We start from the raw sequence: 144,179 nt of genomic DNA on the forward strand, positions 1-144,179 counted from the left end.
ATAATCAAAACAATAAACACACAGAACAAAGAAAAATATTAAGAGCTGCAAAGGAAAAAGACCAAGTAACATATAAAGGCAAACCCATCAGAATAACACCAGACTTCTCAATAGAGACTTTGAAAGCTAGAAGGTCATGGACAAATCTGATACAGACACTAAGAGACCACGGATGCCAACCCAGACTATTATACCCAGCAAAACTCTCAATCACCATAGGCGGAGTAAACAAAATATTCCAGGATAAAACCAGATTTAATCAATACCTGTCCACAAACCCAGCCCTACAGAAAGCACTAGAAGGGAAAATCCAACCCAAAGAAGCCAAACACATCCATGAAAAATCAAGCAATAGAAAATCCCACACCAACATACACCAAAGAAGGACAACACAACACAACCACAAAAAATAACAGGAATCAACAATCACTGGTCATTAATATCCATCAATATCAATGGTCTCAACTCACCTATAAAAACACACAGGCTAACAGAATGGATAAGAAAACAGGACCCATCTATCTGCTGCATACAAGAAACACACCTTAACTTCAAAGACAGACACTACCTCTGAGTAAAGGGCTGGGAAAAGGCTTTCCAAGCAAATGGACCTAAGAAACAAGCTGGTGTAGCTATCCTAATATCTAATAAAATAGACTTCAAACTAAAATCAATCAAAAGAGATCAGGATGGACATTACATATTTATCATAGGAAAAATCCACCAAGATGAAGTCTTGATTCTAAACATTTATGCTCCAAATACAAAAGCACCCACATTCATAAAAGAAACACTACTAAAGTTTAAAACGCACATCAAACCCCACACATTAGTAGTGGGAGATTTTAACACACCACTCTCACCAAAAGACAGATCTACCAGACTGAAACTTAACAAAGAAATAAAGAACCTAACAGATGTTATGACTCAAATGGACTTAATAGATATCTACAGAATATTCCATCCTAACACAAAAGAATATACCTTCTTCAGCACCCTATGGAACCTTCTCAAAAATTGACCACATGCTTGGCCACAAAGCAAATCTCAACAGATACAAAAAATTTGGAATAACCTCCTGTATCTTATCAGACCACCATGCCTTAAAGTTAGACCTCAACAACAACAAAAATTATAGAAAACCCACTAACTCATGGAAACTGAATAATGCCCACCTGAAACATCAATGGATCAAGGAAAAAATAAAGAAAGAAATTAAAAATTTCCTAGAATTCAATGAAAATTAAAGTACAACATACCCAAACTTATGGGACACTATGAAAGCAGTGCTAAGAGGAAAATTTATAGCTCTAAATGCTATGAATACATATAGAAGATGGAGCAATCCCATACCAATGAATTAACAGCACAACTGAAAGCTCTAGAACAAAAAGAAACAAACTCACCCAGGAGAAATAGGTGCCAGGAAATAATCAAATCGAGAGCTGAAATCAACGAAATAGAAAACAAGAGAACAATACAAAAAATCAATGAAACAAAGAGTTGGTTCTTTGAAAAAATCAACAAGATAGACAAACCCCTAGCCAAATTAACCAAAAGGCAAAGAGAGAGCACCCAAATTAACAAAATCAGAAATGAAAAGGGAGACATAACAACAGACAACGAGGAAATCCAGAGAATCATCAGATCATACTTCAAAAACCTGTACTCCACAAAAATGAAAAACCAGCAAGAAATGGACAATTTTCTGGATAAATACCACATACCAACATTAAATCAAGACCAGATAAACCATTTAAATAGACCAATAACCCCTAAAGAAATAGAAACAGTCATCAAAAGTCTCCCAACCAAAAAAAAGCCCAGGACCAGATGGTTTTAGTGCAGAATTCTACCAGACTTTCAAAGAACTAATACCAATACTCTTCAAAGTGTTCCACACAATAGAAACAGAAGGAACACTACCAAACTCTTTTTATGAGGCTACAATTACCCTGATACCCAAACCACACAAAGATGCAACAGAGAAAGTGAACTACAGACCAATCTCCCTCATGAACATTGATGCAAAAATACTCAACAAAATATTGGCAAACCAAATCCAAGAATACCTCAAAAAATTATCCATCACAACCAAGTAGGATTCATCCCAGGGATGCAAGGATGGTTCAACATACAAAAATCTGTCAATGTAATACACCATATAAACAAACTGAAAGAAAAAAAAAACACATGATCATCTCATTAGATGCTGAAAAAGCCTTTGACAAAATCCAACACCCCTTCATGATAAAGGTCTTAGAAAGATCAGGAATACAAGGAACATTTCTAAATATAATAAAGGCAATTTATGGCAAGCCAACAGCAAACATCAAATTAAACGGAGAGAAACTCAAAGTGATACCACTAAATTCAGGAACAAGACAAGGCTGTCCACTCTCCCCATATTTATTCAATATAGTACTAGAAGTTCTAGCTAGAGCAATAAGACAACTAAAGGAGATCAAAGGGATACAAATTGGAAATGAAGAAGTCAAACATTCACTATTTGCAGATGATATGTTAGTATACATAAGTGACCCCAAAAACTCTACCAGGGAACTCCTACAGCTGATAAACTCCTTCAGTAAAGTGGCAGGATATAAAATCAACTCAAAAAAATCAGTAGCTCTCCTATACACAATGAAAAGAGGGCTGAGAATGAAGTCAGAGAAACATCACTCTTACAATAGCCACAAATAATATAAAATACCTTGGGATAACACTAACTAAACAAGTGAATGACCTTTTTGATAAGAACTTTAAATCTCGAAAGAAATTGAAGAAGATATCAGAAAATGGAAGGATCTCCCATGCTCTTGGATAGGTAGGATTAACATAGTAAAAATGGCAATCTTACCAAAAGCAATCTACAGATCCAATGCAATCCCCATCAAAATCCCAACACAATTCTTCACAGACTTGGAAAGAAAAATACTCAACTTAATATGGAAAAACAAAAGACCCAGGGTAGCTAAAAGAATCCTATACGATAAAGCAACCTTTGGAGGCATCACCATCCCGGACCTCAAACTCTACTATAGAGCTATAGTAATAAAAACAGCTTGGTACTGGTATAAAAACCGACATATGGACCAATGGAATCGAAATGAAGATCCTGACATTAATCCATGCACATATGAACACCTGGTTTTTGACAAAGGAGCCAAAACTTTACAATGGAAAAAAAAAAAGTATCTTCAACAAATGGTGCTGGCATAACTGGATGTCAATATGTAAAAGATTACAAATAGATCCATATCTGTCACCATGCACAAAACTCAAGTCCAAGTGGATCAAAGACCTGAACATAAATCCAGTTACACTAAACTTAATAGAAAAGAAAATAGGAAGTACTCTTGAACGCATTGGCACCGGAGACCATTTCCTAAATAAAACACCAACAGCACAGACCCTGAGCACAACAATTAATAAATGGGACCTCTCAAAATTGAGAAGCTTTTGCAGGGCAAAAGACATAGTCAATAAGACAAAAAGATAGCCAACAGAATGGGAAAAGATCTTCACCAACCCCACATCTGACAGAGGATTGATCTCCACAGTATATTAAGAACTCAAGAAACTAGACATCAAAATACTAAACAGTCCAATTAAAAAATGGGCTAAAGAGCTAAACAGAGAATTCACAAAACAAGAATCACAAATGACTGAAAGACATTTAAAGAAATGTTCAACATCCTTAATCATCAGAGAAATGCAAATCAAAACGACTCTGAGATACCACTTTACACCTGTCAGAATGGCTAAGATCAAAAACACCAATGACAGTCAATGTTGGAGAGGATGTGGAGCAAAGGGAACACTCCTTCACTGTTGGTGGGAATGTAAGCTTGTACAACCACTGTGGAAATCAGTATGGCGGTTTCTCAGAAAATTAGGAATTGAGCTACCTCAAGACCCAGCCATCCCACTCTTGGGCATATACCCAAGAAATGCTGATTCATACCATAAAGATACATGCTCAGCTATGTTCATAGCAGCACTATTTGTAATAGCCAGAACCTGGAGACAACCTAGATGCCTGTCAATGGAAGAATGGATGAAAAAAAAATGTGGTACATTTACACAATGGAGTACTAGTCAGCAGAGAAAAACAATGAAAGCATGAAATTTGCAGGCAAATGGATGGAACTAGAAAAAAATCATCCTGAGTGAGGTAACCCAAACCCAGAAAGACAGTCATGGTATCTACTCACTCATAAGTGGATTCCAGATATAAAATAAAGAACAATCAGAGTACAACCCACAGAACCATGGAGGTCCCTAGGATGACTGTGGCTTATAATACATTTCGGTTTTACTCAATTACTGAGCAAGCCTCAATGAAACATCTCACTATTAAGATAAGAATACATACTCTATCAAGACAATAATAGAAAAATAAATAAATAAATAAATAAATTTTAAACAATAAAAAATAAATAAAAATAGAAAAATTTGAAATATTAAACAGACAAACAAACAAACAAACAAACAAACAAAAAACCAAACATTTTACTAAAGTTAAAAAAAAGAGAACTAGGGACTCATCATTCCTCTCCACATTCTATTTTTTCTCTTGTTTTATATATTTTAATTTTTTTTATCCGTGGATTCTATTGGAGTTTATCGGTGGATTCTGCTGGAGGATCCGATGCAGATTAGCACTGGAGGTATCCTGTTGCAAATCACCCTCTGGAGCGATGGAAGGATCTTTCTACTAGCATGTGGAGGAGACCCGATCTAGTGTTGGTGTGGCTCCAGAGTTTGGTTTATGTCTTTCCTCAGGACAATGAGGTTCCTCTTTAGATTCCTGAGCACTGAATGCGCCCTGTGGCTGCTGCTGAAGCCCAACATGACAGAGACCTAATGGGTTATCATGAAAAAAATCTGCCCTTCTGATGCCAGTGGAGATTGGGAACCCAATATGGCCAGCTTTGGCAAGCATTAATGTAAGCCTAGGAACTGTAGCCATGAGATTGGAATCCCCAGAAGAGCTGCCAGCCAAAGTCATGCTGGGATCAAGAAAAATGTGCCTTGGCAGTTTGTGTTCCTGGAGTTGTATCCATGCCAGTGGATGTCCACACAATCCAGAAGAGAATTTGACATTGCTGCTGCCGCTATTGCTGGTATAACAATGGTGCACACCACTGCTACTGTTCCTGGAATTACCATTTCATAATTGCTTACTACAGCTAGCACAGTGGAGACCCTGGCAACAAAAGTAGCTACCACAGTTAGTTAATCTTTCATTCTATTGGGCATGGTAAATTTAATTCAGTAGTTATATACATTTCGATTGGCTTTGAAAATTATAAACTTATAAAATTATAAACTCAAGTTCCAGTTGCTTTTAGGATACTATCTTCTTACAAGGACTCCAACGTACAGTATGGCTCATTAAGGAAGGGAATGGCTCAGTTGCCTTTAGCCTACTGTCTATGGGTGAGATAGGACCTCTGTTGGTCTTTTCTGTATCAAACACACAGATTGCAAGCCCAGTGCCACTTTGAGATCTTTGGCAGCAATTAACCATGCAGCTCACACACAATTGAGCCAGAATGATAATGAGTATTCAGAGACAGGTAATGCCTGGGGGGCACTCACCAACCTAAGACAGAGCACCTGTGTGGCCTGGGCAGGCATCTCCATGACGGGTAAGGTGATCTGCTGACATCCCTCTCAACACAAGTCAGAAGCTCATGTTTTAATAAAAGGGGGACCTGCAGGGCCCTGGCCCCCATTTTGGGTAACTGTTGCCTTGCTTGCAGACCTTGACCTTGTCATCCTCCCAATGCTAATTCTCTGCCAGGTTCCACCCTCCTGAATGCTTAAGGGAAGTTCTTTGTCTGTGTATCCTGAATAATGGGCGTTAACAGCTTAGATGCAAGATTGTAAAGCATCAGTAGCGAACTTCTGCTCTCCGAGGTCCTCCCATTGTGCTGTAAGCCTGTATTTAAGACCTCCTACCCCCTTCAAGAAATGACATTCAATATTTAAAATTTTATATATATATATATATATATATATGTATGTATGTATATATGTGTACATATATATGTATATATATATAATTGAATGAATACTGTGAATGTAATCTATGAATACCACAATGTGATTAATATCATGAGTGTAATTTAATAAATAAATAAATAAATAAATAGGAATACAAAAAAGATCTTTGTTCTAGATAAGCAATTTTCAAATACATGTTTCTCAAATTGAATGTACAGTTCTTACTTACTTTCTTATGTATAATGGAAAAACAGGAGTGCACCTAAGATCTTGTCCATAACACTTACATATCTATACTGAGTCAGAGGCAATATGAACTTGTAAAACAGAATTTGCTTGTTGTATAAGAAATATGGATGATATAAACTTTCATTGTAGATTGGAGGAATTAGCCACTTTTTCACCCAACTACATAATCTAAATGCTCTGATATGCATTTTGCATAACTTTGTCAGTATGTCAATATTGTACAGAGTGAAGATGTGCTTACAAAATAGGATCTACTTCTTCTGTATGAACCATGCCTCATAGACTATTCTTTAATTAGTAATTACTAAATGAAAGTGTCTTCCAACTTTAAAAAAATATTTATTTTATATACCAATTTCAGGTCCTCTCTCATCACTCCTCCCACTCCCCCTGCCTTCTGTTCCCCCACATTTCCTAATAGACTACACTTTGATCATCAATTACTAGATGAAAGTGCCTTCTAACATTTTATGTACCCCATTTCAAAAAATTTCTAACATATTTCTTGTCCATAATGCCATGAGATTTTAAAATAAGATAGTGTGTGCTTTTCACTACAATCTCTTCATTATAGTGTAAAATGATCATCTTACAAACTTCAGTCTTGGAAAAGAACAGTGTTTCTTTTTTCACCCATCAGGTAACTGCATGTGACCAATGTAACTACTTACTCACAGAATGAATATCTCCCGAGATCATGCTTCTTGTTCATTTCTCATATTCCCTACAATTATAATAGAGAATCTTGTGACTTAAAGGAGAATGTCTTCTTCCATGACAAAACTGTTAACAAACAAAATGAAATGAAAAATTGTGGAAACAGTTTCTTCCATGTCTTAGGGGACTGATGCACAAATTAATTCCAAAGGACTGTATCATAACACATAAAACTTGCACAGGTTCAAGTTCAACAATGGAGTTCCAGCATTGGGGGTGGGGTTGGGAAAATGGACATAGGCTTCCATCCTTTACAAAGAAGCAATCTGTAATTTATACCAGCCAGAAATGGAAAATCCATTGTCTCTAATATAGTGTAAGTGGGAATACCAAATTTCAAAGTCCAAGTGTAGTTAGCCAATACAAAATAAATTCCAGAGTATATTTGTTGTTGTTATTTTTTTTTTGCTTTTGTTTTATATGTGTTGGGATGGGGGTTGTGATTTGTTATTTTTGTCTTATTTTTTGCTTGTTTAGATATTTGTCTTGTGGTATTTTTTAAAGACTTAAAGAGAAAGGAAAACATAGATTTTGGTGCATAAGGTAGAGAGAAGGATCTGGGATGAGTTGAGGAAAAAGCGTGATAAAACATCTTGTATGAATTTTTGAAACCAATACTACTGTAAATGTTAATAAGATAATATGATTCTAAAGAATCAATATTTTTAAAGATTGAAAAATAATTTTAAAAAGAACAATAGACAGTTAATGAGTACTGAAAGAGGAAAATTAGTCTATTCCAGAGATAAGTCCCCTAATTGATCATGCAACACAAAGTAATCACAACCTCTACAGAGCCAGACTTTCCACTTCCTTCTCCATGCTCTAGTCAGTGTGTTTCCAATGTCCTTCCCTTTCATACCTTCTCCTCACCCATGCCTTCTCAGTCATGTTCACTGCTGCCCTTTCCACAATAGCTAGGAAATGGAAATGACCATAATGTATATCAAATGATGAAGGCATAATGAAAAGGTTATTCACCTACACAAAAGCATTAGGAAATGATCTCAGCCAGTTGCTTTAATGTCTTTCTCTGTGTGAGTATGTGTGCATGTATATAACATTAATAATTTAAAGAGAGGCATTCAGTTTGAGAGATAAGGGAAAGACATAGGATAATTTGGAGGATGGAAACATTGGAGGGCATCAGGAAGGTAAGAAAAGGGTGAAGTGATAGGATTTATATATTAATCAATATATTATTTGGAATTTAAAAACATACAATTCCAGAAATAGAGAGATTGTGTAGTGGTTAAATCTTTTCGTGGTCTTCATTAGAACTAAAGTTTAGTTCCTGAATGTAGTTCAAGTGGGCACAACTGCCTGTTACTTCAACTCCAGGGAAAACAACACTTTATTCTAGCCACCTCAAGGACCTTCATACACATACCATATAGAAATACACACACACACATAGGCAGATACACACATGCAGAGAGAGAGAGATAAATTTAAATATTGTAAAAATAATTATTATAGTTAAAATTTAAAAATTAGAAATGAAAGATCTATTATGTCAATGAGAACACAAACAGCTGAATACATAAGAAAAAGAACACATATTATGGATGTGAATCTCAGGCCAAAGAATTTGAAAACTACTTCAATCTCCATATAGATATCTCTATACAATAAGCATAGATATTCTGCAGAATGCATCAGCAGTAGAGAGAATCAGGCAGAAGAACATCAGGGCTGAAAATCAAGGTGGGCGTATTATTATATTTAGGTGCTAAAATATTAAAAGAAATGACCACATCTTTCAAGATCTCTAGGATGCTGTTATTCAGAGATTGTATTTGTTAATTTTGTTTCTTTGATAAAATATCATAACCAGAATCATCTTATAGAACGAAGAGTGTACTTGTGCCTCCAGATCCAGAGACATAGGAGTCTATCATGGTGTAAAGACTTAGCCACAAATGGCAAAAATAGTGTCAAGAAAAGAAAGCTTAGAGATTCCCTCTCAACCACAGGCAGAAAACAGAGAGCAAACGTAGTAGGCAGACACTATGAACATTCAAGGCCTGCCTCCAGGAACAGATGTCATCTGTCATGGCTCCATCTCTCAGATGTTTCACATCCTCCCCTATTAGCACCACCACCTGCGATCAAGTGTTCAAATATCTGAACCTGTGAAGGACATTTTGTTCAAAAATACCTCAGAAAACCAAATATCTGGAACTATAGATAGTATAGAGATATTCAGGGTATAGAAAACATGTTCTAGGAAACAATAGCAGAAATTTCTTCATATCAAGAGATATAAATAGACACAGTTGCACAGAATACATTTAGAATCACAACAGGCATAGCTGGATAAAAACTTCTCCACTTAGTATAGAAATCATGTGAAATTAAAAACATTTTTTTTTCACTTCTGTTTCTTTCATTTTTTTTTTTGGTTTTTTGAGACAGGGTTTCTCTGCGTAGCTTTGCGCCTTTCCTAGAGCTCACTTGGTAGCCCAGGCTGGCCTGGAACTCACAGTGATCCGCCTGGCTCTGCCTCCCAAGTGCTGGGATTAAAGGCGTGGGCCACCACCGCCCGGCCCCTCACTTCTGTTTCTTAAGGAGGTTCTCAATATGCAGCTCTGGCTCACTTGACCAGGGTGACCTAGAACTCATAGAAATCCATGTCTCTGCCTCCTGCCAAAGGCTGGAATTAAAGTGTGTACCACCACTCCTGAGCTCACAAAAATTGTAATTTTCCAGCTTTTCAGTACATTGAAAATTCAAAGAACACAGAACCAAAAACACCAGAGAGAAGCTTCAAGAGAGAAGTTCCATTTTCTTACAAAAACTAGTCCATCCATGACCTCTTAGTAAAATAGGAAATAAAAAAGCAAATCAATAACAACAGAACCAAGAAAAGATATCATAATGAGTAATTACACCACCCAAAGAAAATAAGCACCAAACAAGATTATTGTGGAGAATAAAGAAATAAAGAGATGGAGATCTTGCAGGATATACACAAGTTAAAGCCCAGGAGACCGCCACACTGACTTTGCACATGCGCAGTGAGCACTATTTGCTTCATGAACTGTCAGTTATGCCTGAGGAAGAACTAGCATGCTTTTGTTTACCAGTGTTGCTTAGCAACGGCTGCTCCATAACCAGATGTTTCTGTTTGACTGGTCAAACCATAGCCTCACACTTGTGGGAGTCACAGAGTTAGGCTCTGGCTGTTAGACGGTCAGTGGTTAAAAGTTCATCATTTCATAAAATCATTTAGTGTTGAGCTGATAGAAATGTGGTCAGAGCGATGTTCTCCACCCTGAGGAAGCTCTTCGGCTTTAAGAAGGAGCATAAAACCCCCATGGGATTTTGTGATGGCCCAAGCAGTGAAACGGAGAACGTGTCCTGCTGTCATTGTAGAACTGAGGACAGGTACAGCCAACCTTATGATCCTGAAAACAAATTTCATGAAGCAGTGTGTATGGGAAAGCTCAAAGTGGTGCTGCATCTCCTTGCGAAGAATTTTCATGTGGATGATGTGGATGAAAGCAAACGGTAAGGACACTTGGAAGCTAAGGATTAGGAGCCTTGAGGAAGTCGGGTGATGGGAGAAGCCTACCTTTCCTAGCTCTGTTGTGGGCAACAGGGGTGAGGAGAGACCAGCTGTGCTTTCTGGACTACAGTCTCCTTGGTATCCGTGAGCACACAAAGGTCCGATGTGCAGATCTTTTTCTGCAGCAGGAGAACAACAAGACCAAAGCTCCAGCAGGTTTACTGTCGCCCCGCAATCCTCCTATGAGCATTTTCTTATGGAACATTGAATATACAATAGAATAATCTAACAAGCTATAAAGAAATGGGATTTAATTTCAATCTACACAATAAACACAATGTTGTATAAAATATAAAAACTACAGAGATCAAGTATTGCTCCTCATAATGCCTTCATCCTACATAAAATTATCCAAAAACATTCAATATGAATTTTTTATCTGTGTGTACTAACATTTATATTCCTCACTGAAATAATAGAAGTAATCTAAGCTTGATAGATGGTGGTGTGCTCCTCCTCCTCTTTTATTTTCTTGTTGTTTCTCACTAGTTTCCTAGGGATATCACTCTCCCATCTCAGTAGATTTCCAAAATTTCTCTTAAGTTTTTTCACTCATTAATTTATATATATCTGAAGGTTTATGCAGTGTGGCCTTGGCCAGACACCATTTTCATAACACTCTGGGCTGAAAAGCTCCAAGTTCTCTGAAAGTTACTTCTGACATCTTTACTTACTTCTGATAGAGGCGAATAGAACTTGCTGGGAATTTCATGATTTACAAATCAACAAACTATCTTGCTTTTCCAGTTTTGGCTTTACTTAAGGTTGCGCACAGTGTCCAAAATCTCTTTTGTGAAACTGATATTAGATACTGACATTAGGCATAGCACACATCTAATTTGGGTGTATTCTATGAATTTAACTATTGTCAAAAACAAGCCATTCTTACTTATTTGACTTGAAGTTCCATACATATTTCCTTTGACTTCAAATTCCTTAAAAATCAAAGCAAAGTTTGCTGTACATTTAGATTTTGTTGTTGATACTTTTCAGTTTTTCTCAATAGTACATTTTATAACTATGTTAATAACAGTATAAAGACTAGAAATATTATATATGTATAATATAAAATGTATATAACACATATAATATATATCACATTATATATAACATCTCACTTAGTATAGACAATGTGGATGGGACAATGACATGCTATCTTATGTATTAAGAATTGCTTTTAAGTGTTGGCAATCGTTGTACACTACGAATTGTAATGGCATTTCAGTTTTAGATGAATTAAAATGTGAGGAAAAACCAAATCTCAAGCTCAGTGCTGTGTCATATCTACAATCCAAGTTCCCTGGAGGCTTGGGCAGCAGGAACATAAGTTTATAGCAGAATATGTCTCAAGTTTTGCAGAGATTATCTTAGACTCCAAAATTTATATTCCTTAATATATTTACAAAATAGAGATAATGGAACTAATATTGACTTGAAATGTATTTATTATAGTGTTAACATTCGTAACTTAAATATCTAAAAGATGTTCAGCCATTATTGCGGAATATTTTTGAATAGTTGCAAAGGTTCTAATTGATGCATCCTAATTTGGCAGTATTCCTTTTAACACCCATTTTATGGACAAGAATTCACAACACAGAAAGGCTGAGAAGTAGTTGGTTGATAATGGAGTCTAGATTAGGATGCAAATTGAAATGATTTCACCTGATAGTTATGTTCTTTCTGTTCAAATAGGTTGCTCTTTACTACATTGCTCAATGATAGAGCACTTATCTAGGCTGCAACAACTGTGTGATTTATTCCCACACTGCCATAAAAGATATATGCAGTAAATTTTTTAAATATAGTAAATTATACAAGTAAATAAATAAATATAAAATTTGAATGAAGATAAACATTTGTTTATAGATCTATGGATTTAAATGCTATATAATAATTGTAAATGCAAGCATGATTGTGTATGTTGACATAGTACCCAACAGTTTTCATTCAAAATGCCTCTCATTCCCACAGAACTGCACTCCACTTCGAATGTTTCTATGGTCATCTGGATGTGGTTTATTTCCTGTTATTCATTGGATGTAAGATAGATGCCCTTGATGACCAAAAGTCCACACCACTAGCGAAGGTATTTCACAGACTTCAATTTCAGTAATGAAGTTGATCTAAGTGTTTAGAATGAAAGTAAAATTAATCTCACTTAAATATAAATCATGATGAAAGCTGGGGGAAGTTTCTCTTCTATTGTTTGAATTGAAAATGTTTTCCTGGTAACAATATCCACAGGCTATACAGAGCTGGGAGACAAAGATCGTTTCTGTCCTACTTGATCACGGAGCAGACCCCAATATTAAAGACTCCAACGGAGACACAGCTATCCACCACGCAGTGTATGTAGACAGTCCAGATATTACCAGATGTCTTCTTGAATTTGGGGGAAACATTGAAGATACTACAAAGGTGAAGATTTTCTAAATTGAATTCCCAAGTATTTGAAAACTATGTGCTTTAACACCGTCATACCTTGGGCTAATTTTTCATGTTTAGAAGTTCAAGTATTACTTGACAGGCACTTTGAAATAACTGGATTGGTATCCATCTAAGTATTGATACGTTCTTATAGTTTGTTTTTTAACCCATTCAGTCCGATTTATGCTGCCCACATACTCTTGGGTATATGACCATCCACTGGAGCATGTTCAGTCCACACAGGTCACACCTTAAATGAAAATGGCTATCTACTCCCAGCAGCTGTAACTATAGAGAAGTACTCACCTCAGAGCAGATCTTCATGCTGAATTCCTGCTTGCATAATGAAATTTTGTGTCACTTGAGCTCCTACAGCTCTTCTGAATGTTTTCACAGTGACTACCATGTCATATGAACAGCTATGCTGTTGTGCCCAGAGGACAATGTTTGTTCTTGGTTGTCCAGTTTCCCAGACTTTTTTTTCCCTTTTATTTTATTTTACAATACCATTCAGTTCTACATATCAGCCACGGATTCCCTTGTTCTCCCCCTTCCTTCCCCCCTTTCCTTCCCTCTAACCCACCCCCCCATTTCCACCTCCTCCAAGGGCAAAGCCTCCCCTGAGGACTGAGATTGACCTGGTGGACTCAGTCCAGGCGGGTCCAGTCCCCTCCTCCCAGATTGAGCCAAGCGTCCCTGCATAAGTCCCAGGTTTCAAACTGCCAGCTTATGCAATGAGCCCAGGATCTGGTACCACTGCCTAGATGCCTCCCAAACAGATCAAGCCAATCAACTGTCTCACCTGTCAGAGAGCCTGATCCAGTTGGGGGCCCCTCAGCCTTTGGTTCATAGTTTATGTGTTTTTCCATTCTTTTGGCTATTTGTCCCTGTGCTTTATCCAACCTTGGTTTCAACAATTCTCGCTCATATAAATACTCCTCTTTCTCACTAATTAGACTCCCAGTGCTCTACCCGGGGCCTAGCTGTGGATGTCTGCATCCAGATTCCTCAGTCCTTGGATAGGGTTTCTGGTACAACTATTAGGGTGTTTGGCCATCCCATCACCAGATTTGGTCAGTTTGGGCTGTCTCTCGACCATTGCCAGCAGTCTATTGTGGGGGCATCTTTAGCACTTTGTTTCTTCCTTTTCTCATGTGGTCTTCATTTACCATGGTATCCTATTCCTTGTTCTTCCTCTCAGTTCTTGATCCAGCTGGGATCTCCCGCTCCCACAGGTTCTCTGTCCCTCGACCCTCGCCCTTCATTACTCCCACTCATGTCCAGGTTGTTCATGTAGATCTCAGCCATTTCTCCGTCATTGGGCGATCCTCGTGTCTTTCTTTGGGTCCTGTTTTCCAGGTAGCCTCCCTGGTGATGTGAGTAGCAATCCAGTCATCCTTGTTCCACCTGTAGTATCCTCCTATGAGTGAGTACATAACATATTTGTCTTTCTGAGTCTGGGTTACCTCACTCAGGATGATTTTTTTCTAGATCCATCCATTTGCCTGCAAACCTCATGATGTCATTGTTTTTCCTCTGCTGAGTAGTATTCCATTGTGTATATGTGCCACAATTTATTTATCCATTCTTCAGTGGAAGGGCATCTAGGTTGTTTCCAGGTTCTGGCTATTACAAACAATGCTGATATGAACATAGCTGAGCAAGTGCTCTTGTGGTATGATTGAGCATTTCTTGGGTATATGCCCAAGAGTGGTATAGCTGGATCTTGGGGGAGATTGATTCCCAATTTTCTAAGAAAGCACCTTATTGATTTCCAAAGTGGTTGTATAAGCTTGCATTCCCATCAGCAGTGGAGGAGAGTTTCCCTAGTTCCACATCCTCTCCAGCACAAAGTGTCTTCAGTGTTTTTGATCTTAGCCATTCTGACAGGCATAAGGTGGTATCTCAGAGTTGTTTTGATTTGCATTTCCCTGATGATTAGGGATCTTGAGCAATTCCTTAAATGTCTTTCAGCCATTTGAGTTTCCTCTGTTGAGAATTCTCTGTTTAGTTCTATAGCCCATTTCTTAGTTGGACTGTTGGAAGTTTTGATGTCTAATTTCTTGAGTTCCTTATTATATTCTGGATATCAGTCCTCTGTCAGATGTGGGGTTGGTGAAGATCTTTTCCCATTCTGTAGGCTGTTGCTTTGCCTTGTTGACTGTATTCTTTGCTCTACAAAAGCTTCTCAGTTACAAGAGGTCCCATTGATTGATTGTTTCTCAGTGTCTGTGCTACGGGTGTTATATATAGGAAGTGATCTCTTATGCCAGTGTGTTCAAGACTACTTTCTACTTTCTCTTCTAGCAGGTTCAGAGTAGCTGGATTTATGTTGAGGTCCTTGGTCCACTTGGACTTAAGTTTTGTGCAGGTGACAGATATGGATCTATTTGCAGCCTTCTACACGTTGATATCCAGTTATGCCAGCACCATTTGTTGAAGATGCTCTCTTTTTTCCATTGTACACTTTTGGCTTCTTTGTCAAAAATTATATGTTCATAGGTGTGCGGGTTAATGTCAGGTCTTCATTTGGATTCCATTGGTCCACATGTCGGTTTTTATGCCTATACCAAGCTGTTTTTATTACTGTAGCTCTAGAGTAGAGCTTGAAGTCAGGGATTGTGATGCCTCCAGAGGTTATTTTTTTGTACAGGATTCTTTTGGCTATCCTGGGTTTTTTGTTTTTCCATATGAAGTTGAGTATTTTTCTTTACAGGTCTGTGAAGAATTGTGTTGGTATTTTGGTGGGGATTGCATTGAATGTGTAGATTGCTTTTGGCAAAATTGCCATTTTTACTATATTGGTCCTGCCTATCCATGAGCATGGGAGATCTTTCCATTTTCTGACATCTTCTTCAATTTCTTTTTTCAGGGACTTAAAGTTCTTGTCATATAGGTCCTTCACTTGCTTGGTTAGTATTACCCCAAGGTATTTCATGTAATTTGTGGCTATTGTAAAGGGTGATGTATCTTTGATTTCCTTCTCAACCTGTTTGTCAATTGTATATAGGAGGGCTGCTGATTTTTTTGAGTTGATCTTGTATCCTGCTATGTTGCGGAAGGTGTTTATAAGCTTTATTAGTTCCTTGGTGGAATCTTTGGGGTCACTCAAGTATACTATCATGTCATCTGCAAATAGGTAAAGCTTGACTTCTTCCTTTCCAATTTGTATTCCCTTAATCTCCTTATGTTGTCTTATTGCTCTGGCTAGAACTTCAAATACTACATTGAATAAGGATGGGGAGAGCACACAGCCTTGCCTCGTTCCTGATTTTAGTGGAATTGCTTTGAGTTTCTCTCAATTTAATTTGATGTTGGCTGTTGGCTTGCTGTAATTTGCCTTTATTATGTTTAGGTATGTTCCCTATATTCCTGATTGCTCCAAGACTTTTATCATGAAGGGGTGTTGGATTTTGTCAAATGCCTTTTCTGCCTCTAGTGAGATGATCATGTGATTTTTTTCTTTGAGTTTGTTTATATGATGTATTACATTGACGGACTTTTGTATGTTGAACAACCCTTGCTTCCCAGACTCTTACAGGTTTTACCTTGATCTTCTACAGTGACTCCAGAGACTTGAGAGGAGGGTTATATCAACAAGGAGAGAAAGATGGGTGGGTAGAGATGAGGAGTGCAATTGGAAAGTAGTTAAGGGAAAGGGGTGAATTTGAGCAAATCATATTGACTATAGCTCTCAAAATTATTTCCAAAGAGGGGGGGAAGTAAATGTTGTAAAGAGAGTTTAGCTTTCTTTTATGGAGCCATGGCAAATATTTGTGAAAAAGAAGGTAATGGACCAAAAGGATTATTTGACTTACACTTCTAGGTTACTGTATATTACTGGGGAAAGCAGAGTCAGGATCTTCAGACAGTTGTTCACGTATCATCTATCCTCAAGAGAGGGAGAAATGAATGAGCCCAGGTAGCCTGTTTGCTGACTACACAGCTCTCTCTCTCTCAAATCTTATACAGCCATGTTCTAAAACAAGGCTATGGTGCCACACACCAGGGGCTGGGTTCTGTTTGTCACTTCGCCATCAAGATGACTTCCTACAGGCAGCTGGATATAGCTTGGTCCAGGGTATCAGTAACTTGTGATCCTCTTTCCTTTTATCTCCACAGAACCAGAATAGGTGGCTTCTTGAGAAACTCAGAATACCCCTCTGTGTACCCCCAATCTGCCCCAAATACTAACATAACATTCAGCAAAGATGCAATTCCAAAAGATTCAACACCTACCCAAAATATTGACAAGCTGTGCTAGGATATAAATCACTTCAGGCTGTGGGTGATATTTCACCTTCAAACTGCTATCACAGACTCAATATTTGCAACTGAAGCATGGTGCATTGCACTACGAGCACTTGATTTCTACACATCCATTAGGAAGCATGCAGCAGGGGTTAAAATTTTAATAAACAAACCAAAGGACTATGGAACAGTTCAGTCCATTCATAATCTCAGTTCCCTCCAAAAAACCAGTGCATACTCAATCTCCAGGAGAATTAAAAAAAACATGCTTCATCATGACTATAACAAATCAAATCCTTATGCTTTTGAGACCCTATGATGGGCTGGTCCCTGCAGGAGGCACTTTCATGATCCAAAATCCAAGTGCAGTTTTTTTTCTAACAAACCAGAGTGGTATTCCTCCATTTCACTTTCTTTGCCTATACAGGAGTTTCAGTCTACTAGTCTTGTTTCTTGGTGCTTTTGACATAAATTTAGGATGTCTGAAGATTCATTGTCTCCCTTGGCAGTTTGCAGAGCACTACAGATTCTGAGGAAGCTAGTCCTTTGGTAGGAATCACTTGGTTAGTTCCAGCTTTATTCCTACCAGTCTTTTTCTACAAAGGATTTGGTGTCTTTTATAACAAGATCTTACACTTATGTGATGGGAGGCAACCAAGAGCAGTGGTAGTAGCTTATATTTTTTGGGAACTCTCTCTCAATAACTCTGGGGAATTTTTACTTGCCTGTCACTGTGTATTTTATTAACTGTATAGTTGGGCAAGACTTTTTCCACCCCTTGTTACATAACTCCATGGAAACTACAATACACCTTCTTTATCTCACTGATTTTGATAATCCTAAAACCATCATAGACTTCCAATATTAATTTTTAGTTAGGGGTTCACTATGTAGCCAAGTCTTTCCTAGAAGTTATGATCCTCTTGCAACACCCTCCACTCTCTTGATGGAATTACAATTGTGCCTTTATTTCTGAATCATGTAATGTTTGAAATACTTTTAAATTATTGCTCCATTTTGATTCCTGCTTTAGTTGTTTTCTAAGCAAAATATCAACCAGAATGAAAGCAATGCCTTTCTTATCTTTAAAACTTCCATTACACAGATCTGTATGCACTAGCAATAGTACACTACAGTCACTCAGTAAATTGGACTTAGATGCAATGATGATTAAAATGCAGCAAATACAGAGTATAATGGAGATCTACAACTAGTGAAAATGCAGAGACCAAAGGATCGTGGGTGCCTAACCATAATCCTACATCTACAATATCACACCAACACTTAAGTTTCAGGTGACATTGAGAAAGAAAGTTATAAAAAAAAAAAAAACCTCTGAGTTCCAGTGACCAGGATGACTGTTACAGAAATGTGTCTTCTAGATACAAAAGGGATAATTCATCTATGAAATCTCAATAATATGGTTGCCCAAATAAGACCTTCACAATGAAAACACCAGTTGACATGCAAACCCTGATGGGGGAAACTTCAAAACTACACTCCTAAATGAAGAGTTGCCCATTATCCCTAATTGCTGATAGTAGAATTCAGTTTTCTCTGGGGATACACTCTAAACTCCCCAATAGTTTATCCAACCACAGTGGGCATCCTTAAACACACACATGCCCATACATGCACACAGACACACAAAAACACACACACAGGAAGAGAGAGAGAGACAGAGGGGGAGGGAAAGAGAAAGAGAGACAGAGACATGTAGAAAGAGGCACACAAAGAGAATATCCACATTAAATGGAATCAGTAGGCTGTACATAGTACACATATGTGTGTGACAGTAATAAATAACTTATCCTGAATTTGAGAGGGAGTTAGGGGGATTTGGAGGAGTGAGGGGGTAGAAACTCTGAAAATACAGATCTCATGTAGGAAATCGTCTAAAATAATTTAAATAAAAACATTATACAAAATGATGTACTGGATTTTCTAAACAAGTTTTCAACTTATAAAAGGACAGAATCCATTTTAAGGTAAGCAACCAAAGATTCTTAGAGATCTTTCTAATTTTGAGGTCATTCCTTTGGTGACCTGCTCAGAGCAAGAGGCAGACACTGTTACCCTAGGCCCTTCCTGAATCAAGAATCAAGCAGATCTTCCTCTGTATCCTCAGCAAATACCACATCCTTACAACACTTTGAGAACTGTGCCTGTAAAGCAACTTCTGCTGTTGCTCATGTTTGCCCCACAAAAGATTTGCCAAACAGTTCTTCAGAAATCAGTTTTTAAATACTGGACAATTCCACAATTTTGTCATAATGCTTAATTTAGGGTTTTTTTGTTGTTGGAAAGTGGTACATCTGCCACATATCTGTGTTTTGAAATGCAGGAGAACTTCTGACATAGAAAAAAACTGCTCCTTGATACAATTTAGGATTGAACACATTTGTACTGTGTGTCAGTTTGTGTCTCTTCAGATAAACTCCCAGGGAAGAGTGACATGGATCCAAAATACCATGTTAAATTCTGTGACAGGAACCATAGGTCCATGGGTTTCACATCAGTTTTGTAATGGCCTAGAGGACTTTGTGACAACTGTAGACATGGTTGGAGCATTGCAATCTTGAGGCTCATTAGAAAGTGCATTAGGCTGATAAGGAAAAACTACTGTGGTCAAGTCTATGGTAAACATTATGGTCATAGGAATACATATAAGATTTTTCAGTTCAGTTGTGAAATATGCAGTATTGTGAGTGATTAATTGATATCATTACAGAGAGGGTTTACCCCTCTGCTGCTAGCACTCCGAGAAAGGAAACTCCGCATTGCAGAATACCTAATCACACACGGTGCAAATCTTCATGTATGTGATGAACATCAAAGGTACTACACTTTGAATTTTTAAAACACTACTTGGGTTGAAAATAGTCCGGAATAGTAAAAATCACTCATTTCAAATGTATTATGGGAATGTATTAGAAAATGTCAACAAAATATCAGTTACATATGTAAAAAGTATCTGTAACATGAAATGATAATGCCAAAGAATGATAGGTTCATATTCCCTTTGATAATGAGAGGTTTTTCTTATTTTAATTTTTATTATGACTGCCATATGATTTTATATGAATTGATAGTGTTTACATTTAAAATGTCAGTTCCAAAGTTTTCAAGTTTGCAATCACACAACCTTGTGAACCCATTTTAATCTCCAAATACTTTTGGTGGTATGCAGAGAAGGATGATACATGAATGACCGTTATAAACCTACATATGTGGCATGATATTAGTATCAGTAATTGAAAACATTCATTTTTACCATTAAAATTGCTTGATAACATTATCGCTATCATTTTATGCAGATTGCAAGTCCGTATTTAACAGTGAATTATATTACAATAGAATAGAAAGGAAATGGCATTTTTCTTCATATAAAGCTTTCTATACTTCTGGTCAGTTTTCTCCAAACAGTTAATTCACCATAAACAATTTAAAATACAAAGTCTACTCTATAAACTATTACAGTGAGCTAAGAAGTTTTCTGCTTGTTTTCTAGTTTTAGCCTTGTACATATTTTGGGATTCTGAACTCTGCTTTCAGGATGCTTGTCTGCTTAGTTAATGGTCAATTCTATACACAAAGGCATTCTACTTATATGGTAAAATGTATACAATTCACCATTTAAATAATTGAATTGCCTCTGTCATTCTAGAACACCACTCATGTATGCAGTTAAATGGGACTGTAAATATATTGTTCAAATTTTACTGAAGAGAGGTGTTGATTACCACGAAAAGGACAAATTTGGATGGAGCGCACTGCAGTATGCCATTGTGGGGAACCGCAAAGTGTAAGTACAGAAGTTAAAATGCTAATTGAAACTAAATTTAGACATGAAATATTTACCAACGGTATATTTTAACCAAGCATGACTTCATTATTTAAATACTATTGGAATGGAATCATTTTAGTCAACTCCACTTGCCATGGGATAAGCAAAGGGTTAGACTGGTCAGAATAGCAATGTGTGTGCAGGAGTCTTTATCTCAAGACTGATCTATGATGATGCTAGGAATCAAACCCAGGGACCTGAACATACTAGGCATTTATTTTACCATTGAGCTTCAAGGCTTAACTCTCCTTTTGAAGCCTTAATATCTTTATCTTTCAAGATCCCAGCATGCTCTGGTCATTCCAAGAATGAAGCAATGCATGGCACAGAATTTTAGTTTTTGAGTTACTTCTTTGAATCTAAACATTTGTAGTTTGACAGAAAATCCTGCTACTTATCTTGCAAATATTTCATCCATCTTACTACCTGATTGCCAACAAACTAACATGCTCCCTTAGTCCAACAAAGTAAAAATTCCTACATATATCAGATGGATGTGGCAGACATGAGGAAAACTTAGGAAGCATTTATTCATGGGGATTTAATGCAATTTCACCTGTCCTTCAGTCTGGTGTTGATGAAACTTGATTATCAGGTTGTACCTACTGATTGTAATCAGCTGTGATAAAGATCATAGTAGTTATGGAGCCATGAGAAATGGGTATTTGACATGCCCATGAGCTTTAAAATTCAAATTTTCTACTAATATAACATAGTGTCCTCTGGCAGCTAAAATTCTTAAGATTTCTCCAAAGCCACTGCTAGGCATCTGAACCTTATCATTTATTCAAAGCTTTCCAGTATCCTAAAAGACCATCATGGCATGGTACTTTGGAGGAGTCTCTCTTTTCAGCCATCAAATGGATCTGTGGATATACTAAATTATCACATGAATCCAAGTACTTGCAGAAATAGGCCAGAGATGCTTTGTCTCTTTCATAGTAATCTGTAGAAAAGGATTCCTTTACATCATCCTCTGTAGCACAATCTGTGTTTGTGACATATCTCTAGCACCTTTTGCAGGAAATGTGATAGAAAGTGATTTGGCCTACCAAGTGCTTTTCTGTGAAAAGGAACATTTTTCAAGACACTTGAGTCTGTACCTCAAGATTTTGTAACTCCAACTCAGAAGGAAGACACTGAATATAATTCTGTGAATCAAAATTATATTAACTGTATTCAGTAGCTAGTCCCATCACAGCTCATATGTATACTTACCACATGTATAAAAGATTTAGTTTTGCGTGTAGGTTGGTGGTAAGCATGGAGATTCAGAATCATTATGAGAAAACTCTGTTAGATCATTTTTTTCCTTCTTGGCTAAAGGAAGACCAGCAATACAGCAACCTATGTCTTGGAATTCATTACCGTTCTCACCTTGGGCTTACATTTTACTTTAGTAATAACAAATTGTGAATTCTGCAGCATTTGATAATATGTTATGAATTCACGAATTATTGAAGTGCTTTTCATTTAGGATTCTGATTGGTTAAAGACTGAGAAGCAAATTAGATACTGCTTTACTATTTCTGTACCTGTTTTTAGGTGGTGAAAATTTCATAACAAATGGTTAAACTAAAGTAGTAAAACCCTGGGTTTTGGAAACTTAAGTTGGAGCCTAAGAAAACACTTTCCCAGAGCAAGAATACTTAGGACTGCTTACTATATCAGGGCAGTTTCTATCCTGTCAAGATAATCCAGATGATTTGAACTGTATTGCCCCGACTCTACACCATTTCACTCTGTTCTTTCCTTCTAAAATGAGAAACTTTGTAAAACCCTTTAGAGTTTATAAATTCAAAGGCTATGTCCAGACGACTTGATGCAATCTCTTATCATCTTTGAACTACTCTTGAATACTTAATATATTGAAAAATGGTTTTCTTTCCATACTAAAATAATAAAATTATCTCCTACGATTTCTATATTTGGCAGAAAAAGCTTGATTTGGAAGTATGAGGACTCACTCCTCTCAAAAAACCACAGTATCTTCACACGTAAGTCTTTTGAAGGTTCTTTCTCTGTAGTCCTTCCTTAGATTAAAAATATTGCATTTAGAGTTTTTTGATTCTCTGTAATTAGGGTATATGCCCAGGAATGGTATAGATGGATCTTGAGGTAGATCCATAACAGGCTTCTTGAATAATGGTCAAACAGATTTCCATAATGGCTGTAAGTTTGTACTGCCACCACCAGTGGATGAGTGTTCCCCTTACCAGTCACCCTCAGTTTATAGTTTTCAATTGCATTTTAATTATTATATAAATAATTAACTTTCCCTCTTTCCATTCTGCTCTCCAACTCTTCCTGGGCAGTTTTAAACACCACGTGTCTATCCACATCTGAATTACTTAAGAAAATTAGTTGTATGAAATTGTTTTATAAAAAAGTTTCTCAGCTTTGCACTGGAATTATATACTTGCATGTAAAAATATTTTAAAATACCATACTGTGGTGAGATGCCAGCCTCTCTCCAGCCCACAGCACATTTTAGTTTACTTCATATATTTTTATTCTAAAAATGTTGACATAGTGTCTATTTCATTAATAGTTCCACTACACTGTATTGTAATTTATTTTATTTGTTTATTTTATGTGTGAGTGTTTGCCTGTATGTACACCAGGCATGTGCACCATGTTCATGTCTGGTGCTTATGGGAGTGAGAAGATGGTGTTGTATTCTTTAGAACTGGAATTACAGATGATTGTAAAATACCACTTAGGTTCTGATAACAGAACACAGGTCCTCTTGAAGAGCAAAGCATGCTGTTAACTCCTAATTTGTCTTTTTAGCCACCCACACACATACTTCTATAAAAACACATTATTTTTTCATGATAACAATTAATGCACTCCAGTAATTGAACATGATTCCTTCGATATATATATCACAGAAAATATGATTTGTATAGGTAAACGAGACACAATATTCAATCCTTTTATGATTTCCTTTCCTGAGTATATTGTTAAAGGAATACTTTCTTTTCTATGCATTTTAACTAAAGTACAATTGGATCCCTTTCCCACTTCCCTTTCTTCCCTCCAGCACTCTCCCTTATGCTCCCCCTTCTTCCATGTCCCCAGAAGCCTCAAATTGATAGTCTCTTCTTCCCTTATAATTACTGTTTAATGCACACATTCACACAGAGAGACACAAATGCCTGCTGAATGTCTAAAGCAAGGCATGTGGGTTTGGAGACATTAGACGGGGTTAATAGGATGGGAAATGGAAGAAGAGACTTACCCAACAATTGTGACTCACAAACAAAGAAGATTGTCAGCTTGGATGTGGAACAACTGTGGGTTTACTGATGGCAGTTGTTGGGGATGACAGAAAAAGAGACTTATTCAATAAAGGTGGCCCACAAACCTAAAATAATTGTAATTTTGTATTCAAACTCTTCCATTTAGGCAAATACATCAAATAGTGTTACTGAGATGTTTACTTACTTGGTGATTACTTCTAGCTCTGCTGAATGACAATGGTTGGGTTCGTACATGTATAATTAGAAATTAATTTCCTTTTCTGTGAGGTGTTGAACTCAAGGTTTCATACTTTAAGAGGAATGTGCTCTATGTATTTACTACTCTAACGACCCTATTTTTCTTTTTGTTTATCATCAAAGATAAGGCAAATATTGTGGTGATATATTGTGCACCCTAATAAAACTTACCTGAGGATCAGAGGACAGAGCCAGCCACTAGATTAGACATAGAGACCAGACAGTGATGGAACACACCCTTAATCCTATCACTTGGGAGACAGGTATCCATCTGGATTTCTGGGAGTTCAATGCCACACTGGGAATAGAGCCAGGCATGGTGGCACACACTTTTAATCCCAACGCTTGAGATCTCATGCCTTTTCTTAAAAAGTACACATGCCTTTAATCCCAGGAAGTAAGATGGCAGGGCAGAGAAAGGTATATATGGCATGAGTAAACAGGAAATCATGGTTTCAAGGATGAGGATTTTGTAAATGTAAGAACGTGGCTGGCTTGTTCTGATCTTTCGGCTTTCACCCCAATATCTGGTTCCAGGTTTTTAATTAATAAGACCTTTTAAGATTTCTGTTACAAAATATTTTCCATGATGTAAAATTCTTATTTCTTTAGATGTCTCCTTCATATGTAGGGTGGAGAAAGATAGTAGCATGTTTTACAACACATCTCTGACTGGGTCTTCCTGCTCTAGGTTGCCAAATACAGTAATTAATACCAAAAGGCAATATTTTTCCTCATAATATTTTTCATTATAATATCAAAAAAGTCATATTTTTCCAAACTGTATTCAAGTCTTTAACATTTTTTCCACATATAATAAACTTTAGAATATGAATACTATAGATAAAGCAAAAATGAACCTCTTCTTTGAGGAACAAAGAAGAAACTAGTCTACTAATGCCAGATTTAAATTCTGTTTTTTATTGTGGTGGTTAATACCTGTAGTGTTTGTCAGTAAATGTGAAGTCACGCTTACATCAGAGAATACTTGACTATCCACCAACAATCCTATTTTATCTTTTACCCTATTTTGCAAGACAGGTACTCTGCCATTGGGCACATTTCCTGTCTTCATTTTCCATGGGAAGATACTTTCTCAAGGGTAACATCAATAGGATCTCACCATGTGTTGTCTTTCTTATTTTACATAAAAGGGGAACTAGGTTTCTAATACAAAGACCTTAAATGAGTTATTAAGTGCCGATACCTGCATATGGATTTATAGATTTATAACAAACTGACCTAGCCTTCCTAGTGTATACTTTTAATCTTCTGAATATGAGCAATGTGCAGAGTGGATATGTTTTTACAGAGGGGATTTTTCCAGTGGTTATGTCCAAGGGTGATAATAGCAACTGAGTTTCTACCTTATTGCATCATAAGTAAGAATAAGAATTATAGCCAGATCTAAAAGAGCTCATCAGAATCTAACCGCAGAGGAGATCAGAGAGGTTGAGCAGCATTGATTTCACCTTTCCTGTCTTTTCGGATACCTTGCAAGTCTTTATAGGAAACATTGTCCTGATAGGTTTCTGTCATTTTAGGGGAGATTGATGAATACAATGATCATTGACTCAGGTTCTCTCTGATAGGTTATTTTATCTCTACCATAAGGATTGCAGCCGTGTATCTGGGGAAGATTTGTTGTGTTATAACAAAATATTTATACTGTCTCCAAATTAATCCTAATACCATTATTTTAGGAAAAGTACTCTCTTTGCTATTTATTTATGATAGGCATTGATTCCGGCATTGGCACTATTTGGCATTAATTGGAATTGTTGTCACTACTCATGGTCCCATACTTTGAGGTATCAAATGCTGATAATTTCTTTCATCCTTTTATTCAATAAATCCAAATGAGGTGAAATTTCCTGATGCATTTGTTATATTCCAGTACCATAGTTATTATTTACCTTAGATTTTTCATTTATAAATATGATATTTTGTAGACTAATACAATCTATTGAAATATGTTTTACTATTGATTCAATTATAGGAAAGCAGCCTGAAGATGTCTTTTCATCAGGGTAAGGTTTGAAGGTCTTTAATATAATTTTAACTTATAATCTGAACCAGGGAATAGAACTAGTGTTTATGGACCATTGTATTCTTCACTGATTCTATCTGATTTATTTAGTGTCCACAATGTATTAATACCATCATGTTTTAAAGCATTTATATCCTTGTGACTAAGTGTCTTACTGCATTAGCAAAGGCCATCCAAAGAGTTTGATTAATTCCATGATCCTGTAGATAACAAGTTGTCAGCTCATGACTGAACTGTCAGCTTGTGAATTCTCTTGTTCCTGTGACTACACTGAGATGGATCCATGTAAAAAGCCAGTTTTCCTTGTATGTCAACTATGGGTTAGAGTGTTCCTGAGAAACATATGTATAACTTCGTAGTTTTTCTTTTTGAAAGTTGCTGTTAGACACTCCATGAGTACTGCTATCAAGACTGGAGGGGAAAATCACACTTTACTGTGTCTATAGTGCCATAGGTTTGAACTGAACAAGATGAAAGAAGGCTTGGAATTACTTTACTGGAATGGTAGTCCATGTGCACATACACCATGTTATGTTGATACCATCAAGCATCTGTTTAAGGGACATTATGAACTTATACTCAGTTTTGTTTTCTCTTCAAACTATTGGACTATCAGAGTACAGGAGATTTTTTCCCCCTCATTTTATCAAATCCTTGTTTCCTCATGACACTAAGCATCCTGAAATTTTACTCTATATTTATTTTTTCATGTTTCTTGACCTGTAGTTTAGAATTTTTGACTGCCAGGTATTGCTTCTTGTTTTACTAGAGAATCTCAGGTCTGAAAAATTTGAAGTTTTTAAGGAATCTTGAAAACCAATAAAAATATCCTGAGCACAGCAAACTAGATCCAAATTTATACATAAAACAGTTGTTCTGAGGGAGAAGTCAAAGCTAAAACACAGTATTCTGTGGAGGTAGAAATACAAATGCCCCATTTTAGATTCACATTAGTTCCTTCGCTATTAGACCAGTCCACACTGACCAGTATATGATTGAGAGTTTCAGTAGGAAAACATGGGAATGAGTTGTGTTCCAAGTGAAAGAGGCCAAGAATGGCATTAAAAGTAATCCTAATGGTGGATGATTTGAATGTCTTGAACAGGGGAGGGCAGTTTTGAAAGGAACATCATGGAGGTCAACAGGACTGAGTTTGGCCTCAAGATGAGATTTTTTTGAAAGACAATGAAGTTATTTACACAGGACACAGGATGTTGAAAATCACCTCAGAATGGATAGGGTTGAATGTAATTTGCAAACTATGTTACCGTTTGTGCTTAATTGATGGACATGACAAATAGCTAGGTTCTTCTGTTCAAACTTGCTTGAGCAACATGAAGTCTTTATAGAAAAGAGGAATGTGGTATCACAGACAGTGGACTAGAGAATGTTCAGTACCAAGGGCTGGAAAGATCTGAATGAAAAATATCTGTGATCCACTGCCTCTGCTTCTTTTCCTGTTGTCTTTGCCAAAGTAGTATCTTTTCCAGATTGGAATTGCAGCACATAATCATATAATTTAGTAACATGTCTATGCTTGGAATGTGTGTTGCTGACCCTCCATTTAGCTTATGTGCCTGAAACAGGGAACTAGCTGTCTTTCAGATTCTTTGAGACTGTACTTTCAGGAATCTGCACCTTCCTGGGATGAATATTTAAAGGCTGGAGAGCATCACTGAAGAGTGCACAAGAGGGATCGAGGAGTGGTATCCTATAAAAGGAAGACATCTAGAGAACATAGAGGGAAACAGAGGCAAAAGTCCAAGGGATCTGCTTTTCCAGAACTCTGTGCCTTCAACTGAGCACATATGAAGGTTTTTCAGTGTTTGGTAGTTTCTGAATCAGCCTGAGCCAAGTAGGAAGCACAATTAAATTATTTGAACACCCCTGAAAAGGGAATTCCAAACCTCGATGTACACATTTGTTTGTTCACTTACAACTTTAATGTTTAAGGATTTCACATGTTTTTCATTACTTCACTGGTTGTTTTACAATGAATAGATGTGATGGTTTCCTTTCAATGGGTATTTTCCATGCTGAAGAATGAAGGTTGCCATTTAGTAGTTATACATTTTTGTGCTTTATTAGTAGAGTAGAATGAGGTCACTATTGTTTTGTTTTATTTTGAACTATTGTTTTTATTTAAATTAATGGTGAAAGAGTATGTGGACAATTAATTGTAATTTGTGTGCAATCATTAGGACAGTTTTCAAAACAAATGATTTTTCAGGTTCCACAAATGTACTGACTGACACTATTTGATGTGGAACTATGTGTGAATCTTTCTTGATAAGTGCAGAGATTAGAATTGGAGGCAGAAATTAACAACTGAACAAATTTTAGAAAACAAATGTCTAATAACAACAGAAATACCATTTGCTATTCAAATAACTAAACATCCAGGGAGAAATGCTTTTGACCACTACTTACTTATTTGTTTTGTATTTTTGCTTCAAAGAAATCACTTCAAATCTGAGTCTCTGAATTCTGTGTGTGCAAGGATGGAGGACAGAGATCATTTGAAAATCCAGGTAATCAATGTCTTTTTGAGGTAAATTCTTGGGCTGAGTTTCTTCTTTGTGGAGTTTGAAATGGTATAATATAGAACTTTTAATCACTTTAGATGGAGAATTACTAGAAATATTTTTATAAAATTATGACAATATTACTGTATTGGCTGTGAAAAATACCAAAACATAAAATTTATTTTAAGGGTATGAAAGACAAAAGTGAGGTAAAAAATAAGTAATCACAGAAAAATTATAGTTTGTATAGTTTACCACAGTGGAGGGAATTTGAAATTTTGGAATATTAGGACAAATAACTATTACTGGTTTTATCTTTATATCTTATAGCATGACTTTCATCATTTTCAGGCTTCTTTAAATATGTAGACCAACCTATTCATTATGTTACTTAATGTATCTCATCAATAGCTTACATTTCCAAATAGTGTATCAAAGAGTTTAGAAATTAGTATTAGTTTTTAGAGTACATTTTAAAAAATCTTTCACTCATGATACTAACTTTTAAAAGCAATTTTTAAGTCTGGTGTAGGTGGATGTTTCCTTGTGTCCTGCAGCCATTCGGTCCCAAATAAACACACAGAGGCTTATATTAATTATAAACTGTTTGCTATATGGCTCAGGCTTATTGCTAGCTATTACGTCTTAAATTAATCCATTTCTGTTAGTCTATGTGTTGCCACGTGTCTCATGGCGTTACCTGTATTTTATTACAACTTGCTACCCCAGGCAACTCGCAGTGTCTCCCCTGACTCCACCCTTCTTCTTCCTCTGTCTCTCTTGGTTTTCCTGCTTGGCTCTATCCTGCCCTGCCATACACAAAAAATAGCTTTATTTATTAACCAGTTGGAGCAATATATATTCACAGCATACAGAAAGGCCATCCCACAGCATCTTAGTACTTTATCTAGAAAAAAATGTAAGGTGATTAAAATTCAGAAATACAAAATCTTTCTCTCAAAATTAGTATAATAGTAGCTTTGCATTATTCATTCTAGTAATATGTTGGATCCAGGCACCATGGCACAGACTTTATCTTAAAATTCATCATTTTCTATTTTTCCTTCCAGGCTTGGTTTTTCTTAGCATATGTGACTGTAGGAGGTGAAAAACAGGTTGATCTCAAGAGCATGCAAGCTTGTCTATGAAAACATTCTGATTTTAAAATATTCCCCTATTTTTAAGTTTAATTGAATTCAAAATTAGAAATTTAACTATATTCTCATTATTATTTTTCATTACTTTAGCAAGATATTTCTGAGAATATTCTGGAAAGTGGAACAGATGACTTACCAATAGCTTTTATACAACATGAAAATACCGAAGCACAAGAAGGTAATACACATGCTTAGCTTGTAAGATCATTTGACAGAGGTTTGCTTGAAATACAACAACAAATACCTTAGCCAAATAAAATAACCCACTTAATACATATTAAATCAAACAAAAGTAAAAATGCAATGGTAGGCAAGAAAAACTGTCATCCAAAGGTTGAAGTAAGAATGTCAGTAAAAGAGTCGCCTTTTATTTTATTTAGTTTTTGATAATTTCATGCTTGTCTATTATATTTACATCATTTTCAGCTTTCTGACTATTCCTACAACCCGTTCTGTGCTCAAGTCCTTAATAATTCTCTGTGTGACTTCTCTTCTATACTATTGGTAAAGACACACTGTGTGTGTGTATGTGTGTGTATCTGTGTCTCTGTGTGTTTGTGAGTGCATGAATGCTTGTATGTATGTGTGTATTTGTTTAGTGTTGCTTATACGTACATGTGTTTAGGACTGATCACTGGAATTGCACAACCTATTATTCTACTATAGAGCTCATCTTTGGAAAATCAACGGATTTGTCTTTTTTTTTAGCAGCCACTGATTGCCTACAGATCTACATCTGGGGGTTGTGTATTGTGCAATTTACTTCACCTATAGTAGCATTTCATCTGGTATTGTCCTTATGCAGGTGTTTTTTTTCAGAAATCATACTTTTGAAATTTCATGGTAGCAATATCCAAGTCATGCATAGAAGATGCTGTGTAGTTTCAAGAGTCCTGGTACTCTGATTTTACAATTTAACTATCCCATTCTTGCTATTTTTTCTGATCCTTAGATTTAGGGTTTTATAATTGGGGGCTGGGCATATCATGGTAACTTCTTGAATTTTGATTAATTGTATATATATATATATATATATATATATATATATATATATATATATATATATATAATACTTCTATGTACTGCTTAAAGTAAATTCTTTGAGGAGAAATAACAGCTACATTCTTCTATGCATATAAACATGACTATAAGAGCAGCATAAGTATACTATTATAAGAAAGTGGTAGTAGTACATGACTCCTAGTGTTTATGATTTCTCCATCCATATGTTTGGTTAGTTTTCCAGAACAAGGAATAAATTTCTCATTGAGTGAGTCTCAAGATCAGTAGTACATCTGTTGGTTACCCAAAAAGTAAATGTGCCACTATCATAGCATGAGTGATATCTGCCATGCTTGTGGACATCTTGGTGTGTAACATTTTTCTGCTGGTGGGATTACTGATTGCTTATCTCCCTTGGCACTTTGCATAGCATGTTCTCATAGTATGAAAGCAAGTGTTCATGTCAGTTCCAGATAAATTACTCCAAATTCTGTGTCTAAAGTATGTGGTGTCTTGAGCAATTGGACCTTACAACTAAAACCATTCTTCTAGTTTCAATAAAACAATTATTTTCCAATCCTTGTCCAATTTCCTTAATTTGACAGTTTTGAATGTGCTTGTGGATGTGAGCATGAGATAAATGTTCTAAAAAATCTATGACATCTGAAAATGTAGATTTTAGAGAGCTTGGTCATTTATGAGAAGTGTGTTAATTTCTAGATGAGTTAGGCAAATATTAGTATTTCTTGAGACTGGCAACATGTAGTGTCTATACTAGTGATATACTGGTATTTCTACAACCAAGAAATTTATCTAAGGATATAATTATTCATATATAAATATATTTAATTGAAATTTTTAATAAGAGTAATTTTTCCATATTGTAATTACAATTGTATTTCAATCTATTGTCATAGAGCATTTTGTATCTAATTGTTATATTTATTTTTTTATATATAATATGTAGATATGTTAGAAGAACTAGAGCTAGAAACAATACTGGATTTAAAACTGGAAAGTGAAAATGTTTGTAATAATTATGAAGACTCTCAAAAATTGGTATGTAACTGTTTAAATTTAAATTTCTTACCAAATTCTCTTTGGTTTAGTGATTTTACCATAGTCCAAAGGAAACTTCATTTCAGGCTATTATATGCAGTATCTAGATGATAATTTAAAATTGAAATGAAAGACTTTTATCTATTATAAAACACATTGTACTCTTATAATACAGCTACATGGCTAATCATTTTCTTTTGTAAATAATTGGATGAATAATTATGTGATTATTACCTGTGCTTTATGTTAAGCTCTTTACAGGGCTGGAGAGTTTCATGGCTCTCCATGAATATTGGATGAGATAAAATTAAAGATTTCAGAGTTGGAGTCATTTCATAAAGCTGATTCTACCTGCAAGAACTAAATTTGTTATGTGATGATTATACTCAGTCATGCAAAGGAGAAATTTTTTTCATTATGGTCATTGGGTTATTTCAAGGTCATCATTTGAGAAGACAATATGGACATATAATCAACTAAACTGCCAATAAAAAGAATTTTTGATTCCATAAAGGAGGCTTAATTGTGAAGGAACAGCTCAACTATTTTGCCTAATTCAATGAAGAAGAGCAATTGTTTCCATATCATTGTCCAATGCCCTTAATGAATGTATATATATTTGTGTTAATGTAGAGAATCCAAATAGATTCAAGACACTATAATTTCCCTTTTCCATACTGTGTTCAGAGACACAATACAATGTTAGGTACTTACTGAAGTATGAGTGTGTTCTAAAGGCATTTTTAATGTTTCAAACCCACATAAATCTTTGTAGTCAATATCTACTCTATGTTGAGAAATCAAGTATTTCAGAGGGAATCCTATGCTATAGTGATAGAACACAAAACAAGTAAAAAGCAACTGTTTTAGGTCAGATAGGTGCATTTTTGTCATAAAGAAAACATATGGTGCAGGGATTTATGTAAGATTTTCATTAAGACAGGGTGGGAGTGAGAACGGTATTCTGTCATCAGAGCTCTAAGTATGAAGGCTAGCACGGTTTAGAAGATGAAGGAGTGACTACTCAGTAACTGTCAAAGAGAATGGCATTACTGTACATATAGAATAGTGGACAACATATTCTCATAACTTTTAAATTCTTGAATGATGAGAAAGTAGACTTGGTTATTCCATTAAATATGCAGAATGTGAAAATGTGTTTGGGGAAGATTTTTGTTCACGGATAAACATTTGCATCTTGAAACTGCATAGTGTTCTAATGTTGTTTAAAGGTAATGTAGGAAACAAAATCTTCTCTGCTTTATCATTTTGATCCAGATTTACCATCTATAAGAAATTAACAACATATGTCAGTTTTGTTTGTTTGCTTTTACTGAAATTAAGTACATTCTGCCTTGTTCCTTTCACAATCAACTTGATACAGTATAAATGCTTTTTAACATAATACATATCCCTTATCAAGCCTAACCACACAAATAGTGTCATTTTATAACACTTCATGATTAATGTTAAACTTGTACTAGCAGATGGCCCTACTAAGAATGTGAACATTTGTGGCATTAACATCCTCCAACTTTAGTAAGAAGTACATATTAGTTTTATGTATTATAATATTGAATAATTACCTTTATTGATACCTTTATTGATAGATGCATATCAGTTATTACTCTGTCTGTGGATGTTTTCCTCTGTTCTATATTTCTTGGATGTAATTGGGAAATAAAATATAGGCTTAAACTTGACTGTATATGATATTTCCCATTCAAATACCATGATCTTTGATATATACTGCATATACTCTCATGAAAAATTTTCTTAAAATCAGATATCACAGTATGTTCAAAAATAGAAAATAAGATCTTGTGGATATACATTACTAATATCATGTGACACAGTGTGTTTAACCATAATCCACTGCAGGAAGCTTCCAGAAAAGCTGCCCAGTCATCCAACATAGGAAATAATGCAAAAGAAGATGAAATAAATCAAGGTATGAGTCATCATTTAAAGATTTTTTATAAGACAATGTCTGAGATCTACATGAACAACCTGGACTTGAGTGAGAACAATAAAGGGCGAGGGTCGAGGGAAAGAGAGTAGAGATCCCAGCTGTATCAAGAACAGAGAGGGAGAACAAGGAATAGGAGACCATGATAAATGAAGACCACATGAGAAAAGGAAGAAACAAAGTGCTAAAGAGGCCCACAGAAATCCACAAAGATACCCCCACAATAGACTGCTGGCAATGGCCGAGAGACAACCGGGACTGACCTACTCCGGTGATGGGATGGCCAAACACCCTAATAGTTGTGCCAGAAACCCCATCCAAGGACTGAGGAATCTGGATGCAGACATCCATGGCTAGGCCCCGGGTGGAGTGCTGGGAGTCTAATTAGTGAGAAAGAGGAGGGTTTATATGAGCGAGAATTGTTGAAACCAAGTTTGGATAAAGCACAGGGACAAACAGCCAAACGAATGGAAACACATGAACTATGAACAAAAGGTTGAGGGGCCCCCAACTGGACCAGGCCCTCTGAATAGGTGAGACAGTTGATTGGCTTGATCTGTTTGGGAGGCATCTAGGCAGTGGTACCAGGTCCTGGGCTCATTGCATGAGTTAGCTGTTTGAAACCTGGGGCTTATGCAGGGACGCTTGGCTCACTCTGGGAGGAGGGGACTGGACCTGCCTGGACTGAGTCTATCAGGTCAATCTCAGTCCTGGGGGGCAAAGCTTTGCTCTGGAGGAGGTTGGAATGTGGAGTAGGCTGGGGGGAAGGGGAGGGGGGCAGGAAGGGGGAGAACAAGGGAATCTGTGGCTGTTATGTAGAACTGAATGGTATTGTAAAATAAAATAAAAAAAGATTTTACATAAGACAAATCCTAGTATAATATACTATATATACTATCCAAAGAAATCACTGAATAAATTTACACTTAGATAAGAGACAACAAAAGTGGTAATAAGCCCCATATGTTAATAAGCATGAGCAATGTGTAAAATTGAGATAGTCCCAGGAGGATCTGTGAGTTCTCTTGTACCTGAAATATCTAGGGTTATCCATGGTGTCCCTTTAGCCATTGACTCAACTGTGCATAACTAAAAGTTTCATGTTTGGTGAAAGATGTCTAACTGGGGCTTTATTTCTTATTTTATCTCTTAGTTAGAGGCTTCATTTGGATTTATTTTATATACATATACATTTAGAAATCTACAGTAGTAGGTTTCCATATGGTTTTTCAAGTGGACTTAGTAAATTGTCCATCCCCATATTCCCACCCTAACCTCTCTCTTCCATTGCCCTTCCTCCCACTGTCTCTCTATAATTATATGTTCTATTTACCTTTATTTGAATGATCCTCTCAAGCAGTCCCTTACTTGATGCATAATCTCTGTGGTTATATGGATTTTAGCATACATGTTGAAAACGTAAATGCTAACTAACACTCACACATGAGGGAAATTATACAATATTTGACTTTTGGATCTGGTTCTCCTCACTCATGATGGTTTTTCTCTAGCTTCATACATTTTTATGTAAATTTCCTAATTTCCTTTTTGATAGCAGCAAAACACCCCTTTGTGTAAGTGCACCACATTTTCATTATATATTTGTCAGTTAAAGGACACCTAGATTATTTCCTAAATATGGCTATTGCAAATAAATCAATAATGAAAACGTATGAGCAGGTAATTATGTAGTAGGATATAGAGACCTTTGGGTATTTGAGAGAGAGAGATGTATAGGTGGATTTTGAGAAGAATCAATATCCAGCTTCCTGAGAAAATGGCACACTGATTTCTATAATGGCTGTGAAAGTTTTCATTCTCATCAGCAATGAATAAGTGGCCCATTTGCCATATCTTCACAAGCATGAGTCATCATTTGCTTAATTGAACTTCGAACAGGGCTACAATGAAATCTCAAAGTACTTTTGATTTGCATTCTCCTGATAAATAAGATGATGAGCATTTATTAAAAGTTTGTCAGCAGTTTGTGTTTCATCTTAAAAAAAATTGTCATTGTATCCCTGAACACCATTATCATTGGGTTATTTGTTTCCTGGGAGTCCAATTTTTTCTTCTTTATGTTTTAGATATTAACTGTATGCTACAGTTTTAAATGCTTAAGTTCTTTTCATATTCTGTAGCTTGATATTTTTCCCAACTGATGGTGTCCTTTGCCATAAAGAAGCTTTCAGTTTCATGTGGTCCCATTATCTAAATATGGGTCTTAGTGCTATGGTACAGGTGTTCTCTAAAGAAGTCTTTCCTGTACCAGTGAGTTCAAGTCTATTACAAACTTTCTCTTCTGTCATATTCAGGGTATCTAGTCTTATTTTGAGATCCATGATCCATGTGAAGTTGAGTTTTGTTCAGGGTAATAAATACACCTATGTGCAGTCTTCATGTAGCCATAAAGTGTGGTGCTCATCGTGAGGGTACCTATTTTTTAACCAGAGTGTATTTCTAGTTTCTTTATCAAGAATCAGATGTCCTTAGTGTTTGGACATCAATTTGATTTCATTAATCAGCATGTCTATTGTGATGCTAGAACCATGATGTTTTTATTACTCTAGCTCTGTAATAAAACATACAATCTGGGTATGTAATAAAAACATACTATTTCTCCAACCTCTTTTGTATTGACACTCTTCTTAAATCTATCCAGGATATTTTTATTTCTATATGAACCTGAAAGGCTTTTTGATGCTTTTTTGGTTGTTTTCTTAACTTCTCTGAAAACTTATATTGGAATTTGATGAGAATTAAATTGAATCAATAGATTTCTTTTGATATATTTCATGTCAGCTACCCCCCAACCAGTAAAATAATAGGTGTTTATTTTGAAAGAAGGGAATGAGAATTCATTGCCATCCAAAGCCTTCATAAAGGTAGGTTTGAATTCTTATTGTACATGAGAATGACTGTACTTTCTTTGTCTTTCAGTTTGGGCTGAAAAATGTCCACATCCAGAGGTAAATGCCTTTTAATATTTATATTGAATAATTATATATTGATTGAACTCCAAAACACTGATTAAATATCTCATTTCAAAACTTATTCAGCTGAGGAATTACTGTCATCTAATCTCCCAATGCAAGTCTGAAACACAGCAATCTCAAACAGGTAAATTTTCTTTCTCTTGATCAGTGTATTCTGATACATTTCAAATGCACACAGTCTTCCCAATGCCAATTATATCTTGATGATAATTGTGGAAGTTTTTGTCATAAGCAATGCCAACTCACTAGTGGCATACATACTTCAAAAAGCATTGAAGTACATTACATTGACAATATAAAACATTTACAAATGACAGCTTAGCTTCAATGTTTAATACTTATGTTCCACTGCCTTATCATTTCCAGCATGCAATCTCTCTGTTTATTAGTGAGTTATAGAAGTCAATCATGAGACTAATGAGACTGCCCCAATGATTGACCATGATTTCTTGATACCTGGGTCTCAGAATGTACACCTACACAAATAAATAACTGTAAGGACAAGGCAGAAACTTAATTGAGCTCAGAGATTCTGTTCTGGACTGGACAAACAGCAGTATACAATACCTTCAGAAAAGAAAATCAATTTTTGTGTTGTTCTAGAACTCATAGTGCACTGCTTCACTTCATTCATAGTGCACTGTAATTTCATTATAAGGAATAGGAAATGTATTTAAGAATTCTTATCTATAATGTACTTCAATAACGCAGCATACACTATTATTTAGTGGAACAATCTTTGAAAATCCCAAAACTTGCATAGATATCTTGCCATAGGAAACTTTCAGCTTCAAGTGGGTCCATTTATTAAATGTGGGTCTTAGTGCCTGTGGTATAGGTGTCCTATTCAGAAAGTCTTTTCCTGTACCAATGAGTTCAAGATTATTCCACACTTTCTCTTCTGTCATATTCAGGGTTTCTGGTCTTATTTAGAGATCCTTGATTCATTTGGAATTGAGGTTTTTTTCAGGGTAATAAATACAGATCTATGTGTAGTCTTCTTAATGCAGCAACCAGGATGGGTTCACCTCCATGTGTGGAAGGTGTTTTTTACCTAGTGTGTATTTTTGGTTTCTATATGGAAAAAATCATGTGTCTATTAATGTGTGGATCTCCGTTTGATGTTCAATTTGATTTCATTAATCAACATGTCTTTTGTGATGTTAGAACAATGCTGTTTTTATTAGTTTAGCTCTATAACAAAACATGAAATCTAAGATAGTGATTTCTCCATCCTCTTTTAGTATTAAGTATCCTTTTATCTCTATCCAGAGTTAGGTTTTTCATTCTTTTGTTCTTTTTTATTTAATTTTTTCTTTACTTATCAACCATTGATTTCCCCCTCTCATCTCTCTCCTCCTCTCTCCCCCAGCCCATCCCCAGCCCCTCCTTCAAAAGGGTAAGGCCTCCCAAGGGCAGTTAGCAAAGCCTGGTACAATCAATTGAGGCAGAACCAAATCCCTCCCCACTGCATCAAGACTAAGGCTTCCCATCACAGGTAATGGGCTCCAGAAAGCCAGTTCATGCACCAGAGATAGATCATGGTTCCACTGCCAGGGGCCCTTCCAACAGACAAACCGACACAACTGTCACAGCTGTCCACAGCTGTCAGCCTGAACTTCGTGTGTTCCTATGAGCTTGGTTCAGTTGTCTCTGTAGATTTCCCTATCGTGATCTTGACTCCTATGCTTGTATAATCCCTCTTCCTTCTCTTCAACTGGATTTTTGGAGCTCAGCCCGATGTTTGGTTGTGGATCTCTGCATCTGCTTCCGCCAGTTCCTGGATGAAGGCTCTATGATGACAGTTAGGGTATTCACAATCTGAGAACCAGGGTAGGTCAGTTCAGGCACTCTCTCCACTATTGCTAGGGAATTTCCCTAGCACCAGGTTTCATTCTTACCCCACAATGTCTCCCTCTATCAAGATCTCTTTTATTGCTCTCCCACTCCATCCCTTCCCCAGTTCAAAAATCCCATCCCCTCATGTTCTCATGCCCTATACTCTCCTCTCTATTGCCTCTCCTTATCCCACTTTACTCATGGAGATCTCATCTGCTTCCCCTTCCCAAGGCAATCCATCTGACCCTCTTAGAGTCCTTGTTTCCTATTACCTCTGGAGCAATGGGTTATAGTCTGATTATCTTTTGCTTTACAACTGGTATCCACTGATGAGTGAGTACATATTATGTTTTTCCTTTTGAATATGGGCTACCTCACTCAGGATGATATTTTCTAGTTCCATCCATTTGGCTGCAAACCTCATGATGTCATTGTTTTTTCATAGCTGAGTAATACTCCATTGTATATGTGTACCACATTTTCTCTATTCATTCTTCTGTTAAGTGGCATCTAGTTTTTTTTCCAGGTTCTGGCTATTATGAATACTGCTGCTATGAACATAGTTGAGCAAGTGTCCTGGATAATTTAGCATCCATTTTGCATATGCCCAAGAATGGTATCATTGAGTCTTAAGGTAGATTGGTTCCCAATTTTCTGAGAAGTCGACATATTGATTTCCAAAGAGACTGTGTAAGTTTGCACTCCCACCAACAGTGGAGGAGTATTACCCTTGCTCCACGTCCTCTCCAACATACACTGTCATCTGTGTTTTGGATTTTAGTCATTCTGACAGGTGTAAGATGGTTTCTCAGAGTTGTTTTGATTTGCATTTCCCTGATGACTAATGATGTTGATCAAATTCTCAAATGTCTTTTGACCATTTGAGATCCTTCTATTGAGAATTCTCTGTTTATATATGTAGCCCATATATTTTATTTTATTGTACTGTTTGGTAGTTTGATGTCTAGTTTCTTGAGTTGTATATAATTTGTGATCAGCCCTCTGTCAGATGTGAGGCTGGTGAAGATCTTTTCCCATTCTGTAAGCTGTCATTTTGTCTTATATACTGTGTCCTTTGCCTTATAGAAGCTTCTCAGTTTCAGGAGGTCCCATTTATTAATTGTTATTCTCAGTGTCTGTGCCTGACAAAGTTGCTTTATTGTAAAGGATTGTTTAGCTATCCTTGTTTTTTTCCCATATGAAGTTGAGTATTTTTCTTTTGATGTCTGTGAAGAATTGTGTTGGAATTTTGATGGGGATTGTATTGAATCTGTAGAATGATTTTCATTTTTATTACATTGATTTTGCCTATCCATGAGCATGGGAGATCATTCCATTTTCTGATATCCTCTTTAATTTCTTTCTTTTGGTCTTTCACTTGTTTGGTTAGAGTTACGCCAAGATATTTTATATTATTTGTGGCTATTGTAAAGGGTGATGTTTTTCTGATTTCTGTCTTGGCCCATTTATCATTTGTATATAGGAAGGCTATTGTTTTTTTTTGAGTTAATTTTGTATCCCTCCACATTACTGAAGTTGTTTTTATCAGTTTTAGGAGTTCCCTGGTAGAATTTTTGGGGTCATTTATGTATACTATCATAACATCTGCAAATAGTGAAAGTTTGACTTTTTCCTTTCCAATTTGTGTCCCCCTTGACTTGCTTTTGTTGTCTTATTGCTCTAGCTAGAACTTCGAGTACTATATTGAATACATATCTTGAGAGTGGACAGCCTTGCCTTTTCCTTATTTTATTGGAATTGATTTGTGTTTATGTCCATTTAATTTGACGTTGGCTATTGGCTTGCTGTAAATTGCTTATATCATGGTTAGGTATGTTCCTTGTTTTTCTGATCTCTGCAAGCCCTTTATCATGAAGGAGTGTTGAATTTTGTAAAAGGCTTTTTCAGTATCTAATGAGATGAGCATGTGCTTTTTTTTTACAGTTTGTTTATATGGTGGATTTCATTGAGAGATTTTCATATGTTGAATCATTCATGCATCTTTGAGATGAAGCCTACTTGATCATGTGGATGATTTTTATGTGTTGGTGGAGTCAGTTTGCCAGTATTTTATTGAGTATTTTTACATCAAAATTCATCAGGGAGATTGGTCTGTAATTCTCTTTCTTTGTTGCATCTTTGTGTCATCTGAGTATCAGGGTAAGTGTAGCCCCATAGAAAGAGTTTGGCAATGTTCCTTCAGTTTCTATTGTGTGGAATGATTTGAAGAATACTGGCAGTAATTCTTTTTTTTTTAGAAATTATGGTAGAATTCTGCGTTGAAACTATCTGGCCCTGGGCTTTTTTTTAAGTTGGGAGACTTTTAATGACTGCTTCTATTTCCATAGGGATTATAGGTCTTTTCAAATTATTTTTCCAGTTTTGATTTAATATTGGTATTGGGTACTTATCCAGAAAATTGTCCATTTCTTTTATATTTTCCAACTTTGTGGAATACAGGTGTTTAAAGTATGACCTGATGATTCTCTGGATTTACTCATTGTCCATTGTTATGTCTCCCTTTTCATTTCTGATTTTGTTAATTTGGATGCTCTCTCTCTCTCTCTCTCTGCCTTTTGGTTAGTTTGGATAAGGGTTTGTCTATCTTGTTGATTTTCTCAAAGGATCAACTCTTGTTTCATTGATTCTTTAAACTGTTCTCTTTGTTTCTATTTTATTGATTTCAGCACTCAAGTTGATCATTTCCTGGCATCTACAACTCCTGTTTGACTTTGCTTCTTTTTCTTCTAGAGTTTTCATGTGTGCTGTTAAGTTGCTAGTGTGAGATTTCTCCAGCTACTTAATGCAGGCATTTAGCACTATGAACTTTCCTCTTAGCACTGCCTTCATAGTGTCCCATAAGTTTGGGTATGTTGTACATTCATTTTCATTGAATTCTAGGAAGTTTTTAGTTTCTTTATTTCTTCCTCTACTCAGTAGTGATTCAGCTGAGCATTATTCAGTTGCCATGAGTTTGTAGGCTTTCTGTAATTTGTGTTGTTGTTGAATTATAACTTTAAGCCATGGAGGTCCAATAAATCACAAGAGGTTATTTCAATTTTTTTGTCTTTTAGGATTTGCTTTGTGACCAAGTATGTCAGTTTTAGAAAAAGTTGCATGTGGTGCAGAGAAGAAGGTATATTATTTTGTGTTTAGGTGGAATATTCTGCAGATGTCTATTAATTCCATATGTGTTATAAGGTCTCTTAGTTCCCTTATTTCTGTGTTAAGTTTCTGTTTGGCAGACCTGTCCATTGGTGAGAGTTGGGTGTTGAAGTCTCTCACTATTAGTATGTGTGGTTTGATGTGTGATTTAAGCTTTAGTAATGTTTCCTTTACATATGTGGGTGTCCTTGTATTTTGGGCATAAATGTTCAGAATTGAGACTTCATCTTAATAGATTTTTCTTGTGATGAATAAATAATGTCCTTCTCAATCTCTTTTGATTAATTTAGTTGAAGTCTATATTTTTTTAGATATTGGGATAGCTACATAAGCATGCTTCCTAAATCCATTAGATTAGAAATTTTTTCAAACCCTTTATTCTGAGATAATGTCTATCTCTGAAGTTGTGTGTGTGTGTGTGTGTGTGTGTGTGTGTGTGTGTGTGTGTGTGTGTGTTTCCCTTCTCTGGGATTTGTTGGTATGAGATTATCTATTTCATGTGTTTTTGTGGGTGCATCTAACTGCCTTAGGTTTGAGTTTTCCTTCTAGTGTAATCTGTAGGGCTAGATTGGTGGATAGTTATTGTTCAAATCTGGTTTTGTCATGGAATATCTTGTTTACTTGGTCTATGGTGATTGAAAGTTTTGCTGAGGATAATAGTCTGGGCTGGCATCCTTGGTCTCTTAATGTTTGCATAATGTCTGTCCAGAATTTTCTGTCTTTCAGTCTCCATTGAGAAGTGTGTTATTTGGTGGGTCTGCCTGCCTTTATATGTTACTTGACCATTTTCCTTTGCAGCTCTTAATATTTTTTCTTTATATTGTATGTTTAGTGGTTTGGTTATTATATGGCAAGGCAACTTTTTCTGAGTCCAAGCTATTTGGTGTTCTGTAAGCTTCTTGTATCTTCATAGGCATTTCCTTCTCTAATTTGGGAAAGTTTTCTTCTATGATTTTGTTGAATATATTTCCTCTGCCTTTGAGCTGGTATTCTTCTCCTTTTTCTATCCCTATTGTTCTTGGTTTGGTCTATTCATAGTGTTCCAGATTTCCTGGACATTTTGTTTGATTACTTTGTTGGCCTTAATGTTTTCTTTGACTGATGAGTATGTTTCCTCTATCGTATCTTCAACGCCAGAAATTCTCTCTTCCATCTCTTGCATTTTGTTGGTTAGGCTTGCATCTGTGGTTTTTGTTCATTTACTCAGATTTTCCATTTCCATCATTCTCTTGGTTTGTGTCTTCTTTATTGCCTCTATTTCAGTTTTTAAGTCTTGAGCTGTTTACTTCACCTGTTTGATTGCTTGTTTTCTTGATTTTCTGGATTTATTGTTTTCTTCCAATTTTTTGTCTTTTCCTTAATTTTGTCAAGGAAAATTTTCATTTTCTCTTTAAAGCCCTCTATCATCTTAATAAAGTCATTGTTAAGGTCATTCTCTTCTGCTTCTTCTATGCTTGGATGTTATGATCTTGCTGTAGTAGAACCACTAGGTTCTGGTGGTGCCATATTGCTCTTTATGCTGTTGAATGTGTTCTTATACTGGCATCTACCCATCTCTTCCTCCAATCAGTACAAGTGGTATCTGTATCTCAAGGAGCTGCTCTTGGTCCAATAGGCACTTATGGTATGTGAGTCTCAAGGAACAGCTAAGGTCTCTGGGGGATGGGTGGATTTGGGCACAGATTGGAACTTGTGGATTGCAGGGTTCAATGAGGGGGTGGTGATGAGAAGACCTGCCCACAGGAGTCTTGCCTCCTGGCCTGCAACTGTGGCTGCAATGAGTTCGGGTATGTGGGAATGGGTTGTGCCCCTGGGCCTAAGGCCTAGAGGCTGGGATGTCTGGCTGGGAGAGCAGTGACTCACCTCTTAGTCCAATTGAATCTGGCAGAGTCTATGTCTCAGGGAGCAGCTGCAGTTTTGGTGGGATGGGTAGGTATGGGGCACAGAGTGGGAATTGTAGATTACAGGTTCTAAAGGGAGGTGATGGTAGTCAGGCCTGCCTGCAGGAGTCTTGCCTGCTGGCATGCAACTGGGGCTGCACTGAGTAGGGGTATGGGGACACAGGTTGTGCCCCTTGGCCTAAGGTCTAAAGCCTGAGGTGGCTGTCTAGGAAAACAGTGACTCACCTCTTGGTCCAATTGGAGATAGCAGAGTCTGTCCATTCTTTTGTTCTTATGTTTGGTTGTTTTTATTTCCATATGAATCTGAAAGTTATTTTGATGCTGTTGTGGTTGTTTTTTCAATTTTTTTTTTTGACAAATTTTGTTTTTCTCTTTCAGTTTGGGCTGAAAAATGTCCTCACCCAGAGGTAAATGCCTTTTAATATTTATATCGAATAATTACATATTGATTGAAGTCCAAAACATTGATTAAATATCTCATTTCAAAATCCATTCAGCTGGGGCATTATTCTCATCGAATTTCCAAACCAGAGTCTGAAACACAGCAATCTCAAACAGGTAAATTTTGTAAGTCACATTTTCCTGATCAATGTATTTTAATATATTTCAAAAGCACACAGTCTTCCCAATGACAATTATATCTTGATGATAGTGATGATAGAATTTGACATAAGCAATACCATCTCACTAGTGGCATACATGCTTGAAAAATATTACACTGACAATATAAAACATTTACAAATATAAGCTCAGGTTCAAATGTTTAATACTCGTGATCTAAGACTTTATCTCGGGCGGTGGTGGCGCACGCCTTTAATCCCAGCACTCGGGAGGCAGAGCCAGGCGGATCTCTGTGAGTTCGAGGCCAGCCTGGTCTCCAAAGCGAGTTCCAGGAAAGGCGCAAAACTACACAAAGAAACCCTGTCTCGAAAAACCAAAAAAAAAAAAAAAAAAGACTTTATCTCTTCCAGTGTGCAGTCTCTCTGTTTATTAGTAACTTATAAAAGTCAATCATGAGACTAATGACACTTCCCCAATATTTGGCCATGATTTCTTGATACCTAGATCTCAGAATGAATACTTAGACTCAAAGATACCAGAAATAACAAGGCAAAAACTTATTTGAACTCAGAGATTCTGTTCTGGAATGGTCAAACAGTAATATACCACATCTTCAGAAGGAAACCAATTTTTGTGTTGTTCTAGAACTCATAATGTACAATCTTACCTTCATCTGTGGTGCACTGTCACATAGTAACAAGGAATAGGAAATGCATTTATATTTCATATCTATATTTCAATAACACAGTGCACACTATCATATGGTATAGTGGTTATTTAAAATCCTATAACTTATAAACATATCTTGCCATAAAGAAGCTTTCAGCTTCATGCAGTCCCATTTATTAAATGTGGGTCTTAGTACCTGTGCTACAGGTGTTCTATTCAGAAAATCTTTTCTTGTAACAGTCAGTTCACATTGTCTTCCTTCATATTTTGTGTTTCTGGTGTCATTTTGAGATCCTTGATTCACTTGGAGTTGAGTTTTGTTCAGGGTGAGAAATATAGGTCAATGTGTATTCTTCTTCTTGAAGCCATGAAGTTTGGTGAGTACCATGTATTGAAACTGTATTTTTCCCAGTGTGTATTTCTAGTTTCTTTATCAAAACATAGGTGTATGGGCTTAGGTTTGGTGTTCAGTTTGATTTCATTGGTCAACATGTATATTGTGATGCTAGAATCATGATGTTCTCATTACTCTACACCTGAAAAAGTCATGAAATCTGGGATGGTGGTTTCTCCAACTTTTTTTATTGGGATTTGTTTCACCTCCCTCGAGGGTTTTTTCTTTTTCTTTGTTTTTATTTCTATATGGAGATGAAAAGCCTTTTCATGCTGTTGTGGTTATTTTTTCAATTTCAATGACTAATTATGTTGGAATTTTGATGGGGATTACATTGAATCTATAGATTACTTTTGGAATGCTTCAGTTTACTTCTGTCAGCTGCTGTTCTAACCAGTAAACTAATAGGTGTTTATCTAGAAAGAAAGCCATCCAAAGTCTACATAAAGTTACTTTTGTGGTGCTCATTGTACAGGAGATTGGTAATTTATCCTTTCTCTTTTAGTTTGGGCTGAAAAATGTCCTCACCCAGAGGTAAATGACTTTTAATATTTTTACTGAATAGTTAATTACATGTTGCTTGAATTCCAAAACACTGATTAAATATCTCATTTCAAAATTCATTCAGCTGAGGCATTATTCACATCTAATCTCCAAACTGGAGTCACAACCAGGTAAATTGCGTAAGTCACATTCTTCTGATCAATGCATTTTACTACATTTCAAGTGCATGCAGACTTCCTTATGTCCATTATATCTTGATGATAGTGATGATAGGGTTTGACATAAGCAGTGCCTCTCACCTGTGGCATACATGCTTGAAAAACATTCACAAGGACAATATGAATTATTAGTAAATGTAAGCACAGCTTCAATGTTTAATACTCAAGTTCAATCACCTTAACCTTTCCAATGTGCAATCCCTTTGTTTTAGTGACTTCTAGAAGTCAATTATGAAACTAATGTGACTTCCCCAAAATTTTAACATCATTTCTGGACACCTGGGTCTCAGAATGCACACTTACAGTAAAGCTCCCTGAAATTGTACCAGTAAAGAAACCATGTCTGGTATGGTTTACTTACTTCCAAAACCTAAAGCCAAAAACTATCAGAATCACACAAAGTAATTAAAAGAAAACAGGAAACAAAAGTAAATGAGATCTTTTGGCCTAAGAATGACCCTATATATAGATCCTACATGTCAAGGAGAAAAACTGATACAACTGTAACAAAGTGGGTTCAAGTTGAAGTGGCAAAGAAGAGTTTAAGCATTATCTTGACCTAGGGTAGCCACAATGACAGCAACAACAATTTTTCTTGGGAAAAAAAGGATGTACAGTACAGAATGACTCCATGTGATAGAATGAGTCATAAAAGAACAATTTGTTAGTGCAGAGCATAAGTATGTTAATCTGTTCACAGAAAATGGGTGGTAAACCAAGTACAATTTTGGTGAAGTAAACAGTGAGTTATTTAAAGTTACTCTTGGAAGTCAAGGATAGTTTACAGAATGAATGTGTTATTTTCCCACATTTTCTTCACATGTGGATGTAAGCATATATGTCATTTATGAGTTTCCTGACAAATCATATAAAGCATGTATGACTCAAAACTGGCCAATATGTAGTACCTGTCCAAGTGTTGATTTGTCCACAATTACAAGTTTTCTTGAGGATGTAAATATACAGCTATACCATGTGGTTAATTGAAATAACATATAAAAAATAAAACCCTAACTTTCCATTATTTCTATTTCTATAGAATATTATTTTGCCTAATTGTTTTTCATTTTTTATTTAAAGATACACATTTTTCAGAAGAACTAGAAGAAGAAATAATAGAATCTAAACTGGAAAATGAGAGAAGTTTTGAAAAGATTGCAGATAATCAAGAATTTGTACGTAAAATTTAAATTTAAATTTCTCATTTTCTATTGTTTGCTTCAATGACTTTGCCATAGGCTGACATGCTACATTTTAAACCACCTTATTCTGTCAAAAAATTAATAATTGAATATTAAAATGAAAGCATTTAATCTATTCTTAATTACAGAGTATTCTTAGAATCCATGACATCACTAAATATTTCCTTTTTATGTATACTAAGTCAGTGTCTGAAAATTTTGTAATTGCTCCATTTTTAATGTATTTACATACCTGGGTAAAGATAAGATTCAATGTGAATGCCATGGATCAGCCTTTGAAGTAACAATGCATCCTGTATATTCTACATACCCTCTCTCATGTCTACAATGTGTAAAGACTTTTAACCATTCTCTCATGCTGCCCTGTCAATCATTTTATGGTGTCATTTGCTCTACAGAAGAATTTTAGTTTCATGGTGTACCATTTATTAATTTGGTAAGTACTTGTTCATAGTGTTTGTACCAGTGACCTGCTCAGAAAGTATTTAGCTGTGCCAAAGAATTAATCATTAATATGTACCATTTAGGCTTTATGTTGAGATACCTGGATCATTGGAAGTTGAACTTTGTGCAGAGTGAGAGATAAGGATTTAATTTCACTCATCCACCCCTATCTGTCCAATATGACTGGCACCATTTGTTTCCTACAATGTGAACTGTTGGACTCTTTTACAAAAATCAAGAGACTGGAGGACTACGGCTTATATGTGGGTCATCAGTTTCCTGCCACCCATTCAAGATGTTTGTTTGGGGGCCACTGCCATGCTCTATTTATTATTACAAGTGGGTATTTAAATCTGGAATGGGGATGCTTCCATCAGTTTTAGGGTTTTTTTGTTTGTTTGTTTTGCTTTGTTTTTGTTTTGTGGTTCAAAAGTGATTTAGCTCTTTTTGGTCTTTTGTGTTTCCATCTGGAATTTAAAACTTCTTTTTCATTTTCTATGAACATTGCACTGAAAATTTTATGAGAATCATGTGGTGTACATAGATCACTTTTGTTAGGATGACCAGTTTCACAATATTAACCCTACAATAATGATCACAGAAGTTCTTTGTGAGTTATGGTAACATCTTCAGTTTCTTATTTTTGCTGTCTTACAGCTTTCGTTGTAAAAGATTCACTTTTTTGATGAAATTTATTCTGATTCATTACACTGAGGATATTTTAAATGGCATGCTGTTCATGATTTCATTCTCAGTATGTGTATGTAGTGTTTCTTTTTAGGTAGGCTACTGACTTGGAGGCTCAGATTAAAACCTGTTACATTGCTGAACGAATTTATCAGCCATTGAAGTTTCATGAGCAAAATATATCTTTTATAGAATCATATTACTTACAAATGAAAATATTTTCACCTCTTCATTCCTTTCTTTCGTCTTCTTACTCTTCTAATTAAGACTTCTGGTACTATATTGAACAGAAGGAGGAAGAGTGGTCATCCTTGTCAGGTTCCTGATTTTAGAAGGAATGATTTGAGTGTCAACGATATGTTAGCTGTGTGTTTGCATTTTATTGCTTTTATTATGCTGAAATATGCCCTCTTTCATTCTCTAGACTCTCTGGGATTCTTATTATAAAGTAACGATGGATATTGTCAAAGATCCTTTCTGTGTCTAATGACATAATTGTGTGGTATTTGTCCTTGAATCTGTTTCTGTAATGGATGCTGTGAAAGTGCTATCCTATAAATTGAATTCATTAGAAAAGTTTTTCCTATTTTATTGATTTATGATCTCAGTTTATTTTCTGCAGTCTACGCCTCTTGGGCGTGTTTGTTTCAGAGCTTTCAGGTGTTTTTTTAAGTCTCTAGAATGAGATCTCTCAAAATTCTTTATGAAGGCACTTGGTGCTGTGAACTTTCCTTTTAACGTCACTTTCAATGTGTCCCATTCATGTGGGTATATTGTCCATTCATTTTTATTGAATTTGAGGAAGTCTTTAATTTCTTTCTTATCTCTGCCTTGACCCAGTGGTAATTCACTAGAGAGTTGTTCCATGAATTTGTAGGCTTTCTGTTGTTGTTGAAATCCATCTTTAATCCATGGTAGTCTGATAGGATGCAGGGGTGTGTTTCAATTTATTTGTATCTTATAAGACTTGCTTTGTGACCTAATATGTTGTCAATTTTGAGAGTGTTCCATGAGGTATTGAGAAGTGTCTTCTTTTGTGTTGGGATGAAATGATCTCAGGAGCTCTCTTGGGTCCATGTATGTCAGAATGTCTGTTAGCTCCAATATTTCACAATGGAATGGAATAAATGACTCATTTGTAAAACCACAAAACTATGGACATTGAATTTCAACCAAGAAGCCAAAATAATACAATGGAAAAAGAAAACATCTTCAACAAATGGTGCTGCTCTTATTGGATGTTGACATGTAGAAGAATTCAAATAGATCCTTATGTATCATCCTGCACAAAACTCAAGTTCAAGTGGATCAAAGACCTCAACATAAATCTAGATACACTGAACCTGATAGAAGAGAAAGTGGGACATTGTCTTGAATCTAATAGCACATGAGACAACTTTCTGAATCGAATATCAACAGAGCAGACACAAAGGTCAATAATTAACAAATGGAACCTCACGAACCTGAAAATCTTTGATAAGGCAAAGGCCACCAATAATGGGACAAAATACAAGCCTACAGAACAGGATGAGATCTTCACCAATCTCATTTCTAACAGAGAGAATATTTTCAAAATATATAAACTCTCAGGAAACTAGACATCAAAAAACCAAATAACTCAACTAAAAATGGGATACAGATCTAATCAGAGAATTCTCCAGAGAAGAATCTCAAATGGCCAGGAAACAGTTACTATGAGAACCCATCTTATACCTATCAAGATGGCTAAGATCTAAAACAAAAGTGACAGCTCATTATGGAGAGGATGTGGAGCAAGAGGAACACTTCTCTCTTGCTGGTGGAGGTGCAAACTTGTACAACCACTTGGATATTACTATTGAGATTTCTCAGAAATTTGAGAATCCCTCTACCTCAAGAAATTTGAGAATCCCTCTACCTCAAGACTCAGCTATAACACTCTTGGGCATATACCAAAGCATGCTTATTCATACCACAAGGGCTCTTACACAATTGTGATCAGAGCTACTTTTTTCATAATAGGCCAGAACTCAATACAAACTAGATGTCCACCAACACAAGAAAGGATATAGAATATGTGATACACTTAAATAATGGAGTATTACTCATCTGTTAAAAATCTGACATTCTTAAATTGGCATGCCTTGTTGATATGTGATGTTTTGTTGATACTCATGGAAAATCTGCCTTTTCCTAAACAAAAGGGAAAAGGAGTTGATTGGGAGTGGGAACAGAAAGTAGATGGGGGTGAGGGACTAGGAAGTGAGGAGGGGGCAGAAACTGTGGTTAAGATGTAAAATAAATAAATGAATGAATTAAAGAATCAAAAACAAACAAACAAACAAAAATCAAAACCAAAAAAGAAAAAGGAAAGAAATTTTCAGGCAAATGTGTGGAACTGGAAAAAATCATCCCAAGTGTGGTACCCAGAACCAGAATACAAACATGTTTGGGCCTGAGCAAAATTGTCATGAGACAGGCTTCACCCAACAACTGATGGAAACAGATGCAGAGACCTGCAGCCAAACATCAGGCCTAGCTTGGGGGAATCCTGCTGAAGAAAGGGAGGAAGGATTATAGGAGTCAGAGAGGTCAAGAACATTACAAGAAAACCCACAGAGTCAATTAACTCATAGAAGCTCACCGAGACTGAAATGACATCCAGAGAGCCTGCATGGGACTGACCTAGGCCCTCTGCACATATGTGGCAGTTGGGTAGCTCTTTCTTCTTGTAGGACTCTCAAAAGTGAAAGCAGAAGTTTTCTCTAGTTGTTTTGCTGGATTCAGGGATCTGTTCTTCATACTTGGGTACCTTGCCCAGCCTCAAAACAAGCAGATGTGCTTAGTCTTACCGGAACTTGTTAGGCCTTGTTTTGTGGTTATCCATGGGAAGCCTGCCATTTTATGAATAGAAACTGAGTAGTGCATGGTTGGGGGTAGGGTGGGGAATGACACAGGAAGTAGAGGTGGGATGGAAAGCTGTGGTTGGGATGTGAAATAAATAAATAAATTTTAAATAGAACCAAAAAGTTGTAATACACATATAGTGAATATTTGTTATATGCTGTGATATTAAGTCCTGGATATTACAGATCAGGAGAACAACCAACAGCCTTCACAATAGCCTTTGAAGAGCAATTTAAAAAATGCACAATAAGGTGGTGGCGCACGCCTTTAATCCCAGCACTCGGGAGGCAGAGCCAGGTGGATCTCTGTGAGTTCGAGGCCAGCCTGGGCTACCAAGTGAGTTCCAGGAGAGGCACAAAGCTACATAGAGAAACCCTGTCTCAAAAAAACAAAAAAAAATGCACAATAAAGTAACTTTCAAAGTGAAAATAGACACACATCCAAAAGATGACCCACCAACGACCAACTTGTTTTTATCTCAGAGATGCAGAGATGGTTTGAAATACACAACTCAATAGATTTATCAAAGCATAGAAATGGACTTTGAGACAAGTCACCTAATCTTCTCAATACACACAGATAAGGCCCTTGCCATAATCCAATATACCATCATGATAACAGCCCAGAGAGTGTAAGACAAGAAGGAGCATACCTCAACACAATAAAAATTATGTAATGAGAAAATCAAAGCCAACATCATCCTCAATGGATGAAAACATGAGTCCCTTTGAGGTCATGAAGAGACAGGATTGTCTACCATCCTGAATCCTTTTCAATATTGTGCTCAAGGTATTAGCTGGAGCAATAAATCAGAAGAACAAAATTAAAGGGAGACAAATGGGAAAATAGAAATCAATACTGTTTGTATTAGTTAGGGTTGCTGGGAAGAGATACCATGACCATGGCTACTCTTATTAGGGAAACATTTAATTGGGGTGGATTCCTGTTTCAGAAGTTTTGTCCATAATCATCATGGTGGGACATGGAAGCATGCAGACAGACATGGTTCTGGATAAGGAGCTCAGAATTCTACATCTTGATAAGCAAGCATTAAAAGAAGCCGTGTCAACTCTGGGTGTAACTTGAGCACGGGAGCCCTCAAATGGCCCCCACAGAGACAAACTTCCTGCAACAATGTCATACCTCCACCAACAAAGCCACTCCTTCTAATAGCGACACTTGCTGTAAGCTTATGGGGCCCAATAGTATTCAAAGTACCACACTGTTTAAAGAAATTGTCCTCACAATAGGTAGGTGCTTCTTTATTTTATAAATATCCTCCAAATTCATTTGGGAATATAAATTTGTATCAACAATTCTTATATAGAAGTAGTTACTTTTGTTTTTGTTAATATTGTGCATCAGGTTGTATCCTATGAATGTATCCATTCTTCTTTGTACCTCTTACATAGTGAGGTGCTATGAGAAATGAAGGATAGATTTAAACTTTAATGTGCACCATAGATTTGCTATTAAAATGTCTTTGTCTTCAATGTATAGTACATAGAATTTTAAGTACACTTGTCATAAAATTAGGAATTCAGGTATGTTCTTAGAAATCAAATAAGACCTTTCTAAATATGTTATTGAAACTCTTTTGATAGAGTATGTCTGACCCTAATGGACTGCAGGAATCTTCCACAGAAGCTCCCCATTCATCCAATATGGACAATGATGCAGGAAAAAATTTAATAAGGCATCTAGAGAGAAGTAAGTAGTACATTTTAAATTATGCTTGTTATATAGAATGATTGTGTATAGAACAGAACCCTATCTGTTATACACAGACATATATATATATATATATATATATATATATATATATATATATATATAATCAAAAGGATTAGTAGAATGGTAATAAACACACACATTATCAAATCTGAGCAACAGGTAAGATATTGATAGTAAAAAATGAAGCCCTTGCTCCCACATCTCTCAGGTGTCCATTTTTAATTTGCTTTATCTTCAGCAATATATGAGATAAATCTGAATGTGTAAGTGAAGGGGACTCCCATATAGTAGAGGCTGCTTCTAAGAACTCTGTTTAGGCAAAAAGCACACTTAAACACCTGTTTCAGAGGGAGATTTCTTATTAAGCAGGGAAGATGGGTTAAATATTTCCACTGCAGTTTATACTTAATTCAAACTATTGTTTGGGAAAATAAAAATAAATATTTTCTCATCCCTAATGTATATTCATTATAGCAATGGATAGCTTTTCCCCTAAATGTTCATTGCACTTTACTTAGTGGAGTATGTGCCCTTCTTAACAGAATCTGTCATGGAAGATCAAAAGCATGCCTCAGAAGAAGAGCAGAGGCAGCACAGTGGTAGAAAAACTAAGTGGCCATTTGTAAGTAAATACTTAAATTTACTTTTCATAATTTATGCTGTTTCCACAGTAATGTTTCATAGGACAAATAAGGTTAAATTTAGTATGTCTTTTAGAATTAATACATTGAAAGCAAATGTTTTTTAAAATATTATTGTTATTTTTTTCTTAGAAACTTACATTCACCACTGACTCCCTCCACCTCATGCTGGTGGTACTTATCATTCTTCTTTGCTAATGTCTCTTAAAATTATTATTAATAGCCCACTGGGTTCAAGTAGGACTGACCATCCGTGAATGTGTGTGAAGACACCTACTGGGACATGAGCAATCTGCCAGAAGCCACAAGCCCACAGATAAATTAGTCTCCTTTTACAACCACCCATTGCCAGTTGCTCCTCAGCTAGTGCTAAGGCCTTGAGAGATGCTTCCTCATTCATGCTGGCATCTTGACTGGCTTCATCTTGTGCAAGTCTAGTGTAAGACACAGCTGTTTTGAGTTGATGTGCATCAGTTATGCCATGTCCCAAAAAGAACATTTCAATGTACTTCTCTCCAGATTCAATCTCTTACATTGTTTGCTGACCATTCTTCCTCATTGTTTTTTGAGCTTTCAGTAGTGGGAGGCTAATACAAATGACCCATCTGCAGATGAGCCTTTACACTGGATTATTCTTATCATGTTAACTAGTTATAAGTCTCTACATTAATCATTACACTCTGCAAAAAAATCATTTGACCAACAAGAGAGTAGAACAAACCTATGGGTATAAACGTAAATAATAATAGCACTAGTTGATTCTCCTTGACTAGCCTTATCACAAACATAAGCTTTTGACAAGATTTACAGCATCGGGCATTTAATCTATTGCTTGGAGCAGCTCTCACATCCATTCATAACAAGGTTGATTATTTACATAAACACCATGCAACCATTGTGGACAGTTTGCCTGGCTGGTCAATGTTATCATATGAGAGGTCCAAGATTGGACAGACTCTGGATGTATTTCATGACCAGTGGCCTGAACTACAACTTTTATTGTTATGAAAAGCAGAGATTCCTTGTCTGTTAGGGATTGAGTTCTAAATGCCCTGTATCTAGACTGTGTGATATCTTCAACAAGGGAGTCTTACCAATTAGTTATGACAAACAACCAGAATTGTAACAATAGATTGTGTTATTTGGGGTGGCATGGAGGCCTACTTGACCAATAACTCATAAGCAGGTATCCTGTCCCTGGTTTTGAGTCTCAGTATAAATCTCCTATCTTCTTAAGGAAGTCAACACATTCCAGGTACCTCTGAACAAACCATGTTAACCATGTTTTACCTCACCTCAAATTATATTTTACTTAATTTGCAATATCATAGTTTCTATAAAGCTTTTTCATAGCCCTTCATTTTTAATAGTCATACATCTAATACATCTCTCCTTTATCCTCCAATCCTTCCATGATTGAAACTGTCAACATCCAATATTCTCCTTCTCTGATTTAATTTTACATATATTTTACTATCTCCCTTTCAATGGGTCCATCTACAATAGACCATATTTAATTTCTAGACATCCTCATGTAATCCTACTTGAACATACAAGAGTCTAGTATCTACACATGAGGACAGCATATCACATTTGCTTTTCTAATCCTAGCTGGCCTCATTGAGTAAAACTTCTTCTAGTTCTATTAATTTACTTAAAATTTTTGCTATTTCATTTTCTTTACATTGAGTAATATTCCATTGTGTGTATATACCACATTTTCCTTACCCATACATCTACTGATGTCTATTGGGGTTGATTTTAAATCCTATGGCTTGTGAGTGGGATTCTGTCCTTGATTTTTTTATTCAGTTTGTCATCCCTGATTTTGATGTTAAATTTGTGAAATGCTAATTTGCTATAGTGTTTATCAGCTGTAAGACATTTTGTGGAGCCCTAACCCTTTTTACAGATGATAAAATCCTACCATCTTTAAGTAGAGGCATTCTGAGTTCCTCTTACACTTTGTATGCTTTAATATCCTTTTTATTTTATTTTACAATACAATTCAGTTCTACATATCAGCCACGGATTCCCTTGTTATCCTCCCTCCCGCCTTCCTGCCCTTTTCCCCAGCCTACCCCCCATTTCCACCTCTTCCAAGGCAAAGCCTCCCCTGAGAGCTGAGATCAACCTGGTAGACTCAGTCCAGGCAGGTCCAGTCCCCTCCTCCCAGGCCAAGCCAAGTGACCCTGCATAACCCTCAGATTTCAAACAGCCAACTCATGCAATGAGCACAGGACCCATTACCACTGCCTGGATGCCTCCCAAACAGATCAAGCCAATCAACTGTCTCACCCATTCAGAGGGCCTGATCCAGTTGGGGGCCCCTGAGCAATTGGTTCATAGTTCATGTGTTTCCATTCGTTTGGCTATTTGTCCCTGTGCTTTATCCAACCTTGGTCTCAACAATTCTCACTCATATAAACCCTCCTCTTTCTCTCTAATTGGTCTCCCAGAGCTCCACTCAGGGCCTAGCTGTGGATCTCTGCATTGAGATCTCTCAGTCATTGGATGGGGTTTCTACCATGACAGTTAGGGTGTTTGGACACCCCATCACCAGAGTAGGTCAGTTCAGGCTGTCTCTCGGCCATTGCCAGCAGTCTATTGTGGGAGTATCTTTATGGATTTCTGTGGGCCTCTCTAGCACTTTACTTCTTCCTATTCTCATGTGGTCTTCATTTACCATGGTCTCCTATTCCTTGTTCTCCCTCTCTGTTCTTGATACAGCTGGGATCTCCTGCTCCCCCAAGCTCTCATTCCCTCCACCCTCACCCTTCATTACCCCCACTCATGTCCAGGCTGTTCATTTAGATCTCATCCATTTCTCCATCATTGGGCAATCCCCGTTGTCTTTCTTAGGGTCCTGTTTTCTTTTTTTTCTTTTTTATTTATTTTACAATACTATTCAGTTCTACATAATAGCCACAGATTCCCTTGCTCTCACCCTTCCTGCCCCCCTCCCCTTCCCCCGCACACCCCCCATTCCCACCTCCTCCAGATCAAGGTCTCCCCTGAGGACTGGGATTGACCTGATAGACTCAGTCCAGGCAGGTCGAGTCCCCTCCTCCCAGATTGAACCAAGCGTCCCTGCATAAGTCCCAGGTTTCAAACAGCTAACTCATGCAACGAGCCCAGGACCTGGTATGACTGCCTAGATGCCTCCCAAACAGATCAAGCCAATCGACTGTCTCACCTATTCAGAGGGCCTGATCCAGTTGGGGGGCCCTCAGCCTTTGGTTCATAGTTCATGTGTTTCCATTCATTTGGTGATTTGTCCCTGTGCTTTATCCAACCTTGGTTTCAACAATTCTCGCTCATATAAACCCTCCTCTTTCTCACTAATGAGACTCCCAGTGCTCCACCAGGGGCCTAGCTGTGGACGTCTGCATCCAGATTCCTCAGACCTTGGATGGGGTTCATGGCACAACTATTAGGGTGTTTGGCCATCCCATCACCAGAGTAGGTCAGTCCCGGCTGTCTCTCGACCATTGCCAGCAGTCTTTTGTGGGGGTATCTTTGTGGATTTCTGTGGGCCTCTTTAGCTCTTTGTTTCTTCCTTTTCTCATGTGGTCTTTATTTACCATGGTCTCCTATTCCTTGTTCTCCCTCTCTTTTCTTGATCCAGCTAGGATCTCCCGCTCTCTTTCCCTTGACCCTCGCCCTTCATTGCTCCCACTCATGTTCAGGCTGTTCATGTAGATCTTATCCATTTCTCCGTGTATTTCTGGGGTCCCGTTTTCCAGGTAGCCTCACTGGTGATGTGAGTAGCAATCGAGTCATCCTTGTTCCACATCTAGCATCTTCCTATGAGTGAGTACATACCATATTTGTCTTTCTGAGTCTGGGTTACCTTACTCAGGATGATTTTTTTTCTAGATCCATCCATTTGCCTGCAAACCTCATGATGCCATTGTTTTTCTCTGCTGAGTAGTATTCCATTGTGTATATGTGCCACAATTTATTTATCCATTCTTCAGTGGAAGGGCATCTAGGTTGTTTCCAGGTTTTGGCTATTACAAACAATGCTGATATGAACATAGTTGATCAAGTGTTCTTGTGGTATGATTGAGCATTTCTTGGGTATATGCCCAAGAGTGGTATAGCTGGATCTTGGGGGATATTGATTCTCAATTTTCTAAGAAAGCGCCTTATTGATTTCCAAAGTGGTTGTACAAGCTTGCATTCCCACCAGCAGTGGAGGAGAGTTCCCCTAGTTCCACATCCTCTCCAGCATAAAGTGTCTTCAGTGTTTTTGACCTTAGCCATTCTGACAGGCATAAGGTGGTATCTCAGAGTTGTTTTGATTTGCATTTCCCTGATGATTAGGGATGTTGAGGAATTCCTTAAATGTCTTTCAGCCATTTGAGCTTCCTCTGTTGAGAATTTTCTTTTTAGTTCTATAGCCCTTTTCTTAATTGGACTGTTGGTCGTTTTGATGTCAAATTTCTTGAGTTCCTTATATATTCTGGATATCAGTTCTCTGTCAGATGTGGGGTTGGTGAAGACCTTTTCCAATTCTGTAGGCTGTTGCTTTTTCTTGTTGACCATGTCCTTTGCTCTACAAAAGCTTCTCAGTTTCAAGAGGTCCCATTGATTGATTGTTTCTCTCAGTGTCTGTGCTACTGGTGTTATATTTAGGAAGTAATCTCCTATGCCAATACATTCAAGACTACTTCCTACTTTCTCTTCTAGCAGGTTCAGAGTAGCTGGACTTATGTTGAGGTCCTTGATCCACTTGGACTTAAGTTTTGTGCACGGTGACAGATATGGATCTATTTGCAGCCTTCTACACGTTGATATCCAGTTATGCCAGCTCTATTTGTTAAAGATGCTCTTTTTTCTATTGTACACTTTTGGCTTCTTTGTCAAAAATTATATGTTCATAGGTGTGCGGATTAATGTCAGGGTCTTCATTTGGATTCCATTGGTCCACATGTCAGTTTTTATGCCAGTACCAAGCTGTTTTTATTACTGTAGCTCTATAGTAGAGCTTGAAGTCAGGGATCGTGATGCCTCCAGAGGTTGTTTTATTGTACAGGATTCTTTTGGCTATCCTGGTTTTTTTGTTTTTCCATATGAAGTTGAGTATTTTTCTATACAGGTCTGTGAAGAATTGTGTTAGTATTTTGATAGGGATTGCACTAGTTCTGTAGAGTGCTTTTGGTAATATTGCCATTTTTACTATGTTAGTCCTGCCTATCCATGAGCATGGGAGATCTTTCCATTTTCTGACATCTTCTTCAATTTCTTTTTTCAGGGACTTAAAGTTCTTGTCATATAGGTCCTTCACTTGCTTGGTTAGTGTTACCCCAAGGTATTTTATGTCATTTGTGGCTATTGTAAAGGGTAATGTATCTTTGATTTCCTTCTCAGCCTGTTTGTCAATTGTATATAGGAGGGCTACTGATTTTTTTGAGTTGATCTTGTATCCTGCTATGTTGCGGAAGGTGTTTATAAGCTTTATCAGTTCCTGGGTGGAATCTTTGGGGTCGCTCAAGTATACTATCATGTCATCTGCAAATAGGTAAAGCTTGACTTCTTCCTTTCCAATTTGTATCCCCTTCATCTCCTTATGTTGTCTTATTGCTCTGGCTAGAACTTCAAGTACTATATTGAATAAGTATGGGGAGAGTGGACAGCCTTGCCTCATTCCTGATTTTAGTGGAATTGCTTTGAGTTTCTCTCCATTTAATTTGATGTTGGCTGTTGGCTTGCTGTAAATTGCCTTTATTATGTTTAGGTATGTTCCCTGTATTCCTGATCACTCCAAGACTTTTGTCATGAAGGGGTGTTGGATTTTGTCAAATGCCTTTTCTGCCTCTAGTGAGATGATCATGTGTTTTTTTTTTTTTGAGTTTGTTTATATGGTTTATTACATTGATGGACTTTCGTATGTTGAACCACCCTTGCATCCCTGGGATGAAGCCTACTTGATCATGGTGGATAATTGTTCTGATGTGTTCTTGGAGTCTGTTTGCCAGTATTTTATTGAGAATTTTTGCATCAATGTTCATGAGGGAGATCGGTCTGTAGTTCTCTTTCTTTGTTGCATCCTTTTTTTGGTTTAGGAATCAGGGTAATTGTAGCCTCATAGAAGGAGTTTGGTAATGTTCCTTCTGTTTCTATTATGTGGAACAATTTAGAGAGTATTGGTATTAACTCTTCTTTGAAGATCTGGTAGAATTCTGCGCTGAAACCATCTGGTCCTGGTCTTTTTTTGGTTGGGAGACTTTTATTGACTGTTTCTATTTCCTTAGGGGTTATTGGACTATTTAAATAGTTTATCTGGTCTTGATTTAACTTAGGTATGTGGTACCTATCCAGAAAAATGTCCATTTCTTTTAGGTTTTCCAGTTTTGTGGAGTAGAGGTTTTTGAAATATGACCTTATAATTCTCTGGATTTCCTCAATATCTGTTGTTATGTCCCCCTTTTCATTTCTGGTTTTGTTGATTTGGATTCTCTCTCTCTGTCTTTTGGTTAGTTTGGATAAGGCCTTGTCAATCTTGTTGATTTTCTCAAAGAACCAACTCTTTGTTTCATTAATTTTTTGTATTATTCTCTTAGTTTCTAATTTATTAATTTCACCTCTCACTTTGATAATTTCCTGGTGTCTATTCTTCCTGGGAGACTTTGCTTCTTCTTGTTCTAGAGCTTTCAGGTGTGCTGTTAAGTCACTAGTGTGGGATTTCTCCAACTTGTTTATGTGGGCATTTAGTGCTATGAATTTCCCTCTTAGCACTGCTTTCATAGTGTCCCATAAGTTTGGGTATGTGGTGTCTTCATTTTCATTGATCTCTAGGAAGTCTTTAATTTCTTTCTTTATTTCTTCCTTAACCCATTGGTGATCCAGTTGAGCATTATTCAGTTTCCATGATATTGTAGGTTTTCTCTAGTTTTTGTTGTTGTTGAAATCTAACTTTAAACCATGGTGGTCTGATAGAACATAGGAGGTTGTTCCAATTGTTTTGTATCTGTTGAGATTTGCTTTGTGGCCAAGTATGTGGTCAATTTTAGGGAAAGTTTCATGGGGTGCTGAGAAGAAGGTATATTCTTTCTTGTTAGGATGGAATGTTCTGTAGATATCTATTAGGTCCAATTGGGTCATGACATCAGTTAAGTCCTTTATTTCTCTGTTAAGTTTCAATTTGGGAGTTCTGTCCAGTGGTGAAAGTGGGGTGGTGAAATCTCCCACTGTTAATGTGTGGGGTTTTATATGTGGTTTAAGCTTTAGTAATGTTACTTTTACATATGTGGGCACCTTTGTGTTTGGGGCATAAATGTTCAGAATTGAAACTTCATCTTGGTGGATCATTCCTGTGATGAGGATGTAATGCCCTTCTTGATCTCTCTTGATTGATTTTAGTTTGAAGTCTATGTTGTTGGATATCAGGATGGCTACACCTGCTTATTTCTTAAGACCATTTGATTGGAAAGTCTTTTCCCAGCCTTTTATTCTTAGGTAGTGTCTGTCTTTGAATTTGAGATGTGTTTTTTGTATGCAGCAGAAAGATGGGTCCTGCTTTTGTATCCATTCTGTAAGCCTATGTCTTTTTATAGGTGAATTAATTCCGTTGATATTAAGGGATATTAACGACCAGTGATTGTTCATCCCTGTTATTTTTGGTGGTAGTGTGTGTGTACTTTTCTTCTTTGGGGTTTACTGCTGTGGCTTTATCTATTGCCTGTGTTTTTGAGTGTGTATCTGATTTCCTTCGGTTGGAAGTTTCCTTCTAGTGCTTTCTGTAGGGCTGGGTTTGTGGATAGGTATTGTTTAAATCTGGCTTTGTCTTCAAATGTCTTGTTCCTTCTGTCTATGATGATTGAAAGTTTTGCTGGGTATATTCATCTGGGCTGACATCCATGGTCTCATAGTGTCTGCATTACATCTTTCCAGGTCCTTCTGGCTTTCAAAGTCTCCATTGAGAAATCAGGTGTTCTTCTGATGGGTTTACCTTTATAGGTCACTTGGCCTTTTTCCTCTGCTGCTCTTAATATTCTTTCTTTTATCTGTACATTTAGTTGTTTAATTATTATGTGGCGAGGGGACTTTTTAGGGGGGTCTAGTCTGTTTGTTGTTCTATAGGCTTCTTGTATCTTCATAGGCATTTCCTTCTTTAAGTTGGGACAGTTTTCTTCTATAATTTTGTTGAATATATTTTCTGTGCCTTTGAGTTGGTATTCTTCACCTTCTTCTATCCCTATAATTCTTAGGTTTGGTCTTTTCATGGTGTCCCAAATTTCTTGGACATTTTGGTTCATGACTTTGTTGGCTTTAGTGTTTCCTTCCACTGATGAAACTATTTCTTCTACTGTATCTTCAATGCCAGAGATCCTCTCTTCCATTTCTTGCATTCTGTTGATTATACTTGCATCTGAAGTTCCCGATCTTTTACTCAGGTTTTCTATTTTCAGCATTCCCTCTGTTTTTGTCTTCTTTATTTTTTCAATTTCCCTTTTCAGGTCTTGGACTATTTCCTTTATTTGTTTCATTGCTTTTTCATGATTTTCTTTCAGTACTTTATTGTTTTCTTCTAGTACTTTATTGTTTTCTTCTAATTTGTTTGCCCTTTCCTCTAGTTGTTTACAGCATTCTTCCAATTTTCTTGTCTTTTCCTCTACACAAGCCTCTAACTTCTTCATGAAGTTACTCATAAGGCTACTTTCTTCTGCTTCTTCCAATTTTTGATGTTCAGGTCTAGATGCTGGAGGTGGCTAGGTTCTGGTGAGGCTGTATTGCTCTTCATTTCATTGTATGTACTTCTGCCTTGATGTCTGCCCATCTCCTTGTGGTTCCTTCTTGGTCTTATCAGTGTACTTGGTTCAGAAAGAGCTGACAGATTCAGGAAGTCTCTCTCTCTCTCTTGTCCAGATGAGAGTTCTCTTGTCCAAATGGGAACTCCGGGGCAGGATGGAAGCTCATATCTGGACTGGAAGTCTCTGGTCTAGAAGGGAAGTCGGTAGGAGGATGGGAGCTGGGGGCCCATCTCTAAGTCTCAGGAAGTGGCTGGGGTCTTGGGTGTGGGGTGTGGCGGCAGGACATGGAGATTACAGGAGCTGCTGGGGGGCTTGGAGAAGGGGATCCCTCCCAGTGGGGCTAGAAGGGGACCTGCCCAGTGGCCAGAACCTGGGGCCAAGTTGGGCAGGTCTTCCCAGAGTGGCTGGTGCCCAGGGATGTGGTCCGGGTTGGGCCCAGATACTCACCTCTGGTCCAGAAGGGCTGTACCACATTTTCTTTATCCATTCTTCAGTTGAAGGGCATCTAGGTTGTTTCCAGGTTCTGGCTATTACAAACAATGCTGCTATGAACATAGCTGAGCAAGTGCTCTTGTGCTATGATTGAGCATTCTTTGGGTATATTCCCAAGAGTGGTATAGCTGGATCTTAATATCCTTCTTACCTTATTGAGTCTACTTAGAACTTCAGCTCTTTATTGAAAAAGATTGTCCTTTTCCCTAATCATATGGTTAGATTAATATTTTTCTCTATTTAAGAAGATGTAGATTGTAAGCTTGTTATTTATCTTTTATATAATTGTGATATATTCTCTGTCCATACCTAGCCTCTCCATGACTTTTATCATTAAGAGCCAAATGTTCAATTGTGTTAGTGGGCGTTCATGCATGTATTGAGATGATCATGTGAATTTCTTCATTATATTTATATGATTTGTAGTATTTATTGATTAATATAAATTTGTCTCTCACTGCATTCTTGGATGAAATCAAAAGTGCCATGATGAGTAATCTTTTGTTGTGATCTTAAACTCTCTTTGCCAATATCATTTTTAATTACACACACACACACACACACACACACACACTATATATATATATATATATATATATATATATATATATATATATATATATATATATGTATGTATTCTTGTGCATGACATGTGTGCTTGGTATACTCAGAGGCCAGAAGAGAGCATCCAATTCCCTGGAACTGGAGTTACAGACAGCTGTGAGATATGATGTGGAAGCTGGTAATTGAAACTGGGTCCTCTGGAATAATAGGCAGTGCTTGGCAATGCTGGGGCATCTCTCAAACCCCAGTTTGTCAGTTTCACATTTAGAAGTTTTGTATCTGTGCTCATCATGAAAATCCGTCTGTGGTTTTATTTCTTTTTGTGTGAGTCTTTATCTAGTTTGGGTATCAAAGTATTACTGGCATCAAAAAAATTAGGAGAAATCCTTTGTTTTTCTATTTCATGAAATGATCTGAGTAACAATGATATTCACTTTTTTTTTGTATTCTGTAGAATTCTGCAAATAATGCATCTGGTCCTGGTCAGGTTTTAGTTGAAAAGAATTTTGTTACTTCTTCAATCTCAATAGGAGATGTATGTATAAATCATCTCCTTCCTCTTTACTTAATTACATACAATGAATCTTGAAATACATGTATTTCTTTTATATTTTAGAATTACATATAATGGGAATTTTTAATTATTTGTGATTTCTGAATTTCATTGGAAGTAGAAAAACAAAAACAGAAACAAAAAAAGAAAGACCTTATATAGAAGCAGTAGTGTGGTCTGCTCAGATACACAGGTTACCCTTTAGTCTGCCCATCTTAACTTGCAAGTTTTTATTACCATGAGTGATTGAACCAGTGGTAAACCAGTGGTCTGGTTCAAATCCTCTAGTCTGTTATATCACCAGTAATGGTCTCTCCTTTATGCTCCTCTTGGACATCCTGTTGCTGTCCTGTGTCAAAACAGAGGTCCTGCTGTTTTGGGTCTGTAGGTTTGCCCCCTTCACATTCTCTAACAGTACATAGATTCAGTGGATTTGGGGTGTAACAACTCACAGTCCCAGTTCTGGGCCTCGATGACAGCTGGGTTGGCCAGATTGCTGGCTTTTGACTATCATCACTATCCAGATGAGTTCTCCAACACTGCCTAGGCTAGCTCACCCAATACAGACTACATCCAGGAGGGCCATTTCTCCTGCTCCTAGGTTCTCAGATCTGGTTCACCCTCACTCATATTGCCAGGGTGAGCTCTACTGAAATGTTTCAATTTTTATTTTATTAGTTTAAGCCCAGATTTTTATTATCTCAGAATTGCTTGAACATAGTTAAAATCATCCTCTTGAATTATTTGTCTTGAATTTCATCCACATCATTCTCTTTATAAGCCTTTATTAAGTGATCGATAATTTTTCAGAAGATGTTTTAGTTTATTAGTTGGATTTTTCATATTCCTTTCCCTTTTTTCAAGACACCTTATGTTTCAATGGAGGCATTTAAAATGATCAGGAAAGACTAAATCTTAGTAGATTTGAGATGCAATTTTTCCTCTGTGACACTAATACTGAGGGCCACAAGCTCTAGGCCTATCCTTCTTCTGAGAGTCAGCCTCTGTCTATGCCTAGAGCAGGGTTCCTGTGTTAATACAAATGGTACCTGGCAGGTGAAACCTAGCCACGTGCAGTAATGGCCCCAAGCAGAATAAATAGGTTGAATCAAAGCAGTGAGAGCCTCTCAACTGGTCTTGGAGTTTTCCCAGTTCATCAGTGGACCTAATCTCCAGAAGGCAGGGTCCCTTGTTTGGTGTGGGAGGTCATACTGCCTGTTATCCTGGAGGAAAATCCCTGGACCCTATGTTGTTGCAGACAAAGTTCATGGGGTTCTTATGTGGCTCTAAGGGAAAATCAGGATCTTTCATCTGGTTCTGGAGTTTCTGGAACATCAGAGGTAGCCCTAAGCCTGGAACTCAGGATCCCTCCCTTAGTGAAGGAGTCTTAGTAGTTAATTCTCACAATATTGTAATTTATTCAAAATTTGTGAATATACATAAAATATGCAATCAGCCATAATTGCCATTTTTAGTTGAATGGGATGGTTTAAATCTTTTGTGATATTATTTTAATTTTTAGCTTAAAAACTCCTTATTTTACATAATCTCTTTCAGATTGATGCTATAAGAGCATGTTTCACCAAAAAATGGAGCTCTTCTCCCCACCACAAAAAATAGAAGAGAAAACAAAAGGAATGGTAAGAGTATATTTTGTTTTAAAATGTATTAGATATAATGTTTATCTAAAAAATATACTCAGTTTTCTAGCTCAGGAATATAAATATTTCAGTGCAGCATGAGGGATAAAAAGAATTAACTGTCAATAGAATGATTATCTCATGAATCAACAAGTGGCTAAATCAAGACTGTCATAAATTGTATATATCTACATATATATGTAGATATATATGTATGTAGATATGTAGATATATAGTTATTTATATAGATTATAGATAGATAGATAGATAGATAGATAGATAGATAGATAGATAGATAGACAGATGTACAGATATCTAGAATGTGTGTATGTTTTGGTCACATTTCAAAGGTTCAGGAATATTAGGAAACAAAGCTGAAGAGAGAAAGCTGGGAGCTAAAGAATATGAACAGTTTCAATACTGGACATAAAGGAGGAAAATGGGGCCGTGTGTCTGGTGGAGGGTGAGAGAATAAATTCTTTAGAAAAGGAATAGCATGGCATTGTGAATGTAATAAGAATATAAATCATTTTCTAACACAAAGGTGTAGATGTAACCAACTGTCTTATTAAATAAGAAACACAGAACCAATGCAAAGAAGAAAGCCTAGAGGTCAGAGCTAAGAGCTAAAACCTTACCCTTCTTGCTGCAGTGGTCCTACCTCTCCGAACCAGAGCTACTTCCTGTGTGTCTGTCTTTTTATAGTGTTTCTGTTCTGCCTTCTCATTGGTTGTAAACCCAACCACATGACCACCTCGTCACGGCATGTCTGTATAGACCTCCAGGTTTTCTATGATTGGTATTGAAATTAAAGGCATGTGTATGTGTATCCAATACTGGCTGTATCCCTGAACACAGAGAGACCTACTGCCTACCAAGTGCTGGGATTACAAGTGTATGCCACCACTTCCCTGCTTTCCTATGGCTTGCTAATAGCTCTGACCCCCGGGCAACTTCATTTATTAACATACAAATAACATTTTAATACAAATAAAATATTTTAATAAAAAGAAAAAAGGAATAAGCTTATAACTAATATAAGAAAAACTATATACAAAAGTACAATAACTATATACAATATATACAAGTAAAAAATACCTAATCAATGTCTATCTAGTTCATTTGTATTTGACACATTCAGAGAAAATAATTCCATTATATATCCTATTGTATCTAGTTTACTTTATTTCCCAATTAATCTTCAACTATAACTAACTAATCTTCAACTCCCTCAGAAACCCAAGAAGGAAATAATATTACCTAACAAAAATAAAAACAGGAAGTACATGCAAGCAACTTCCAAAAAATTGTGAGTTGACAGAAACAGCCAGCTGCTTGGACAGTCATCTGAGTTTTCTCTTCAGTGTTGGGGCATCATCTTCAGCCTATAGGCTTAGAGTGTCTGACAGACTCATTTGTGAAGTAAGATGTACACAAAGTCAACAGTTCAACCTCACATTGGGTGAGAGCAGTCTATATGCCAGAAACACCTGAATTCCACTAGTGTCATGTCATGATTCAGGATATTAAATTCTGAAAATTGTTGATGTTTTTTTTTAATTCAGCTGTCCATTCTTCTTGGCTATGTGTGTATGTGGCTTCATCTCAGCATCCCATTCTTCTCCACATCCCTCTATTAAGTGCTATTCTACTATTGAGAGGCGTGAGCTTAATTACTGTTCAAGAATAACTGTTTCAGCTGCTGTCCCATTGCACATTAGAAGCCATAGGCCCACTTCCTATTAAGCTGCCTTTGAAGAAAAGGGCACTGTACTTTTTCTGGATTAAGGCCACTTCAGGGATGGTGCCATATTGTCCTGGCCTCAGAAGATGCCTTTTGATAAAGCCATAACCACACATGTTTTGGCAAGAATCAGTAGTCCTTTGTTTCGTGTCCTGTCTGTCCTGTTTGTCAGCAGTTGATTCTAGGATACTTTGTTGTCCAGTGGCTAACTTTTGCCACAATGAAAGTTAACTCCAACTGCAGTTTTTTCAATGCCCATATTTTCTCTGAAGTAGATTGGTATTGCCAGGAGCCAACATGTCTCATAGTCATGACAAAAAAAGAAAAATTTTCTAAGTTATTAAAACATTTCAAATGCCATATTCTGTAGATCTCTGAAGGGTTTGAAGATAACCTGTATATCTAAAATATATCTGTTCAATCTTGAAAACATACCTAATATGACTACAAGTTCTATTATAATGTCTAACTACTAACTTTCATTTCTTTATATCCTAAGAGTTGGTAATAACAACATTCAAGGATCAGAAAATTGCATTACATCATTAAATGAATGGTGTAAGTACAATTAGAAATATACATATAGCATTTTCTAACAATATCAATTTCAATATATATATATAATTGGATTACAATATAAAACAATCCAATCCAATGTAAAGTATTTACATTTTTCTTTTTTTTCTTTCTTTCTTTTTTTAAACAAGAACCTTAAATCTAATCTCCTTTGCTTAGCCCTCTTCCTAACCCTTGACAACAACTTGTAACCAACCGCCCCCTAATCCATGAAAATTATCCCAGACCAAAACCCATTAAAAGACCAAAAAAAAAAAAAAAAAACTACCTGCCCACATCACCTCTTTAGGATTGTGGGCGTCGTATTCTTGAAATTGCTACCTGCTGGGTATGGGCGAAGGTATCTTTATGCTGAAAAGAAAAATTTTAGGTTAATTGTCAAATTCCAGGAAAGGTAACTATATCCTTTGTTATCCAGTCTATGTATAATGCCAAAGTTCAGGGTTTATTCAAGTAGTCTTTGAGACTGTATCATCTCAGCTAGCTCTCTCAAAATTGCTCTGAGCACTTTGTAGTTCAAAGCTCATCTGTAAATGATGTTTGTCAGCTTAGTGATGTTATTATTGTCCATGTGGAATTGTTGTTGTTGTGGGGCCCCATCTTCTTCCTGGAGACTTCAGTTGATGTGAGGCCTGGCCGTGATTTCCTGCAAAAAACTGATAAGAGACTCGAACACAAAGACATATATATGCAACTAATTGAAGCCTTTTTTCTTTTTAAAATTAGTTAGTACTCTATATGACCATTCATATCTTAACAAAGTTTAAAATGTATATATATCTCTATATATTAATCTTGTAAATATTGATATAAAATTCGTACTTTAAGAAAAGTTTAAAGAATCAGAATAGAATCAAAGGGTTGAGATTAGTAATAGAATAGTCCCTTAATTAATTTGGCTTTTCTCCTGTCCCATAGCAAAAGATGGCTCTTTTATTCTGGCATGATACAGGGAGTTTGCATTTTCCTTTTAACAACATGCTTGAGTTTAAAGAAGGAGAGAGCCATTCTCCAACTCCAATGTCAGCTTTAAATTTTAATTGAACTGGGACTATTAGAAGACCAATAGTGTTAAATCTTTAGAGAAAAGCAGAAACAAACATTTAGGAAGACATAAAATTTTTTAGATAATATATACCTATACACCGTTTCATTCTGTTTCTTGGGATAGGTGATTTGTCCCTTTTCTTCAGTTGTCTCATTTGTCCAGTGTTCTTCAGATTCCTTAACCTTCATTCTCCTAAAAGACAAAAACGAAAACCTTTCCCCAAGACTAATTTTGGGGATGTTCCTTTTTGGCAAGTTATTATCTGATTAAATGCAAAGGCATGTGTTATTGATACAAGTTAGTTTAAATTGGATGGTCATGCTGGTTGATGAACTATCACCTACTCTAAATAAGAGGTTTCTCTTGTTCAAATCGAACCTTTATCAATTTTGATGGTACCCACAGCTTATCTTCTCCTGTAGAAACAAAAGCAAAACCTCGTCCCCAATGTAATACATACCCTGGTTTCCATTCTGATGTTAGCACATCCTTAAAGTATATAGGCTGATTTAATTCTGTAGTCTTTTCTATTATCCAATGTCTCTCTGCAGCTGTTGTTCCTTTCTCATTGGCATTGAGAAAATTCAGTTAATGGAGCATTATGTAGTCTATTTCTGGGGGGGGGGTTGTTACCCCTTTCTGTTTATTTAGCATATCCTTTAGAATTCTGTTTGGTCTTTCTGTAACTGCTTGACCTGTAGGATTATGTGGTATACCCATAATATGATTTATATTATAATAAACAAAAAACTGTTTCATTTTAATAGAGACATATGATGGAGCATTGTCAGTTTTAATTTGTGCAGGTATACCCATGATGGCCGTAACTTCTAGCAAATGAGTGATTATAGAATCAGCTTTTTCAGAACTCAAAGCAGTTGCCCATTAAAATCCTGAATAAGTATTGATGGTATGGTGTACATATTTCAATTTTCCAAATTCTGCAAAGTGAAACATGTCCATCTGCCAGATTTCATTCCTCTGAGTACCCTTTGGGTTACATTCTGCTGGTAATGGCATTTGATTGTAGAAGGAACAAGTAGGACATTTCTTTACTATTTCTTTGCCTTGTTGACAGGTTATGGAAAAATCCTTTTCTAAACGTTTACTATTGACATGATGTTTTTTATGAAATTCTGAGGCCTCCAGCACATTTCCTATCATTAATTTATCAGTCTCATCATTGCCTTGTGCTAGAGGGCCTGGCAGACAAGTATGGGATCAGATGTGAGTTATATGTAAAGGATGACTCCTTTTCCTGATTGTATCTTGTAATTGAATAAATAGTGAAGTTAATTCTGAAGCATCAGGAATAAATTCTGCAGTCTCAATATGTAATACCACTCTTTCAGCATACTGAGAGTCAGTTACTACGTTGAGAGTTTCTGAAAAATCCATTAATACCAACAGAATAGCATACAATTCTGATTTTTTGAACTGAATTATAAGGACTTTGAACCACTTTACTTAAAATTTCTGATTTGTAACCTGCCTTTCCTTGTTTGTTGGCATCTGTATAAATTGTACGAACTGAAGATATGGGGTTTTCTTTTCTGCACAATTCGAGGCAAGATCCAATCAGCTCTCTTTATAAGATCAATTCAATTGCTTTTGGGATATTTGCTGTTAATTTCTCCTAAAAAAAAATTACTGCAAGCTTTTTGCCAAGGTTCACTTTCTATCCATAACTTTTCAATGTCCTCCTTAGTTAAAGGTACAACAATTTCTTCTGGATCTATTCCTGCTAATTGACAAAGTCTCAATTTTCCTTTCCAAATCAAGTCAGAGATTTTTTCCATATAAGCTTTTAATTTTTTATTTGGTTTATTTGGTAAAAATATCCATTCCAATATAATATCTTCCCTCTGCATTAATGTTCCTGTTGGAGAATGCCTAGAAGGTAAAATAACCAAAATGCAATCCAGCTTTGGATCAATATGATCCACATGTTCTTCATGTACTTTCTTTTCTACCAAGGCCAATTCTTTCTCAGATTCAGGTGATAATTATCTTGGACTATTTAAGTCCTTGTCACATTCTAAGGTTTTGAACAAATTATTTAGTTCATCCCCAGCAATAGTTCTTAGATGAGAAATGTCTCCAAATAATCTTTGAAAGTCATTAAGAGTCTGTAGTCAATCTCTCCTAATTTGCACCTCTAATTTTTTGTAGCTCTATTTTATATCCTAAATAATTAATAGAATCTCCTCTTTGTATATTTTCAGGAGCAATTTGTAATCCCCCAACAAGGCAAAATTTTCTTTATTTCTTCAAACATTCTTTCTAAAGTATCTGCATTTGAGTCAGCTAATAAAATATCATCCATATAATGATAAATTATAGATTTAGGCAATTTTTTACATACCACTTCCAATGGCTGTTGTACAAAATATTGGCAGAGTTGGGCTATTCAACATTCCCTGTGGGAGAACCCTCCATTGAAATCTTTTAACCAGTTGAGAATTATTTGAAGTAGGCAATGTGAAAGCAAATCTTTGTCTTTTTCTTGTAAGGGTATTGAAAAGGAACAGTCTTTTAAATCAATAACTATGAGAGGCCATCCTTTTGGTAACAGAGTAGGGAATGGAATTCCATATTGTAGAGAGCCCATTGGCTGAATTACTTTGTTAATTGTGCTAAGGTCTGTTACCATTCTCCATTTACCAGATTTCTTTTTAATAACAAATACAGGAGAATTCCAAGGGCTGGTTGATTCTTCAATATGCTGAGCATTTAACTGTTCTTCTACCAGCTCTTCTAAAGCCTGGAGTTTCTCTGTTGTTAAAGGCCATTGCTGAACCCATACAGGCTTGTCTGTTGACCATTTTAAAGGTAGAGCTGTTGGTGTCTTTGGAAGATTATCAGTTGTTGTGCCCTGTTCTTGTATGACATGGATGGCTGGTGAGCACTCATTCGAATAATATCTTCTAATATTTCTCTCAGAAACATGTACTAGTTTATGATTTGTTTCTGAGATTGGAGGGATATTAATCTGAGTATTCCATTGTTGTAACAAATCTTGACCCCACAGGTTCATAGCTATGCTAGCCATATATGGCTTTAATTTTCCTTTCTGTCCTTCTGGACCTAAACATTCGAGCCATCTTGCACTCTGTTTCACTTGAGATAATGTCCCAATTCCTAACAGTTGAACGTTTACCTCCTGAAGAGGCCAAGTTGGATGCCAAAATTCTGGTGCAATTATGGTAATGTCTGCACCTGTGTCTACCAGACCAGACAACAAAACACCATTTATTTTTATTGTTAGTTTTGGTCTTTGTTCATTAATAGAAGTTTGCCAAAAATTTTCTTTATGTTTTTTCCTGAATTTCTTATTCTCTCTGTTTTATCATCCCAACCTACATGATTTATTCCAATAGACATTTGGTTATTTAGTTGCTTTGAATAGGGTTTTCCTCTACAACTGCAGGAAAGGTTTGAACTGGATTTACTGTGGGGCCTGCCTGAGGCCCCTCTGAGAGTTTGCCGAAGTCTGAGTCAAAAGATTACCTTGTCTATCCCTTGTTGATCTATATTCGTTTGTCCAGTGTTTTCCCTTACCACACCTTCCGCATACTCCAGAAGGAAGGGGCATTCTGTTGCCAGTGTTTCTTGAAAAAACTATATCTAGGAATGACCTGTTTACAGTCCCTTTTCAGATGTCCTTGCTTTCCACATTTAAAACATCTAACATTTCTCAAATTTTTGAAATTTGAAATTGCTTCTCCTACCCACATATCATCATGGTCATAAGCTTCAACATTAACCATATCTCTAATCCATTCTTCCAAAGGTGCAGATCTTGCCTTTAACGGCCTGATTATTCTTTTGCATGCTGCATTTACATTCTCAAAGGCCAAAGATTCAATTATTATCTGACTAGCCTCTGAATTTGGGACCATTCTTTGTACTGCTGGAGTCAATCTTTGTAAGAAATCTGTGAAAGATTCTTTGGGGCCCTGTATAACCTTTATAAATGACTCAGTATTTTTTTCCTGATTCCTCAACTCTGTCCCATGCATTCAAGGCTGCCGTTCGACATAGAACTAGGGTTTGAACATCATATAAACATTGTGTTTGTATTGAAGCATATTGCCCTTCTCCAATAAGCTGATCCTGGCAGACTTGTATTCCTTTATCCCTCCATTGTTTTTCTATGTTTTTAGCCTCGTTATTGAACCACATTTTCCACTGGAGATTTTGTCGGGGTTCAAGAACAGCCTGTGCCAGATCCTGCCAGTCCTTTGGTAGAATCCCATTACAAGTTGACCAGGTGTTTAACATTTGCTTTACATATGGGGAGTGCATGCCATAAGATGCTATTGCCTCCTTAAATCTTCATAAATCTAACATTTCAATTGGAATCCAAGTATTTTGTTCATTCTCTTTACCAGGTAGCTGCTGTATGGCTACCAGATAAATTAAGGGTGATTATGTGAAAACAGGCTTTCTTTCTGTAACCTTATGATCTAATTTTGAAACAACTTCACTGTTAATTTCTTCTGCCTGAATTTGAATTTCTCTATAATTCATTTTTACAGGTTTAACAGATTTTTCTAAGACTGTTATCCTGGCACATAAATTGACTATCTTTTTTAGATAGTAAAATGAGGATAAGAAAAGTAATAAACTGAATAATTCGATCAATATTAATCTTCTCATATAGTTGTTCCATAGTCAGAGTGCCTAAAATTTGAAACAAAGCCCAATTTTCTTCCAATGTACACATAAAGCCCATTTTTTAATGTAGAAAAAATTATCTTTTAAATAGATATGTTAATTGACTTACCAAGTCTGCATAGAACAGTAGAAATCCGAGGGAATTTCAAAACAGCCACCTGATGTTTGAGGTATGAATCCAGAGAGAGAGAGAGAGAGAGAGAGAGAGAGAGAGAGAGAGAGAGCAAGAAAGTGTAGCTTCTTGAGCCAAGTCAAGGCTTAACTTTACAGGCAGGGGCCCTGTTTGGCAGGGCAGGCCTGAGTTGTTTGTAGCACCATCTTTAAGCAAGTAGCAAAAGCTGCGGGGCAGTCAAACCTGGGCCCGAGCTAGGGAGCCGGGCCACCCAGGCCAGAAACTGGACCTGCCGCCAAGCCAAGCCAAACGGTTTTTTAATGGATTCTTCTTACATTGGGCGCCAAATGTAGATGATGTTGATGTAACCAACCATCTTATTAAATAAGAAACACAGAATCAATGCAAAGAAGAAAGCCACGATGTCAGAGCTGAGAGCTAAAACCTTACCCTTCCTCCTGCGGTGGTAATACCTCTCCGAACCAGAGCTACTTCCTGTGTGTCTTTTTTTTTTTTTTTTTGGTTTTTCGAGACAGGGTTTTTCTGTGTGGCTTTGCACCTTTCCTGGATCTCACTTGGTAGCCCAGGCTGGCCTCGAACTCACAGAGATCCACCTGTCTCTGCCTCCCAAGTGCTGGGATTAAAGGCATGTGCCACCACTGCCCGGCTGTGTCTGTCTTTTTTGGTGTTTCTGTTCTGCCTTCTCATTGGTTGTAAACCCAACCACATGACCACCTCATCACGGCCTGTCTGTATAGACCTCTGGGTTTTCTATGATTGGTATTGAGATTAAAGGCATGTGTATCCAATACTGGCTGTATCCCTGAACACACAGATACTTACCTAGCTCTGACTAACAAGTGCTGGGATTACAAGCATATGCCACCACTGCCCTACTTTCCTATGGCTTGCTAATAGCTCTGACCCCTGGGCAACTTTATTTATTAACATCAAATAACATTTTAATACAAAAAATCATCATACAAAGGTTTCATTCATAAGAAGAAAAGGTATTCCTAACGATCCTCCATGTTTTACTGACTGTTGTTACATATTAGAGTTAAGATCCAGTTTTGTGGAGTAGGGGTTTTTGAAATATGACCTGAGAAGTCTCTGGATTTTCTTGATGTCTGTTGTTATGTCCCCCTTTTCAATTCTGATTTTGCTGATTTGGATTCTCTCTCTCTGTCTTTTGGTTAGTTTGGATAAGGGGTTGTCTATCTTGTTGATTTTCTCAAAGAACCAACTCTGTTTCCTTAATTTTTTGCATTATTCTCTTTGTTTCTATTTTATTGATTTCAACTCTCATTTTGATAATTTCCTGGCATCTATTCTTCCTGGGAGACTTTGCTTCTTCTTGTTCTGGAGATTTCAGGTGTGCTGTTAAGTCACTAGTGTGAGATTTCTCCAACTTCTTTATGTGGGCATTTAGTGCTATGAATTTCCCTCTTAGCACTGCTTTCATAGTGTCCCATAAGTTTGGGTATGTGGTGTCTTCATTTTCGTTGATCTTTAGAAAGTCTTTAATTTCTTCCTTTATTTCTTCCTTAACCCATTGGTGATTCAGTTGAGCATTATTCAGTTTCCATGAGATTGTAGGTTTTCTGTAGTTTTTGTTGTTGTTGAAATCTAACTTTAAACCATGGTGGTCTGATAGAACACAGGAGGTTATTCCAATTGTTTTGTATCTGTTGAGATTTGCTTTGTGGCCAAGTATGTGGTCGATTTTAGAGAAGGTTCCATGGGGTTCTGAGAAGAAGGTATATTCTTTTTTGTTAGGATGGAATGTTCTGTAAATATCTATTGGGTCCATTTGGGTCATGACATCAGTTAAATCCTTTATTTCTCTGTTAAGTTTCAATTTGGGAGATTTGTCCAGTGGTGAAAGTGGGGTGGTGAAATCTCCCACTATTAATGTGTGGGGTTTTATATGTGGTTTAAGCTTTAGTAATGTTTCTTTTACATATGTGGGTGCCCTTGTGTTTGGGGCATAAATGTTCAGAATTGAAACTTCATTTTGGTGGATCTTTTCTGTGATGAGTATGTAATGCCCTTCTTGATCTCTTTTGATTGATTTTAGTTTGAAGTTTATTTTGTTGGATATCAGGATGGCCACACCTGCTTGTTTCTTAAGACCTTTTGATTGGAAAGTCTTTTCCCAGCCTTTTATTCTTAGGTAGTGTCTGTCTTTGAATTTGAGATGTGTTTCTTGTATTCAGCAGAAAGATGAGTCCTGATTTTGTATCCATTCTGTAAGCCTATGTCTTTTTATAGGTGAATTACGTCCATTGACATTAAGGGATATCAAAGACCAGTGATTGTTCATCCCTGTTATTTTTGGGGGTAGTATTGTGTACTTCTCTTCTTTGGGGTTTACTGCTGTGGTTTTATCTATTGCCTGTGTTTTTGAGGGTGTATCTGACTTCCTTAGCTTGGAATTTTCCTTCAAGTGCTTTCTGTAGGGCTGGGAAGAGATCCTCTCTTCCATCTCTTGCATTCTGTTGGTTATACTTGCATCTCAAGTTCCTGACAAGTATTGTTTAAATCTGGCTTTGTCTTGGAATGTCTTGTTCATTCTGTCTATGATGATTGAAAGTTTTGCTGGGTATATTAGTCTGGGCTGACATCCATGGTCTCTTAGTGTCTGCATTACATCTGTGCAGGTCCTTCTGGCTTTCAAAGTCTCCATTGAGAAATCGGGTGTTATTCTGATGGGTTTGCCTTTATAAGTCACTTGGCCTTTTTCCTTTGCTGCTCTTAATATTCTTTCTTTATTCTGTACATTTAGTTGCTTAATTATTATGTGTCGAGGGGACTTTTTTGGGGGTCTAGTCTGTTTGGTGTTCTATAGGCTTCTTGTATCTTCATAGGCATTTCTATCTTTAAGCTGGGAAAGTTTTCTTCTATGATTTTGTTGAATATATTTTCTGTGCCTTTGAGTTGGTATTCTTCACCTTCTTCTATCCCTATAATTTGTAGGTTTGGTCTTTTCATGGTGTCCCAAATTTCTTGGACATTTTGGGTCATGACTTTGTTGGCTGTAGTGTTTTCTTTGATGAATCTATTTCTTCTACTGTATCTTCAATGCCAGAGATCCTCTCTTCCATCTCTTGCATTCTGTTGATTATACTTGCATCTCAAGTTCCCGATCATTTATTCAGATTTTCTATTTCCAACATTCCCTCTGTTTGTGTCTTCTTCATTTTTTCTATTTCCCTTTTCAGGTCTTGGACTGTTTCCTTTATTTTTTCATTGCTTTTTCATGATTTCCTTTCAGTACTTTATTGTTTTCTTCCAGGACTTTATTGTTTTCTTCTCATTTGTTTGCCCTTTCCTCTAGTTGTTTATAGCGTTCTTCCCATTTTTTTGGTCTTTTCCCCTACACAAGCCTGTACTTTCTTCATGATGTTATTCATAAGGCTGTTTTCTTCTGCTTCTTCCAATTTTTGATGTTCAGGTCTAGATGTTGGAGGCAGGCTAGGTTCTGGTGATGCTGTATTGCTCTTCATTTTGTTGTTCCTTGATGTCTGCCCATCTCCTTGTGGTTCGTTCTTGGTCTTATCAGTGCACTTAGTTCAGACAGAGTTGACAGATTCAGGAAGTCTCTCTCTCTTGTCCAGATCCGAGCTCTCTTGTCCACATGGAAACTCTGGGGCACGATGGAAGTTCTTATCTAGATGGGAAGTCCAGGGCAGGATGGGAGCTTTTGGAAGAAAGTGGGGGTAATGAAGGGCAAGGTTTGAGGGAAAGAGAGCTTAGGGGAGCGGGAGATCCCTGCTGGATCAAAAAACAGAGAGGGAGAACAAGGAATAAGAGCCCATGATAAATGAAGAGCTTTTTAACATCAGCCATTGAAATGCAGTGTATGGAGTGTGTCTGGCCAATTTTCAGTCTTGCTTTGTTCCAGTTTTCCTCACTATGCTCCCTTCCCTACATTTTAAAATGGTAATGTATATCCTCTGCTGTTATATGCTGGAAGTGTGTGATCTGGTTGTTTTATTGTGATTTTATAGGGAATTACATTTAAGAGACTTTATGAATCTCAGAAAAGCCTTTAAACTTTGGACTTTAATACATTGTTGAGACTATGATAGACAATGGGGACTTTTAAGTTAGACTATATTCATTTTGCATTATGATATTTTACATATAGGGGCTGGGGAGTGGAATGTGGTAGTTTGAATGTAACTGACCCCCATGATCTCATAGGGAGTGACACTATTAGGAGGTGTGGTTTAGTTGCGGTGGGTATGACCTTATTAGAGGAAATGTGTCACTATGGGGGTGGGCTTTGAGGTTTCCTATGCTCAGGATACCACCAAGTGTCTCAGTCAACTTCCTGTTGCCTTCATGATATAGTCCTCCCAGCTACTCCTCCAGCACCATGTCTGCCTGCTCCATGCCATGATGATAATGGAGTGAACCTCTGAAAGTATAAGTGAGCTCCCTCAATTAAATGTTGTCCTTCTAAGAGTTGCTATGCACATGGTCATGGTGTCTCTTCACAGCAATAGAAACCCTAACTAAGGAAAGTGTGCATGAGTGTGAGGTCTAAAGTTCCATGGTGTAGTGGGTAGCCATTCCAGCTTGGATCTGGAAGCTCCAACCCCCAATGAGACTCTGGCAACTGTCACGCCTACGAGGCGGGGCAAGGGGAGGTGCTGGAAACCTGAGAGCTGGATGGGCAAGCGCTCGCTCTGGGCGCGCTCTCTGCGCCTGGACCCTGGATGGTGGAGATTGATTTTGCAGAGCTCCAGAGAACACCGCTGGATTGCTATACGCCTTCCCCAGACCCCTGCGACCTATCCATTCCTTCATTTGTAAGTCATCCACTAAATAAATCTTCCTTTTAACTACGTGGAGTGGCCTTTATAATTTTCCCCAGTACCATGGACATGCTATGATGCTGGAGATACCAGGAATGTGGGATGTGTGTAAGGACTCTCACATTTAAAAAGTGGAATGAGCATAAGAGAGAGGCCAGGTGGACTGAAGGAGTTAAGGCCTAGAAGGGTCTGCCTATGTCCTTTGGAGTTCATTTCTTATAATACATTCCCTACTTTCTTGCCCAGGAGCTGCAAGCTTTACTATTTTTTTCACTTGTATTTGATCTTGCTCTTTTTAAGATTTTCTGTACCATTACCTACACTTTCCTTTTAGAATGTTGGTCTTCAATTTGTGATATTGTATAGTTTAAAGACTCAATATTCATTTTGATTTTCCAAAGGATTAAAGCTTTGAGACTCAGAAGAGCCTTTGAACTTCTGACCTTTGTACATTGCTTGAATTGTGGATCATATGGGGACACTCCAAGTTGCACTAATTGTAGTTTACATTATGAGAAATTCATGAGCCTTATGTATGGAATATTCTCATTTATTTGTGAACTTTCTTCCAGAGAGCCATCCAATAAATTCTTTTCCCCAAAATAGAGGTGCAATATTTGAAAACTGATGGGATCTTTAAAAGTTAATGAATGAGTAGATCACTAGAGCCACCCCTTTGAGGGATTATTCTCAATCTTTAGTTTCAGAACTGCTCAGCTTATAGGTCAAACATAACAGGAACATCTGCTACCTCACTTTCTAGCCAACTTCCACTGATTTACTACATCATGCCTTCTTCATTCACATGAAGTTAAACTCTCTAAAATGATGTGCCAAAACCATGCTTTGTTTGTCAAATGGTATTTGTCACACGACTTAGAGAACTAATTCAGTATCATAGAACAGAGAATATTTCATAGTAAATTTCCTCTTTTCCTCCTGTCCTTGTCACCAATGAAAGAATGAATTCTACTGAGCAAATATTGTTCAAAATGTTCTCATCAGGGCTTGGTTCTAAGGCTTAATGTATTTTTAAAACAAATATTGACATATAATATACATTTTTTTTCACTTACAAGACTGTTTTTGAAACAGAAAATTCCTGCATTTATATTTATTTCAGACTATAAATAATGACCTAGAAAAGTGTTCTAATGCAGTAGTTTAACTAAAGAAGTTCTTCAACCTTGATGGAGAGGGAAGGAGCTTGTTCCTATCTCAACTTGGTATGTCATGCTTTGTTGACTCCCATGGGAGGCCTTACTCTTTTCTGAGGAGTGGATTGGGAGTAGAAAGGAGGATGGAGAAGGAACAGATTGAAAGAGGAAGAAGGGGGTGGGAATTGTGGTTGGTGTGTAAAATAAATAAAAATTTTAATGAAAAATAAACCAAGGTAACAAGAGGGACCAATAATTGCTGATTGCCATTCATAGGGCACTCATTCAGTCAACAGAAAATGCTTCAGTCGGTTTTATTTTACCCAGGATCACTGTAATAGCAGTAGAAAAAGACACTGCAAAAACAATCAGGATAGTTACTATATGTAAAAGGAACGAGTGCCAGAAAGGGTATGAGAAATTGTAACCTTTGTGCTGCATTGTTGATAGGGATGGAGAGTGATGCAGGAGCTGTGGGGTGCCTCCTCACAAAGCTAGATGGGGAATTACCATATGATTTTTTTCATACACATTTATATTTAGTTCATATCTATATTTATTTCCCAAAAAATTTCATGCCAGACCTCAGATACTCATGTACCTCTGAGAAAACACACCTCGGCATTACTCACTGTAGTTGAAAGCAACCGAGAAGAAATCCATTTATGGGTAAATGAATAAACAATGCATAAACTAAAAAAACTAAAGCAGTGCTTATTTACATAAAGAAGGTATGAATGAACCATCAATGAACCATCATCAAATACTGTATAGCTGCATTAGTAACTAGAAGAGCTAAAGGGAATTATAGAACTAAAGTGGACTCAAACAACTTTGAATTGATAACTCAAATAAATTTACTCAATAACTTTATACTCTCAAAAATTATGTCTTTTAAAATATTCATATTACAAAGCACATAAACAAGCTGGGTGGTGGTGGTGCATGCCTTTAATCCCAGCACTCAGGAGGCAGAGGCAGGCGGATCTCTGTGAGTTCGAGGCCAGCGTGGTCTACAGAGTGAGTTCCAGGAAAGGCACAAAGCTACACAGAGAAACCCTGTCTCAAAAAAACAAAAAACAAAACAAAACAAAACAAAAACAAAAACAAAGCACATAAACATATATACATATGAACATATATACATATATACACATATACATATATACATAAACTATTTACATTAAGGGAAGGGAGATAAATATAAAATAAACACTGAAGATAACATAATATATTAACATAATATAACATTATCTAATAAAACAAGATAAACATATGGAAATAAACACTGAAGATAATAGAATAATATAATATACTACAACATAATAAAACAAAATAAACAGGTGAAAATAACACTGAAGATTATGTAATATACTATTATAATATTCTAAAGCATAAAATAAAAATGTGCTTTTTCTTGAAGCAATTATTGGAGAAGGGGAAGATTTTCTCCTGAATTGTCTTGTTGTAGACTCGGAAAAGTTGTCAGGCAATTGTTGCAGGCTTTTCCAAGTTCTAGGATGAGAATAATTCATTTCAAATGCACAATGCTCTCTCCTGATTTATAAACTATGTGGTGAAATGAGCTACTTAGAGCACTCATAAAATGTATTTCTAGAACATGTGTGCCAATAGAGATGTTTTGTAATGTTCACCTTTCATTCATCATGAACATTCCATTTAATAATTACCTATTTTTGTCAGGTTCATGACAGGTCTATCTGCACCATGATGTCTGTGAACCTTAATGCTAACACCTAACTCTAGCCTTAAATCTACTCTATATAACCTGAAACCTAGTCATAAAACTCAACCTAGCCTTAAACTCTACATTGGATCTTAACTCTTTTTTTTAACCATTTTATAAAAGTTGTTTATTTTTATTTACTTTTTTCCTTTTATTTTATTTTACAATACCATTCAGTTCTACATATCAGCCACGGATTCCCTTGTTCTCCCCCCTCCTGCTCCCCTCCCCTTCCCCCCAGTCTATCCCCCATTCCCACCTTCTCCAGGGCAAAGCCTCCCCTGAGGACTGAGATGGACCTGGTAGACTCAGTCCAGGCAGGTCCAGTCCCCTCCTCCCAGATTGAGCCAAGCGTCCCTGCATAAGCCCCAGGTTTTAAACAGCTAACTCATGCAATGAGCACAGGACCTGGTACCACTGCCTAGATGCCTCCCAAACAGATCAAGCAAATCAACTGTCTCACCTATTTAGAGGGCCTGATCCATTTGGGGGCCCCTCAGCCTTTGGTTCATAGTTCATAAGTTTCCATTCCTTTGGCTATTTGTCCCTGTGCTTTATCCAACCTTGGTTTCAACAATTCTCGCTCATATAAATCCTCCTCTTCCTCGCTAATAAGACTCCCGGCGCTCCACCCGGGGCCTAGGCGTGGATCTCTGCATCCAGATTCCTCAGTCATTGGATGGGGTTTCTGGCACGACTATTAGGGTGTTTGGCCATCCCATCACCAGAGTAGGTCAGTTCTGGCTATCTCTCGACCATTGCCAGCAGTCTATTGTGGGGGTATCCTTGTGGATTTCTGTGGACCTCTCTAGCACCCTGCTTCTTCCTATTCTCATGTGGTCTTCATTTACCATAGTCTCTTATTCTTTGTTCTCCCCCTCTGTTCTTGATCCAGCTGGGATCTCCTGCTCCCCCAAACTCTCTTTCCCTCAACACTTGCCCTTCATTACCCACCCCCTCACATCCAGTTTGCTCATGTAGATCTCATCCATTTCTCTGTCATTGGGTGATCCCTGAGTCTTTCCCGGGGTCCTGCTCTCTAGGTAGCCTCCCTAGAGTTGTGAGTAGCAGTCCAGTCATCCTTGTTCCACATCTAGTATCCTCCTATGAGTGAGTATATACCATGTTTGTCTTTCTGAGTCTGGGTTACCTCACTCAGGATGATTTTTTCTTGATATATCCATTTGCCTGCAAACCTCATGATGTCATTACCACATGTATATGTACCACATTTTCTTTATCCATTCTTCAGTTGAAGGGCATTTAGGTTGTTTCCAGGTTCTGGCTATTACAAACAATGCTGCTATGAACATAGCTGAGCAAGTGCCCTTGTGGTATGATTGAGCACTCCTTGGGTATATGCCCAAGAGTGGTATAGCTGGATCTTGGGGAAGATTGATTCCCAATTTTCTAAGAAAGTACCATATTGATTTTCAAAGTGGCTGTACAAGCTTGCATTCCCACCAGCAGTGGAGGAGAGTTCCCCTAGCTTCACATCCTTTCCAGCATAAGCTGTCTTCAGTGTTTTTGATCTTAGTCATTCTGACAGGTGTAAGGTGGTATCTCAGAGTTGTTTTGATTTGCATTTCCCTGATGATTAGGGATGTTGAGCAATTCCTTCAATGTCTTTCAGCCATTTGAGCTTCCTCTGTTGAGAATTTTCTTTTTAGTTCTATAGCCCATTTCTTAATTGGACTGTTGGGCATTTTGATGTCTAATTTCTTGAGTTCTTTATATATTCTGGATATCAGTTCTCTGTCAGATGTGGGGTTGGTGAAGACCTTTTTCCCATCCTGTAGGCTGTTGCTTTGTCTTGTTCGCCATGTCCTTTGTTCTACAAAAGCTTCTCAGTTTCAAGAAGTCCCATTGATTGATTGTTTCTCTCAGTGTCTGTGCTACTGGTGTTATATTTAGGAAGTGATCTCCTATGCCGATGCATTCAAAACTACTTCCTAATGAAGACCACATGGGAATAGGAAAAAGCAAAGTGCTAGAGAGGTCCCCAGAAATCCACAAAGATACCTCCACAATAGACTACTGGAGATGGTTAAGAGAAAGCCCAAACTGACCTATTCTGGTGATAGGCTGGCCAAACACCCTAACTGTCATGCTAGAAATCTCATCCAATGACTGAGGGAAGCAGATGCAAAGATCCACGGCCAGGCCCCAGGTGGAGCTCCAGGAGTGCAATTGGTGAGAAATAGGAGGGATTTTATGAATAAGAATTGTTGAGACCAATATTGGAAAAAGCATAGGGACAAATAGCCAAACTAGTGGAAACACATGAACTATGAGCCAATAGCTGAGGAGCCCCCAACTGGATCAGGCCCTCTAGATAAGTGAGACAGTTGACTAGCTTGAACTGTTTGGGAGGCACCCAGGCAGTGGGACCAGGACCTGTCCTTAGTGCATGAGCTGGCTGTTTGGAATCTGGGGCTTATGCAAAGATACTTTGCTCAGCCTGGGAGGAGGGGACTGGACCTGCCTGGACTGAATCTACCAGGCTGAACTGAATCCCAAGGGGAGTCTTTGCCCTGGAGGAGATGAGAATGGGAGGCAGGGGGGACTGGGGGGAAGGCAGACGTGGGAAGGGGGGAGGACAGGGGAATCCGTGGCTAATATATAAAATTAAATTAAATTATAAAATTAAAGAAAAAGCTCTTCAGATGTCCAACTCTGTTCAGCTTTGGTGGGTGCAACACATTTCTTTCTTTTGAGTTCCACTCCCCATTAGCAGCCCTCCTCTGCAGGTATCCCATGACACTGGCATCTCTAACATTGGCCTCTCCTAGGAAATTCAGGCTTCAACTTCCCAGCTTTACACAATGGCCCCTCTACTAGGCTTTCATTCAGAGACATCCTGACTCATGCCTGGCCCCTTAAGGCATGGAGGCAAATTACACAATCCATTTCTTCTATCCTTAACTCTAAAGCCAGAACCATATGGCCAAATCTTCAGAGTTCTACTGCTTACTGGGGCTGGAACATGACGCACTTGTTCAATTTAAATCTTTTACAGCTTTCTGTCCTTCACTTCCTAAGCTTGCCTCTCCTGAAACTGGATCTCTAGACCAGGCTGGCCTAAAACTCAGAGATCAACCAGCCTTTGCATTCCCAGTGCTGGGAATAAAAGTGTACCACACCCCTCCTGGCTATAAGCTTTTCTTTATTTCCTTTTCACAAATTGGAAACTTACCCTAGGTGGGATCTTGTCATGATATCAATACTCCCTTGATTTCTTTTCTGAATCTGTTTGTATCCTTGAGCATAGGACTTAGATCCCTTCTACTTTTTGGTGACCCTTTTCTCCTTAAATGGTATATTTTGTAATTTACTCAGCTCAGCTTGCTACTTTCCATTATAAATCTTCATTAACGCTACCACTAACAGACACATGACAGAGTCTTAACTAGGCTGTTTTGAGATTTCCTCTGCCAACGGAATTCAAAATTCTTCACTTTAATTTCAGGCAAACTTTTCAAACAAGGGCAAAAAGCAGTCACTTTCTTCACCAAAACATCACAAGAATGATCTCTAGGCAACATATTAAAATTCCTCTCTTCTGAAAATGCTTGAGCAAGTTCCTCCCCCTTACCCCATTTCATCAAATCACATTCAACGCTAAGGTTTTCCATGCTCCTACTAGTATGGCCCATTAAGCAGCAATAAAAGCTTTCAATTGCTTTTCTAATACACAGTCCCAAGATCCATATTCCTTTAAACAAAAACATTGTCAGGCCCATCACAGCAATGCACCACTCATGGTACCAAATTCTGTCTTAGTTAGGGTTACTATTACTGTGAAGAGACACCAAGACCACAGCAACTCTTACAAGGAAAACTTTTTTTTCTCATTTCAATTTTTTTTCTTTATTAAGAAATTTTCTACTCACTCCACATACCATCCACAGATCCCCTCTCCTCCTCACCCACCCCCAGCCCTCTCCCAAGCCACCCAGAATCCCCACACCCCCCAAATTGAGGTCTCCTATGGGGGCCAGCAAAGCCCAGCACACTGATCCTAGGCAGGTCCAAGCTCCTTCCCACTGCACAAAGGCTGTGCAAGGCATCACACCACAGTCACTGGATTCCCAGAAGCCTACCCATAGACCAGATACAGATCCCAATCCCCCTGCCTGGGTGCCCCCCAAACAGTTCAAGCCAAACAACTGTCTTACAAGGAAAACATTTACATGAAGGAACTCACAGATTCAGAGGTTCATTTCATTATCATCATGGTAGAGAGAAAGGTCAATTGCAGGCAGACATGGTTCTTGCTGAGTAGCTTAGAGTACTATATATTGCAGGCAACAGGAAGTTAATTGAGACATTTGGCTTTATCCTCAGCATTGGAAACTTCAAAGCCATAGCGACACACTTCCTCCAATAAGGCCATACTTCACTCCAAAAAATGCCTCACCTCCTAATAGTTCCACTCCCTATGAGATTATGGGGCCAATTTACATTCAAACTACCACAATAGCCTACTCTGGGCTGCCAGTATGAAACCTATTACATATTACCTAAACAACATGGTTTTCCTCAAAATCTTAATAGAAGTTTTCATGTCTCTATAACTCCTGCTATCCTAGTTAGCTAAAGCTGTCAACTTGACACAGCATAAAACTGTATGAGTCTCACCTAATTATTAAGATCAAGTTAGTCTGTGCCCATGACTGTGAGGGATTGAGTTGATGGATCATTGATTTGAGGAAGCTGTAGCACACTGTTGGAGGGGTGGCATCATCCCTAGAGAATTGGTCCTGGTTGTGTAAGAAAGCTACATGATCAAGACAGAGTGAGAGTTAGCAAGCCACATATTCTTCTCTAGTTTGCAATTGAGTTCTTGCCATATATGTCCTCAGTTTTGATTAATAACATGGAAGTGTGCGTGGAATCCAAATAGACACTCTCCTCTTCAGGGGTCAAAGTGTGTTATCACAACAACAGGAATGGAGCTAGATCACTGGCTTTTTGTTTGTTTGAAAACTATAGCCAGCAAGACCAGTTCTGCTGCCAACTTGAGCAGTGACTGGGATTTTAGACAACAACTGTAGTGGTGTCTCAGTGCTGGGGTTGGTGAGAATCCAGAAAAAGACTTCTACATGCTCCCTGTTCTAATATAGTTCACAAAAATATAATATATCATGTCTCAACCATAATTTTCTTTTCTATAAAATGAAGCACATACTTGTGACCCAGTGACACAGTCATTCAAATAAAATAATACATGACAGAGGAATGTACACAATGCTTTATTAAACTAAGGTTTTATTTTTACTTTAAATTTCTCTAATAACTTGCACTATTCAAAATGTTATTTTATATAATCTAAATTAAGATTTTACATCATTAAGAACATGACTATGATACAGTGCATTTAAAGTAGAATTATACTGTATTCATTAACATCACTGCAAAGAAAGGAAACCCAGATATCACAATGAATGCAGAATTCCATCCCTTGTAATACTTCTAATAACTTAAGCTATTTGGATCAATGTCTGTGAATTGTCTTAGGATAAAACACAAATATCTACACTCTTCAAAATCCACGAGCTGAAACTGTAAAACGTGACTGCCAAAATTCTAAAAACAGAAAAATTCATAAATCCTCATGGAAAGCAATATTCTTAAAGGATGGGGATAACAGTTTTTCTTTTTAAATGCTGATTACTCTATTCATTCTGAAGGTGACCCTAGAGTGTACTCCTTGTAATGGGGGATATAGAGCCTGAGCTATTCATCTTCTGTAACCACACAAGGCTTCCAGTCAGTTGGGTCTGAGACACTAACCCAGCCACTAAACAATCGACCTACAACCTGTCCTACTTGTATGATGTTCTGGTATAATGATGTCTAACCAACGAAGACTCACAAAAAAATCAGTGAAATGATTTTTAATGAGGTTCTACTATGTTGAAAGAACAGTGCCCAGTTCAATGGTCATCAATCAGACTGCCACTGGAAATGGATGGGAGCAGGTGCAGAGATCCACAGCCAATCATAAAGCAAAGAGAGGGTCCACATTGGAGGTTTCTATCCAGGCCCTGCCCTTGGAGCTCAGGGAAGCCCAGGGAAGAGTAAGAGTAGGAACTGTGGAATGCAGAGGGGTTGAGGACACCAGAATAGCACAGTTGAGGAATCCATGGGGACTCACAGAGCCTGGAGCTGCATCCAGGAGCCTGTATGGGTTTGCACTAAGTCCTCTGCATATCTGATATGTTGTTGCCTTGGTCTTTCCAGGGCACTTCTCAGAGTGGGAGTTGGGGTGACTGACATTTCTACCTGCTCTGAGGACTCTTTTCCTCCTTGGGCATACCTCACCCAGCCTTGGTGTGAGGGTTTGTGGCTGGTCTTGTTGTGTTCTGTTTGTGTTATGTCCCAGGGAAGCCTGTTCTTTCCTTGGGAGAGACAGGAAGGAGGAAAGCATAAAGAAAGGAGGAGGTGAGGGGAAAACAGGGAGGAGCAGACAGAGGGGAAGCTCTTGTCTGGGTAAATTGTATCTGAGTACCATAAAAAATTAAAAAATTCTAACTGTAATTGATGTTTATTAAATAAACCATTACATATAAAAATGCTCTAATGAACCAGTTAATGTATAAAATAGTAAATAATAATCTTGGCAGTATGTACATGTTTTGAGAATATCCTTAGCTATTTTCTGTTAATGTGATTATATTAGACTATGAGTTACTTCCCATGGAATTATTCTATGCTATGAGTTATAAATATATAATGGAATTTTATTTTATCAACTAGTTAAAACATCAACAGTATCTTGGGAGTTTGTAATCAACTTTACAGAACTGAGGTTCTTTTAAAGTGGTTATTTAAATTATTCTAGACTGGAGACTTAAGTGTGTTGTCTCTTACTATTTGAGTGATTGTAAACAAATGGTTATTAATTGAATTATATTACCTCACTGCCTAAACAAGGGAAATCACTTCTGGTCCCCATATTAAATAAGTCTATGAGACATAAATAAACAAAGGAATGAATGGATAAATAAATAAATAAATAAATAAATAAATAAATAAATAAACGAATGAACGAATGAACGAATAAAGCAGAAGCTGGAGAGGCCAGCCATGAGTGCTGGGTACTCATCTTTTACATTTTTGGTTGTGAGTCAAGCCTTTAACTTCTGAGCTGTATCTTCATCTCCCCCAGCTACCACTAGGGTATGTAAAAAAAAAAGTCTATGAAGGTGATGATGGCTAAGGAAAAATTCTTACCTATCTTAGGGCTAGACTTTTTCTATGTCAGGGAAAAAATAAGGAAACACACATGCCTTCTGATGGTAAGTTTCTCTTTTACTGCATGTTAGAAAATCTCTTTCTCTCAGAATCTACATGCTACATTTCACACTGTTACATTCTCCATACAGCCAAGTTACACTCCACATGGTTATATTCTCCATAAATTCTCTTTTGCACAGTTACAACTACACATTTCTTCTCTCTACTCTCTCTCATTCCTTCACTAAATACTGCGTCATTCATTCACTCTTTACTCACTCATTCTCTCATTCATTCACTCATCGTACTCTCACACATCTTTTGTTTCTCACACTTCTCCTTCTTTCTCTCTGTCCCTAAAGCTACATCTCTTTACATACTGCTATATATTTCTCTACTCCATCACATCCCTTTACACACTACTGCATCATTCACTCACTCTTCGTTGACTCACTCTCCCCTCCCCCCAGACTTTTCTGTTCTAAACCTTTGGTCCCAGTTCTCTCTAGTTCCAGTTCTCTTCAGTTCCAATTCTCTTTCTCCACACATTGCTCTGCACAGCCCCTCTCTCTACACTGCCCTTGCTGTCTTACAGCCAAACTATGGACAATTATTAGTTACATATTCAGGGCCCTTCTCTCTCTCTCTCTCTCTCTCTCTCTCTCTCTCTCTCTCTCTCTCAATCTGCTGGATATCATCTTTGTTGTTTTATTCTTTTTCAATTCTTTTATTCATTTTACATATTAACCACAGATCCCTCTCTCGTCCCACCCCCCAAACCCCCATATTCCCTCCCCAATAAACCCCTCATGTCCTACTCTAAAAGTGTAAGTTCTCCCATGGGCGGACATCTGAGCCTGTTACATTCAGTTAAGGCAGGATCAAGCCCCTCCCTGCTGCATCAAGGGTGAGCAAAGTGTCCGACCAGAGGTAATGGGATCCAGAAAGCCAGTTCATGCACTGGAGATAGACCTAATCATATTGCCAGGGGCCCCTCAAACTTTTAACACAAGATAAGTCACATAGTTTCTCTTAGGCTAGTAATGTCACGTGACCCATGCATGTAGCTCTAAGTTGGTGAGGGATTCCAGACAGTAAACTATTGGCTGAACCTTGAGCCTGAGACTGGAACTACAAGCAAAATGAGAAAGCAATGTCTAATAAAGTTCCTTCAATACAGACCTTGAATGAGCAGCAAATAACATCTGGGAAATTAACTTCATGTATTTATCTCTAGGGCCAATCAAATACTTTTCTCCAGGGGCAATCAGTTTGCTTTGAATATGCTCTGAAGTCTAAAATTAGCTGTCTGTGTAAAAGGCTGTTTTTGTGACTGAGAATCTATGTCAGTCTGAGTAATGTAAAATATAGGCAGAAATCATCTTTCTGACCATTCACAGCTGTAAGTGTGCCCAGCAAATATAAAATACACCACCAAAGGTCTGTGGAAAGAACCCCACAGCTGTTCTTATTAAGGAGGTATAGCAGTGGTACCACAGAAAGTTATGGAGAGAAAACAGCTCGTCATTCACAGTCAGTAACCCCATGGCTTTGCCACGTGGAGGCCCCAAACAGGGAATCATGTGCCTTGTTAAACACTAGTTGTCACTGTTGTACATTCGCAAGGCCCCCAGCAAAGAAAGGAAGGAAGGAAGGAAGGAAGGAAGGAAGGAAGGAAGGAAGGAAGGAAGGAAGGAAGGAAAAAAGAAAGAAAGGAAATTATTTTTTAATTTTTCAATTGTTTTTGGACCATAAATGACTGTATCTGAAGTCACATAAAAAAAACTAAGGTTTGACTGCTGTAAGTTAATTCTTGCCAAGTCTCCTCACTAACTTTAGCTCCAAAACTTAAGGGGAAAAACTAAGCTCCAAAAATGAAAAACAAATAACAAACAGACAAACATGAAAACATTGTGTGAGAGTTTTCCTTGGGTGACAGGACATATATCTATTCCTGCCAAGTACCAGGACCAATAATACACAAAATAATGGTTATATGCATGTCCAACTTAGGGAGCCAATAGGTTTGTCATGGTTACTCACAGGAACTAATGAGGAGATCCCAGCACAGGGAGGTGCTCTGTCAGTCCCAGGATTAGGCACACCCATATCCTAAACCTCTTTTCAAGAGCTACCCTTTATTGAGCCAGGAAGAAATGTTAGAGTTGCTAATCTCTGACTCATGGATAAACAGCAGCAAATGACCTCACAGGTGTAATTCTTAAAAGAGAAAAAGGGAAGGCCAGCTTTAGAATGGGCTCTGAAGAGGTGGTGGTATTTCTGATGGGGCATGTTAATTAGGTGAACCAAAGAGGGCTTTTGATTGCTGGACTTTGATACTTTGATAGCTAGAACTTGGTAGTCAACCTCAGCAGGAGGTAGGGGCCCAATAAGAGAGTGGACCTTGGTGGCTAGCTTGAGGAATGCAATCCAAACTTTTTAGCAAGGCAGAGGTAATTGGGGGAGAAGGAACATGCTTGCTAGTGCCACATACATGAGTGGGTTAGTGTTCCTTCATCTAAGATGTTTCAAATGTTGCTGTATCGCCAGAGAGTCCACCTCAACATGAGTTGTGACTCATGAAAGCTGCATCCTTGGAGGTCTTCAGGCATTGGCATCTCTTCAGGTCAGATAATCTCCTCCAGGCAGTTTAGCCAGAAAATGCCCTCATCAGAAGTTGTTTACTACCATAGCTATGAGGGGCATCTTGTGAATTTTGATTCAGCTCTCCAAAACTTGTCAGCTTGTTTACTTATGGAGCCTCAGTAGCTTCTTCAATGACACAATGTTTCTACTCAGAGGAACTGCTACATTCCATTCCTTTGAAGATTCTTGTATTCTCTCTACCCTCTTTTCTGTGATATTCTCAGCATTAGAGTTAGTGATAAAAATACCTATGTATGACACAGCAACAGTGACTTGTTCTTAAGGACTATGTCAGTGATTAGGAGTCTCTGAAGCACACCATCTATTGCCAAAGTTACAATTTCTTTCAGGACTAGTAGCAAATGACAGCAATAGCACAAGCACAAATATTCAGAAGGCAGCTTGAGAGGCACACCCTAACCATTTATCAAAATGACACAAGACTCACTGACATAAATAATCTTTCAAGCTACAAATTTCTTTCCTGAATTATATTACCAGATATGGATCCCCTACTATAATAGTCTCTAAGAGTGGCCTTAAATGTAACCAGAAAGCTCCTAATGATATGCAGAATAGTTGGGCCTCTGTGAACAAACAGGCATATCTTGCCCCAAATTCTGGTAATGTAGCATACTCTATCCACAGCCACACAGGAGGGTTGATGGTAATTCTCCTTTAGCAACTCACATTGTAGGGAAAAGGGGCTGGCTAAAGAAACCCACCCTGATCCTAGAGCCCAGAACTAGCTAAAGATGGCTCAGATAATGCCAGTGAAATAAACACAGTTTGTCTCAAATCAGAGCCATCTTTGCCCTTAGCCCCAAAAAACTGACCAATCCATGGTCAGAAAAAAAAAAACTAACCAATCACTGGTTGCCTCTACCCCCAAGTCATTCGATATAAATCACCCTGCCTGGTCAGTTGTGGGCTGCTCTCTCTACCCTGGTTGAGGCAACTACTCTTCTGGACTCCTCCTTCCCAAATAAATCTCTTTCTCAAAAGTTTTGACTGTGAAAATCTTCATTCACTGGCGTAGAGGAGATCCTCGCTAAGACATCCCTCAGTGGACAGAGCAAGGAGAAGCTGAACAGAAGATCGTTGCTGAGATGTCCCTCAGTGGATAGAGTAAGGAGGAGCTGAACAGAACATCTTAGCTGAGACATCTCTCAGTGGATAGAGCAAGGAGCTGAACAGAAGATCCTTGCTGATACATTCCTAAGTAACACTTTTCTCCAGAGCCAGAGGAAATTGCTACATTTCTGCAATTTCTTAGGCCAGAGAAACAGAGCTCTTCTAGGAAGCCCTCTTAAGTGGGGACCGAGCAAAGCTCAGCTGTAATGACTCTCCAGGAGAGGAGCAGGATTGCTATATCCTGTGGGGAGACCATCCCCCACCACACCAAGTATAGCCTGACTCTACCAGTCAGGATACCCTTCCCTGCAGAGCTCAGGGCAGCTCTAGGCGTGACTTTTCCAGTCAGGAGACCCTTCCCTGCTGAAGCAGTTCCAGGACTGACTCTCCCAAGCAGTCAGAAAAACTTCCCTTCCAGGGCTAAGCTGTCTCTTTGCAGCTCTAGTTGTCTGGGCAACACCTCCAGGGCAGAGCTATTCGAGCAGCTCCAGGTGTCTGAGATATCTCACCCTCCAGGGCTGAACTGTCTCTTTGCAGCTCCAGCCATCAGAGCTGTACTAAGCATCTCGAGGTGTTGCCTGACTCCCCAAGTAGTCAAGATACCTTTCCCAGAGTTGCAGAACTCACATTTTGGTGCCAAAACCTGGGACCAAATACACATGGTTGCAACAGTCTACTTACATTGTTGGTGTCCAAACCTGGGATAGACTCCCTTGGTGCCTGTGCTCTCTATTTGTGGTCTGACTCTATCGCTTATCTCCAGTCTGTCTGCAATGGACCCAACTTCCGACTCACCTATTGCTCAGCATTCCATCCAACAGTGGCAATTAGGTGAGTTCCCCTTTTGGTCAGTGTAAATGTTTCCCTGGGTCTGAGGAAGTGACCATTGAGTGTCTCACACCCCTCTAGGACTCTTGGAAGCGGAGGTACCCCCAGCCATGGTCTTTAAGGATACAGCTGGCCCTCTTCACCTGGCCACACACCTCCACTCTCAGAGCTGCAATCAGGCAGTCTTAAGCATCCCTTCTTGTGCTGTCCCATATTCCCACAAAAGGAGCCACAAAGTCTCCCTTTTTCAGCCCTTTCTTCTGGATGATTCCTTCCCACTAGATCTTGATTTACTCTCACCCTCTCCCTTCTACAGAAGCCCTGGACCAGGCACCCAAGTCTCTCCATTGGCTTAGCTACGCTAAGCTGGACCCCTGTTGAGTTGGGTGACTACCCTCTGAATGGCTTGGACCCTGTTCTGTCCTCCCTGAGTCCAGGGGATGCCCACAACTACAGGTTGTAGTGACTATTTCCCTCACCTCTTATCCATGGGGACTCTGCACTCCATACTCTCCCTTTGGGATGCCTCCTAGAAAATCTCAAACCTTTGCACTTGGTGTCTGATTTGAAAGGCCCTAAATTTGTTCACCTGTGCAACAAATTTTAGCCTCATTATCCTTTAGATAATCAATCTAAATGGCTGCATAACAACACACTAGATCCCAATATTATATGGTACCTTTACAACTATTGTGAGCAATAGGGAAATGGAAAGAGACCCTATATGTTAAAGCTTTCTATTACCTTCTCTCCAAGCCTTCTCTCTGTGCCTCCTGTTCCCCCACTCAGCTCTTGTTAGCTATGAAGTCAGAACAGGATGAATCAATTTCTTTTGATCCAGCTAATGAGCCTCCCCCTTATAGACCAAAGCCAAAGCCCACAGCTCCCTCTCTTCCAGACCCTTTAGTTTCTCTTTCTCCCTCCTCAGTAACAGGTCATGCACCAGGTCAACTCTCCCTGGTACCCACTTTCAGCTCACTGACAGCCCAAGTCCTCCTGCTACTTGTTCCCGGTCTACCTTGGGACCTCCTGTACCTTCCCGATCTAAAGCAGCCCCAGTTCTCCATTTGCAAGAGGTTGCTGGGGTGGATGGTTTATTCAAGGTAAATGTCTCCTTCTCGTTTTCTGAGCTCTACCAAATAGAAAAAAGGTTAGGGTCCTATATTTCCAATTATTCCACTTTTATTAAAGAATTCCAGTACATTACCCAATCCTATGACCTTACCTTTCACTATGTTTATATGAGCCTTACCAACAATCTTCTCCCAGAAGAGCATCGGCGAGTCTGGGATCAAGCTAGGGTTCATGCAGATGAACTCCATCAAATGGATAACACCTACCCAGTGGGGGCGAGGGCAGTCCCAGGTCAAGAGCCTGGGTGGGATTATAATAACACAGGAGACTTCCCAGCTAGGAGTAGATTTATATCTTGTCTCCACAAAGTTGCCCTCAAGGCAGTAAATTGTGATAAAGTCCAAAGGGTCATCCAGGAAAAAACTGAAAACCCATCTGAATTCCTCAACTGCTTTACAAAGGCCCTCTCACAATGTACCAACCTGGATTCTGAGACTCCAGATGGAAAGCAACTCCTTATGACGTATTTCTTCTCTCAGAGTTTCCCAGATATTAAGGTTAAACTTAAACATCTGGAGAAAGAACCTCTGACTCCATAAGCAGAAGCCTTAGCAATGGCCTTTAAGGTGTATCATGGAAGGTATGAAAAGGCCCATTATCAAAAATACCATGCCAGGCGGTGGTGGCGCACGCCTTTAATCCCAGCACTCGGGAGGCAGAGCCAGGCGGATCTTTGTGAGTTCAAGGCCAGCCTGGACTACCAAGTGAGTTCCAGGAAAGGCGCAAAGATACACAGAGAAACCCTGTCTCGAAAAACCAAAAAAAAAAAAAAAAAAAAAAAAAAAAAAAAAAAAAAAAAAAAAAAAACCTAATGATGGCTAAAGTCTCTCACTGGACAAAAAAACAGAAGCTCAAACTCCCTGGCCTCCAAACCCAGCAATCTTCACATTCTTGTTACAGATGTGTCCAGGAGGGCCACTGGGCACGGGCCTGTCCAAACCCTCATAAGCCACTGGACTATGTCCAAGAGGCCATCAAGAAGGACATTTGAGTATTGACTGCCCCTGTACTAGGGACACACAGATATCAAGCACAGACTGCTCTCTGGCCAGCCTCCTGGGTCTGGCAATGGAGCCCAAGCTCTCTTGGCCAGACCACTGCCATTTCTGACAGGGAGCCTCAGTTAGTCATCACAGTATCAGGGAGATCCATCTCCTTCCTCCTGGATACCTGGATACTGGGGCCACCTTTTCAATCCTGACAAAATTTTTGGGGCCCACTTTACCCTCTTGTTCCTCCATTGTTGGAGTAGGGCGACAACCTTACTAAATCCAGCAAACCCCACCACTTAGCTGTATTTTTAAGGGTATTTCCCTCACCCATTCTTTCCTAGTGATACCAACCTGTTCTGTCCCCTTGCTAGGAAGGGACTTTCTAACCAAAATGGGAGCCTCTATTTCCTTTGCTTTCTCCATCCAACTAACCCCAGGCCAACGGGGCATTCCTCTCCTCCTCCTCCAAACCACATCTAATCCCTTTCCTCTATCAGCCTCATAGGTAGATCCCAAGGTGTGGCATACCCAAAATGTAGAAGTAACCATCTTATTAAATAAGAAACAAAGAACCAATATAAAGATAAAAGCCCAAGAGGTCAGAGCTCAGAGCCTTACCCTTCCTTCTTCAGCGATCCTCTTCAGCCAAGAGAGACCTACTTCCTGTCTGTTTGTCTTTATATAGACTTTCTGTTCTCATTGGTTGTAAACTCAACCACATGACCGCCTCATCACTGCCTGTCTGTACAGACCTCCAGGTCTTCTATGGCTAGTATTGAGATTAAAGGCGTGTGTCTCCAATGCTGGCTGTATCCTTGACCGCACAGAGATCTACCTAGCTCTGCCTACCAAGTGCTGGGATTAAAGGCGTGAACCATGAATGCCCAGCTCCACTATGGCTTACTATTAGCTCTGACCCCCAGGAAACTTTATTTATTAACATACAAATAAAATCACATTTCAGTACAAATAAAATATCACCATACCACAACCTTTCTATAGCCAAACATCAACCCCATCATCATCCAACTACAAAGTCCAACCAAATATATAATGAGGGCCCAATACCCACTCTCTCTCCAAAGCCATCGGGGACTTAAGCTCCTTATTTCTGACCTGTTAAGAAAAAAAAAATCTTGTGTCCCACCTCCTCTTCCTTTAACAGTACTATATTGGCAGAAAAAAAAAAACTCAATGGAGCCTACCACTTGGTTCAAGACCTCTGACTTATTAACTCAGCAGTAGTTCCCCTTCACCCTGTAGAACCCAAACCCTATACTCACGTCTTCACTATCCCTTCAGAAACCTCCCATTTCTCAGTCTTTAACCTCAAGGATGCCTTCTTTTCTATTCCCTTGGACCCCCAGTCACAAAATATCTTTGCCTTCACATGGACTGACCCAGATACCCACATCTCTATCCAACTCACTTGTCATGCCCCAAGGTTTCATGGCAGCCTATATTTATTTGGCTAGACTTTAGTCTCTGACTTACTTTCTTTGTCTCTTCCTAAATCCAAACTCATACCGTATGTAGACGATATTCTCCTCTGTAGTCCATCCCTGCAGACCAGTCAGGTAGACACCTCTACTTTATTAAACTTTCTATCCAGTCAGGTATACAGGGTCTCACCCTCTGAAGTTCAGCTGTCTCCTCCTTGGGTTACATATCTGGGATTAGCCATTTCTCCAACTCATTAGGCCATTTCCCTAGACAGAAAGCAAATACTCTATTCACTCAGTCTCTACTATAAAGGATGAAATCCTGTCTTTTCTAGTAATGGCAGGCTTCTATGCTCTTGGATTCCTTCCTTCTCTCTTCTTGTTCATCCCGTGTATAAAGCAGCCTTGGCCACTCACACAAACCTCTTCTAGCCCCTGTTACCAAGTCATTTTATAAGCTTCGACAAGGCCTTCTCCAGGCTCTAGCCCTTTACCATCCAGACTTAACCCACCCCTTCTCTCTCTATGTTATGGAGAAGGAGGGATATGCCCTTGGGGGTCTTGGATCATCACCTGGAACCTATCTTGGCACCTGTTGCATACCTATCAAAAAAACTAGATCAAACTATTCAAGGTTGGGCACCTTGTCTGAGAGCTCTGGCTGCAGCTGAACTTTTTATATGTGAGTCAAAGAAGTTAACATTTGGGTCACCCATTACTGTCCTTTCTCCTTACCGCCTGTCACACCTTTTATCATACAAGTGCCTTCAAACATTACCTCACTCCCGAGTTCTCTCCCTTCAGGTAGCATTGGTAGAAGATACAACACTGACTTTTCAACCACGTCCACCTCATAACATTTCAAATCTTCTCTTCCAACCAGTCCTAGAATACCCCCATCACACTCATGCACTGAGACACCAGCAGAGTTACTACCCTACCCAATACATATGCAAGAAGGAGCACTACCTCAGGCCACTTATACATGGCATACAGATGGCACTGCCTTCCTACATGAAGGAGTACGTGGAGTAGGATATACAATTGTCTCAGACACCACAGTGGTCAATACACAAGATCTTCCAGCCCATACCACAAGTCAGCAGGCTGAATTGATAGTTCTAACCCACGCTTGTCAATTAGCATAGAGACAATCCCAAAAACTATATACAGACCATAATCCTGCCTCTGGTCTCAGAATAATGAGACCTCACCAACCTGTCAAGGCTCATGCCCCACCCTATCAGGCCATTCCCTACCTCTTCTCCTTCTACTTCTTCCCACTCACTCATATTGCTATCATACTCTACATTTGAAGATTTAAGGTTCAGGAGACATATGCCCAGCAGTTCAGCCAGACCACTCATGTGATAGGGTCTGGAGACTGCTAGAAACAATGCATATGCAGGAAAACACTCTACCTGTTATGAAGAATGGGGAGTCTTGTACATTCTGATTAAGAACACATGACACCCCAACTGCTAAGTGGAAGTGATTGGGAAACTTTACTATAGCATCTACCAAACCTGCCCACCAGATTGCGCAAAATATAGAGGGCACACATTCCACTCTCTCAACTCCTAGGAATAGATACAGTAAAAGTGGTCCAAGCTCTTCAAAGGCTCTTACATCCTTAATGTCACCTTTTTTTGATCCCACCTCCTTGTCACACCATCTCTTGTTTCAGACCTTAACTATTGCATATCAGCTATTTAATGAACTCAGGCTGACCATTTTAGAGAATGATGGTTATGTGCCCCCCAGGGTCAAATGCTCACCCACTATTTGTGGTCTCATCTATTATTCTATTAGATTATCTGACCTTAACATTTGTTAATTGCTCTAAGCCAAGTGTCACTACTATCCCTTATCTCTCTCACATTCCTCTCTTCAGCATTACAAACTGCTTCAACTTTTCAGGAATACACTTTGTGGGTACTCTGGATTCTACAGACTCCAATAATACCATTATCCTTGGTAATATCACCCAGCCCCTAAGTCCAAACACTCACAATGCCTCTGTTCTTGGTGGTACTCAAGTTTGTCACTGCTTATCTGCTAGGTATTCTGGAACTTGTGCCCCGGTATTTGTTTCCTAAATTAGGGGTGGTACCTGGTGAAGAACCCTTGCCAATTCCCATTGTCAAGTCCATAGCAGCAAGGAATGATAAAGGAGCCATTCAAATAATACCCTTTCTAGCAGCCCTGGGAATAACTGCAGGTATAGCCGCTGGAACAGCCTGACTACTTCCCTAGCTGTTTACAGTTTTACCAGCTTTCCTCACAGTTCATCCGGGATTTCCAGTGGGTAGCTCAGACCATCCTTACTCTTCAGGAACAAATAGATTCACTGACCACTGTAGTACTACAAAATCGGAGAGGATTAGACTTATTAATAGCATAAAGAGGTGGTCTTTGTCTATTTCTTGTGGAAGAATGTTACTTTTATGTCAATCAATGAGGGATAGTGAAAGATAAGGTCCAATAACTCCAAATGGATCTTCAGTCTCAGAAACAGCTTGATACTTCTAGACAGCAGATCACAAATAGTCAGATATGGAAATGGGTGCTACCCTTCTTATCCCTGCTTTTTTTACATTTTCTTAGCCCTATTAATTGCACCCTGCCTCATAAACCTCTTGGCTAGATTTCTTCAGCAACATATCCAAAATATTTCTAACCAAACTCTGAACCACTTAATATTATAGGATTACCAGCCACTATCAACAGAGCCAGAGATCTGCAGAAACTGGTTACATCCTGAGGAGGAAGATCAAAATTGTCCCCAAGAACCTTGATGCCCCAGTTCAGCAGGAAGCTGATAAGGAGGAAGATCAAGATTGTCCCAGGAACCTTAATGCCCCAATTCAGCAGAAAACCATCTAAAGATAACTTTTCTCTCTTTCCAACACCCAGCTGTTTATTACCCTTTCCAACCCCCAGCTGCTTATTACTAAACAAAAAAGTGGGAAATGTAGGGAAAAGGGGCTGGCTAAAGAAACCCACCCTGACCCTGGAGCCAAGAACTAGGGAAAGATGGCTCAGATAAGGCCAGTGAAAGAAACACAGTTTGGTTCAAATCAGAGCCATCTCTGCCCCTGGCCAACTGACTTGTAAAACCAACCAATCACAGAGCAGGAAGGTAGCACCCTGGCCCTGCGGCCGAGGACAAGGGAAAGAAATACAGCCTAGATTTGTGGTCAGAGCCAGAGAAATGAACCAAGGAAACATGTTCTGTCTGAAACCAGTACCAAAGAAACACTCTTGGTCCCTAGAATCAGAGTCAGTGAAAGACATGTGCCCTGGCCTTAGAATTAGTGTTAAAAAACTAAGTAGGGCCAGTGAAAGAAACAGTTTGGCTAAAATAAGAGCCATCTCTGTCCCTGGCCAGCTGACTTGTGAAATCAATCACAGAGTATCACCCTGGTCCTAGGCTCAGTGAGATCAGAGCTATCTCTGCCCCTGGCCAACTGAGTGTGAAACCAACCAATCACAGAGCAGCACAGTAGCACCCTGGCCCTGGAACACAGGACCAGGAAAAGAAACACAGCATGGGTTTGGCACCTGAGCCAGAGAAATGAACACTTTATCCCCAAACCCATAACCAAGGAAACATGCCCTGACTCTGAAACGAGTGCCTAAAGAACACTCTTAGTCTCTAGAATCAGAGTCAATGAAAGAAATGTGCCCTGGCTTTAGAGGCAGTGTCAAAAGGATAAGAAAGGTCAGTGAAAGAAACACAGTTTGCCTCTGAAATCTGGGCCATGTCTGTCCTTAGCCCACAAAACTGGCTAATCCCAGAGCAGAAAAAAAACTAATCAATCACTGGTTGTCTCTGCCCCCAAGACATCCTATATAAATTCCCCTGCCTGCTCAGTTGTGGACTATTCTCTCCACCCTGATAGAGGCAACTACTCTTCTGGACTCCTTCTTGCCAAATCTCTTTCTCAAAAGAGTTTTGGGTGTGAAGATCTTCATTCACTGACATAGAGAAGATCCTTACTGAGATATCCCTCAGTGGACAGAGCAAGGAGGAGCTGAATAGAAAATCCTTGCTGAGATGTCCCTCAGTGGACAAACCAGTGGAGAGCTGAAAGAGCTGAAAAAGTAACACTTTTCTCTGTAGCCCGAGGAGATGGCTACATTTCTGCAATTTCTTAAGTCAGAGAAGCAGAGCTCTTCTAGGAAGGCCCGTCTGAGCAAAGCTCAGCTGTAATGGCTCTGTAGGAGAGGAACAGGATTGCTATATCCTGTGGGGAAAACATACCAGGTATAGCCTGACTTTCCTGAACAGTCAGGATACCCTTCCCTGCTGAAGCTATTCCAGGTCTGACTCTCCCAAGCAGTCATAAAAACTTCCTTTCCAGGGCTGAGCTGTCTCTTTGTAGCTACAGCTGTCACAGCTGTCCTAAGCAGCACCAGGTGTCTTGAACACCTCCAGGGCAGAGCTGCCCCAAGCGGCTTGAGGTGTCCAGGATACCTTGCCCTCCAGGGTTGATCTGTCTCTTAGCATAATACTTAGGGAGTATCCAGCATAATTTCAACTTCATGTCTCCATGTCATAATCAAAGCATGTGATGTCTTCAGCAAAATAGTGCCACTATCTACTTCTGGGATGCCTCCAACAGCAGTCACAGTAGCCTTTTTAGTATGTGGAGCTTGGAGGACCTCCTTGGCTAACAACTTGCCTGCTACAGAGACTTAAATTTGGCAACCTAATGGCTTCTGGGAGTTCTCTTTTCATATATGCATGGTTTCCTCTGAACTTAAAGTATTTGGATGGTTTTTCCCCTGTTTGCCATGCTTAATTTTTAATTTTTGATTATATATATATATATATATATAGTGTGTTTGTTTGAGTTTGTTTGTGCACTTGTGCATTGCCAGGGACCAGCCTCAGCAGTTTTGGGGGTCTGAAGTATGGGATACCTGGAAGGCGCAATAACGACTCAGAGACAGAGTTCGTGCAAGCTGACAGGTCACTTTGGGCTTCTACAGTTGCTAAGTTTCTTTTTCTTCCCTGGCTTGTCTTAGTTTCTCTTAGTTTTTCTTAGTTTCTCTTAGCTTCTCTAACTTCTTTTAGCTTCTCTTAGTTTAGCTTCTGCTTTTGCCCTGGTGACCTCAGGCTTTTATTATCATAAGAAAAGGAGGAACAGAAAGAAAAAGGGAAATCACTCAACACAAAATATTCTCATGATTCCTAAGGTTATTCTTAGAAAATCTCCAATATATTCTTCATCATCTTTTACTAAACATAGGAACTATCCCAGACTTAACACCAAAGCAAGCATAATCTATTTTTATTATTAACGATTACACAATCTTTTGAGCACTTGACCCAAAGGCTAGCAACATGCAATTTTGCAAAAAAAGGTAAAAATAAGAACAACGGTCAGATCCTGCCCTGGACTTCCCTTCTGGACCAGAAGTGAGTGCCCGGGCTCAGCCTAGACCCCATCCCTGGGCACCAGCCACTCCAGGGAAGACCTGCCCAACTTGGCCCCAGGTTCTGGCCACCAGGCAGGTTCCCTTCTAGCCCTACTGGGAGGGCTCCCCTTCTCTAAGAATGCCAGCAGACCCTGCAATCTCCATGCCCTGCCACCACGCCCATCATCAACCGAGACCCCAGCCACTTCCTGAGACTTAAAGACAGGCCCTCAGCTCCCATCCTGCCCCAGACTTCCCTTCTGGACAAGAGAGATCCCAACCACTTCCCAAGACTTAAGAGACCGGCCCCCAGCTCCATCCTGCCCCAGACTTCCTTCCTGGACAAGAGCTCCCATCATGTCCCAGACTTCCTGTCTGGACAAGAGCTCCCATCCTGCCCCGGACTTCCCGTCTGGACAAGAGTTCCCATCTTGTCCTGGAGTTTCCATCTGGACAAGAGAGCTCCCATCTAGACAAGAGAGAGAGACTTCCTGAATCTGTCAGTTCTGTCTGGACCAAGTGCGCTGATAAGACCAAGAACAAACCACAAGGAGATGGGCAGACGTCAAGGCAAAAGTACATACAACAAAATGAAGAGCAATACAGCATCACCAGAACCTAGCCCGCCTCCAACATCTAGACCTGAGCATCAAAAATTGGAAGAAGCCCAAGAAACAGCCTTATGAATAACATCATGAAGAAGGTAGAGGCTTATATAGAGGAAAAGACAAAAAAAAATGGAAGAATGCTATAAAAAACTAGAGGAAAGGACAAAAAAAGTAGAAGAAAACAATAAAGCACTGAAAGAAAATCATGAAAACGCAATGAAACAAATGAAGGAAACAGTCCAAGAACTGAAAAGGGAAATAGAAAAAATGAAGAAGACACAAACAGAGGGAATGCTGGAAATAGAAAATCTGAGTAAACGAATGGGAACTTCAGATGCAAGTATAACCAACAGAATGCAAGAGATGGAAGAGAGGATCTCTGGCATTGAAGATACAGTAAAAGAAATAGATTCCTCAGTCAAAGAAAGCACTAAAGCCAACAAAGTCATGAACCAAAATGTCCAAGAAATTTGTGACGCCATGAAAAGACCAAACCTACAAATAACAGGGATAGAAGGAGAAGAATACCAACTCAAAGGCACAGAAAATATATTCTACAAGATCATAGAAGAAAACTTTCCCAACTTAAAGAAGGAAATGCTTATGAAGATACAAGAAGCCTATAGAACACCAAACAGACTAGACCCCCCCAAAAAGTCCCCTCTCCACATAATAATTAAACAACTAAATGTACAGAATAAAGAAAGAATATTAAGAGCAGCAAAGGAAAAAGGCCAAGTGACTTATAAAGGCAAACCCAGCAGAATAACAGCCGATTTCTCAATGGAGACTTTGAAAGCCAGAAAGACCTGGGCAGATGTAATGCAGACACTAAGAAACCATGGATGCCAGCCTAGACTAATATACCCAGCAAAACTTTCAATTATTATAGATGGAGTGAACAAGACATTCCAAGACAAAGCCAGATTTAAACAATTCTTATCCAAAAACCTAGCCCTACAGAAAGCACTAGAAGGAAAATTCCAACCGAAGGAAGTCAGATACACCCTCAAAAACACAGGCAATAGATAAAACCACAGCAGTAAACCCTAAAGAAGACAAGTACACACATACTACCACCAAAAAATAACAGGAATGAACAATCACTGGTCATTAATATCCCTTAATATCAAAGGAATTAATTCACCTATAAAAAGACATAGCTTTAAAGAATGGATATGAAAGCAGGACTCATCTTTCTGCTGCATACAAGAAACACATCTCAAATTCAAAGAAAGACACTACCTAAGAATAAAAGGCTGGGAAAAGACTTTCCAAGCAAATGGGTTTAAGAAACAAGCGGATGTAGCCACCTAGATATCCAACAAAATAGACTTCAAACTAAAATCAATCAAAAAGATCAAGAAGGGCATTACATCCTCATCACAGGATAGATTCAACAAGATGAAGTTTCAATTCTGAACATTTATGCCCCAAACACAAGGGCACCCACATATGTAAAAGAAACATTACTAAAGCTTAAACCACATATAAATCCACACACATTAATAGTGGGAGACTTCAACACCCCACTTTCACCACTGGACAGATCTCCCAAATCTAACGTTAACAGAGAAATAAAAGACTTAACTAATGTCATGACCCAAATGGACTTAGTCGATATCTACAGAACATTCCATCCTAACAAAAAATATACCTTCTTCTCAGCACCCCCATGGAACCTTCTCTAAAATTGACCACATACTTGGCCACAAAGCAAATCTCAACAGATATAAAACAATTGGAATAACCTCCTGCATTCTATCAGACCACCCTGGTTTAAAGTTAGATTTCAACAACAACAAAAACTACAGAAAACCTACAATCTCATGGAAACTGAATAATGCTCAACTGAATCACCAATGGGTTAAGGAAAAAATAAAGAAATTAAAGACTTCCAAGAGATCAATGAAAATGAAGACACCACATACCCAAACTTATGAGACACTATGAAAGCAGGGCTAAGAGGGAAATTCATAGCACTAAATGCCCACATAAAGAAGTTGGAGAAATCCCACACTAGTAACTTAACAGCACACCTGAAAGCTCTAGAACAAGAAGAAGCAAAGTCTCCCAGGAAGAATAGATGCCAGGAAATTATCAAAGTGAGTGGTGAAATCAATAAAATAGAAACAAAGAGAATACAAAAAATTAATGAAACAAAGAGTTGGTTCTTTGAGAAAATCAACAAGATAGACAAGCCCTTATCCAAACTAACCAAAAGGAAGAGAGAACATCCAAATCAGCAAAATCAGAAATGAAAAGGGGGACTTAACAACAAACATTGTGGAAATCCAGAGAATCATCAGGTCATACTTCAAAAACCTCTCCTCCACAAAACTGGAAAACCTAAAAAAAAAAAAAAAAAAAAAAAAAAAAAAAAAAAAAAAAGGATCATTTTCTGGATAGTTACCACATACCTAAGTTAAATCAAGACCAGATAAACTATTCAAATAGTCCAATAACCCCTACAGAAACAGAAACAGAAACAGTCATTAAAAGTCTCCCAACCAAAAAAAAAAATGCCCAGGACCAAATGGTTTCAGCGCAGAATTCTACCAGATCATCAAAGAAAAGTTAATACCAATACTCTCTAAATTGATCCACACAAGAGAAACAGAAGGAACATTACCAAACTCCTTCTATGAGGTTACAATTACCTTGATTCCTAAACCAAACAAGGATACAACAAAGAAAGAGAACTACAGACCGATTTCCCTCATGAACATTGATACAAAAATACTCAATAAAATATTGGCAAACAGACTCCAAGAACACATCAAAACAATTATCCACCATAATCAAGTAGGCTTCATCCCAGGGATGCAAGGGTGATTCAACATAGGAAAGTCCGTCAATGTAATACACCATATAAACAAACTCAAAAAAAAAAAAAAACCACATGATCATCTCACTAGATGCAGAAAAAGCATTTGACAATATCCAACACCCCTTCATTATAAAGGTCTTGGAGCAATCAGGAATACAGGGAAAATACCTAAACATAATAAAGGCAATTTATAGCAAGCCAACAGCCAACATCAAATTAAATGGAGAGAAACTCAAAGCAATTCCACTTAAATCAGGAATGAGGCAAGGGGCTTTCTTAGAAAATTGGAAATCAATCTCCCCCAAGATCCAGCTATCCCACTCTTGGGCATATACCCAATGAATGCTCAATCATACCACAAGAGCACTTGCTCAGCTATGTTCATATCAGCATTGTAATAACCAGAACCTGGAAACAACCTAGATGCCCTTCAACTGAAGAATGGATAAAGAAAATGTGGTACATATACACAATGGAATACTACTCAGCAGAGAAAAACAATGACATGAGGTTTGCAGGCAAATGGATGGATCTAGAAAAAATCATCCTGAGTGAGGTAACCCAAACTCAGAAAGACAAACATGGTATGTACTCACCCATAGGAGGATACTAGATATGGAACAAGGATGACTGGACTGCTACCCACATCACCAGGGAGGGTACCAGGAAAAGAGGACCCCAGGAAAGACAATGGGGATTGCCCAATGACAGAGAAATGGATGAGATCCACATGAACAGCCTGGACATGAGTGGGGGTAATGAAGGGCGAGGGTCAAGGGAAATAGAGCTTGGGGGAGCGGGAGATCCCAGCTGGATCAAGAACAGAAAGGGAGAACATAAGAGGCCATGTTAAATGAATACCACATGAGAATAGGAAGAAGCAAAGTGTTAGAGAGGCCCACAGAAATCCACAAAGATACCCCCACAATAGACTGCTGGCAATGGCCAAGAGACAGCTCGAATTGACCTACTCTGGTGATGGGATGGCCAAATACCCTAATTGTCGTTCTAGAAACCCCATCCAATGACTGAGGGAACTGGATGCAGAGATCCATAGCTAGGCCCTGGGTGGAGCTCTGGGAGTCCAATTAGTGAGAAAAAGGAGGTTTATATGACTGAGAATTGTTAATAGCCAAACGAATGGAAACACATGAACTGTGAACCAATGGCTGAGGGGCCCCCAACTGGATCAGGCCCTCTGAATGGGTAAGACATTTGATTGGCTTAATCTGTTTGTGAGGCATCCATGCAGTGGGACCAGGTCCTGTACTCATTGCATGAGTTGGCTGTTTGAAACCTGGGGCTTATGCAGGGTCGCTTGCCTCGGCCTGGGAGGAGGAGACTGGACCTGCCTGGACTAAGTCTACCAGGTTGATCTCAATCCTCAGGGGAGTCTTTGCCCTGGAGGAGGTGGGAATGGGTGGTGGGCTGGGGGTAAGGTGAGGGGGGAGGCTGGGAGGAGGGAGAACAAGGGAATCCGTGGCTGACATGTAGAACTGAATTGTATTGTAAAATAAAATAAAATTAAATTTAAAATAATTTTTTTTAAAAAAAGAACAGTGGTCAATGTACCAGACAGTCATTTCCTTCTCACACAGTCTGTTCCAACCTCCAGACCCCTGCAGCTGCCTAAGTTCCTCCTCAGCTCTCTAAACACCAAGCTCCATGACTGGTGGGCTACAATGACCTAAGACAAGAAATCTGCCCCTGCAAGTCAGCAACTTCTGTCCTTCTATATCCAACAATTCCAAGGAAGACCTAATCTAATATATAGCACTTCTATGAAAGGAAGCTCACCTTTCTTGGCAGCTCTTTTCAATCTAGGAACCCAATAAAGCTTGTAGCAATCACTCCATCAATTGTCACATTACCTCCACACTCCTTCAGGATGAATAAAAAATATCTGAATTAAAATTGCCATCTCCCTTTCTTGGTGGAGGCCACTATTTTCCTCCTATTCTAGGTTCCCACACTGTAGTTTGTCATCCCATCTATATGCTACTTCATCCACATCTTCAGCCAATACCCCTTAGGGTCTCAAGTTTTACATAATGTCCTTGGAATATCCTCAGAAACTGTATTATTCATCATGGCCAATTGAAGTCCAATGTGTTGATACACCTCATACCATGGGCTATAGTTGACCACACATTTGGTACATTTTATCCAAGGCTAAAAAGCTTCTCCAGGCTGCAGGTTGTTTTCCATGAACTGCATAACTGCCTCAAGCCCAGCCTGAGTGATTGATCATCTCTGTATAATTTCCTGTGAAATTTACATTGCTCCTTTCCTGTATCACAGAAATCACCATTGATCTAGGAACATAGAACATGAAGACTAGATAGAAGAAAAAGACTGGTATTACAAGAAGTATTTATATGGAGGAGGGCATGACATGTGCACACCTTAAGGCATGACCTTGGGACATGTAGGCATTTTTGCCTTGACCCTCTAGAATCATGCTAAGCAGAAGATCCGGAAGGGAACACATGGAGGGTTGATGGTCCACAATCTCCGGTCCCCTTTTCTCCAGTCTCTGCTGGCAGCATGTCAGCCATCTTATATACCATCCCTGGCAGTGCATGGGTGCTTCTGGATGGCCCTGGGGCTTCTGATTCTGTGAAGACAGCATTAAGGGCTATTACAAGTTCTAACATTAGTTCTGGGAACCAAAGTTGGATATTCTGTGAAAGCATTGTGTACTTCTATCCTGAATCATTTCTTTAGCCCATTTAGTTACTGATTTAATAATGCATTCTTCCTGGACACTAACCCAGTTCCTTTAGGGTTGTAAATCATGTCAAAATACCATTGACATTGGTTATCATCAGCCCTGTTCTGCACATCTGTGTCTGTGAAATGACAACCCTAGTAAAACTTATGGGCACCTGTGATAGCTAGTTTACATCAACTTGACACAAGCTGAAGTTATTTGAGAAGAGTCCCACCAGTTTTGCCAGTGGGCATGTCTGAGATGTTTTTCATTGATGATTGATGTTGGAGGACCCAGTTGACAGTGAGTAATGCCACCCCTTGGCTGGTGATCCTTGATGTATAAGAATGTAGTCTAAGCAAGCCATGTTGAGGGAGCCAGTAAGCAGCATTCCCCCAAATAAACCCTATACCCATGTTTCTTTGGATCATGGCATTTTATCACAGCAATAGAAACCCCAATACAGTACCAATATACAACAATTAGGTGAGACTATTGATGGTGGCTTCACCTGGTTTAATGCTTTCTATACAGAAAATTGTGGTGTGCTACAGTGTGTACAAAATTGTTTGCTGATATGTTTTGCTATAGCCTCCAGCAATCCATTTCTTAATTTCTGGTGATTTCTAACAGGAAGGGACACTAGGACAATGGGGCACACAGATGTTTATCCTTCTGGGGTCTCAGTGTATACAAACCCCCCTGAGAATTTTTGTATCAATTCACCATGTCACCTCACCTTATCATGTTCTACAGAGGACAGTCAATTTGGACAAGGTAAGCATATGACAATCTTCCAATAGCCATGGAAATAACTTCAGCTCTCTTCCAGTTGTAAGTAAAAGCTTTGTGGATCCTTTTTGATAATTTGGTCATATTATCATACATAAGTAAAGTATAATCTGGAGAAGAATATTCAGGCTGACATTGGTCCTTGCTCCTTTTGTGGATTGATCTCCCATTATTATTCCTCTAGACACAAATGTAGGTCTTTTAGATGCTTTTGTAAGTATGCTTAAAAATTCATAAGTCAGCATATCCCATCTATATATTAAAAGCATTTTCAGGCTGGTAAGTAAAGCAAGGCCATGGTCATGGTGTTTCTTCACAGCAATGAAACCCTAATTAACACAGAACTGGTTAACAGAGACTGCAGTATTGCTATGACAGGCCTGACCATACTTTTGTTTGGAGGATTGTGAGCTTTGGGACTTGAAATTAGAAAGGCAGTTGAATGCTTTAACTGTTGCTTAATGGACAATCCTAGTATGACATGGAAGACAGTGGTACTGAGTGTGATTTTAACAATGAGGGCCTGGCTGTAGAGATTTCAGTGTTAAAGAATATCCGTATGTGGATGAGAGACAGTTCTTGTGATATTTTGATGAAGAATGAGGATGCCTACTGCCCTTGTCCAAAACGTTTGCCTGAGGCCAAAATGAAGAGTTTGGGATTGATTCCTTTAGCAAAGGAAGTCTCAACACAGCCTAGTATTGACTCTGTTATATGGTTATTAGTTTTGAATCTTATGCAGATTTACAATAATAAGGAACAAGCTGGGCAAGGGAAAATACAAAATGTACAGTTTAAGGATCAAAGGGGCTCTTTCAGGAAGTGTGCTCAAGAACATAAATAGATTGAAGAAAATCCTGATGTTAAATGGAATGAAAGGAGTGGTGATCTCAGTGTAAGATGTCACCTAGCTAATCTTCCAAGTTTTGAAAAAGAATTAAAGAAAAGCTCAGAGTCTGATGGGGTGACACATGCCTTTAATCCCAGAAAAAGTGATGCAGAAGCAGTTGGTTGTCTAGTTCAAGTCCATCCTAGTCTACAGAGCAAGTTTCAGGACATACAAGCTTTGGTAATAATGGAAGAATCAAAACCAGAAAGCTGAGCCACTTCCTGGGGCTTGGAAACAATCCCCAGCTATCATCAGGCCTAGAGGTGAGTGACTGTTTATACCTAGTAAGCCCTGCCTCTAGGACCTATTCCCAGGTCCTAGCTGTTCACCAGGAACACCTACCCAACTTGTCCCCAGTTGCTAGCCAGCAGGAGGGGCTCCTGTGAGAAAGACCCTCCCTCACAAAGACCTCCCATCTGACCCTGCAATCTACATGTCCTGCCTCCATACCCATCTGCCCAAGACCCCAGCCACTTCCTGAGGCTTGGAAACGAATCCCCAGCTCTCACCAGCTGAGAGCTCTATTCAGATCTAGAGTCCTCATCAGGACTAGAGAAAGCTCTCATTGGATAAAGAGCTGTCATTAAACCAAGAGTAACCTCAGGCGACAGGGAATCTGCCAGCCCTCATTAGACCAAGAGTGGCCTTCTGAGAAGTAGAATCTGCCAACTCTCATTGCAACAAGAGAGGCTTCCTGAAACACAGAATCTGTCAGCTTTGACTGTACCAAAAGCCCTGATAAGATCAAGAGCTGATCAGTGAATCACAGAATAAACTAGCTAGGGTTGACCCAAGAGAAGAAATCAGCCTGCTCCAATTAGACCAAGAGCTAAGATAGAACCCAGATGGGCCCCCCTGAGACACAGACACAACAAGCACAGAGTGGACCAACAGCAAGTCGCTCAAACACAGGCACCTCTTATACCGATTAGAGGAGAAGATGGGCAGACATCAAGGCAGAAGTACATACAACAACATAAAGAGCAATACAGCATCACCAGAACCTAGCTCTCCTCCAACAGCAAGATCTGAACGTCACAAGGTAGAAGAAGCAGAAGAAAGCAACCTTAAGAATACCATCATGAAGATGCTAGAGGCCTTTCAAGAAAAAATGAAATTAAGGAAAAGACAAACAAAGTGGAAGAAATCAATAAAGAAATTGAGAAAAAGACAAACAAAACTTTGGAAGAAATCTATAAAGAAATAGAGGGAAAGGCAAATAAAAAATGCAAGAAAACAAAAAATTCCTTAAGGAAAATCATGAAAAAGCAATTCAACAGGTGAGGGAAACAGTTCAAGACCTAAAAAGGGAAATAGAAACAATGAAGAATACACAAACAGAGGGAATGCTGGAAATAGAAAAATCTGAGCATAACCAACAGAATACTAGAGATGGAAGAAAGAATCTCTAGTGTAGAGAATACAATAGAGGAAATGGATTCATCAGTCAAAGAAAATACCAAAAGCCAAAGAAGACGTAACATAAAATGTCCAAGAAATTTGGGACACCATGAAAAGACCAAACCTAAGGATAATAGGGACAGAGGAAGGAGAAGAATACCAACTCAAAGGCACAGAAAATATTCAACAAGATCATAGAAGAAAACTTTCCCAACTTAAAGAAGGAAAAACCTATACAAGAAGCCTATAGAACACCAAACAGACTAGACCCCCCAAAACATCTCCTTGCCACATAATAATTAAACAACTAAACCTACAGAATAAAGAATATTAAGAGCAGCAAAGGAAAAAGGCCAAGTGACTTATAAAGCAAACCCATCAGATTAACACCCAATTTCTCAATGGAGACTTTGAAAGCCAGAAGGACCTGGACAGATGTAATACAGACACTAAGATACCATGGATGCCAGCCTAGCCTAATATACCCAGTAAAACTTTCAGTCATTATAGACAGAGTAAACAAGATATTCCAAGACAAAGCCAAATTTAAACAATACTTATCCACAAACCCAGCCCTACAGAGAGCACTAGAAGGAAAATTCCAATCTAAGGAAGTCAGATGCACCCTTGAGAACACAGGCAATAGATAACACCACAGCAGTAAACCCCAAAGAAGAGAAGTACACACACACTATCACCAAAAAAATAACAGGAATGAACAATCACTTCATATGGAAAAACAAAAAATCCAGGATAGTTAAAAGAATCCTGTACAATAAAACAACCTCTGGAGGCATCATGATCCCTGACTTCAAGCTCTACTATAGAGCTACAGTAATAAAAAAACAGCTTGGTACTGCCATAAAAACTGACGTGTGGACCAATGGAACTGAACTGAAGACCCTGATATTAATCTGCACACCTATGAACATATTATTTTTGGCAAAAAAAAGCCAAAACTATACAACAGAAAAAAGAAAGCATCTTCAACAAATGGTGCCGGCACAACTGGGTGTCAACATGTAGAAGACTGCAAATAGATCTATATCTGTCACTGTGCACAAAACTTAAGTCCAAGTGGATCAAAAACCTCAACATAAATCCAGTTACTCTAAGCCTGCTAGAAGAGAAAGTAGGAAGTAATCTTGAACACATTGGCACTGGAGATCCCTTCCTAAATATAACACCAGTAGCACAGACACTGAGAGAAACAACCAATCAATAGGAGCTCCTGAAATTGAGAAGCTTTTGTAGAGCAAAGGATACGGTCAACAAGGCAAAGCGACAGCCTACAGAATGATTCCTTTGCAAATCTAATAAGGAGACAAGGAAACAGGCTTTCCAAAAAATGACTGCTTTATAAATAGGAAACAAACTTCAGAAAATCTAGCTGTCTTACAAAATAGAGTTGTTTCACCTGAAAGTTCCTTATTTAATAAAAAAATCAGTGTTAAATATCACAGCTAACAATAACATCAGAGTTAAAGCTAATGAAGTGAAAGGATGAAAATGATTTTTTTCCCAGAGTAAGATAATGAAGAATATGTTTCCTGAAAGAATATCTATGTTCTTGACTCCTTTGAATAGTAGCAGTTTGGTGAAAATACTGGGCTAATAAAAATCTGTCAGAAACATCACCATTGTTAAAGAACTCATGGCAAATACAGCTTTAAAAAAATAAATTTTTTAAAGGGGGAAATTATATCAGAGTTTGAGTGTAAAAAGCAACTAAATCAATTTTTTTGATACTAAGATTCCATCTTGCAGTATGGAGATAGTAAGAGTATAAAGAGGCTTCCAGACTGCTGTGGGGTTTGAGACAATTGTACCTAAGTTTCAGCAATGTTTTCAGTCCTGTTGAAAGGTGTAGGTATGGAACCTCACTCCAATTTGGACAACTATCTTCTGTTAGGAAATTGGCTGTTATGGAATAACTAGCTAAGCAATTGAGAAACAGAATATTCCTTATAAGGTTTTTCTTTTCTCTTTTCTTCCTTTTTGGGTTTGCTGCAAACTGACATAGCTCTTAATAGAGTTCTTATAGAACATCTGAAATGCGTAGCAACAGAAGTCACTAAATCCCAGAATTGAGAGAGCCATTAAAGAGTTAAACACTTGTTTAACTTTCAAAATGATGAGCTCTGAACTTTAGAGATGATTTGCATACTTCCTGTCTAGTTAAGAGAATCTAGTACAGATAGTGATGATAATTAAGAGTAAGAAGTAGAATTATTCCATCTTGTTAGAAAATGTTAAATCTCTTTTAACTGTTAAGAAATCTTTAGGTGTTTGCTAAGTTAGATATATGTAAGAAGTATATGCTAATGGTAGCCCTAGAGTTTGCTTAATAGTGTAAGTGTGAAAGTAGATCGATAGAATTTAAGACATGTAGCAACAAGCTTATAAGAAGTAAAAACATGTAGAAAATGGCCATGATGTAAGTTTAAGAAGTAAAGCTCTAAGGTAGTTCTATAATAAGCTTCTAAGAAGTATGTAAGTTTAAGTAAAAAGTATAAATATGTAGATGTTAATATGTTATATGTGAGTTTGTAAAAAAGTGCAAATGTTAAGTGTGAGTCTATTCTTAATGTATATGGTGAAAGAACCTGAGATACAGAAGTTAGTGTCCTAGTAGACTGCAAAGCAGGCAGTCTGAGTGGTTTCTAAAGCTCTAGAAGCCACTAAGAAGCTAAGAATGGCAGACACCAGAACCAGCACAAGGCATCCACAGCTGTGATGCATGGAAAATCAAAGCAACACAGAAAAACCTGAGCTAATAGCAAAAACAGTGCAGTTTAAGAATATTACTGTAATTGAAAATGTCTCTGGCTTGAGAATGAAAGTTGCAGAGACACTTGTTTGAACTAAAATTGTTAACTGCAAAAAGCTTTGGTTGTAAAACATCTCTTCATATTTGGAAGTAAAGTCTGATAACAAAATTTACTTTTTTGAACTTTTTGAACTTAAGAAAATGAGATAAAGCTACAAAAAGGTTTTGGTTATGGATTTCTTCATATTTGGAAGGCTCAAATCAGAATTTATTATTTGAATTTTGGGACTTAAATGAAATGAACAATAGTGATTTCATTGCAATGGGACAATTTTGCATTTACTTATAGTGATTACCTAGAAACTTTTTGCTCCACCCCTTGGCATTTCTATAAATACCTTAAGGCAGAGACAGTCAGGGTTCATTAGAATAGTTTCAAGGCCCTCTCTAGGCTATCCTGTATTTTCTGTCTGTTTACCTCCACACTCTAAATCCTTCTAACTAATATTTCCTGCTGCTCTCACTCAAGAATACTCTGGGAACTGTGGGGTTGGTGGGTAAATGCCCTGCAATGTATTATCAAAGAAACAGATAATTAACAAGTACAATCTCTGAATAGCACCATCCCAGATATCTTGAAAGATGTGGTAATTACTTTTAATTTATTAGTATATAAGTATAATAATACTTCTACCTTGATCTTCAGCCATGATGTTCTTCTGCTCATCTACTGCTAATGCATTCTATGGAATTTCTATGCTTATTGTATCGAGATTTTCATGTAAAGACTAAAGTAGTTTTCATATTCTTTTACCCGAGTTTCACATCCACAATCTGTGTTCTTTTTCTTATATATTCAGCTGTTTATGCTCTCATTGAAGTAATGGATATTTCATTTCTATTGATTTTAATTTTTATAATAATTATTTTTTACAAAATTTAAATTTATCTCTCTCTGCATGTGTGTCTGCCTCTGTGTGTGTGTGTGTGTGTGTGTGTGTGTGTGTGTGTGTGTGTGTGTGTGTTTATATGTTATGTGTGTGCAGGTGCTTAAGGTGGCTAAAATAAGTTGTTGTATTCCCTGGAGTTGGAATAACAGGCAGTTGTGACCTGCTCGAACTGCATTCTAGGGACTAAACTTTAGTTCTAATGAAGAGCAAGAAATAATTTAACCACTACACTTTTTTTTCTAAAGTTATAGATTTTAAAATTCTGTGTAATATTTTGATTAATACATACATCCCATCACTTCACCGTTTTTTTTTTAACCTTCCTTGATGCCCTCCAAATGTCCCAAGATTCTCTATTGTAACTGTAGAATATATAAGAAATTAACAGGGAGTCATAAGCCCACCTGCACCGATTGGGAACAGGTAAGGCCCCGTCTCCAGACTGAGCAGACCAGGTCCCTAGCCCCTAGACCCCGGGGGCACATTCCATGCCCCTTTCCTAAGCCATTGGAGCCCCGGGGACTAGGCAGCTTCCTCTTCCCTTGCCCCTCACCAAGAAAACAGCCCCCTATGACACCAGTGAAAACTCGAGTCATGAGCCCATCCTGCACAGATTGGGAACAGGTAAGGCCCTATCTTCGGACTGGGCAGACCAGGTCTTTAACCCTTAGACCCTGGGGACACATTTCGTGCCACTTCCCCAAGCCATTGGAGCCCCAGGGACCAGATAGCTGCCTCTTCCCCTGTCCCCTCACCAAAAAAGAACAGGCCCCTGCAACACGAGTAAAAACTGGAGTCAAAAGTCCACCCTGAACCATTTAGGAACGGGTAAGGCCCCATTTCTGGACTGGACAGACCAAGTCCATAAGCCCTAGGGCCCAGGGGCACATTCCCTGCCCCTTGCCCCAGCCATTGGGGCCCCAGGGACCGGGCTGCTGCCTTTTCCCCAGCTCCCTGGACAAGAAAACCATCACCTGGGACACCAGAGACCAAGGGAGTCATAAGCCCACCCTGCACCAATTGGGAACAGGTAAAGCCTCATCCCCAGACTGGGCAGACCAGGTCCCTATCCCCTAGGCCCTGGGGGTACATTCTGTGCCCCTCAAGACATTGGAGCCCCGGAGACTGGATAGCTGCCCATTCCCTCAGCTCCTCACCAAGAAAACCATCACCTGTGACACCACCAACCACTGGAGTCATAAGCCTACCCTGCACCGATTGGGAATAGCTGCTCTCTGAGACAGAGCCCACCAGTGCCCATTGGACTAAGAGCTACTGCCTGACACACAGAAACCATCAGCACTGATTGGACCAAGAGCCCAAAATAGACCAAGAGCTTCCATTAGACCAAGAGTATCGATCTGACCAAGAGAGGCTCCCTCAGACACAGACACCACTTGCACAGAGTGGAGGAAGAGTGCAAAAAATACACTTAACAACATAAAGGCCAATATGGCACCACCAGAACCTAATGGTTCTACATCATCAAGACCTGAACATCCCAATGCAGAAGAAGCAGAAGAAATTGACCTTAAAAGTGACTTTAAGAATATGATAGAGGCCTTTAAAGAGGAAAAGAAAAATTCCCTTAAAGAACTCAAAGAAAAGACAAACCAAAAATTAGAAGAAATCAATAAAGAAATTGAGGGAAAGACAAAGAAAAATTGGAAGAAATCAATAAATCCCTTAAAGAAAGCCAAGAAAAAGCAATTAAACAGGTGAAAGAAACAGCCTAAGATTTGAAAACTGAAATAGAGGCAATAAAGAAGACACAAACTGAAGGAATGCTGAAAATTGAAAATCTGAATAAATGAACTGGAACTACAGATGCAAACATAACCAGCAGAATGCAAGAGATGGAAGAGAGAATCTCTGGTATTGAAGATACGATGGAGGAAACAGATTCATCAGTCAAAGAAAACACTGAAGCCACTGAGTGACCTTTTTATACCCATAGAGTCCTGCCTCTAGGACCCAGGTCCTAGGACACAGTCAGTCCCTGGGAACCCCCATCCAACTCTGCCCCAGTGGCCCACCAGCAGGGAAAATTCCTGCAGGAAGCCCCTCACCAAAACCCCCCATTAGACCCTGCAATCCACAAGTTCCATGCCCTACCCCAATACCCATCTGCCTGTGACCCCAGTAACTTCCTGAAACATGGAAACCAAACTGCCAGCTCTCATTGGACCAAGAGGTGAGTGATTCTTCTCCCACCAAGAGAGTCCTGCCTCTAGGAACCAGGAACTGGGACACAGCCAGTCCCCAGGAACCCCCACCCAACTCTGACCCAGTTGCCAGCCAACATGGAAAACTCCTGCGGCAAGCCCCCACCCCACCAAAATCCCCAATGGACCCTGCAATCCACAAGTTCCACACTCCACTCCAATACCCATCTGCCTGTGACCCCAGTAACTTCCTGAGACATGGAAACCAAACAGCCAGCTCTCATTGGACTAAGAGTGGCTTTCTGAGACACAGGATCTGCCAGCTCTCATTGGACCAAGAAAGGCTTCCTGAGACACAGAATCTGTCAGCTCTGATTGGACCAATAGCCTGACAAGACCAAGAGCAGCTCCGGAGTCACAGAATCAGATAGCTTGGATTGGACAAAGAGCAGTTCATGGAGATACAGAATCTGCCAGCTCTAATTAGACCAAGAGCTAAGATTGGACACAGAGGGGCCCCCTGAGACACAGACACAGCAAGTACAGATTGGACCAATAGCACCTCACTCAGACACAGGCACCTCTTGTACCTATTGGAGTAAGAGATGGGTAGATGCCAGTGCAAAAAATACAACAACATAAAGAGCAATATATCACCAGAACCTAGCCCTTCTATAACAGCAAGTCCTGAACATCACAATGTAGAAGCAGAAGAGAGCAACCTTAAAAACAACTTCATGAAGATACTAGAGGCCTTTAAAGCAAATGAAAAATTCCCTTAAAGAAAAAAAAAGGAAGAAATCAATAAATCCCTTAAATAAAGCCAAGAAAACCATGAAAAAGCAATTAAACATGTGAAGGAAATAGTTCAAGACCTGAAAAATGAAACAGAAACAATGAAGAAGACACAAACAGAGGGAATGCTGGAAATAGAAAATCTGAGTAAATGGACAGGAAACACAGATGCAAGCATAACCAACAGAATACAAGAGATGGAAGACAGAATCTCGGGAGTAGAGGATACAATAGAGGAAATAGATTCCTCAGTCAAAGAAAATACCAAAGCCAAAGAAGTCATAACAGAATGTCCAGGAAATCTGGGACACCATAAAAAGGCCAAACCTAAAAATAATAGGGATAGAAGAAGGAGAAGAATACCAATTCAAAGGCACAGGAAATATACTCAACAAAATCATAGAAGAAAACTTTTCCAACCTAAATAAGGAAATACCTATGAAGATACAAGAAGTCTATAGAACACCAAACAGACTAGACCCCCCCCCCCAAAAAAAAGTCCTCTCATCACATAATATTCAAACCACTAAACATACAGAATAAAGAAAAAATATTAAGAGCTGCAGAGGAAAAAGGCCAAATAACATATAAAGGCAGACCCATCACTATAACACTTGACTTCTCAATGGAAATTCTGAAAGCCAGAGTCCTGAAGAGATGTTACACTAAGTAAGAGACAATGGATGCTAACGCAGACTATTATATCCAGCAAAACTCTCAATCAACATAGATGAAGTAAAAATATTCCGTGATAAACCCAGATTTAAGCAACACCTATCCACTAATCCAGCCCTAAAGAAATCACTAGAAGGAAAAATCCAACCTAAGGAAGTTAGATGCACCCATAAAAATACAGGCAATAGATAATCCCACACCAACAAATACTAAACAAGAGAAACACACAACACTACCACCATAAAATAACAGGAATTAACAGTCACTGGTCATTAATATCCATGGTTTCAATTCACCTATAAAAAGACTCAGGCTGACAAAATGGATAGTAAAACAGGAACCATTCTTCTGCTGCATGCAAGAAAAACACCTCAACTTTAAAAACAGACACTACCACAGAGTAAAAGGCTGGAAAAGGACTTTCCAATCAAATGGACTAAAAAAGAAAGCTGGTGTAGTTATCCTAGTGTCTAATAAAATAGACTTCAAACTAAAAATCAATCAAAGGAGATCAGGAAGGAAATTATCACAGGGAAATTCCACCAAGATGAAGACTCAATTCTGAACATTTATGCCCCAAATACAAAAGCACCCACATTTATAAAAGAAACATTACTAAAATTTAAATCCCACATCAAACCCCACACACTAGTAGTGGGAGACTTCAACACCCCACTCTCACCACTGTATAGATCTGTCAGACTAAAACTTAACAGAAAAATAAGGGACCTAATAGAAGTCATGACTTAAATGAACTTAATAGATATCTACAGAACATTCCACCCTAACAAAAAAGAATATACCTTCTTCTCAGCACCCCATGGAACCTTCTCTAAAACTGACCATATGCTTGGTCACAAAGCAAATCTCAACAGAAACAAAAAAAAATTGGAAAACCTTTATTTTATCAGACCACTGTGGCTTAAAGTTAGATTTCAACAACAATAAAATTTACACAAAGCCTACAATCTCATGGAAACTGAACAATGCCCAAATGAATCACCAATGGGTCAAGGAAGAAATAAAGAAAGAAATTAAAGACTTTCTAGAATACAATGAAAATTAAAGTACAACATACCCAAACTTATGTGACACTATGAAAGCAGCGCTAAGAGGAAAATTCATAGAACTAAATACCCACATAAAGAACTTGGAGAAATCTCACACTAGTGACTTAATAGCACACTTGAAAGCTCTAGAACAAAAAGAAGCAAACTTACCCAGGATGAATCAACACCAGGAAATAATCAAATTGAGAACTAAAATCAATGAAATAGAAACAAAGAGAACAATACAAAGAATCAATAAAACAAAGAGTTGGTTCTTTGAGAAAATCAACAAGATAGACAAGCCCTTATCCAAATTTACCAACAGGCAAAGAGAGAGCATACAAATCAACAAAATGAGGAATGAAAATGGAGACATAGCAACAGAAAATAAGGAAATCCAGACAATCATCAGGTCATACTTCAAAAAACTGTAGTCCAGAAAATTGGAAAGCTTAAAAGAAATGGGCAATTTTCTGGATAGGTACCACACAACCAAGTTAAACCCAGACCAGATAAATTATTTAAATATGCTAATAACCTCTAAGGATATAGAAACAGTCATTAAAAGTTTCCCAACCAAAAAAGGCCCAGGATCAGATAGGTTCAGAACAGAATTCTACCAGAATTTCAAAGAAGAGCTAATTCCAATACTCTTCGAATTGTTCTGCACAATAGAAACAGAAGGAACACTACCAAACACTTTTTTGAGGCCACATTTACCCTGATACACAAACCAAACAAAGATGCAACAAAGAAAGAGAATTACAGACCAATCTCCCTCATGAACATTGTTGTAAAAATGTTCAATAAAATATTGGCAAACAGACTCCAAGAACACATCAAAACAATTATCCACCATGATCAAGTAGGCTTCATCCTAGTGATGCAAGTATGGTTCAACCTAACAAAGTCTGTCAATGTAATACACCATATAAACAAACTGAAATTTAAAAACCACATCTTATTAGATACTGAAAATCTAATATGACAAAATAAAAAACCCATTGATCATAAAGGTCCTAGAGAGATCAGGAATACAGGAAACATACCTAAACATAATAAAGGCAATTTACAGCAGGCCAACAGCCAACATCAAAGTAAATGGAGAGAAACTCAAAGTGATTTCACTAAAATCAGGCATAAGACAAGGCTGTCCACTCTCCCCATATCTATTCAATGCAGTACTTGAAGTTCTAGCTAGAGCAATAAGAAAACAAAAGGAGATCAAAGGGATACAAATTGGAAAGGAAGAACTCAAACATTCACTATTTGCAGACAATATGGTAGTGTACATAAGTGGCCCCCAAAATTCTACCAAGGAACTCCTACAACTGATAAACTCCTACAGTAATGTGCCAGGATACAAGATTAACTAAAAAAAATCAGTAGCCCTCCTATATACAAATGATAAATAGGCTGAGAAAAAAAAAAAAGAACAGGTTGGTACTAGCATAAAAACCGACATGTGGACCAATGGAATCAAACTGAACACCCTGACATTAATCCACACATATGAACACCTAATTTTTGACAAAGAAGCCAAGATTGTACAATGGAAAAAAGAAAGCATCTTCAACAAATGGTGCAGGCATAACTGGATGTCAACATGTAGAAGATTGCAAATACATCTATATCTGTCACCATACACAAAACTTAAGTCCAAGTGAATCAAAGACCTCAACATAAATCCAGTTACACTGAACTCATAGAAGATAAAGTAGGAAGTAATCTTGAATGCATTGGCGCAGGAGATCACTTCCTAAATATAACACCAGTAGCTCAGACACTGAGAGAAACAATAAATGGGACCTCTTGAAAGTGAGACGCTTTTGTAGGGCAAAGGACACAGTCAAAAAGACAAAATGACAGCCTAGACAATGGGAAAAGATCTTCACCAACTCCACATCTGACAGAGGTCTGACCTCCAGAACATATAAAGAGCTCAAGAAACTAAACAACAAAATACCTAACAGTGCAATTAAAAAATGGGCAACAGAGCTAAACAGAGAATTCTCAACAGAAGAATCTCAAATGGCTGAAAGACATTTAAGGAATTGCTCAACATCCTTAGTCATCAGGTAAATGCATATCAAAATGACTCTGAGATAGCATCTTACACCTGTCAGAATGGCTAAGATCAAAAACACTGAAGACAGCTCATGTTGGAGAGGATGTGGAGCAAGGGGAACACTCCTCCACTGTTGGTCAGAATGCAATCTTGTACAGCCAAGGGGAACACTCCTCCACTGTTGGTCAGAATGCAATCTTGTACAGCCACTTTGAAAATCAGTATGGCGCTTTCTCAGAAAATTGGGAATCAATCTTCCTCAAGACCCAGCTATACCTCTTGTGGTGGTATTCTAATTGTACTGAAATGTGATTTTGATTGTATGTTAATAAATAAAGTTGCCCGGGGGTCAGAGCTATTAGAGCCATAGACAGAGTGTGGCGGTGGTGGCACACGCCTTTAATCCCATAGATCTCTGTGTGTTCAGGGATACAGCCAGCATTGGAGACATATGCCTTTAAGACCTAGGGGGCTGTACATTCAGACAGTGACGAGGCAGTCATGTGTTTGGGTTTATAACCAATGAGAAGGCAGAACAAAATACTATAAATAGATGAACAGACAGTAAATAGGTCTCTTTTGGGAAGCTGGGACACCGCAGGCGGAAGGGTGAGATTTTAGCTCTGAGCTCTGACCTCTCGGCTTTCTCTTTTACATTGTTTCTGTGTTTCTTATTTAATAAGACGGTTGGTTACTTCAATATCTGGCACCCAACGTGACAAGAATCCATTAAAAACCACTTGGCTTGGCGGCAGGTCCACTTTCCCACAAGGGCGGCAGGCAGCAGGTGGCCGGCGGCGATTGGCTTCTTAGTCTGAGCAGCGACTTCTTAGCCTGGGTCTAGGTCTGCTTGACCTCAGGCTGGACTATCGGTGAGCTGCTTGCTTAAATCCTGCTTACTTAAAGCCGGTGTTACAGGTGTTACAAACAACTCAGACCTGCCCTGCCGAACAGGGCCCTGCCTGTAAAGCCAACGCACGTGGTCGGAGCTTAAGGAAGCCAGACCCAAGCCTTGACTCGGCACAAGAGGGAACACGTGATTTAAGCTTTAGCCGGCTACGCTTTCTTGTGTGTGTTCTCTCTCTCTCTCTCTCTCTCTCTCTCTCTCTCTCTCTCTCTTTCCTCTTTCTCTCTCTCTCTCTCTCTCTCTCTCTCTCTCTCTCTCTCTCTCTCTGGATTTACACCTAAGACACTAGGTGGCTGCTTTGAAAATCCCCTCAGATTTCTACTGTTCTATGCAGATTTGGTAAGTCATAACATATCAGATATTTTAAAGGAAACTATCTAAAAGAGAATTTTTTCCACATTAAAAAACAAATGGGTTTTATGTGTACATTGGAAGAAAATTGGTTTTTGTTCGAAATTGTAGGCAGTCTGACAATGGAACAACTATATAATATTAGTATTGGTGGAATTATGCAGCTTATCACTATGCTTATCCTCATTTTAATATTTAAAAAGATAGTCAATTTAAGTGCCAGGATAACAGCTTTAGAAGAACTTGTTAAACCTGTAAAAATTCAGACAGAAGAATATAACAGTGAAGTTGTTTCAAGTTGGGATCATAAGGTTGCAGAAAGAAAGTCTGTTTTCACACAGTCACCCTTAATTTATCCTGTAACCGTACAGCAGATGCCTGATCAAATGGCCACACAAAATATTTGGGCTCCAATTGAACTGTTGGATTTAAAAAGGTTTAAGGAGGCAACAGTATCTTATGGCATGCATTCCCCATATGTAAAGCAAATGTTAAACTCTTGGTCAACATATAATAGGATAGTACCACAGGACTGGCGGGAGCTTGCACAACGTGTTCTGGAACCCAGCCAGAGACTTCAATTTCTAACGTGCTTTAAGGAGGAGGCTAAAAACATAGAAAAACAATGGAGGGATAAAGGAATACAAGTTTGCCAGGATCAGCTTATTGGAGAAGGCCAATATGCTTCAGTACAAACACAATGTTTATATGATGTCCAAACCCTAATTTTATGTCAAACGGCAGCCTTGAATGCATGGGACAGAGTTGAGGAACCAGAAAAAAATCTGAGTCATTTACAAAGGTGATGCAAGGCCCAAAAGAGTCTTTTACAGATTTTTTACAAAGACTGGCTTCAGCAGTAAAGAGAATGGTCTTGGATTCAGAAGCTGGTAAGGCAATAATTGAGTCTTTGGCCTTTGAGAATGCGAATGCAGCATGCAAAAGAATAATCAAAAGAATAATCAAGCCATTAAGGGCAAGATCTGCACCTATGGAAGATTGGATTAGAGAAACAATTAATGTTGAGGCTGATGAGCATGATGATACGTGGGTAGGAGAAGTAATTTCAAAAGGTTTGAGGAATGTTAGATGTTTTGGATGTGGAAAGCAAGGACATTTGAAAAGGGACTGTAGACAGGTCATTCCTAGAAAAAATGTTTCTTCAAGGAACAATGGCAACAGAATGCCCCTTCCTTCTGGAGTATGCAGAAGGTGTGGTAAGGGAAAACACTGGACCAACGAATGTAGATCAACAAAACAGACAGGGTAATCCTTTGCCTCAGTCTTTGGGAAACTCCCAGAGGGGCCTCATGCAGGCCCCGGTTGCAAATCCAGTTCAAACCTTTCCTGCAGCCATAGAGGAAATCCCTGCTCTGAGTGATTAAATAACCAAATGCCTATTGGAATAAATCATGCTGGTCAGGATGATGAAACAGAGAGAATAGAAAATTCAGGAGAAAACATAAAGAAAATTTTTTGGCAAACTTCTATTAATGAACAAAGACCAAAATTAATGATAAAAATAAATGGTGTTTTGTTGTCTGGTCTGGTAGACACAGGTGCAGACTTTACCATAATTGCACCAGAATTTTGGCATCCAACTTGGCCTCTTCAGGAGGTAAACGTTCAACTGTTAGGAATTGGGACATTATCTCAGGTGAAACAGAGTGCAAGATGGCTGGAATGTATAGGTCCAGAAGGACAGAGAGGAAAATTAAAACCATATGTGGCTAACATAACTATGAACCTGTGGGGTCGAGACTTGTTGCAACAATGGAATACTCAGATTAACATCCCTCCAATCTCAGAAACTAACACATGTTACTGAGAGAAATATTATAAGATATTGTTCTAATGAGTGATCACCAGCCATCCATATTATACAAGAACAGGGCACAATAACTGATGATCTTCCAAAGACACCAACAGCTCTACCTTTAAAATGGTTAACAGACAAGCCTGTATGGGTCCAACAACGGCCTTTAACAACAGAGAAACTCCAGGCTTTAGAAGAGCTGGTAGAAGAACAGTTAAATGCTCAGCATATTGAAGAATCAGCCAGCCCTTGGAATTCTCCTGTATTTGTTATTAAAAAGAAATCTGGTAAATGGAGAATGGTAACAGACCTTAGAGCAATTAACAAAGTAATTCAGCCAATGGGCTCTCTACAATCTGGGATGCCTTTGCCTACTCTGTTACCAAAAGTATGGCCTCTCATAGTTATTGACTTAAAAGACTGTTTCTTTTAAATACCCTTACAAGAAAAAGACAGAGAAAGATTTGCTTTTACAGTACCTACTTATAATAATTCTCAACCGGTTAAAAGATTTCAATGGAGGGTCCTCCCTCAGGGAATGTTAAATAGCCCAACACTGTGCCAATACTTTGTACAACAGCCATTGGGAAGTGATACGTAAAAAATTTCCTAAATCTATAATTTATCATTATATGGACAATATTTTACTAGCTGACTCAAATGCAGATACTTTAGAAATAATGTTTGAAGAAGTAAAGAAAATTTTGCCTTGCTGGGGATTACAAATTGTTCCTGAAAAGATACAAAGAGGAGATTCTATTAGTTATTTAGGATATAAAATAGAGCTACAAAAAATTAGACCCCAAAAGGTGCAAATTAGGAGAGATAGAGTAAAGACTCTTAATGACTTTCAAAGATTATTTGGAGACATTTCTCATCTACGAACTATTGTTGGGGTAAAAAATGATGAACTGACTAATTTGTTCAAAACCTTAGAAGGTGACAAGGACTTAAATAGTCCAAGAGAATTATCACCTGAAGCTGAGAAAGAATTAGCCTTGGTAGAAAAGAAAGTGCATGAAGGACACGTGGATCATATTGATCCAAAGCTGGATTGCATTTTGGTTATTTTACCTTCTAGCCATTCTCCTACTGGAATATTAATGCAGAGGGAAGATATTATATTGGAATGGATATTTTTACCAAATAAACCAAATAAAAAATTAAAAACTTATGTGGAGAAAATCTCTGACTTGATTTACAAAGGAAAATTGAGACTTCGTCAATTAGCAGGAATAGACCCAGCAGAAATTGTCGTACCATTAACTAAGGAGGACATTGAAAAATTATGGACAGAAAGTGAACCTTGGCAAAGAGCTTGCAGTAATTTTTTGGGAGAAATTAACAGCAAATATCCCAAAAGCAATAGAATTGATCTTATAAAGAGCTGATTGGCTCTTGCCTCGAATTGTATGGCAAAAACCCATATCTGGAGTTCGTACATTTTATACAGATGCCAACAAAGAAGGAAAGGCAGGTTACAAATCAGAAAATTTAAGTAAAGTGGTTCAAAGTTCATATAATTCAGTTCAAAAATCAGAATTTTATGCTATTCTGTTGGTATTAATGGATTTTTCAGAACCTCTCAACATAGTAACTGACTCTCAGTATGCTGAAAGAGTGGTGTTACATATTGAGACTGCAGAATTTATCCCTGATGCTTCAGAATTAACTTCACTATTTATTCAATTACAAGATACAATCAGGAAAAGGAATCATCCTTTATATATAACTCACATTTGATCCCATACTGGTCTGCCAGTCCCTCTAGCACAAGGCAATGATGAGATTGATAAATTATTGATAGGAAATGTGCTGGAGGCCTCAGAATTTCATAAAAAAACATCATGTCAATAGTAAAGGCTTAAAAAAGGATTTTTCCATAACCTGGCAACAAGCCAAAGAAATAGTAAAGAAATGTCCTACTTGTTCCTTCTACAATCAAATGCCATTACCAGCAGGATGTAACCCAAAGGGTACTCAGAGAAATGAAATCTGGCAGATGGATGTGTTTCACTTTGCAGAATTTGGAAAACTGAAATATGTACACCACACCATCGATACTTATTCAGGATTTCAATGGGCAACTGTTTTGAGTTCTGAAAAAGCTGATTCTGTAATCACTCATTTGCTAGAAGTTATGGCCATCATGGGTATACCTGCACAAATCAAAACTGACAATGCTCCATCATATGTCTCTGTTAAAATGAAACCGTTTTTTGCTTATTACAATATAAAGCATATTACAGGCATACCACATAATCCTACAGGTCAAGAAGTTATAGAAAGATCAAACAGAACTCTAAAGGATATGCTAAATAAACAGAAATGGGTAACAAAACCCCCCAGAAATAGACTGCATAATGCTCTTCTAACTTTGAATTTTCTGAATGCCAATGAGAAAGGAACAACAGCTGCAGAGAGACATTGGATAATAGAAAAAACTACAGAATTAAATCAGCCTATATACTTTAAGGATGTGCTGACCTCAGAATGGAAACCAGGGTATGTATTACATTGCAGACGAGGTTTTGCTTTTGTTTCTACAGGAGAAGATAAGCTGTGGGTACCATCAAAATTGATAAAGGTTCGATTTGAACAAGAGAGACCTCTTAGTTAGAGGAGGTGATAGTTCATCAACCAGCATGAACATCCAATTTAAACTAACTTGTATCAATAACACATGCCTTTTCATTTAATCAGATAATAACTTGTCAAAAGGAAACATCCCCAAAATTAGTCTTGGGGAAAGGTTTTTGTTTTTGTCTTTTAGGAGAATGAAGGTTAAGGAATTTGAAGAACACTGGACAAATGAGACAACTGAAGAAAAGGGACAAATCATCTATCCCAAGAAACAGAATGAAACGATGTATGGGTATATATTATCTAAAAAATTTTATGTCTTCCTAAATGTTTGTTTCTGCTTTTCTCTAAAGATTTAACACTATTGGTCTTCAAATAGTCCCAGTTTAATAAAAATTTAAAGCTGACTTTGGAGTTGGAGAATGGCTCTCTCCTTCTTTAAACTCAAGCATGTTGTTAAAAGGAAAATGCAAACTCCCTTTATCATGCCAGAATAAAAGAGCCATCTTCTGCTATGGTACAGGACAAAAGCAAAATTAATTAAGGGACTATTCTATTACTAATCTCAACTCTTCTGACTCTATTCTGATTCTTTAAACTTTTCTTAAAGTATAAATTTTATATCAAAATTTACAAGATTAATATATATATATATACATTTTAAACTTTGTTAAGATATGAATGGTCATATAGAGTATTAACTAATTCTAGAAAAAAGGCTAGCTGCATATATATGTTTTCTAGAAAAAAGGCTAGCTGCATATATATGTTTTTGTCTTTGTATATAGTTCATATATAGTTTCTTTTGTTAGTTATAACCTTTTGCTTTTTATTAAAATAGAAAAGGGGAAATGTGGTGGTATTCTAATTGTACTGAAATGTGATTTTGATTGTATGTTAATAAATAAAGTTGCCCGGGGGTCAGAGCTATTAGAGCCATAGACAGAGTGTGGCGGTGTTGGCACACGCCTTTAATCCCATAGATCTCTGTGTGTTCAGGGATACAGCCAGCATTGGAGACATATGCCTTTAAGACCTAGGGGGCTGTACATTCAGACAGTGACGAGGCAGTCATGTGTTTGGGTTTACAACCAATGAGAAGGCAGAACAACATACTATAAAAAAAAATGAACAGACAGTAAATAGGTCTCTTTTGGGAAGCTGGGACACCGCAGGCGGAAGGGTGAGATTTTAGCTCTGAGCTCTGACCTCTCGGCTTTCTCTTTTACATTGTTTCTGTGTTTCTTATTTAATAAGACGGTTGGTTACATCAATAGACACATGCTCAACTATGTTCATACCAGCATTATTTATAATAGCCAGAACTTGGGAACAATCCAGATGTTTCTCAACTAAAGAATGAATAAAGAAAATGTGGTGCATATACACAATGGAGTACTACTCAGTAGAGGAAAACAATGACATCATGAGGTGTGCAGGCAAATGGATGGAACTAGACAATATCATCCTGAGTGAGGTAACCCAGACTCAGAAGGACAAACATGGTATGTACTCACTCATAAGTGGATACTAGATATAAGCAAAGGACAATCAGACTGCAACTCACAGCTCCAGGGAGACTAGCTAGCTCGGCAGACCCTATGAAGGATTCATGGATCCTCCAGGGAAGGAGAAATAGATGAGATCTATATGAGCAAACTGGGGATGAAAGAAGTTGATGGAGGTCAAGGAATGTGGGATGAGAACATAGGGTAGCAGGTGGTTTGAGCTGGAATAGGAACAGAATGGGAAAGCAAGGAAAGAGATACCATGTAAAATGAAGACACCATGGGAATAGGGAGAAAAAGCTAGGGAGCTTCTCAGAAATCCACAAGGATGACTCCACCATAGACTACTGGCAATAGTCGAGAGGGTGCCTGAGCTGGCCTACTCAAATGATCAGATAGTTGAATACCCTAACTGTCATCATAGAGCTCTCATTCAGTGACTGATGGAAGCAGATGCAGAGATCCACATTCAGGTTCCAGGCAGAGTTCCAGGATTCCAATGATGAGAGAGAGGAGGATTCTATGAGCAAGGGACATCAAGATCATGATGGGAAAATATACAGAGAAAAACAGCCAAACTAGTTCAAATGCATGAACTGTGCACCAATAGCTGGGGAGCTCCCATGGATAGGTGAGATAGTTGTTTAGCTTGAACTGTTCAGGGGGCCTCCAGGTGGTGGGATCGGGACCATCCCTGGTGCATGAGCTAGCTTTTTGGAGCCTAGTGTCTATGGTGGGACACTTTGTGCAGCCTTGGTACAGGGAGGAGGGCCCTGGACCTGCCTCAACTGAATGTATCAGGCTCTGCTGAATCCCCCTGGGAGACATTGCCTTGGAAGAGGTGGGAATGGGGGGTGCATTGGGGAGAAGGCTGTGGGGCTGTCGAGGTAGGAGAGGGGAATCTGGTTAGTATGTAAAATGAATAGAAAATCTCTTAATAATAAAAAATGAAAGAGGGATTAAAAATGAACAAGAAACATGACCTAGGGTGATGTTCAGTCTTTGTGTTAGTAGTTACATTAGACATATGCAGTTACCTGATGGGTGAAAAAAAACACTTTTTTTCCAAGACAGAAGTTGTGTATCATTCTGCACTATAATGAAGAGATTGTAATGAAAAGCACACACTTACTAACTCATTTTTAAATCTTATGGCATTATGGACAAGAAGCATGTTAGAAAATTTTTTAAATGTGTTATATAAAAAGTTGGAAGACACTTTTGTCTATTAACTGATAATCAAAATGTAGTCTATGAGGCATAGTTCATACAGAAGGAGTTGATTCTGTTTTGTAAGTGCATTTTCACTACTGTACAATATTGACATACTGGCAAAGTTATGTGAAATTCATATCAGAGCATTTAAATTATGTAGCTGAGTGAGAATGTGGATGATTCCTCCAATCCACAATGAATATTTATATCAACAATATTTCTTCTAGAACAAGCAAATTCTATTTAACAACCTCATATTTCCTCTGGATCAGTATAAGTACATAAGTGTTATGGCAAGAACTTAGGTACATTTCTGCTATTCCACTATACAGAAGAAAATAATTAAGAACTGTACATTCAATTTGAGAACATTGTATTTGAGGATGTCTTATCTAGAATAAAGAGATTGTTTATACAAGCACATACTACACATACATGATTATCAACCAAATTTCCTGCTGTAAGAAGACTTAGAGATGATTATTAAACAGATGTTGTAAGGATCTGGCAATCTTTCAGTCCATGAAAGAAACTCTATAATGAATAATTCTGTTGGGGAATATTATTTCAAGGTGTGTTACTTTTGTTTATGTTGCATTTGTTTAACTCTGTGCAGCTGTGATACTTTGCCTGTTTAAAATGCCTGATGGTCTAATAAAGAATTGAATGGCCAATAGTGAGGCAGAAGAAAGGATAGGCAGGGCTGGCAGGCAGAGAGAATGTGCAGAAGGTGAAATCTGGGAGGAGAAAAGAAGTAGCCAGAGAAGAAGAAGGACTCCAGGAGCCAGCCAACCAGCTATACAGCAAGCCACGGAGTAAGAGTAAGAATTAGAGAATTAAGAGAATGGGGAAAGTCCCGAAGCAAAAGACAGATGAGCTAATTAAGTTAAGGAAAGAATAAGCTTCTGTGTATGATTTATTTGGGAGCTGTGTGGTGGGCCCCTTAAAAGAGCAAAAACAAACATAACTCAGCAGTATTCTATTTTACAGGTAGTTATTTTTATTGTTTGTTATACTTTTATGTGTATTTTATTAAAAATACTTTAGTAGAGAATTTGTAAAATGCAGTTATTACAGAGGTGGGTAAGAATGTGCATTGTGTCCCATTACTTTAGACAACTTGTACCATGCATCATTAACCTAGGAGAAACGGATTCCTCTTATGGGCACAAATTCTCTATAGCTACATTTGGCTACTTGGTTTGGTGGAAAGAATATGTTTCTGAAATTTAATAACAGAAATGAATGTAGTCAGAAAACTTTCTTTATCATAGGAGAAATTTTATGATGAATCTTTCACCTAGAAAAAGAAAGATCCATCTTAATTTATATAAATTAGATAGCTCTTTGTAGGTTTGTACACTCTGGGATATAAGGAGATAGAGTATTCACAGATTGCAGCCTCATTTACATGTTTACAAGACCTCACTTGAAATATCTACAACACAATACCTACACCTACATTTAAGTGAACATCTCTGTAAAAGAGGTGGAAAAATTATAAGAATTGGAGTATTCAGAAATCTGCTAAAAGATTATATCTTCTAGTTATGACAAGGAAACTATGTCCATCAAGTCTCAGCATTATGGCTTCTTAAACAAAACCTGAACATTGAAAACATCATTGATGTGCTAATTTGGATGAGGAAAAAAATCTCATGCAGATTCATCACTAGATTATGTATAAGACATCTAGGCTCAGTGTGCAGGGCTCTGCTGACCCCCCCCCCATGGGAGACCTTGATTTGGGGGACATGGGGATGTGGAGTGGCTAGTGGGGGAGGTCTGGAGGATGGGAGGAGGGAGGAAGGGGATCTGTGGGTGGTATGTAGAGTGAGTAGAAAAATTCTTAATAACGAAAAATGAAAAAAGAAATATTTCATGACTACTGAGAAAGAATTAAATTTTCCAGACATGTGTACCTATAGATGCAACAGTCTTATTAAATAAGAAACACAGAGCCAAATGCTGTGTTAAAAGCCCAAGAGGTCAGTGAAGTAGCTAAGAGCTAAGACTAAAAAAAACTTTCTTACCCTTCACTGCTGCTGTCGTCCTTCCCCTCAGAAAGAGACCTACTTCCTGTGTATCTGTCTTTTTATTGACTTTATGTTCTGCCTTCTCATTCGTTGTAAACCCAACCACATGACTTCCTCAACACTGCCTGTCTATACAGACCTCCAGGTCTTCTATGGTTGGTATTGAGATTAAAGGCAGATGTCTCCATGCTGGCTGTATCCTTGAACACACAGAGATCTGCCTGTCATGTGATCAGGATTAAAGGTGTGCGCCGCCACCACCTGGCTTCTGCTATGGCTTGCTATTAGCTCTGACTCCCAGGCAACTTTATTTATTAACATACATATAAGATCACATTTCAGTACAAATAAAATATTACCATATGTACCCTGATAGTTTATCCAATACCGTGTATTTAGACCTAAAACATATACATATAAGCAATACATAATGGACATAGCAAGTTTCATCTATATATTTTCCATATATATGTAAGAATAATTAAATCAAATTTAATAAAAAACACTAAACATATAGCATAATGAAAAAAATATTAAAAGCTGCAAGGGAAAAAAAACAAGTACCAAATAAAGGCAGACCAAATAGAATATAAATCTGACTCCTTAAAAGAGACTCTCAAGTCAGAAGGGCCTGAGCACACATGCTACAGACTGTAAGAGACCACAGATGCCAGCCCAGATTACTACACCAAGGAAAAGCTTTAATCATTAGTTTCCACTCTGAGTTCAAGCCCTAACTTCCAGGAAAATGGACAATATATAAGATAAAATAAACACTTTCTCCTCTGTGAATGAAAGGGCCTACATGGATCTGCACCATGTTTTCTGTATACATATTATAACTATTAGGTTAGTATTTTTATGATACTCCTGTGACTCTTGTGACTGCTCTTGGGACTTTTTCTCTTCCTGTTGGGTCCATTTTCAATATGATAATTTTTGCTTCATCTTACGATATTTTATTTTTGTCATGTTTGATTTTGATCTCTTAGAATCATGTTCTTTTTCTAGTCAGAGACAGAATGGGCAGAGATCAAGGGGGAGGCAAGGCAGGTAGGAACTGGGAGTGGTGAAGGGAGGGGAAACTAATAAGGATACATTGTATGAGAAAAGAATCTATTTCCAATAAAAGAGAAAAAAATAAAACTCAAAACAAATGAAAACACAAAAAAGCCAGCCATAGATGCATGAATATACTTACATATATTATAATATCTACACTTTTGAATCCCAGAATTAGATAAGAGAAGAAATAAAACAGACCAAAAAAAAAAAAAGAAATATCTCTGGTCACAATTTTTCTAAAGTAGATGAGTATGTCAACCATCAAAATCAAGAAAGACTGAATCTCATGCCAGGTAACTTCTGAACTATGACCTCACATCACAGTAAAACACTAGAAAAGCAAAAACAGCAAGAAAAAAAGCCTGAGGAAAATGTCAGATCATCCTTATGGAGGCCAGAGTAGCAAAATGAAAATAGACCATAAATTAGTGTCTATTTTAAGCAGTTTTTATTGTCTCTTACTTTTACAAAATAAAGGAGAAAATAAAGGTAGTTTGTAAAATCCAATAATTGCTTGTAATAAAAATAACTCTAGTAAAACTGAAGTAGTTTCTAGCATCACTAAGAATAGCTACTATCTGAATAGAGACATCTGAAAAGCACAGGGCCAACAAATGTTTCAAAAATGCTCAATGAGAGTAGTCATTAGGAAATATGAATCAAAGCTACCCTCTCACCCTCATTGGGAAGGCTCTTATTAAACAATAACACTGCTTCTTGATGTTTGGAAAAACAAGTAAAAAGAAGTGCCAGCAAGGATGAGAAGGAAAAGGAACTCACATGCACTGTGGATTGGAATACAAATTAATACTGCGGTTTGTCTTTCTGTAGCCTGTGAATATGTGTTGCTATGATTGGTTAATAAAAAAAGCTGCTCTGGCCTATAGTGAGTCAGGTTATAGCTAGTCAGGAAATCCAAGAGAGAGACAGGAAAGAGAAAGGCACAGTCGGGGGGTGACATGAGCCAGCTGCTGAAGGAGTAATATGTAATGGGATGCAGGTAAAGCCACAGAAGACGTGGCAATACATAGATTCATAGTTATGAGTTGAGTTAAGTTATAAGAGCTAGCTAGCAAAAAGCTTAAGCCATAGGCCATCCAGTTTGTAATTAACGTAAGACTCTGTGTGTTTACTTGGGTCTGAGCAGCTGCAGGCCAGGGAGGACTGGAGAAACCTTCCAACTACAATACTGTGAGTATAAAAGCATCATGGAGATTTCTAAACAGTAAGAGGTAGAGCTACCATATGACTCATGGTCTCTTCACTAGGTACAGAGCTAAAAGCACTGAGGCTAATAAAGCAAAGAAGTATCTGAACATTCATGTTTATTGCCTCAATATTCATAATAGCCAAAATATAGAATTAGAATCAGAATATATGCCCATCACCATAAGATATATATGTGTGTGTGTGTGTGTGTGTGATATGCATGCATATGTATATATATATATATATATATATATATATATATATATATATATAGAGAGAGAGAGAGAGAGAGAGAGATTAGTAAAGAAAATTTAAATTTGTTAATATTTTCAACAAAAGGAATGAAACATATATATAGTGGTTAGTGAAATGGGTCAGAGAAAAATAACTATATGTTCTCTCTCATATATGGAAATTTAAATAAAAGTCTGCCTGAAAGCAGAGGTGCTGTGGATATCACTCTATATAAATAAAATGCTGATTAGCCAGTAGCCTGGCAGGAAGTATAGGCAGGACAAGCAGAGAAGAGAATTCTGGGAAGGGGAAGGCTGAGGCAGAGAGACACTGCCAGCCACCACCATGAGATGTTAAGATACCGGTAAGCCATGAGCCATATGGCAACTTATAGATTAATAGAAATGGGTTGATTTAAGATATAAGAACACTTGCCGGGCAGTGGTGGTGCACACCTTTAATCCCAGCACTCGGGAGGCAGAGGCAGGTGGATCTCTGTGAGTTCAAGGCCAGCCTGGGCTACTGAGTGAGTTCCAGGAAAGGCGCAAAGCTACACAGAGAAACCCTGTCTCAAAAAAAACAAACAAAAAAAAAAGATATAAGAACACTTAGCAAGAAGCCTGCCATGGTCATACAGTTTGTAAGCAACATAAGTCTCTGTGTTTACTTGGTTGGGTATGAGCGGCTGTGGGACTGGCGGGTAAGAGAGATTTGTCCTGATCGTGGGCCAGGCAGGAAAACTCCAGCTACACAGAGGGGTGATTTTGGGGGGCAGGAAAGGGTATGGAGTAGAGATGCAAAAGAAGGGAAAGGTGGAAGGATACGATGGTACCTTGTTCTGTGCTTGTATGAAAGAAAAGTAGCAAAAATCCCATTATTTTGTATAAGAGTATAAGTTAATTAAAAGTGTAAAAGTAAGTAAAATTTAAAACCAGCCTGGCAATTGCTCTGGAGGAGAGGGGAATGGGGGGTGAGCTGGGGAGAAGGGGAGGGGGGCAGGAAGGGGGAGAACAAGGGAATCTGTGGCTGTTATGTAGAACTGAATAGTATTGTAAAATAAAATAAAATAATAATAAAAAATAAAAAATGTAAAACATTAGCAGCCAGTAACTCCTCAGGGCAGGAAGGGGCCTCATTAGCCCTTCCCCATCCATGATGAATGTTGACAGGCTCCATCTTGGACGGTTCTTGTGCAGATAACAATGGCGGTGATGAGTTCCTTAGTGTGGTCATGTCATAAACCAAAGACGTTATTCTGAAGCACTCCTCCCTAAACTCCTCATGTCCCTCCTGGGATGTTCACTGAGCCTTAGCGTGTGTGACATGGATGTCCCATTCTGGCAGGTGTTCTTAGCACTTGAACTAGTTATCTACCTCTGCAGCACCTGCCGCCCACTCTCAGACAAGGTTTCCAGGAGGAGCTGTTCAGCAGTTAACAGATGCCGGTAGGAGGAGGGAGAGATAGTTTCTTCACTTGTGTAGACACAGGTAAATTTTCCATGACCTTGTAAGCAACTCCTACCAATGCAAGCAATTGGTATTAAGCTCAGTGGATTGCACACGTGCGCACATGCATGCACACACACACACACACACACACACACACACACACACACACACACACAGTGAGAGACAGAGACAGTCACACTCAGACACAGAGACAGACAGACAGTAGACATGAAAGTAGACTGGGGACTAGCTGTGAAGGACTCAGTGGGTTAGGCAAAAGATATGAGAGAAGATTATATAGGTAAATATGATCAAAACACATTATACACATGTATGAAGTGTTCAAAATTAATTTTAAAAATAGCATTGAAATATCTTTTGTTTGTTTGTTTTTCTCTTTACCAAAATAAAAGAAAATGATGTTATGTCAAAAAAAAATCAGCCTGGCAAAATACAAAAGGTTTTACACCAGCCATTCTTATGTGGCTTGTTAAATTATCTTAAAAGCAATTTTATATTAAATTAACCATTTTAAAAACACACAGCCTCACAAACTTTTCTAGTTAAATTGGAAACTTTCTCATACTTTCAAAAATAAAATGGTGGTTCTCAATTTTAAAAAAGCCTACAATTCATAGTATAAATAATGTTGAACTATTCAGCTTCTGTTTGAGACGAGGGACCCACAAAGACATCCATCACTATAACCTGCATTTGAATATTGTATAGGATGTTTCTTGTTGTTGTTAAAGATTTGAATAGTTGCCACTGGGCCATGACATAAATGCAGCAGATGGCAATTAGTAATTCAGGTGTCAGCCCACCAGATGAATGATTCTTTGATGGAGGAATCTCATTTCAAGCATGGCTTACCAGGCCACAGACTCTGAATACTGTTTGTTTCTGTCTGTAACTCCATATGTGCAAAAACAGCTGTGGAATCACCCCACTACTTGTACTGTAAGGTGTAATATCATGTAATGTGTACATGTAATCTCATGATTACATCTCAATCTTATGGGCATTTATTCTGTGGATCATCTAAAAGATGATTCCTTGTTAAGCTTTATTGTCCATTTGGATCTATAATGTTAGCTTACACAGAGTTTGATGGATAAAATATAAAAATATTATACAAGTCAGGAATGATAATCCCCAGAACTGTTTTATATCAGAGCCCAGACTGACATAGGAAAACAGCTGAGTCCAGACTGGTTAAAATCCCTTTAATCTTTATGCTGAGAATTACAATTACAGGTTCTTATACATCATGAGGTGGAACAAAGCTTCTAAAGAGCTTAGTTATCACAAAGTCATACAGCTGAGCTGCCTGGCTAGGTTGTAAATACAAGGACAGCACAATTATTACTATCTGGCAAATGATTTAGTCCTTGCACCCATTCCTGACCTCAATTCTGAATAGTCAAAGTTACAGAAAACAACTTGACTCTCACCCCTAATGAGGGCTATTGATGTTCTTAGGTAATCAGAAGTTACACACAGGATAGGAAAATATATTTCAAGATTTAAAAATGCTTTTCTTGTCACTGTGCTGCGCTAGAGAGCTCATATTAAGAAAATTAAGACAAACCTGAGTTCCTACCAAAGCATTTATGACACAGCTCTCTTTCTGTAAACACTTGTAGAAAGCCCAGCATTTCTGCTAATCACAAAATGTTATGTAATGTAATGACTGCTTCTTTATTTGCAGCTAAAGCTGCACTTTAGAGCCAATTAAGAAGTTGAGATTTATTACTTCTATGTACCTGGATGACTCTGTTTCTTATCATTTACTAAACTGTGACCATTAAATGTAACTCCTTTATTCAACATAGAAGTTTATATATATATATATATATATATATATATATATATATATATATATATGGAAGAACAAAGAAAAGTGAAGCCAACATGAGAAAACAGACAGAAGCATAGATGAGAAATTAGAGCAAATGAGAGAATAAAGGAAGTTACTATCAGAGTGTGTGTTTCTTTCTATACTCCTCAAATTAAAAACAAAAGTCTTAAATTTTCTATGCTGTGGCTTTTTCTTTGAGCCCTGTTTTGAAGCCCTTCGAGCTGGTCTTTGTGGGCTGCAAAAGACCATAAAAATTAAGAAGGTAAATATTTGCAATTATAAATTGTTCAAACAGTAAACCTAGAAAGTATGTCAGAAGAAATGGTTTTGGTTGTGACAGGCTTGCTCACATCTAGTCCAGTATGACATATGACCTTGATTGCTACTGTGTTTTTGTATGCTGTAGAACAGGGAGTTAAAATACAAAGTTTAAAAAACAATCTTAAAACTGCATTTACAATAGCACCAGAAATATCCAGTTAGCTGTGTGTAAATCTAATAAAGTATTTGTGTACTTTGTTGAAACCCTCATGGTGTTTCTAGGGGAGAGTGTAAGCAGGACTGCAACTATCAAATAGTGAGCAGTGCAATGCCACTTAATTCTATGCTGTCAAAATTGTTAGTCAACATAATTCAAGCAACATTCTGAACTATAATTCTATTTTATAAGACCAAAGAATCCTAAATTGCTTTAAACAATCTTGATTAATTTTTTCAATTAAAATATTTTAGTTTTTCATATTTTAATATTAATATTAAAAGCTTAAAATTAAAGAGTTAAGTATTTCTACTGTGCTGAATGTCCATGATTGCACAGATAGAGCAGAAAGCAGTAGTTATGATTAGAGTACAAGGAAAGCCACTGAGTTAAAGTTGCAAAGGACAAAGAATGATGGTCAGTTCAACTGAGGAACTGTATGTAGTTAAAAGAAACCATAATGGCTATGTCCCACTACAGAAAAGATCTGCTTTTAATGGAGGACTAGCCAAAACATAAGGAACAAGAGACCTTGCCAGGCACAGCAGTGTGCACCTTTAATCTTAGCACTCAGAGGCAGAAGCAGGCAGATCTCTGTGAGTTTGAGGCCAACCTGATCTACATAGTGAGTCCCAGGACAGCCAGGACTACACAGTGAGATGATACTATCTTAAAAAGCCAACAACCAGGTGGTGGCAGCACATGCTTTTAATCCCTGCACTCAGGAGTCAGGGGCAGGCAAATCTCTGTGAGTTCAAAACTAGTCTGGTCTACAGAATGAGTTTCAGGACAACCAGCACTGTTACACAGAGAATACCTGTCTTGGAAAAAAAGAAAAAGAAAAAAACAGCATCCCCTGCTGCATCAGCTACCACAGGAACTGCCTGCACCTGGAGGAGGACTTGAGTGTCTGGGTTTCTGGCTACAGAGCCCTGCTCTCTAGGCCCTAGCTTCCAAGGGCACATCCTATGCATCTCTCCCACCTATTGAAGCCCCAGAGACCCAGCAGCAACATCCCCATGCCCCCAACCAAAATAGATTTCAAATTAAAATCAATCAAAAAAGATTGAGAAGGACATTTCATATTCATCACAGGAAGAATCCACCAAGATGAAGTCTCAATTCTGAACATTTAGGCCCAAAATACAAGAGCACTCACATTTGTAAAAGAAACATTACTAAAACTTAAATCATACATCAAGCCACACATACTAATAGTGGGAGACTTCAACACCCCACTCTCACCAATGGATAGCTCTGCCAGACAGAAACTTAACAGAGAAATTAGGGAACTAACTGATGTTATGACTCATATGGACTTAACAGCTACAGAACATTTCACTCAAACACAAAAGAATATACATTGATCTCAGGACCTCATGAAACCTTTCTAAAATTGACCACATACTCAGTAACAAAGCAAATCTCAACAGATACAAAAAGAATTGGAAGAACCCCTTATAGGGCCTTACAGGATTTTATAAGATCTTATAGGATCACCATGGCTTAAAGTCAGAATGTAACAACACTAATGGCAGAAAACCTACAAACTCATGGAAACTGAACAATGCTCAAGTGAATCATCATTGGGTCACAGAAGAGATAAAGAAAGAAATTAAAGACTTCCTAGAATTCAACGAAAATGAATGCACAACATACCCAACCTTATAGGATACTATGAAAGCAGTGCTAAGAGGAAAGTTCATAGCAATAAGGTTGTACATAAAGTATGTGGAGAAATATCACACTAGTGCCTTAACAGCACACCTGAAAGCTCTAGAACAAAAAGAAGCAAACTCATCCAGGAGCAACAGACACCAAAAAATAATCAAATTGAGGGCTGAAATCAATAAAATAGAAACAAAGAGAACAATGCAAAGAATCAATGAAACAAAGAGCTAATTCTTGGAAAAAATCAACAAGATAGACAAACCCTTACCCCAAATAACCAAAAGGCAGAGAGAGAATATCCAAATGAACAAAATCAAAACTGAAAAGGGGGATATAACAGCAGACACTAAGGAGGTCCAGAGAACCATTACTTGATACTTTGAAAATCTGTACTCCAAAAATTTGGAAAATGTAGAAGAAATGGGCAATTTTCTGGATAGGTACCACATACCAAAATTAAATCAAGAACAGATAAACAATTTAAATAGACTTATAACCCCTAAGGAAATAGAAGTAGTCATCAAAAGTCTCCTAACCAAAAAAAAAAAAAAAAGCCCAGGGCCATATGGTTTCAGCACAGAATTCTACCATAATCTCAAAGTTAACACCAATACTCCTCAAATTGTTCCACACAATAGAAACAGAAGGAACATTGCCAAATTCTTTTAATGAGGCTACATTACCCTGATGCCCAAACCACACAAAGATGCAACTAAGAAATAGAATTACAGGCCAATCTCTCTCATGAACATTGATGAAAAATACTGGCAAACCAAATCCAAGAACACATCAGAAAAATCATCCACCACGGTCAAGTAGGCTTCATCCCAGAGATGCAGGGATGGTTCAACATATGAAAGTCTGTAAATGTAATTCACCATATAAATAAACTGAAAAAAAACCCACATGATCATCTCATTAGATGCCAAAAGGGGCTTCAACAAAATCTAACACCATTTCATGATAAAGGTCTTAGAGTGATCAGGGATACAAGGAACATACCTAAACATAATAAAGGCAATTTACAGCAAGTTGACAGCTAACAACAAACTAAATGTAGAGAAATTCAAAGTGACTCCACTAAAATCAGGAACAAGACAAGGCTGTTCACTCACTCCATATCTATTCAATATAGTACTTGACATTCTAGGTAGAGCAATAAGACAACAAAAGAAGATCAAGGGGATACAAGTTGGAAAGGAAAAAGTCAAACTTTTGCTATTTGCAGATGATATGATAGTCTACATAAGTGACTCAAAATATTCTACCTCGGAACTCCTACAACTGTAATGTGGCAGGATACAAGATTAGTTCAAAAAATCAGTAACCCTCCTATAAAGGAATGATAAATGGGTTGAGAAAGAAATCAGAGAAACATCACCCTTTACAACAGCCACAAATAAGGTAATCTATCTTGGGGTAACTCTAACCAAACAAGTGAGAGACCTGTATGACAAGAACTTTAAGTCTTTAAAGAAAGAAATTGAAGAAGATATCAGAAAATGGAAGGATCTTCCATGCTCATGGATAGGTAGGATCAACAGAGTAAAAGTGGCAATCTTACCAAAAGCAGTCTATAGATTCAATGCAATCCCCATCAAAATACCAACACAATTCTTCACAGACCTGGAAAGAACAATACTCAACTTCATATGGAAAAACAAAAAACCCAGGATAGCCAAAACAATCCTGTACAATAAATGAACATTCAGCAGCATCACCATCCCTGACTTAAGGTCTATTATAGAGCTATAGTAATACAAACATGGGCATGAAAACAGACATGTGGACCAATAGAATTGAATATAGTAATACAAACATTGGGCATGAAAACAGACAAGTGGATCAATGGAATTGAATCAAAGACCCTGACATTAATCACATACCTGTGAACACCTGATTTTTGACAAAGAAGCCAGAACTGTACAATGGAAAAAAGAAAGCATCTTCAACAAATGGTGCTGGCATAACTGGATGTTGACATGTGGAAGAATGCAAATAGATCCATATCTATTGTCATGCAAAAACTCAAGTCCAAATGGATCAAAGACCTCAACATAAATCCAGTTACACTGAGCCTGATAGAAGAAAAAGTGGGAATTAACCTCAAATGCATAACCTCAATGCATTGTCATAGGAGACCACTTCCTAAATATAACACCAGTAGCTCAGACACTGAGAGCAACAATTAACAAATGGGACCTCCTGAAACTGAAAAACTTTTGTAAGGCAAAGGTCATGGTCAACAAGACAAAATGGCAGCCTACAGAATGGGAAAAGATTTTTATCAACCCCACATCTGACAGAGGGCTGATCTCCAAAATATATAAAGAACTCAAGACACTAGGTATCAAAATATCAAATAATCCCATTAAAGAATGAGGTGCATATTTAAACAGATTTTTCAAGAGAAGAATCTCAAATGGCTTAAAGATATTTAAGGAATTGCTCAACATTCTTAGCCATGAGGGAAATGCAAATAAAAACAACACTGAGGTACCATCTTACACCTGTCAGAACGGCTAAGATCAAAAACACTGATGACAGCTTATGTTGAAGAGGATGTGGAGTAAGGGGAGCACTTACTGTGTTCCACTGTTGGTGGGAGTGCAAACTTGTACAGCCACTCTGGAAATCAGTATGGCAGTTTATCAGGAAATTGGGAATCAAACTACCTTAAGACCCAGAAATACCACTATTGAGCATGTACCCAAAAGATGCTCAATCATTCCACAAGGACATCTGTTCAACCATGTTCATAACAGCATTATTTGTAGTAACCAGAACCTGAAAAGAAGCTATATGCCCCTCAACCAAAGAATGGGTAAGGAAAATGTGGTACATTTACACAGTGGAATATTCCTCAGCTGTAAAAATCAATGACATCATGAAATTTGTAGGCAAATGGATGGAAGTAAAAAGAATCATCTTGAGTGAGGTAACCCAGACCCAGAAAGACAAACACAGTATGTACTTACTCTTAAAGAATATTAGAATCAAAGCAAAGGATAACCAGACTATAATCCACAACCCTGAAGAAGTTAGGTAAAAAAGAGAACCCTAAGAGTGACACACATGGAGGACTCCAGGAAGGGAAAATAGTTAAGATCTCCTGGGTAAACTGGGAGGGGGATAGAAGGGAAGAGATGGGTGATGGGAACA

General features: G+C 38.2%; 1 protein-coding gene across 8 annotated transcripts; it reads left to right on the forward strand.

Moving 5' to 3' along the window:
- Positions 1-10,111: 10,111 nt before the first annotated feature.
- LOC102926814 (uncharacterized) lies at positions 10,112-100,411 on the forward strand. Of its 8 annotated transcripts, none has more exons than XR_013042134.1 (23): positions 10,112-10,494; positions 12,527-12,641; positions 12,800-12,973; positions 19,965-20,071; positions 20,901-21,038; positions 23,016-23,077; positions 26,583-26,613; positions 29,092-29,164; positions 30,406-30,493; positions 32,285-32,376; positions 34,258-34,327; positions 37,286-37,314; positions 37,405-37,465; positions 44,625-44,653; positions 44,744-44,804; positions 46,376-46,404; positions 46,499-46,544; positions 47,673-47,767; positions 53,416-53,521; positions 54,088-54,167; positions 66,112-66,194; positions 68,438-68,496; positions 100,211-100,411. XR_013042134.1 is itself a non-coding variant. In XM_076544089.1 (22 exons), exons 1-21 carry the CDS (start codon positions 10,247-10,249, stop codon positions 66,172-66,174), a joined length of 1,797 nt encoding a protein of 598 aa, XP_076400204.1. In that variant the 5' UTR covers positions 10,112-10,246; the 3' UTR covers positions 66,175-66,194; positions 100,211-100,411. The 8 variants fall into 8 exon arrangements, 6 of the variants coding, with proteins under 6 accessions (XP_076400204.1, XP_076400191.1, XP_076400200.1 ...); XR_013042133.1 differs by lacking the exon at positions 100,211-100,411 and adding an exon at positions 80,304-81,044; XM_076544089.1 differs by lacking the exon at positions 68,438-68,496.
- The last annotated feature ends 43,768 nt before the right edge of the window (positions 100,412-144,179 follow it).

The sequence above is a fragment of the Peromyscus maniculatus genome, chromosome 1 (assembly GCF_049852395.1).
Source record: "Peromyscus maniculatus bairdii isolate BWxNUB_F1_BW_parent chromosome 1, HU_Pman_BW_mat_3.1, whole genome shotgun sequence".
NCBI lineage: Eukaryota > Metazoa > Chordata > Mammalia > Rodentia > Cricetidae > Peromyscus > Peromyscus maniculatus.

Excerpts from the sequence above, each read along its gene's own strand:
- LOC102926814 (XM_076544089.1), top strand. The coding sequence starts at position 10,247 with ATGTTCTCCACCCTGAGGAAGCTCTTCGGCTTTAAGAAGGAGCATAAA. Across the intron at positions 26,614-29,091 it reads GAAGATGTCTTTTCATCAGG|AAATCACTTCAAATCTGAGT; the intron begins GTAAGGTTTGAA and ends TTTGCTTCAAAG. Across the intron at positions 54,168-66,111 it reads GAAAAACTAAGTGGCCATTT|ATTGATGCTATAAGAGCATG; the intron begins GTAAGTAAATAC and ends AATCTCTTTCAG.